The sequence below is a fragment of the Podospora pseudocomata genome, chromosome 5 (genome assembly GCF_035222375.1).
Source record: "Podospora pseudocomata strain CBS 415.72m chromosome 5, whole genome shotgun sequence".
NCBI lineage: Eukaryota > Fungi > Ascomycota > Sordariomycetes > Sordariales > Podosporaceae > Podospora > Podospora pseudocomata.
The window spans coordinates 3,328,066-3,440,425 of NC_085889.1; the positions used below are offsets into that span (position 1 = coordinate 3,328,066).

Sequence of the window (112,360 nt, forward strand, 5' to 3'; positions counted from 1 at the left end):
TTCAGATAACCATTTTGGGAAGCGTACATGATCATAGATGCCTGGTGTTCAGACCCCTGCTTCATCCTCCGCCAGCTCACAAGTTCGCCGGGATATGATCCGGGAAACCTCCCAACCGGAAGGAGGCTGAAGCCAACCTTTTTATACTCACGCTCGGTCTGGATCTCCTGCAGAGCACCGCCATCATCGCTCCAGAGTTTGTGTGACTTGGTAAAGCGGCCTTTCAGTCCTGGTTCAAGCTGCGAAGCCACTGCCAGCTTCTTTGTTAGGCGCGCGGATGCATGCGCCGCGATAACGGGGACTTGATCCTTCGCGCCTTGGCCCCTTATACCCTTGCCTTACGCTGCGCCGTAGTCGCCCGCTGCTGCTTATTTCGGATTCCACACCACGAACCACCAATGTTACTCCAAGCTGACCAGAAAACAGGGCCCAGGAGGGCGATCCCAGCCGCGACACTGAATGCGAGCTAACTGTGAGATTGCCTGTCCCAGCTCCCACACCCCATTGGTTCTTATATCCTGTTGCAACATGCTGCAGGGGCACTTCATGTCAAACCCGCCGCATACTGGGATACACAGTGTCTCTTTTAACCCCACGACCAGCGCTTGCCGTGGCTCGTCGCTCTCCGGTTTCTCTTTTCCCTCTTGATGCAGTCTTGACAGGTGCACCACCAACGGAACAATGCGGGTAGAGGCTCTCTTGGTATGTGCCGCCCTCTTTGGCGGTACCACTGTGCTGGGCCAAGTAACACCACAAGCGAACATCAAGTTCATTACTCCACCGAATATCCAAGAAGGCGAACATGATATGAGGGATAATCCGGTTCATGAAGAAGGCAGTCTGCTCCCAATCACCTGGTCACCAGCACCCGAGGGAACGAGAATCAGTCTGACCCTCTTTCAACACAACACCACCGACGGCGGGTCTATTGGCGACTTTGAATACATCACTCGTATGTCTCATTCCCTTTCTTTCATGGCCCATCAACTGACCATGTCTTGACAGAGGGCACTGTCGGGATTACACGGCACCCATGGATCGTGGCCACAACCAAAGACCTGAAGGACTCGGACGTCTTCAGAATCATCTTGTTCATCGAGGGAGAAACAGGAGGCCACACCGGCACCGAGTTCTTCAACATCACCCGAAAGAAAACCACAACAACAACAACAACAACCACATCCACCACCACCCTGCCCACGTCCATCGACAAAGACGACGAATCCAACAGCTCCTCCACATCCGCCAAATCAACCCCAACCGACACAGAAAACAGCAACAACTCCGCCCAAACAACCAACCGCTCAGAAGACATCACATCCTCCTCCTCCGGGCTCTCCACCGGCGCCGCAGCAGGAATCGGCATCGGCGCAACCGGTGCCGTGATCCTTCTCGCAGGAGCAGCATTCTACTTCTTCTTCTTCAAACCCCGCCAAGAAAAGAAACAAGCCGCTCTTCTCGCCGCGAGCGGTGTTGGTGGTGCAGGGTTCCCATCACCAGGAGTGACACCGCATCAGCATTACTCCCAGGTGCCGAGCCAGCATGGGCCGCCGTCGATGTACTCGGGTTATGCGGGGATTCCACCGTCTGTGTCGCCTGGTCCGTCGGGGATGACGGAGTACAAGCCGCCGAATTATTACGGGGGGCAAATACCGCCGCAGCCGCCAAGTGAGAGGAGTGGTGATTGGAGGGGGCAGCCGCATGAGATGGCGGCGGGGCAGATGGCGAGTTATGAGTTGCCGGGGCATCAGCAGAGGTAATGGTAGGGGGGTGGGTAGACGATGGGTAATGGGCATGGAAGAGGAGTTTAGATGGTTGATATTGAGCCGGAAGGGAAAATGGATAGGGCAGTTGATACCTGGGGGTTTTGGTAACTGTATTCATGGAGGAAAATAAGGGCTGTATTATACCACGTTGAGGGACATGCTTTCTTCGTTTTGTTCATGTTCGGGCTTTCGTCTTACTCTGGTGTGCAGCCGAGCGTTTGAACGTCCGACATTCTTGTCTATACAAACCTTCTGTGGTGTCTTTCTGGTTGTAAATGTTATGGGATGATATCCGGGTTAGGGTTATTTGGCGATTGACGTGGGAGGCTTGCGAAGGCTTGCGATTGACGTGGGAGGCGGGTGGTTAAAAGAGATACGAGGCAGAGATACCAAGAACTTTGGACAATTCTGGTGGATATTTTGTATGCTTTATAGGGGAAGTCCACGGGGTTTGGGAGGTATAAGAGGACCTCGTGGGCAGTGTATTTCATCTTCCTTTTTGTTTCTTCTTTATCCAACAATTCGATCTTTTACTTATAGGCCCTTAACAGTGAAGGGAGTACATATCTGTGTAGTTTTGGGCATCCTTGTTGCTGGGCTTACCTGTCCGCACATGTGGCGGCTATGTGGCGTCTATCAGATGGTTGGGTGAAGTGACCATGTCCGAGATGTTATTGTTGTTGGTCAAAAACGGCTGAAGGCTTGTTGATTAGTTAGAAAGAGCTGGTCAGCTGATCAAGAGATTCGAGCGGGGAAGGCAAGTTGGTTCTTGGATGCCTGATCAGTGATCCAAACACCCCTCGACCGAATTTCACTTACCAGCTTTACCACGTTGCAGTTTCATCCCCACACGACGACGTATTTGCGCCAAAATACGACTGCTACGAACCGACAAAATTGAGCTTGTGGGAATCTACGACAGCGATGTTGAACCATACGGCATCCTCTCCCACACCTGAGACAAGGAGGAGGTGTTGTTCCAGGATATACAACATCCTGAACTCGCAACCTGGAACTGGAGTCCATGTCCTGACACTTGCGAAAATCTCACCCCCGCTGCTCACTCGTGTTTCGGGAAGAAAGGCTTTTACAAGGTCCGAGAAGCAACCCTCCTCGCTAGAAAGCACGGATTCAACTTCATCTGGATCGACACATGTTGCATAGACAAGAATAGCAGCACGGAGCTTTCTAAAGCCATCAGCTCCATATATCAATGGTACAAAGATGCGCAAGTCTGTTATGCGTTTCTCGCTAATGTCAGGTCAGAGGCTGAGGACCCATCTGAAGAGACGTCGACTTTTCAGAGAAGCCGGTGATTCACGCGGGGCTGGAAATTGCAAGAGCTAATTGCCCCCCGTCAAATTGAGTTCTACGGATATGACTGGAGTCATCTAGGAGATAAATCACCTGGTTCGGGATTTACGGATCTTGTTGCCATGTTACACACGTTCAAGTCAGTGTATTGGTAGGGAAACGGCCCCAAACAGCATATGTATCGGTAAATAAGATCCCCATGTTAATTCTGGTTAGACAGGTGAAGGCTGACAGCTCACCCGTCCAACAGCTTCACGCATGCGTTGGGCCGCAGGTCGACAGACTACGCGAGTTGAGGATATCGCCTACTGCCTGCTCGGGCTTTTCGACGTGGACATGACACCCCAGTATGGAGAGGGAAAGAAAGTTTTTATTCGTCTCCAGAAAGACATTCTCAGTCAAGATGACGACCAATCACTATTCGCCTGGCACGTCAACAAGAACGACGTTGCTCGCCTGAGACTCTTTTCGGCCTTCTGGCCGATTGTCCGGATAGATTCCTTGAAATTGGAGGCACGGAACTTGTCACGCCAAAATCTATAGGAGGTCAACCAGTCACCATCACACCCAGAGCTATCAACATTGGGTTGTTTCTCATTCCGTGCCACGACAAGGGGCGTGCAGATTTCCTCGCCATTCTCGATTGTGAAATTACCAAGACTGAATCACGTCAAGCACCTGCGATATATTTGAAGCGACATTGGGGCACCGGAGATCAATATTCCAAGGTTCTTCCCTCAGAGCATGTTTTTGTCGGAAGACAAAGTTCGCTTGAGGGAGGGGCCTCATGGCAGCGGATTTTCGTAACGGCGGAACCAAGACCAAAAGCCGCTCTTCTGAGAATAGTACCCTCCAAGGACAACTCGGGACTCAGAAGCCATGATGAGGGGACCGCCTGCGAATGGGAGGTGATAGAAGCAAAACCTGCAATCTGCTGGGGTGAGCAAACTGGGACATTTGAAGTGGAGTCCTGCAAAGTTCGTTTCGGGGAACCAATTGGTTTTTTCAAAATCAAGATCACTTTGAAAGAAGGCCTTGTTTTGGTGGAGGTGGCAGTTAGCTTGAAACTCAATAGTGAACACTCATGTCGAAGCTGGTGCCAAGTAACCTCTGTGTCCCAGCATTTTCTGGACCTGCAAGACGGCAAGCATAACGGCTTTATACAGCTTTCAGCGAATATGAGAGACTACCACAGCAGCGAGTTTAACAATGCGTTGTCGCATGATCGTGTGGGAGACAAAATACCAGTGTTCATACAACTGACGGAGCATCACCATGGTCAAAGTGTGACTGTTTCACTTCATGTACTCTGTCGATAAAATTATCGCTTCGGAAAAGCAGCATCCAACATGAAGCTGGCCAAGTGGCTTTGAAGAATCTGCTGGGAAGTGGTGCTGTCATATTACAGACAATGGCGACAATTGAGTCAAAACCATCATCACATCTGTTAAAAGTGGAGCACAAGTCACTCGTTCAAAGTTGCGAAAAGCGGTTTCGAGACCTCTACGAAAGCCTTTTGTTAAACATATGTCCAGTGCATACAGTCATGCTTATGATGGGAAATCTTTCTGGGCCGAAATATGTGTGCACCATAAGCCCAGATTGGCCTTCGCAATTTCCGTTGAGCTTGCTACAAACCCTGCCTACCTTTGAAAGAAGCTTTTTGGGGCTTAATGGCACCTTACGAACAGTCAAACAAATCGTGGATGCAACTATGGCTGTCTCAATGATAGGGGACGTCTTAGGAACGGGAGACCTCCAAGGAGCGGGAGAACACCCAGAAAGTCAAATCAAACCTGGACAAAATCCATATCTTCTGGTGAGTGTGTATTAGAAGTCTTCATATCTTCGCATGCTGAGCAAGGTACCTAACCATACCTAGCCATGGGGGTATCATGCTCTCGATTTGTGTATTTTCTGACGCCTATAATGTAACAATGGCTAACAATATCTCTAATATACTAGATGTACACGCTCAAAACTGCCAGCGTGATAATTCCTCTCAATGACGACGGAAGTTGGAAAAGTCCGGTCCTCAGCCAAACCTGTTCTATGGTTCTTAAACGCATGGAAGAGCTTATTTCCAATATCGATTTCATCATCGCAAATACACTCCTAATGAAGGGGAAATAGGATCCACACCCTAATGAATTGGGTAGATTTGCGATGAAAATAAACCTACATACACAGACATGACATTGGCAACTGGTAGCCTTCCCGCTCGGCTGGCAACGACGATGACACCTTTGTAAGCCACCACGCTCGTGCGACTCCTGTCAGCTCTACTTTGAGCAGGTTGAAGGGAAAAGCCGGATGCTAAAGTTGGACGATGTCATCAGTGAGGAATTTTTCAGTCATGTGGCAGTCGTCTGCTGTCAAGGTCCACATGTCACAGCAGGGTGCAACAAAGTCGCGACACACATCAAAAGCATGCTAGAGGATAGGGTGTCTCAGAAGCTTCGCTCAGGTCCCTATTTCCTCCACGGTTCAGGGCACATTTCTAAGGTCTACCGACTGTAACAGGATACTCATCAGGCGTTTATGTTTGGTGTCACGCGAGACACAAAGTCGAAGTCACCGAGGTAAGAACCGCTGTTATCGACTCTCTCCACGTAGTGTTCCCGATCTTTTACTGACGAGGTACCACGGACAGATTCCAAGAGTACCATGGAAGCCTTATCCCAGTTCCCTCCCGACTCTACTTCGACTCCCCTACTGAGCAGTTTCTCCTACGAGGAACGCGAGTCATTGTCAAGGATGTCTATCACCTCGCCGGTACCCCAACGAGTGCCTCCTGCCGCGACTATCGAGCTTTCATGGGCATCAAGGATGAAACATCAGAAATGGTTATTCGGCTGATCAACGCAGGAGCGGTCATTGTGGGCAAGACCAAGACAGCGCAGTTTGCATCTGGGGAGCGTGCTGGAGATTGGGTCGACTATCCTTGCCCTTTCAACTCTCGCGGCGATGGGTACCTGGATCCAGACGGGAGCAGCACGGGGAGCGCAGCGGCGTTTCGAATGAATTCTGAGGCCTTGACATTCATTCGAAGTCACTTTCCTTTCTTTATAGAACGTGTGTGCTTGGTGCCTGCAGCTACTAATAATGCTTCTGCTATTTATGAGCTCTTAGCAGCAGTGGTTAGTAAGCACGTTATAATGCCTGTGATTTAAAGGTGCCGAAAGCATGGTGAAATAGCTGTACAGAAGAATGAGAATGACAGGGTGAACAACTGAATAGGTGTGGTGTGTTAGGTATATCGCGAAACTGTGGTCTTATGGATTCTACGTAACCATATCTCTTCCCATACCATCTCCCCAGGTGTCTGAGTCTCTGGTAGGGGGCCTTTACCAACATACGCCGCACTAACAACGCTGTATGACATTGTCTTGTTGTCGTTCCCAGATCTCAGAATCAAGTAACCACAACCCACGGTGCAGCCTCGTAGCTGCACCAAGTAATCACCATGATCCAGTGCTAGCATACGGCTGTTGCTCCCAGTGTATCCCGTATCCGTAACAAAAAAGCGAATCCCCCGGCTGTCATATATTCCGGATGATCCAGACTCTCGAAACCACCCCAAGATTCGGACTAAACTAGCAGGCACGCAGACGGGACTTCTGTCTTGCGAGAAGCTAATGGCAAGGGCAGTGACTGCTGCCAACACGGGCAATTTCAGGAACCACAGGAACTTCCAAAGGTGAACAGCAAATGCCACCAGAAATCCGGAGTTGGCGATGACACCGAACGGCCAGGCGAAGAGGTACAGGCTGGTGTCCCCGAGAAACATGCTCGATTTCTGTATGACCTCTGAAACCAAGCGGCCCATGAGCGGGGAGACAAGTAGCGTATCAATGCTTGATAGCTAGTTCTTAACGAGGTCTCGATTCTCGAGACGCGAAACTCCTAGTAAGCCGCCGGTGATGAAAACGACATCGCCGGCAGACTGGCGCCACATGTTTTGGTTTATGTACGACCTGCCCTTGAAAAAGACCCCGAAGGCCTGGGAGATTGCGTTTGTTTCTAACATCGGCTGGATCTTGAAGCCAGAAACAAGTCTCATGCGCGCGCCATCACAAGGGCAGGAAGCCACTGTGGTAATCCAGGAACGGAGAAACTGAAAGGCCCTTGGAGTGAGGTAGGTGTGTGATGTATAGGCTGAGATTGCGTAGGCTATAACGTCAAATTCTCCCAGAGTGCGGGAGGCCATTCGAAGTGAGACAAGAATCTGGCGAATATGTGACCTCCAAGTCAGATTTATCAACGTTTCGGCCAGAGCGCTCAAGACAGGGTCTGGAGCAGATTTTTGCAGAAGTGGCTTTCTTGGTTGATCATGGAGATGGATAAAATCTGCCATACCAGCTGGACCGAATTTACGGTTCCAACCTCTTCCACACTGCCGAAGACTTTAGCTTCCACTAGTAAAGACTGTTTGTTGAGCTCGTATCGAACGGCTTCGTTTGTGGGCTGAGATATCGAGACAGAGACAAACGTGTCCAAGTGTCGAGTAGAGGCGATGCGCGCCGGTATAGGTTGTGTTCAGTCGGGTGTCCAAGAGGGCAAAGTGATGAGACCCTCTGTTTCCGTGGTATAAGATTTGTCTCGTCCAGCTCGAAGGTTGTTTGTAGCCATTAACAACCGGCGCGTTATAGAACATAGAGAACTGGATACAAGGTTATACAGATTGTGACTGGCGTGAGAAAGAACGTTGTTGAAGAGCCGCATGTAAGAATTTGACTGCTGTGCAAGCCGGATGGATGGCATCCACGTTTCCATCAAATCTGAAGCAAGCCAGCGTAACAGCTTCGAAGACTTCAGCATCAGTGACGGCCCACGTCGTGATGGGAATCCCGTGGTCAATCTCAAGCTACTTGAAAACACCATAGAGAGAAAACAACTTGTCTTTGCCTCTTGGCAGGACTTGAAGCGCATGGCATTCATGCCGGCTGTGAAGGAAAACTGAGACAGACCCATCAGGAGCGACTGGTAAGCTCTTTTTTGGCGCATGGTCCGTCCGGTGCGAGGATGCCCAGGTTCATGAATTGCAACACCCCTTTTCAAAGCAATGGCATCTGCCAGATAAAACTGCAGAGACACAGCTTGATCAACACTGGCAGAGGCAGGGAGCACCTTGAGCTTCTTTAGGACATCCCAACCCATACGGAGGCTGTAAAGGCTGAGGCATCTATTACCGCAGATCACCCTGACGAGATCCGGGTCTGGGAGCGCAACTTCTTGAACTGGCCATGCCCTGGTGAACCAAGACCTGGAAAATAAACCCACCATACTCCTCGTTAGCCGTGGCAATTTTCGGGCCAAGTCTAGTGCGACATCTTCTGGACTCTGTTCATCCTTCCAATGGCCACCAAACCCAGCGACCTTCTCAAAGTACTCACAAACTAGAGCATTAGACTCGTCCTGTTCACCAAGCCACACTCGGACGCGAGTCACCTTCTTGTAGATGTCGCCAATGATGGCAATCTGATGGCCCTTCCCTCCTTTGCCGTTGCTGCCTGGTTGATGCCGATTGCATCGACCCACATCCGCTTGTTTGAGCTTTTGTCCTTGCAGAAATTTTTGAGCGCAGCGACACAGTTCTTTGTCACATAAATGAGACCTCCATCGCAGATGGTCGGGTCGGTTCCATGTTCAGAGTCCCACGCGTAGGATAGTGCGGTGAAAGAGGGAGCTGAGGCCAGTGGTATTTCTTCCATGGAGCACGCCATGAGCTCGTAATCGTGGCTCCCATCCGGTGCTTGAATCGGGATAAGGCGGATTGCTGAGTCGGTACTAGAGAGCGTATGGTAACTGTACTTGGGCGGTGGTGCAGCATGACTAGCTGGCTCGATTTCGAGTTGGAATGAGGAATCCCCCCATATATCCGCTAGTCCGGACACATCAGACCTGCCATATCAAGCCTAATGGTATGCCAATCACGACGGCTCATGTAAATGTCACGATGATAATCTCGGTGAATATAATGAGATCGAGCTTAGAAGGCATCCTGAGTTATTGGGAACTCGACTTTTTGACGCTTCTGTGTGTTGAGATCAGAGTTTCATGAGGTGAAGGGAAGAAGGGCTCAGCTGAACGCGTCAGATGCATTTCTATTCACCAGAAGGCTGCAGTTGCCAGGAATCCATAGGGAAGCTTATACAACCTTAAACGAGCTAGGTCATAATGTATATTCAGTAAAAACTACTACCTGACCTGGGTACTCCTAGCCATCGTGACCAATCAAACCTCGTAATCACGTCTTTCAGCATCTTAGATATTCCCGGAAAAAGACCAAAAGAGGTGTACAAACAGCTTTAAATACCACACCTTATCAGACCGGAACATTTTACCACTCCAGAAAGGTCCAAATGGGACGCTCATCGAGTAAGGTATCAAGGTGAGGTATTTTTCGCAGACAATAGGTTTTATATCACGTTCAAGAACAAAAGCAAACACCATCTGTGAGTTTTCCACCGCAATATCAAAGACCCGAGCCAGATACCTGGTCTGGATTTATCTACCGTAATGAACCTGCGTCATACTCCTAGTCTACATTCCCTAGACACGGCCCTTGCCGCTCCTTCTCAAGCCTCCGCATCCATCCTTCCCTTCCATCAGTTAAAGCTCCAATGGCACCCCAGGCTTAGGCCACCGCACCGAATCCAACACCCCCTCCTCCCGAAGCTCCTTTGCCAACTCGGGCTCATTCTGCGTGAAATGATCCCACGACTCATGATGCATAGGAACCAGCACATCAGCCTTGATATCCCGAAACAGCTGTGCTCCTTGCTTCCCACACATGGTAATCTGCAACCCATCAAACGTCGCCTTCCCTAGATTCATCAAAGCAATAACAATGTGATACTTCTCCGCCATGCGCGCCAGCTCGGGGATGTAGACGGTATCCCCAGTGAAGTAAATGGCATTCGGCTTCCCATCGGCCGCAACGCCAAAGTCTTCTGTGTGGACGATGAAACCGACGCATTCATGCCCCGGCCAGTGTTTGCAAGGCGTGGCTGTGATGGTGAATATCTTTCCAGCAACGCGAACCTTGCGCTCCTCCCAGTCCTTAAAGCCGATTACGCTGGGTCGAGGGGCAAGGTTGTTTGCGCCGTCGACGGTGGTAAACACCCGCCTGCCGTCGAGAAGCTGACGGCCGGGAGGGTCGAGGTTGTCGGCGTGGTTCTCGTGGCTGAGGAGGACCGCGTCGATGTGGGGGAGCTGGTCGAGTTGGAGGGCTGGGTCGTCGTGGACTTTGCAGATGCGGCCCGCGAACTCGAATCCGGTGCCGGCAGGGGAGAAGAAGGGGTCGGTTAGGAAGGTGATGCCGTCAATGTCGAGGATGGCGGTAGCGGTGCCGATGTGGGTGATGGTGACTTTGTTCTTGAAGGTTGACATGGCTGGTGAATGCTTTTGAAACTGTAAAACAAGGTGTTGAAGTGCTTTGTTGGGCGGCTGAGGTTTCTCTGATGAATTGTGAACTTTGGATGATAAGTTAGGTTCCGACTTGAAGCCGTTAGAGTTCTTATACAGTTCCCTTCTCCCCGTTCGTACCCTCTTGAATTGGCTGATAAACTGCAAATTTTCATTGCCCTTCCATACAAAGACAATTAGTAATTATAATCGCCAGATTAACTCATCAGCTTCAGCAAAATCGATTCTTGATTTCAAAGCGTTGCAGAAGACTGCTAGTCATGCGTCGGAACAATGACATCTGATCCTGGCTTCTCGGTCTTTCCTCCGTGATACCCACCTCTTTGCCCAGTCCAGATGGCAACAGGGTTTCTGCTGTCAGATTACAAGGATGGTCAGTGAACAGTGATACACCTCACCTAGACCAAAATGAAGACACCTACTCTTCCTACGAGTCTCTCCCACAAGTCACAGGCTCAACACAGAGTCTTCTCATCCTCGTCTTCTCCTCTAACGAGTGATGCTTTCGAGGCCACTGAGGTAAAAACTGAAGTTTGCACAAACAAATCACATGTCTCCCAAAATACCAGAGAAAAGTCCCAGGATCTATGCCAGTCTGGACCTCAACATGTCGTCACGAACTTTTCGAAAGGTCCACTCCGTCTAAGTGCGGCGTTGGGAGCTTGTTTGTAAGCTGGTCTTGGCGGAATATGCATCCTGAATAGGCTTAGTGCTCGACGGTGACCCCTGACAGGGATCATGGTTTCTCAAGAACAGGCACACAACTGTTCTTCAGCCAGTACGCCGTTGAAAGAAATTTGGAAGATGAGCAGAAATGAGGATGCAGTCTCAAAGACATGGCGTTTGTCTGGGAATGAGCTTTCTTGTGTTCTGGTGTAAAGGGAGGTGCTTGCATACCTGGCTGCCTCCCGGAGTAGACGTATTGAATTCTTTATCATCTTGGCTCAGTTCATCAGCTAGGTAGGCTAAGCCAATGGCAATGATGGGTCAAGAACGGAGACCTTCCAGGCTTTCCCCTTTCAAGGATCTGCGGAGGCCCTGCAGGGTTCCAACCCGGCCGGGCTGATGAATGCTTTCCCTCCGACGTGCCGAGAGACTAAGGAGGCGTTTTAAGTCCTGGTGGCATTTATAAACTTAGACTCCTTTGTTACATCATTCAAAATGTAGCAAAAGTTTGGGGCCAGTCTCCAAAGCAAAAAGATCAGCACGAATTCAGTTACCTGTTGTGAACAACCTGGCTGTGCTGCCGGCATGATGGCAGCCACCAGTGATACACCCCCAGATGGAGGCTTGAAGGCCTGGCTATCTGGTAAGCTCTCCGAGAAGAATGATTGGCCTCGATGCTGATCCCGTCAATTTAGTACTGGCCGGCTTCTTCGTCATCATGAACAGCTGGTATGTATACCCAAGTGTATCATTCCTCATTCAATCCGCTGACAAGCATACCAGGGGAATCATCATATCCTTCGGCATCTTCCAAACATACTACGTCTCAACCCTTCATCTTCCCCCCTCTGACATCTCGTGGATCGGATCTCTCGCCGTTTTCTTGCTCTTCTTCGGCGGCATCATCAGTGGCCGCCTCACGGATGCTGGCTATTTCCGCACCACCACAACGCTCGGCGCATTTCTCATTGTCTTTGGGTGTTTCATGACGTCTTTATGCACAACATACTGGCAGCTGGTGCTGGCCCAAGGAGTTTGCATTGGCATTGGCAACGGATGCTTGCTCACACCCATGATGACCGTCGTCTCGACATACTTTGGACGCAGGTTACCGCTTGCCATGGGGATTGCCGCGTGTGGAAGTGTTGTGGGGGGTCTCGTATACACTGGTATGGCGAGGACATTGCTACCTACTATTGGTTTTGGGTGGACTTTGAGGGCCATTGGGTTCATTCAACTGGGCACGTTGACGCTGGCGATGGTGGTGGTGCGACCGAGACAGTTACCGCCGAAGGGCGAGAAGACACTGCCAGTGGTGGATTTCACTGCTTTCAGAGAGCCCGCGTTCAGTCTGTTTGTTCTTGGCTCATTCTTGGTATGTTTATTCTCTTCTCACAGATACATACCATGGAACCTTGCTGACAAGCCTGAGCCCAGTCATTCATGGGCGTTTTCTTCGGGTTCTTTTACCTCGCTTCATACGCCCGGGACATAAACGGGATGAGTTACACAGAGTCCCTAAACCTGTTGCTCGCCCTCAACGGAATTGGTTTCGCAGGACGTCTCCTGCCGACCCCCCTCGCCAAACTCTTCGGTACTCTCAACACCTTCATCGCACTCATTCTCGCCTCGGCGTTGGCCATGTATACGTGGATCGCTGTGAATTCGACCGCCGGACTGTACGGTTGGACTGCCTTGTACAGCATTGCTGTGGGCGGCGTTCAGTCCTTGATGCCGGCGGCGGTAGCCGTGTTGAACTCGGATCTGTGCAACGTGGGATCACGTCTGGGAATTGTTTTTGGTGCTATTGGCATTGGGTCTCTGATCGGTTCGCCGATAGCTGGTGGGCTCATTACTGCTGGAGGTGGATCCTATGTCGGGGCACAAGCCTTCTCAGGGAGTGCCCTCGCTACAGGTGCGTTACTCATCCTCTTGGCGAGGGAAATCATGAGAAAAAAGACACGTGCAAGTTTTTGGTCCAAATTGTAGGAAGCTTTCAATAATGCCTAATTAGACATTCTGGTATCCGAGCAAGTATGCCCCGCTCTATCAACTGCGTCCTTAGGCGACCAAGAACAAGAAGCGGTTCCTTTATTTGTGGCTTTTCTTTGCCTGGAGCCCCCCATGGAGACCGATACCAGTAATCCGTCAGCATCAGGCAACGCGTTGAAACGAGATATCTTTGCCGCTCTCAATTCCGTGAGATGCTCTGGGAGCTTTGCCTGCCCAATCGCTTTTACCATCGGCTCGAGAACGGCAAGACCTTCCCGTTATCGTTTAGAATGCCCAGGGTGATCGATGAGATAAGACGGTTTTGACTCATCTTGTAAGATGGGCCTGTGAGACGAGCCAAATTGGCCTTATTTCTGCTCAAGCCAAATCAAATCCACCTGCCGTCTTATCTTACATCTTGCAAGACGAAGGGTATATATTTTGAGGCTTTTTTCAAGCACTGAAATAGCGGTAATACCTGGGCTTTTTGGTGGTGAGGATGCGGCCTGAGTGAGAGTTGTAGCCTGGATAAGGGTTATGGCCTGGGTAAGGGTAAGGTTTGTCGTTTAGTAGCCAATAACTTTATTAGATATCGGGCCAGAAAAATAACCGGAAGTCTTGCAAGCTAGTGAGTTGAACGAAATCTTAATAGCTTTAAGCTAAATCGAGGCCTTGGGCCGGTGAGCTAAGTCAAATTGATGGCCGTCTCATCTCATCTCATCTCATCGACCACCCTGGAATACCCTTAAGGACTTTTGTTTACTTACCCCTAATCTGCCCCTTTAGTGGAGTTTTGGGTATGGCCTATGTCCGTGCTTCATCTGAGGAAATCCAATTCTTTCCCAGTTTCATTTCACTCTTTCATCTTCCTGTTGCTGTCGCACTGAATCAACAGCACAAGCTTCTCTTTCAGTCGGCACCTGGAACCCGGTGACCACGCCACTCAAATGAGCCCCCAAGGTCTTTGTCCACCAACAACACTAGATCTCTCGTTCAGCTCCAATTGCATCATCTTTACCAAGCTTGTCTCCCAGTCCAGTCCCATTTAAGACTTCCTTTCTCACTAGAAGTTTTCGGCAAACAAGTTCAGTCTAACGTAAACAGCAAAACACCATCAAAATCACCTGACATAAATTCTACTACAGCCATAAACGTCATAAAAGCAAACACAAACACGCAAAGAGATGAATTTCCCCAACTTGAACAGCAGCCCACACCATAGGTCCAGATCCTACCCTTATTTAGGAACAAACTGATCCCTCAAAATCCACTCATTCTCCATTTCCCAGTCAATAGGCAGACGACTACCCTCCACATTCTCCCTCGACAAGACTCCCTTTTTGACAAGCCACGCCGTAAACTTAACAATCTCCAATTCAGGTTTTGCCCAAATAACAGGCCACATGGCCCCTTTACCCAGAATTTCCTTTCAATAGACCCGAAGCATCAAACCCTGAAAGTAATTTTTGTCGCCCAGTTTCACAGCCAGTTCCCAGATGGGATCCCCGAAAGTCAGGACAAGCAACAGACCCTTATACACTTGGTTATCAAGCTAATAAGCATCCGCAGAGACAAACTTAGAGTTTCCTTTTGACCTGGTGGATAGCCTTTCAGTTGACTTTGTGAGAGACAACAACCTCTTTTCGACAGCCTTGCCAATATCTTGCTGATATAATGCTTCAAGGCCGGGCAAATCGTCAAGCGGGACTTTGCGACCTTGCGGTATTTGCAGTTCGCGGGCTAGGCCTTGATGGCCGTTTCCACTGATGTGCTTCCAGTGGACGGGTATGCCGCCGTCAGGAGAGATGTAGAGTCCCTCGGCGTATTTAAGGTCGGTGACGAATAGGCGGAGGTCTCTCAGGCGTTGGCGGAGCGAAGGCTGTGTTTTGCAGGCAGGAGGTTGCGAGTATCGGGCAACCTGAAGAGGCGGGTTGGTTATCCTGCAATCCGGCGCGTCGGAGAGTGTAAGCTGTAGAACTTGGCAGGCTCTCTATGTTTGCGCATGGGATAAAGTTTTTTCACTGCATGTCGGGTATCTTGAATAGGGCAAGCCATTTGACGCGGCTGATTGGTCTGGTAGATTGGAGGGTGCTCTTGATGCACGTCTTTTCAAAGACCAGATCTTTGTTCAGGACCCATTTCTCCACCTTGACCGGAAACTTGTAACTCGACGTGTATTCATGAAGGTGGAAGACAAAAGTACGGTGGCGTAGCAACTCGCGAGGGGACACGGCGGCGATCCAAACGATGTCGCGCGGTTGTCTTCCAGGCCATTTCTCAACTTTGTCCCCCGTCTTTATCCACATATGTCTCGTCCGACAGGCGTTTGAATAGAACAGGGCGTGAATAGTCTCTGCTTGGAATCGTTCACGGCAGCGTCCCAGCTGCCCCAAAGTGAAATGAAAGGGCTTGGATGCCGATTTCTCCAATTGAGATGTTGGTGTAGTGCGTCGCCTGTGATTACTTCAGAGAACAGTACATCTTGCTGACGAGGTTTGAAGAGTTTTGCACGAAACCCGCGCCCGATTTTGTAGGGAGCCTGGGAACCGTTATCAAACACGCGGTAGAGCGTGATATCTTCTCCATCAAGATGCGGCCCGAACTCGAAGGGACGAAAGACGCTCTCCTTTTCAGCCAGGCACGGTTTGGATGTCATAGTAAATGGGGCTGAGGCACGAATTATGATAAAAAGTCTGTCTTGTTGTGAGGCTGTCTGAGGTGAAATCAGCATGAGCTAGATGAGCGGGTTTAGAATGCTTCTGCTATCTGCTCGCTTCAGATGAACCCACAACAACTCCACCCCTGATGCAAGGAGAGACCTTGTCTCCTTTTGGGGGAAAAAGACGAGAAAGAAAGCTAAATTGTGCGGGTCGGGTATCATAGCTATCGATGAAAGTCATATTACATGAAGATGGGCTTGTCAATGGGCTCAACCACCAGCCTTTCCCCGCGAATGACCCAGTCAATATTACCTTCCAAGCCATCCAGCTCCCAAAGGCTTCCATATCGCGACAACCATGAGCGAAAGTTTTTGACCAAGACCATTTCATCGTCTGAATCATTCCCATCTGGCCCGATCTGCAGTCTCGGGAAATACTTTGCTGTAGATATAGATTACCAAATCCTGGAACCTCTTCAATCCCCTCTTAGGGGCGACAGTCTTCCAAAGCGGATCAGACATGGAGCCCATTACCAGCAAGCCTTGATACAACTTGTCCCCGAGGTTGGACTGGTTTCCACAAAAGGCCGTCCGTATCTCCCGTCGCAATCTTGTCAATGTGCCGCCCAGTTGCTTCTTTCGCTGAGTCTTGCTGGTGGGAAACTTGGCGGAACGAACCATCGGGGTGCAAGAATTTCTTCACCACATGAGGGGCAACATGGCGCCATCTCAACTCTGTCCACGCATCGACGTGATCGGTGCTGCCTCCACTGCACTCAGAGCAATCCTGTACGCTCAGAGCCTTCAAGCTTTGCCGAAATGTAAGCCCGGTACGCCGTTCCACAGGTCGAGTCGCATCCCGGAACGTCAGGATTTTAACCACCGCATCATCTGAAACCGAATACATGGCTAGCCACTCCTTGGGGCTGATTGGGGTTTTCTTGGCCCAGAGTGTCGCCAATAAGTCTTTATGCTCTGGTTTGTTCAAGAGCTTTGCAAGGTTGAAAGCAAGGCTGTTGGTCTCCAGAAGCTGGTTCCGCGAGACAACAGCGGCCTGAACCTCGTTATGGGATATCGATTGTCTCGTGCTTTGGAAGTACACCTCGGGTTTCTTGAATCGTCATTCGACCTCTTTCTCTCCCTTTTCCCAGTCATCCTAGAGTGAAACGAATGGTGTTGCGTTTTGGTGATTCCAGTTCGAGTGGTTGCTAAGTGATTCTGCTGAAAGCCCGCCATATTCTCCAAGGGTCGGGACCGACATTCCCGGGCGGATTTCGACTCTGTCAATGTACGGGGTTTTGGGAGAGGCTGTCGTAGACATGGTAAAGCTTGATATCGTCAAGGTCTGAGTGATTTTTGCCTCCATCAAAATAGGACCAACAGACCAGACAACATGACCACCAGAAGAGATGGCGAGACCGCTCATTAACGATGGCAGGTCGTCGGCGTCCATGATTGATGAATGGAGATGGTTATTCAGAGAGCGGCTGGAGGAGAAGCTGGAGGTCTGACGTAAAATGGCCCAGCTAGTCAAGTGAGGGCATGTTCCATAGGTGTCCGTATATCCCTATACTCCACCATGCCAAGGGCCAGCCCGTCGGTCGTATGCCACCCTAAGACACTATATCGTGATGGTATTGTCTCTTGGTTGATATTTGGGATAGGTTGCAAAAAAACAAAGTTGAGTGTTATATTCCCTGGCCGTTCACATCGCCGGTCTATATTTTACTCTGTTAAGAAGGACACAGCTTGTGGAGCCGGAATAGTGGAAACGGGAGTGGATGATTATTGCTGGGCTTCGCTGGACTCGGGAATTTACACAGAATAATATAATATATTAGGCTTTTCCTCCTTATTAACTTTTTTTCGCCTAGTGAACTAAGCCGTAATAACCAGAGATAATATCAAGGATCTGATTAGGCATTCGATTAGGTAGTTTGCAAGTTCAGATGGGAAGGTTAGTTCGAGGGGACGGATGAGGTGTGGGGAGCCTAATACGCCTTCTGATGTATTGATTCTTTGGGGGTTGTTTTAGGGGGTTTTTTCGTTGATGGAAAATTGTGGAGATGGTGATAGTTGTCGGGGTGATGGACCGGGTTGAGAGGACTTGAGGATTTCGCAAGGCCAGGGGGGTTTGACTGTCTGTATTAACGCGGTGGTGATCGGAAAAGGCCTTTTCTTTGGGAACAATGTGCTTTTAGATTGTTTAGTTGTCTACTTGGAATTCTGCGTACGGCCAGAATGAAACATTGGTGTTGAGATGAACAGAAGCTTGTACATATGATTGAAGTCCCTGAATCAATGTATCAACTAGGCAGGTATCCAAGTACGTAAGTTGGATGACGGAAACTGTAGTATCAGGTTGTCGTCTCATCAAAGCCTGAATATTTCTAATTGTCTTCACAATTCATTGACGGCTTTGAGCCTCGTTCATTTGATGTTACTCTCTCGTAAGACCACTAACACAGACAGTTGCAATGGACCTTATATCCGCTGATAGGTCGGTATACATTTTATTGGAGAAGATTATTAGGGCTAGCTACCAGGGATAAAAAAACAATTGATCATCACCGTCCCATTAACGTGTAGCATTACCATGTTAGCATCAGATTAATGGATCTATTCCGAGTCACCATGGGAAAATACAGCCACGGTTTCTTGTTTCCCCCCCCAGTTATCACCGATGCAGTGCATCTTGCCTCGTATTGTCTTTTGTTCCACGGTAACAAAACCAGCTGCAGCCCTGTTGCCAGTGTGTAAGCTGGCCAAGTAATCCATCAACGGCGGCTTTCTTGTCAATCTCAATGCTGAAAGAAAGAAACCTAATTAAAAGGTACCAACAATGACATCAAATTGCCAGGCAGGCGATGGCTCTTTCCCTGAAGATGATAGAAAGTACCTATGGATCACACGACGGCAGTAGTTGCCTGGATAGTCGTTCCTTCCACCTGCAGAAATTTCTTCGAGCATGAGCTGATTTGGTGTCATTCCTGATCCGACAGCGGCCTCAACTTTTCACCATCATCCTAGTTTCCACCAATCAGTCGTCTTTTCACGCTTGATGTCGAGGCTATCTCCAACTCCCCCGGCCGGCAATACCTTTGTCGACATTCGTTTACTCTGTTGGTCCTGGCCGCATTGCCACCACATCGGTCCGATGCGTTTTTTTTGCTCCTGCCTTCTCCCGACAGTGGCGACGTGTTATTCTCTATCTCTTGCGTTCAAGCTGGCAAGACAATAGTCTCAATGCTAGGCAATCATCCGGAATTTGGCAGTCATTTTTGTTCCCGGTTGTCAGTTGCTTTGCCTGCCGCCGGCACCCTCGGAAGGAGATATCGCTTGTCGGATGGGTAAAGCAGAGCACCATAGCTGGGCAACCAAGACGTCTTATCTCGGCCTCGAAAGGGTTTGTCCCGCTAACACCGGACTAGAATCGATGCTTGGCGTCCCAGCGGATTGCCACATTCCCGGCAGTCTTGATGGCAGGCTTGGCCGCTCCGCACAAAACTTCCGAATCCGTGACGGCCTGCTTGGCGTACCGATAACCTGGCAGGAAAATCAATTGGTCATGGCTTTTGCTGGGGCTCCGACCTCTCTTACCGCTCAAAACCTCCAATCGCTCCAATGGGAGCCTTATCAATCGTCCCCCAGGTGCGGGATGCGCGAACCCCAAAACTGACAGCGCGCATCTTCCATCCCTGGCCCAACTCCGCATTCCAGGTCTGGTTCGCTGAAGATTTCAGGACGTTCCGATATCTTGAACACCTCCGCAGCCAAGCGGGCCGGACGACGACAAGCCTCTCACTACCGTCCACATGGTTACGGCTCGTCGCGTCAGTCAAGCTCCTCCGGAACGAGATACCGAAGATGGTCGTTACTGTCTCAACTGCGAGTTCTACCCTGTGTTGGTTCTGTTGGGCTGCATACCGCGGATACCAGGAGCTGGAACACATCATCACCTGTGCCCAACATGACTGAACAATGGAGATTGATTGGTAAAAGGGCGATATGCTGCCAAAAGAAGCTGTCACCTTGAATTCAATATTCCTACCTGCGTTTCTCCGCATGGCGGGGTAGCATTGCAGCTCCCCGCTGGCATGCAGCCATTGTCGTCGACATGCACATATCAAGCACACCATGTGCCAAGCCCTGTAGTCTCAAGACGGAGAACTTCAACTTCAGTCTTATCTCAGACTACCAATGTGTGATCCCGAGATCTCGGGATCACGGAACGGCGAGTTGTCTATCTGGAATGATAGCAAACATGCAGTCTCACCTGCAGTTCGCGCAGGTATAAGACATGAGTGTCTCGCCCTCGACAAGACACCACCTTTTCTCATCACCTCACTCACCCCCTCATCCATCTGCATCTTCCTTTGAGTTCGAGTCTTCTCACGAACCCAAATACCTTCGAGATGCTCGCCGAGTCTCTGGTGGCGGCCCTCTTGGCCATCGCCCCCGTCTCTGCTCGTCCGGAACCCGACCTCTGGCGCCGCGCTGTGAGCGCTGCTGACGTTCGCACCTGCGCCCTCACCGACGAAGCTCCTCACGTCAAGGCTCCCAAGGCTAACGCCTGGGCTCCCATCTCTCCTCAGGATGTCAAGGATGTCTGGAAGTTTGTCCACGATCCTGAGCGCGCCCTCAACCTCACGGACCCTGCCAACGCCACCCTGACCGACAACTACGTCTTCCTCGTCGATACCTTGTACCTCAACAAGACCCAGGTCCTCAGCTACATCGACGGCGATGCAGCTCAGCCTCCCAAGTATGCTCGTGTCGTCATCTTCGAGGGCGGCAAGGAGGAGCCTGTCTCTCAGGAGTACATGGTTGGCCCCCTTCCTGTTGGTGCTGAGACCACCATCGCCCCTTACGACTACCCCTTCAACGGCGGCCTTGGTGGCAAGATCCCCTACGATGGTCGCTACATGGATGGCAAGCGCACCGCTGGCTATCAACCTCTCCTCAAGCAGGCCATGACTGATGTCGCCGACATCACCAAGGCTCTCTTCAATGGTACCTACTACGGTGCCAGCGACCCCCGCACCGACATTGTTGCTGCCAACACTGGTCCCCACTCTCTCGATGGCTCCCAGTCCTGGATCACCATCATGTTCAGATACCCTGGCGCCGCCAGCTACGTCACTCCCATTGACTTCTACATCATTCTCGACATCACCGGCACCGACATCTCCAAGTACACCCTCCGCGGCTATGTCACCAACACCAAGTTCTTCAAGACTGCCGATGAGCTCCGCAAGGCCTTCGAGGCTGGCGAGATCATCAGCGAGTTCCCTCAGACCCGTGACCAGGAGTGGGCCCTTCTCAAGGCTGTCCCTGAGATGGGTGTTCGTGACCTTGACGACCGCATTGCTCCCCAGAGCATTGAGATTGGTGGCAAGCGCTACAAGCTCGACCGCGAGAACCAGTATGTTGAGTTCATGGGCTGGTCTTTCTACATGTCCTTCACTCGCATCCTCGGTCTCATGTTCTACGACATCAAGTTCAAGGGTGAGCGCATCATCTACGAGCTCTCTCTCCAGGAGGCTGCTGCTCAGTATGCTGGCAACCAGCCCAAGGCTGCCAACACTGTCTACCACGACACTTACTTCTCCATCGGTTCCACCTCTGCCACTCTCATCGAGGGGTTCGACTGCCCCTTCGGCGCCACCATGCTGAACGTCACCTATCCCGCCAACGATGTCACCGATATCCACCCCCAGGGTATCTGCCTGTTCGAGTCTGACTCCGGATACCCCGTTGCCCGTCACAGATATGGCAGCGGTGGCAACCCCAACGGTTTCTCCAACATTGCCGCCGTCAAGAGCTCTGCTCTCCATGCCCGCACCATTGCCACCATTGGTAACTACGACTACCTCTTCGACTATGCTTTCCACGTTGACGGCTCCATCGAGATTGAGGTCCGCGCTTCCGGCTATCTCCAGTCTTCCCCCTACTACAAGGACCAGACCAACTTTGGCGCTCGTGTCGGCCTTGGCACCCAGGGTTCTTTCCACGACCACATTCTCTCCTGGAAGGCCGATTTCGATATCATCTCCACCAAGAACTCCCTCCAGCGCACCGATCTCATCGTCGTCAACCAGACCCAGCCCTGGTTCCCCGAGCTCGGCGAGTTCGAACAGATGGAGCTCAAGGCCTACAACATGGAGAAGGAGCAGCAGTTCAACTGGGCCCAGAACGGCCAGAGCATGTTCTGCGTCGTCAACGACGAGGAGAAGAACTCCTGGGGTGTCTCCCGCGGTTACCGCCTCGTGCCCGGCCGCAGCAACGTCCACCTCACCACCCACAACTCCCCCTTCTCCAAGCACTCCTCCCACATCCTCAAGTCTCACCTCGCCGTCACCCAGCACCACGACAACGAGCCCTATGGCAACTCGTGGCAGAACGTTAACCTGCCCCTCAAGCCCCAGCAGGACTTCTCCAAGCTCTTCAACGACGAGAGCGTCGATGGTGAGGACATTGTTGTCTGGTTCAACCTCGGCATGCACCACTACACCCGCTCTGAGGATATCCCCGTCACCCTCTACTCCGAGGCCGTCTCCAGCATCGTGTTCGCTCCCCAGAACTTCCACGACCGCGCCCAGGAGGGTGATCTCCAGAACAGACGCTGGATCACCTCCAACGCCACCACTGGTGAGATCACCTATGAGGACCAGGGTCTTCAGCTCCCCACTTGCAAGGTTGCCCTCGAGGAGCCCGCTACCAAGATTCTTCCTTGGCTCAAGATCTAGGGGTGGTTTACGATCTGAATGAAGAACACAGGAGTTGAGGGGAAGAAAGAGGAAGATTTCTTTGGTTATGATTTTTGATGAAACGACACGATCTTTACTTAATATTTTGCATGCCTTATGACGGATACACACACATTGGGAATACCGGAACTAGTTGGGAACGCATACAACAGTTGATGACGCTGGGGCTCATATCACTCGCTTTATGATAGATATTTACGACGATGTACATAGATGCATAGACTATAGACTTTGGGGAGACAAGTTGATGGGGAGAGGGAGGAGGGGAGAAGGAAGAAAAGGTTGTTAATATTGGGCTTTTGTGCAGAACTTCTGGGGAGAGGGAGACTGTGGATATGAGAATAAGAAGTACATATTTGCCATTCATCATTTGCCACGCATAAACTGTTGTACCGGAGTTTACGGAGGTCCACGAGAATTTGTGGATGCTTCCAATTTCCTGATCGCGAGACAAGCAAAATCCGAGCCCACCTTTTCGATTTCCTCTTTCGGATGCCAAGAGGCCGCACTTAAGTCTAGCGTTATGGAGTATGCCAAGCACAACAGCTACGGTCAACCGCAGTTAACAGCGACGATCAACAGCCACAGTTGCGCGAGCCGTTCAGAGGATCCAGGCACGCCAGGGCAGGTGAGTTGATAGCTGTCGCAAACCATGGTGTGAGAGCTGTTGAGAGGGCCTAGGGCAGGTAGGCTGATAGGTGTAGGTGCCGTCGTAGGTGCCAGTGAGAGTGCCAGTAAAGCCCTGGGCACCTTGATAGGCAAGGTGCGTAGTGCGTTAGTTTGGCAAGCAGATAGGTTGATTGCCCTGTTGAACTGGGCCACTGGGCAGGTTGGATGTACGCTTTGCCCCACAGGCCCTCACCCCATCGCCCGGCCTACAGCCTCCTCCCTTCTGCAAACCCCGTGGCGTCATAGTACAAGCAGCTTAGTAAACTCGTCTAAATACTGCAAAGATGTAGACAGAGTCCTCAGTGATAAATTAGGCGTCATCTACGTCGGGCTCCCTCAATTCCACGAAACGTATTTCGGACGGGTGCCAGATCTTAAGGCAGCATCCGAGGCCATCTTCAAGAAGTGTAAGGAGGGTGTCGTACGGCTGCGAGGATTTGTAATAGTTGATGATATTGTTAAGTGCTCAAACAAACAGCTCCGGAGAGCAAAAAAACCTATCCTTATCCTTTCCCAAATATGTGGGCCCAGGGCCGAGGCCTTGGAGCAACTTGACTGCCCAATCCCACAGGAGTATTACCTCCCACAGCGGGCGACGAACCACTTTCTAGTAATGGGTGGAGCGGATGGTCGAGAGATATAAACCAGGACGACGTTTTAAGCTGGTTTGCAGAGCTAAGCGAGAAGCTGGCGACGCTCGCAGGAGATTACACGTCTATCCCGACACATCGACGAAGGCCACTAGCACAACCCGACAAGCCAATCCCGGGCTCCACTGCGATACGCAAGTTAGACGTCGGCTTCGTGGATGACCCAAAGGCCGGGAAGGACTCACAATGCCACTGGTTACAAATCCTGGTACCAGGCGAGCTGAAAAGCAACTCAGACGCCGATATAGCGGCGCAGGCGTGGCATGGTCTATAGACCTTGCCACGTATACGAGGGAAGTCTTCGCTGCTCAAGACACCGGTCGTTTCATTTTAGGCTTTCCTATTTGCGGATCTTTTATGAGGATATGGGAGTTTGATCGGCTTGGCGCTAGTGTATCGGAGAGGTTTAATATTAACCAAGATGGGTGGCGCTTTGTATTTACGGTCCTCGGGTTTCTCTAGATGAACAAAGAGGAGCTTGGCTTCGATCTAACATTTATAACGGCTAACGGCCAGCGATTTATCGAGATCGAGCGGAACGGCTCAAAGGAACAGCTCATCATTGATAAGTTGATGCAACGAGCACGTTAGGTTGCCGGTCAGGTTACAACATGCTGGAAAGCTCATGCCCAAGGGCAGCCATATATACCGCTCGTCATTAAAGATTCATGGCAGTATCCAGAACGCGGTGAGGAAGGTGAATTATGACCCGAGGCGACCAGGCAAAACGTCATCAACGTTGCCAGGTATTATTACCACGAAACGGTTCAGATATGTGGACCGGATGACGACGCCCGAAATAACGTCCGAGGAGGACTAGACTTCACCAGCGCCAAGACTTGCCAGCCGAAACAGTCAGCCCCCGGGGCCTCAGTTTTGCGAAAACTCCGCAGCAGCAGCGTGGCTGCTGGTAAGAAACGATCGTCCAGTGAAGCCGGCGCCCCTCTGCCACACAGCAAGCGGTCTTGCTCGGCATCTCAAGCTAGCGGTAATCTGTCAAATCGAGTGCATCGTCGTGTCATTATTCGCGAATATGGAACTCCTATCTACAGGACTAACTCCCGAAGGTCTCTGCTTGCCGTGCTTGAAGGCTGCGTTGAAGGGCACGAATCCCTACGTAAAGGCCGGCATCCTACACAGAGACATCTCTATCAATAACCTCCTGATCAACGAGGACATCAATAATCCCTCCTGGCCTTTCCTTTTGATTAACCTGGATCTTGCAATTAAAGGGGAACGAGAGGGTGCGTCCGGTGCCAATACGAAGACCAAGCACGAAGGCATTCATGGCAATCGGGGCACTTCTAGGCGAGCAGCATTCTTTCATGCACGATCTCGAGTCATTCTTTTGGGTGTTGTGGTGGATATGCATTCACCATGAAGGGCCGCACGAGCATAGAGTTATCGCCTGGTTCGACTCATGGAATTACATGGACATAGAGGGGTTAGCGACTCAGAAGACAGGGCTAGTAAGCCACGAGGGGGACTTCCTCAGGATCGCTAACGAGTATTTTACTCCTTATTATCAGCCACTGATACGTTGGGTCGACCGATTACGGAAAGTTGTCTTTCCAAATCGTGGAAGGTGGGAGAGAGAGGACACAGGGCCATATTTTCAGATGCGGCAGATCCTTCAAGAAGCCCAAATGGATCCGGCTATCTAAGCAAGAGCCAAGCAACCTGGTATTTGTATAACTACATTGTCTGCTCGTTTCAGTCGATCCCCTATAAGATAGAGCTATGATGTATCCAAATAAAGGCGAGCCGCACCATCTCGTAGACGAGGCCTGCATCTGCAATTACTATTTGTATATTCGGTGCACCTTTGAGTATCATATATATCATTGAGTGAGGTAATCGAGTGAGTTTCATGTGCTGCAGTTAGTGTCCCTTATTTCCTCTTTGAACGAGTAACGGCGCTTCATGTCACTGTCAACGTCGCTGCATTTTCAGCCTGGATGTTCCCGTCATTGGGTATGACATCGTCTGGGAAATTTGGCAATGACAAAAAGGCGATGAGTAAGGCAAAAAAGACCCTGGATCCCTACTCTTACTGCCTTGCCTACCTAAACATGTTGATTGAAGAATCAGATAACCGCTCAATTATATGGCAGGCTTTCTCGCTATGAACCTCAACAGCCGCAAGCTCTAACGTTTCCGCTTATGCCCCATATAAGATTGTGCCCATATCTTTCTTTTGAGGCTCAAGTGCTGAGCCGTAATATCCCAGTCGAGTTAAAAACACATGCTCTGGTGACACTTTTGCTTGCTCAGAATAGACCCCTGGCTACATATTACCATGATAGAGAATATTGCCACTTTTACACTTTTGCACTATTCTAGCAGCTAGTCTAAACCGGAACTTGCAGAAATTTACCTTGCAAGATCTCGCTGCCATTAAAAATGAAGCTATTCCCACCATGAAGACCAACCCCCAAATACGAAGTTTACCCGGGTGATGCTCCAGCCCTGTAGATACCATTAATCAGCTCTGCCTTTCTTCAATCTCTTAGGCAAAACATTGTCTTCGAGGAAAATAAGCCTCAAGAATATGAGAATATACACATCAGAGCTGGGTTAGACAAAGACAGATGTAAATGAGGGATGTGCCCAAGTAGTGCTCTAATAACGTGGGCGGAATGATCTTGTCTCCAACGTGCCTGTTACATCCAATCAGCCGCTGTCATTATCCAAGCAGAAAAGTGAGGCAAACAATCTCGTCCCTCGCATCTTTGCATGTCATCCCTGTCTGCACGACCTGCAGGTTATTACACATTGCGGGAGCGTAAACCAATCAACTATAGTATACTAGAGCCGTGGCCAGCCTTTTGTTCTGTGAAAACGAAAGAGACAAAAGAGCCGCATTGCGCCCCCGATAGTAGTGCTGAGCCGTAATGCGTTATGCCCTTGTTCGAGTGGGATAAATTTGAGAACGAAAAATGGCCAGTTCAGAAGGTCATTGGGTACAGCCGATCATTACACAAGCCAGGCCAGTCAGGATGATTTCTAATATTGGACCATCGGTCGCTTCCGATTGGCCAACAAATCCCCTGCTGATTCAAGAACCTAGTGAAGAACCAAGAGAGAGCAGCTTCACATTCCTGCTTCTCTTACTGGCTTAGCATGCATCTAGCAGTCACCCTGTCCACAAAATAAATAACACCCGAATAGGTTTACCCATATAATATTATTATAAACCTTAAATTAAAAGATAATCAGTATCCTTTTAAAGATAGTAAATAGGTCTCTGATGATAACTAAAAGGCGTCCAAAGATATTGAAAAGGCCTATTAATCTTGCTCTTCAGGTATAGTTTACAACCTATATGGGCTAACTTACTCTGAGTGTCTCAATTATTTTATAAAGAGAGTGACAGTGCATCACGCCGTGACACGTAACCAGAAACTGACCTATCAGCCATGTTTTTTTATTAGAGCAAATCCCAAGTCGACGTCACCATGCAGGAACATGAGGAATTGTCTCTCACACCGAGCATTGTGGCCAATAAAAATTGACATGCTAGAGCCTTGGCCTGTTTTTCCATTTCAAATTTAGCAAGTATCAATTCAGTCGCCTTTTTCCGCTGAGCCGTGATATCCATATGCGAGTGTGCTTGATTCGCAAAAGCAGCGACAATTCTTATGACCCCGCCACTTTTCGTTTCAGTGTTCATGCAAGTGCAGCTTGCTGAGCCGTATTCCCCCCCCCAAAATCATGGAGTTCTACGCAGAAAGAACCCTAAGCTCAAGGTAGGTAGATGACTGCCACCACTCTTTAAACCAAGTTCGATAAAGCCTTCCATGTCATTGGCTTCCCTCTGAAGCTTCCATCCATCATTTCCAAAATGGTCTCGATTATTAGAACACGGCCAGCTTGAATGATGCAAGCAGTACTTCAAAATATTGCAACCACAAAATGTACCTTCTCCTTGAGCAACGATTTGAAGACGTCCCGCGTGGTAATTCTAACAGGTGCCGGCTACCAACGTGACTCAACATGCGGCGGGCAAAATTTACGGCTCAGCCGTACAGGTATTGGCCCAAAGGCCGCATTAAGATGAAAAGAAAAGTATGCCTTCCTCTGATCTTTTTGGACTTTCATTGGTTAAGTGGTACAGGACGCAGTTTCACACGAAACACACCGCCATCACTGCAGGTTTGACTACTCAATGAAAAGCAAGGGATTTCACTGTTTCCGACTTCGAGAGCTCCAAACTTTGAGGGGTCGCTGAGCTGTAGTCTTCTGGTAATGCGGTACTCTAAACCCGTGGAATAGGCGATGTTAACATATGTCCAAGTGCCATCATTTACCCTGATTTGAAAGGTGATAGCGAATTGATCAGAACCATGCTTCACTGAACTGCTAGAAGTTGGGGGGACAGAACTGACAGGCTCCGGACTTGGAAGATAGCCGAGGCAGATTCTTTACCCACTGTTCTGTGTTTTTTTGCCAGCCGTGGACTTGAGAGATGAATTCTGCCTCGAAAATCACGGCTCACATAGCTCCGCCACTCTGATAGCTCCGCCACCAAGTCGAGGATGAAAAATGGCCAGTCCTCATCTACCTCTCCATTCCATTGGTCACTCGCATGCGCATGACGCGTCCTGGGGTGAAAAACTTGTCGACACCACCCTGCTGCATATCTTGGCAACGCCTTGAAGAAAGCCTTGCGTGCTGGAGACGGAAATTCCTGCTGCTCCCTGAACAAGTGCACAAGAATGGCTAACGCTCTTCGGAAGACAAGACATGCATACACCTTTCGGTCATTGGAAGGTCTTTGATGGTTGATGAAACAGTCCATACTAAGGCACAAAGGTTCAGCATGTATTGGCTGTCTAACAGTCTGTATGTTTGATGAGGATAACAAGCGACCACCCACCGCTTTAGTTTTGCATGAAAACGTATGCAGAAGGGCTTATAGCCCAATGATTGCTCTCCTGGCGAGAGTCATAATACTTTCTTGCTTTTCACGAAACAATCAAGTGTTGACATCTGCTCCTTTCTTTTCAATTCTTTTTTTACCTAACCTCGGTGAGTTTGAGGTAAAATCAGCAGAGCCGTCATCCAGCGCGCGCATGGCTTGATTTCGGGTTTGCTCATCGTAGACTCGGGATACATATTTATGGGATCCAATTTACCAAGTCAGACCAATGTGATAGCTAATGAGGGTGTAGCGACAGCTTGAAACAATGCTCAGGTACTCTATTTGCACTAGTCATAAGAGAAAGCTAAAGTCGTATTGTGGAAGAGGAGCAAACAAAGAAAGAGAAGGGCCGTTCAAGGCGACTACGTGATACCCCTTCAGATGGCGCCTTAAGACCCGCTTTTATCCACGCTTTTCGACCCCAAATAACCCCTATTTCCTGTTAGCATTTCTTCATAACATCCACCCATAGATCCAGGTGAAGAAGGAGAGATATACCAGAAGCGAGTCGAGCTGTTCCGCTCTAATCCCACGCCTGCGCTTTCCAAAGCCTCCACTGGCTAGTTGAAGTTTTGCCTCTTGTCTAGAGAGAACATTGCTCTGAGAACACATACCATGTCAGTGATCTTTCCTTCTGCGATCCATGCCCCAGGAAGATGTTGGGGTGTACTTACATCTTCAATGGTGTGCTTCACGATATATCGTACTATTGCCACCTGTTCTGTTTGCCCCAGACGTAAAGCTCTGCCAATGGCTTGGAGTTCAACGGAGGGGTTCCACTGTGGCTCCATGAGATAGATACGACTTGCGACGGCGAGATTGAGTCTGCGAGAAAGAGGTATTAGTTCTGAAGCGCTTGGGAATGTAGGACTGCTCTGCCCACCCGACTGCCCCTGTTCCCAGTGTCATCAGGAGGATGTTTGCGCCAGATGAAGATCGAAAATCTTTCAGAATGCGGATCCGCTCACCGAGCGACAGTGAGCCATGGATACAGTAGAATGGAATGCGATAGCTTGTCAGAAGCTCTGATATTAGGTTAAGAGTTTTTTTCCAAGATGAGAAAATAATGCTGGGTTAGTAGAGGGTCAGCACTTGGATGTTTTGTCTGCATGGAACAGCTTAGGTCATCCGTACCTCTTCTGCGATAAGTGCATGGAGATATCCTTCAAGAGAGCCAGGAGCTTCGAGGGGTATTGAGTAGGCATTTTTGGAGTTGTATGACTAGGATTGCCAAGAGGAAGAGAATGCTGGACTTGTCCGACAGGGTGAAGGGGACATTGGCTGCCTGCGGCGTGGTATTGCGGCATACAGGCGCGGCAGACAAGGTGCAGACAATCCGGGAGAAGTAGGCCTCCGTCGGTATCAGGCCTGTCGTTGATGGAATATACTTGCCTAAAACAAAAAGAGCAATCTGCCTCGTTGTTCTGCTGTAGGTAACTAAGCACTTCGTCCATATCCATTTGTGGCATTGGCGAGGCCGTCCCCGACTCTCGCTTGGGGATTCCGTTGTTGCAAAAAAGTCGAAGTTTGAGCAGTGATTCCAGAACTGTTGAGTTCAGCTTTCCTCGCCCATGTCCACTCACTGCCCTATCAATCTCACGTCGGCATTGTTGTTCTATATTTTTGTACTCCTGGCGTTCTGCTGGAGTGAGCTCAACATCTCTCAGTTTCGGCTCTGGATCTGGCAACCCGAGAATATCTCTGGTTCGCCTCAGACAAATGCTTCCCAAAAGCACACGGAGATTCTTGAACCGCTCCCGTGACTTGGCTGTGGATAAGTTAGCAATATACTTTCGAAACGTTGCTGGGTTTTCGACGCTGGGCACCCTGAGAAAGGATACCAGAGCCCCGAGATCATCGACTGAGTTCTGGATAGGTGTCCCTGTTAAACACCATCGATGTTGAGCACGTAGCTCAGCTGTGGCTTGGTGTTGCTTTGTTGACGGATTTCGAATCTCATGGGCTGTGGACAACCCAGGTCAGCAAACACAAGGTCAAGCGTGGAGATGGTTGACACACCTTCATCTAGCACGATCCTAAACCAGTCAATGAAACGCAAAACAGCCTGCCCTTTACGTAGCTCAGCAGCAACAGTTGCATATGTGGTCAATACAACATCGCTTTCCAGCAGTTGTTTTCGGCTTCTGTCGTCCTGTCTTCCCTGACCGTGGTGCTTGTGCCACGTAATATAGCCGGGGTAAGTGTGTCTAGGACATGTCAGTTCCAGACAGACATTCTTGTTGTGACAATCTCATCACTCACTTCCGAATTTCATCAATCCAACTGTCTATAAGCACTAGAAGCATGTTAGGTTCATATCGCAGGCGGGGCGCGGTATTCTGTGCTTACGTGAAGACGGGCAAACAACTAGGGTTGATCTTGATGCCACCACGGCTGCAGACCTCTGTCCAGGATTTTTGCCTTGAGAAAGGAATGCGCTCGCGCGGCCCATAGATCCTGCAATCGTCGACAGGACCACTAGAGTTTTCCCAAGACCCATGTCATCTGCAATAATTCCCCCTTGTACATCCCTGGCCTCTTTGGACCTCCCACCCGTAATTATGTGCTGATATCTGGGACAACGTCAGTATCCTGATGCCGGTAATAGTGTGAAGGAACCGCATACAAGCACACCTCCAAGTCCGAATCATCATCCTGACACTTCTCCCAGAGACTCATCTCGGCGGGAAGGTCTCCAGTCTCGCGTCTAAGAATAAAATCAAGAGCTTCGGCCTGGTGGCTGTATTATATGCATTAGGAATTGACCTTTCAAGCATTCAAAGAAGACAACACACTCGAGCAGGGTCGTTCTGATGATGCTTCTGTCTGCCACAGACTTAGCAAGGATGCTATGATATGACAAAGAGTTGAGAATGCTATTGATCTCCGCAGTATCGTTGGTGGGCTCGACCTCGTTTTGCATCACTCTTTTAATCCTGTCGTTTGCTGGGGAGTGCGAATTGTGAGACTGGCTGTTGTGAAGGGCGATGGGGGTCTCAGAAACCTCTTTCCCGAGAACCTCTTCTGGGTGAAGATAATGAGGATTGTAGTAAGTAAAGCCGTCAAGCCCGAACTGTGGTTGTTGCAGGAAAAGTTGCGCCTTGGACAGAACTCTACCAACATCAGCTGCATGTCGTCGGCGACCGTATATGTTGAGATCAAAGTTGACGACGGCCGACATCCTTTCTCGCTCCCAGCGACGCATCATCCTCACCCACTCCTCATGTGAGATGAAGGCCTGCAGACGTAATTCTACGTCGCGGGAAAAGGCTTGAAAGTGTTGACACACTTTCTTGTTTAAAACGGCAAACTTCAACCCCTGAAAGTCGAGCGCATAAAAGGCGCCTTGCTCAAGAATATCATAACACTGGAATGGTGAGAAGGTGGCATCATAACGGATAGGAGGTTGTGTCCGCAGTTGAGCTTTCAAGTCTGGTATCTGGAAAATGTGAGCATTCCTGGTTTGCACTCATACAATAGTGGCTTTATACACTTCCAAAGCAAATATCTGCTTCATCGACAGTATGCGTTGTGGTGCTGATCGCGACATCAGGCTCGAGATTGGGGTGTGCAGCGGTGGTATCCCACAGTTCAGGTGACTTCCCGGCCAGCTGATAGCTCGTGTCTGGATATGCGTCGCCATCATATGGTCCGTACTGTGGTTCAATGTGTTGGCGTATCGCATGAGACTGATCACATTGCCAAACTGCGTCAGGCTCCGTGTCTTGATGGTCATTTGCGAACGGATACGGCCTCTTGGTAGGAAACATTTTGACAACAACAAAGATTGTTGGCAGGAGCGACGAGATGGTATAACGATGTGTAGTGCTGAATCTTGGTTGGATGGTGAGTTGTGAAGTGTGGCTGGGGCAATCAACTGAACACTGCCTCAAGAGGCAGCTTGGCAGTCGCGCTTGCTGGCAAGCCGCAAGGCAACCGATATGAAGCGCGGACCACTGCAATGTTGTCTGAAAAGAAGCAAGTACCTTCCGGTAGCTTTCTTTCACTTTAAACTCTTGCAGACAATTGCCGTCAGAATCAAGATCAAGCCACAGCACCCTCAGCAATCAGGATGGCGGCGTCATTGGCTAAGGCCACGGCTGTCACGATGGCCGTGGCAGGGCTTGGAGCGAATGATGTTCATCCGGGAGCTCCGTTTGAACAGGCGCTTGAGCAGTTCAAGAAGGGGCTACGACCAAAGCATCGATCAACATTCCAAACAACCACGCTTCCCGATCTTCTTGCAGCAATTGACAAAATTCAGAAGGAGCAGCACTCCAATCGACGACTTCAAGCCGTTGGACGATTGAAGCCCACCCTCGAAGCGCTTAATCAATTGGGCAAGGTCGTTGAGACGTTTACAAACACATCCGAATTTGTCGCTTTTGTCTGGGTGAGATTGCATGAGATCTGCGACCGACTCAATTGGCCTGCTAATATCTCAGGTACCCAGGGACCATTGAAGTTCTTGATTCAGGTTCTAGCAATCTATCCTTGGTCTTTGTTCGTCTTGCTGACGGGGAAATAGATTGGTAGCTCCTTTGTGGAAGCATTCACTGAGCTCCTTAGTATCTATGAGAGTCTTGGAGAGGAGCTGCCGCTTGTCCAACAGTACGAAGCCATTTTCTCGAAGGATTCAGACATGAAGAGGGTCCTGGCCTATCTCTACAAGGACGTCCTGGAGTTTCATCACCGGGCGTTGAAGTACTTCCAGCAGCCGAGTATGCGTTCATTTCTTACTCCGCCCACAAAGCGTCTATCTTCTACCTGGGGTTCTATGGCTGTGCACTAACAATGCCAAACCCATTCAGTGTTGAAGCAGCTATTTCAGGCAACCTGGAAAACTTACAAGTCTCGGTTCGACGATCTGATCAACGGCATCAAGAGGCACAGGGAACTAATTGTTTATCACGCCAATTTGTTACGTATCAAGGCATCCTTAGACGACAGACGCAACATAGATCAGCAATTCAGCCAGATTGCCGGCGCTGTTAACCAGGCCAGCCTGTCTATCAAGGCATGTTTGGATGAGCGAAAAGTCAGAGACCAACAGCTCAAGGAGATGGCTGACGCCGAGAGCAACAGAAAGCTTCGCGAATTGCAGGGGTGGCTGAGGGCCAGCAATGTTGCCAATGACCAACATGAGTTCTGCAAGCTTCGAGGCGAATACCCAGGTACAGGATCATGGTTACTGGATAATCCAAAGTTCAAAGAGTGGTTTGAAACACCCTGTCAGCTGATGCCTCCAGTGTTGTGGCTCAATGGTATTCCAGGTGCAGGTCAGTGTCAGAAAAGGAGCCATCATTTGCCTTATGCTGCTGACTTCTTCAAAGGCAAGACAATTCTCGCTTCTTTAGTTGTCAAAAAGGCCCAGCAGCTCAACCCCCCTCCGGCCGTCTTGTACTTCTTTTGCAAACATGGCGACAACGAACGAGACAATTTTGTCTCCATCGCACGTAGCTTCCTCTCTCAAATTCTTCCGTATAATCGAGATATACTGCTTCCATACTATCACGATAAATATCAGAGTAGCACGGAGGCAGTCCTGGACACCCGAAGCATCATCGAAGATTTACTCAAGGTGTCCATTCGAAATTTCCCGCACGTGTACATCATCCTGGACGGGATTGATGAGTGCCCGAGGAAAGAACGCGACATCATCGCCTCCTGGTTTCGCGAACTTGTTGAGGACCTTCCACAGAGTAATCCCACACAAATTCGATGTCTGTTTGTGAGCCAAGAAGATGGGGTAGCACGAAAGGACTTTGCGGGTGTTTCTGTGATCAAAATTCGAAGCCAGGACAACCTGCGCGACATTGAACAATACAGCGCCAAGTGGGCAATCGACATCCAAAAGAAATTTGAGCTTCCCGACACCAAGCGAGAATCGATCGCAAAGCTCATTGTTGACGCTGCCGGAGGTGAGTACAGTATTCAACGCCAAAGTCCAATCGCTAACTCACCATCTAAGGCATGTTTCTACTTGCCAAGTTAATTTCCACCAACCTTCTTCATCAACTTGATGTCGAGGAGTTGGAATATGAGCTTGAACCAGGACGATTCCCGCGCGAGATCAATGCTGCGTAAGACTCCTAACCTTCAAGTTGAAAGCGCGGGACAAGTAATTGCTGACGTCTGATTTCTGTTTACAGTTACTCTCGAATTATCGTGAGAATATTCGACCATGTGTCCGAGTCGGAACAGCACGGGAGTAGGATGCTACTGAGCTGGCTGGTTTGCGCCAAACGGTCCATGAAGTGGCATGAGATCCAGGGCGTGAAGTCCATTGACTTGGAAACAAAGTCGGTAGATTTCCGACGCTTGCGGTTTCGCGTTGACTCAAAAGATCTTTGCGGATCGCTCGTTGAAATCCGGTCCGACGGGACGGTAGAACTTGTTCATCTGACCGCTAAACTGTAAGATCCCTATGTCCCCATTCCGTCTTACCACTCATGCTTCTAACCTCGTTCAAGCTTTCTTATCAGTGAAAAACATGTCAACCCAGCGCGAGGAGAATTGCAACTAGCTTCTCTGTGCGTCAATTATCTCAACCTTCCTATCTTCAACGATGAGCTTGAACCCAAAGAGAAGCATTGTCTCATCCTTAATGGGTCCTACGCGTTCATGGACTATGCCATTATTTACTGGGTGCGGCATCTTGAGGCTAGTTTGGCATCTCTGGAAAAAGACGGTACCGATGCGCGCGATATTTCCGAGACCCTAGAAGATTTTATTGAGCTTCACTACATCAATCCAGCCACTCACTTTCCCGTCTCACAAGGAAACGCTGCAAGACTTCGCTGCTTTGAGGATCTGGATTGTCATGACCGACTGCAGCAGGCAGTCATATCGACACGAAAGCAGCTTACATTCTACGGTGAGATGAACAAAGCCGAGATTGCCCTCGACCTTGTGGACATTGTGGAGAGTATTCGAGCTGCACTTGAAAGGCTGCTGCTAGGGATCCAGAACGGGGATGGGGTGGCAGCCAAGCTTGAAAAGCACTATGGTTCTAACCTCTTCAAATGTCCCAGGCTCAGCTGCAAATTCTTCACGAACGGGTTTGCAACCGCTGAGCAACGGAACCAACACCTTGGAAAGCACCAGAGGCCTTTTCGATGTGCCATTGAGGGTTGTTTGAGTGGAACCACCGGTATGGCGTCGGAGAAAGAGCTACAAAAGCACATGAAGGAATCTCATGGCGGGTATCAGTCTCACGACGAGTTTCCAGACAACGATGAAGTATATCGGAGTCTCCAGCCACAGTTATCCATAACCAACTCCGGCAATCAGACAGTTTTGGTAATTCAAGAGCCTACCGTGGCGGAAACGACAACAACTGAAGCACCTGAAGCCCAAGACCCAGCATCTGATAATGTCGCCCGCGAAGTGATAGGACATCAACGGCAGCAGAGTAATAAAAGACAAAAGATTGAGTACATATGCTGGTTTTGCTACAAAGTCTATAACCGCAAATTCAACCTCGACTCACATCTTTTAACTCATAGCGAGGACCGGCCTTGGAAGTGCGACCTCTGCACCAAAGCCTTTGCGCGGGAAAGCGACTTGAAGAGACATCGGCAAGGCCATGATGAAGGGAGCCATTTTCCGTGTCAAGGGTGTGGCAAGAAGTTTGCACGCCGGGATACATTGGCGAATCACCACAAGTCAAAGTTGGGGAAAAGGTGCTTGTCAGCCTTGAATTTGCAAAACCATGCTGAAGAGTCAACTCCATCGCCGTAGAACTCCCAGCACACAAACTGTACAAAATGTACCGCGGCTACCTCAATCAGAGGCCTGGCCGCGGGATCGTACTCCTAGTTCGCCATGTCAATATTAAGCTGATCCCTTACCAAATAACATCGGCATAACCCGAATTCATGATAAGCAGAATGGGTGTGTTCAGGTATCACTCGTAGCCCTCACAAACACCACGCACCAAAGGTCCGTTACTGCAATCCCAGCCCATCCTCTGCAACATCCAGACGACGTCGCATCATATCACATGTTTCAAGCGCGTATCATGGAAGGAATTTTGCCTTCACCAACAGTCCCTCGGTCAAAAAGGGGGAAGTCACGAAATGCCAAGCCGGCCACTCGATACATGCCGCTTATTAAGCCAACAGCTTGGCGAACCAATCACGCAACAAACGACGAACGGTTGTATAGTGTAGCGGTTATCACTCCGGATTCTGATTCCGGCAACCCCGGTTCGAGTCCGGGTACGACCTCATCTTTTCGCCTATTCTTTTGGGCCCAGATCGCCGGCGATTTTAACTTTTTTGATGTTGGCACCTTTGCCACAAAATATTTGAGACACCAAAGTAGGTTAACATACCTTAAAGGATAGTCATAGGTCTTAAAAGATAGTTTGAAAGGCTTCAAAGATAGTTAACAGACCTTAAAGGATCGTTAAAGGACCTATTAATGTACTTTTGAGGCAAAAGGTAGTTCACAGTATAGTATGGGTTAACTTACTTTTGCTGTGTGAATTACTTTGTGGGCAGGGTGGTTGGGTAATACAATGGCTAGCATTTTCATCTTCAAGATGACTGCTATATACATGCAGCATGAAAAGTCTAACATTATCAGCATCACCAGCATGAGACAATGTCGTGGTGCCAGTGGAATTCCGTGTTTTCCTCCCACCCCCATTTTCATCTATTTTTTAAAATAAAAAAGTCTAATAATCAAAAAGAAATCGCTTCAAACAAAAGAACGTAAACATGATTTTCGCCAGAAAACCAACAGCCCTCCCAGTGGTATCATATTTTCCTCATCCCAACATCCAACTCCCCTTTTATTCACCATCCCACAACCCCTTCTACCTGGCATGTGCATTCTGGTAAGTGATAGTAGCAGTCTTGGTCTGCACAATACCACCAGGGTTAATCGCCTTCTCGGACCCGCTCTCGCTCTTCCTGGTCGGCTCCGAGGAAGCATAGTCATCGCCCGTCTCGACGGCGACGACGGTCTCGAGGGGGTACATGATGTCGTCGTCGAAGCGCTGGTACTTGTCGCGCTTTTGAGATTGGGACTGGTTGCCGCCGCCGCCGCCGCCAAAGGTGGGGGGGCCCCCGGACTTGGAGAGGCCGCTGTTGACGGGGTAGGCGGAGCGGGCGTTGGAAGAGCCGAGGAGGCGGGGGATGAAGTGGTTGAGGAAGGGCTTGATGGTGGGGAGGGTGCCGCAGATGACGGAGAGGTTGGCTTCGGCGAAACTGGGAAAGGGGGGTTAATTAGGGGAGGGGGATAGGGGGGAAGAGGGGAGGCTTACATCCAGAGGAGAACGGGGCCACCGCCCCAAGATTGGTCAATGTCTCCCATGGAGACGATCAAAGCGTGGAGACGCATGATGGAGGTGAAAGACGTGCTGGATAATGGGTTAGGATGGCTCTTTTAGCTGAAGTAAAATGGCAAATAAGATGGCTTACATTCCACCGACGCTAAAGGCAGCAATCAGAGCGATCTTGTGCTTGAGAGGGACATGAAGCTTGACAACGATTGGAATTGGCACCGCCAGCACCATCAGATCGGTGATGGCACCGAGGATAGCCGTGGCCTGGTACAGAGCGGGCCGGTTGATGCACTCGCCGGGGATGCTGATGTCCCAAGCTGACTGGACGGGGTTGCAAGGGAAGATGGCGGCGAACATGATGGCGAACGATGAACCGACGACGATGAACATGACGACGTAAACGGTAATCTGGTACCACAATTGTGGCGCTAGCCTTCGATAGAGCAGCAAAAGTGCCAGCTTGGCGCCACATTGAACCGGGTTGTACAGAATCGGCAGGAGGTAGAGCGCTCTGAGGAACAGGAGGAACTTGGTGACGGGCATTTCCCACGAGTGTGTTCCCATGATTCCTCTCATAAAGTCCCCTTGATGGCTTGTGTTAGTGTGTGTGGAGATGAGTTTCTGGGTGTTGGGCAACATACGAACGATCATGGACTGCAGCGCGATGGAGCATCCCCAGGCAATGATCAGAGAGGCATCTTCGATCTGAAACCTCCTTCTGATGAATGCCTTAGTGTAGAGATGCTGCATCATGAACAACAGAGCCAAGAAGTTACCAACTCCAAAGAGCCAGTAGGCCTCTGTCACGCTGTTGCGCGCTGGGTTCTCAAAGTCCACCACATAGCCCTCCGGTGGGGGCATGATCACCGGCACGCCATTGACAGTCGGGAGTTGCATAGCCATCTTGTCGTATTCGGCGCCGTCGACTGTCCAGAATCCGTAAGTGTGCCGTCGAGGCTGAAGAAGGGGACGGGTTGAGTTCGATGTTTTGTCTGTTGTTCACGCCCGCGCGCTTATCTATCCGATTCAACTGTCGAGCAACAGGAAGTGTCGAGAACAAAAGAAACAAAAAGGAGTGAAGCGAAGGAGACTCTGTGAAGGAACATTGGCATGTCACTCATGTCAATCCACCGTGTCTATCTATGCATGACTGTGTCTGCTACCCTGTTCTTCTTCTGCGTGGCGGTTTGGGTGTCAGTTTGCGTGGGAACCGGGCATTGCCGATCAGCTTCATCACATAAACAGCCAATTTTGCCCGTCTTCGTTTCTCCCTCACCGACCTTGATGGCCAGAGAAACGGCAAAAATTTGTGCCGGCAGTTCATCAGCGCAGCATTTTGGAAAGCATTCGGTCTGGGGTGGGAGAGTGGGAAGCAGTCAGTACAACGTCGCCAGGGTGGTCGTTGGGACTAAGAGGAGTCGAAACAAAAGACAAGGGGAGGAACATGGGATGTGTCAGGGAATTTGATAGGTGCTGAATCTATAGATGAGGCTAGTCAGGCCAAGTCAAGTTAAGCGTGGCAGAAATATCCACAATAACGGCTGCCAGAATCCACTCTGCTCCCCCACCCTGCAACCTCTTGCAGCATTTCCTCAGGAAATCACCCACAAGTTCTTCATGCTTTGCTTCTTTGCTTCTTCATTGCCCCCCCCGTGTCCCCTCCGTGCTCCCCCACACGGTCCAGCCACTGCCTTCGTCTCGCGCCGCCCCGTGTCTGTGTGTCTGTCCGTTTCCCTTTCGTTGTATCAACGGCCACCCGTACCCCCACACGCTGTCACGTCCTTTCTACGCGATGTCTCCCGTCTCTCTTGACATCCGCCCAAAAGGACGTTGCCGAACAAACTTTTTTTGGCTTACCGCCACTTGACGCAATGGAACGGAGGCGTGTCATTGCAGGAAGTTGTCACCTTCTGCCACGACGTCCAAGACCGAGGCCGGTAGAAAGCTGCCGACACGAAACCACAGACGGCGATCATTAACCTGCTCGCCTTCAATTACCGGTGGAGGGTTGCATATTCTCCGTTTCCCCCCGCAAATAATGCCCTCTTCCTCCAATCACTACGTGGCGTTCTTGCAGGCACCGGACGATGTCGACACTTTCAACTCTTCCTGCAGCTCTCGCTTGGCCACCCGCAAGAATGGGACGACGTGTTTGGGATGGCCCAGCACGCCCAGGTCTTGGGAGATATGCTTTCTGTTGCTGTCCCCAGTCTCCGGGGAGCTTTGCCGTCGACGTACCTTGCATCAATAGCCAAACCTCGGGCTTGAACCGAAACCCGGTAGCGAAACAAACCCCCTACATAAATGACTTGGCCCACTGTTGAGGGAGGGATGAGCATCCTGCACTACCAACACACTCGTTTTTATTGCCCCGTGGGCCATTACACTCCTTCAAGATGCACTTCACTCACCTTCTACTTTCATTCTGCTCCGTAGCATCAACCATGGCCGCCATCACCCCAAGACAGATCCCCTCCAAGGCCAAGTGCCTCCTCGACGCTGGACTTGGCGAGGCAGTTCTGGTTCGTGGAGATCCCCAATATGCTGAACGCGAGGCTTCATATTGGTCCAACAGCGCAAGGCTGAGTCCAGCTGCGATCCTCCGACCTCGCAATACCAAGGAGGTGGCCCTTGCCGTCAAGGCTCTTGCTGCCGCCAAACAGCCATTTGCCGTCCGTTCCGGTGGTCACACCAACTGGGCTGGCTCCAACAACATTGCCGGCGGCATCACCATCGATCTCGGCTTCTTCAACACCACCACCTACAATGCTGCTACCGAGACTGCCGATATCGGCCCTGGCTCCCGCTGGCGGGATGTCTACTCGGAGCTGATCAAGCACAAGCGTGCCGTTGCCGGTGGCCGTGAGGGTAATGTTGGTGTCGCCGGTCTTTTGCTCGGCGGCGGTAACACCTTCTTCACTGCCCGCCGTGGCTTCGCCTGCGATAACGTCGTCGCCTATGAGGTCGTCCTTGCCGACGGCCGCATTGTCACCGCCAGCAAGACCAGCTACCCCGACCTCTTTGTTGCCCTCAAGGGCGGCTCCAACAACTTTGGCATCGTCACCAAGTTCACCATGACCGCCATCCCATCCGACAAGGTGTGGGGCGGCATGGCCTTCCTTCCCAAGGACATTGCTCCCCAGGCCGTTGACGCCGTTGTTTCCTTCACCAACAACGTTGCCAATGACCCCGATAGCAACCTCGTCGCCATGTTCACCCACATGCCCGACTTCAAGGACATTGTTGTTGCTACTCTCTACGCCAACATGGCCGGTGTCGAAAAGCCTGCTGCTTACAAGGAGTGGCTTGCTCTTCCCGAGATCATGAACACGGTCAAGAACACCACCATCGCTGAGATGGCATTCGAGTACAACATCCCCGCCAACCTCCACGACATCTGGTTCACCCTCTCCCTCAAGAACGATGCTCGCATCCTCAACAAGGCTGCCGAGCTCCACGTCAAGCTCGTTGAGGACCTCAAGGCTTTTATCCCTGAGCAGACCTTCACCACCCAGTGTCTCTTCCAGCCCCTCCCCACTGTCTTTGGCAAGAACTCAGTTGCTGCCGGTGGCAACATCATGGGTGTTGAGCGCCAAAAGTCTAACGGCGTTCTGTTCCTTGCTACCGCCATGGTCCAGACCCCTGAGCAGGAGAAGAAGGCTTACCCTCTTGTCAAGACGTGGGTTGAGGAGGTCAGGAAGTTTGCCGCTACCATTGATGGTGGTCTTCAGGAGTGGACCTATCTCAACTATGCAGATAAGAGCCAGAACCCTCTCAAGAGCTACGGCCCTGAGAACATCCGCAAGCTGAAGGCTACTGCTGCCAAGTATGATCCTCAGGGTGTTTTCCAGAAGTTGGTGCCCGGTGGGTTCAAGGTTTCTAACCTTTAACACATGGACACCGTTGTGTGGGAGAGCGTGACAACACTGATGGACGATGGATGGGTGAATGGTCGCTGGGATATACGAGCATACGGGTATTGACTGGATAGGGATGATAATTGGGGGAAGGGGGCTTAGCATGGGGACTTTCAGGAGCGTGTTGTATTTTTGTTTTGTTTGCTTTGCATTTGCTTTGTCATAGCTGTTTTGGTTTGCATTCTGAGCATTAGTTTACATTTACTATTGTAAAATCGAGACGGGCCCACTGAGTTCTTGATACCCCTCACACCTATCCAATGTCACTTGCATTCCTCCGTATCACATGATGTCTTCCTCTGCGGTTCAAGCTCGGTTGTCGACGACAAAACCTCTTGTTACGGCCCCACCCGGCTACTTCCCCGAATGAGGATCAACATTTTGAATCCTGCATAATGTTAAAAATCGCTATTGTCTACATGCCTATCTAGTGATCTGCACACTACCTAGGGCTCAGGTCTGTGCGCCTGAAGGTCCTTGATACCAAGGCTTGAGAAGGCATCTAGCGCGTCCAAGACAGATGGATATCTGAGCCGAGGTCGTTAGGAGGAAGAGGTGTTGTTAGTTGGACACCAACGACTTTGATGGCTGTAGCACTTTATGAGACCAAGCAGTAGTTTGCTTGCCGGGCATTCAACATGTCACCTGAGAGCCTCTCACATTCGTCGCCATCATCGAGGCAGTTTGAAGTAGTCAAGGCCAAACAAAGCAACCACTATCTGGTACAAATACGCTTCTGTCCGCCTGTCACCTTTATCAAAAGCCAGTTTGGAATGCCCTCTGCCGTCACCATGGCAATGCACGGTCCTGTCAACACAGAAAAAGGGGCAACGAAGGGGGCTACAGTGTCAAAAGAAGGGTTAGGGTTTTCTTCATGAAGCTTCTGAACCTCGAGCACCAAAACTCGGCTTTGCTTCGGGTATCACATCAAATGAGCAGGAACGTGGCACATTCGCAGCTGATTGGCTGCACTGGAGGATGTGACAGAGGGGCAAATGCAATGGAGTTTCGCGATAAGACGTGGGCCAGATCCTTATCGACCGTTTTACCCCTCCCCCTCATCAAACAGCCCACCTTGTGTCGCGACCAGCCCAACCCAGTTGCGCGCGTCAAACTCATCAGGGCCCGATCAAAAGGTTGGGACTTTTTTCTCTATTACCTAGAACCTTGGACCTTCCGCATTCAGATTGTTATTGTTATTACTTATCGCTACCTATCTTCTGCGTTTAGTTTGTTATCAGATCGTTCAGTGCACACCCTTCTCAGTCGTCATGGTATGCCTTCACCCCACTTTGCAACTGCCTCATGTATGTCTTGATGAGAAAGAGACCTGACTGACGATGTCGCCGCCCACTTGCACAGGCACCTCACGGGAATAACCTCTCCAAGGATGAGATTGCTCAGTTCAAGGAGGTGTTTGAGATTTTTGTAAGATTTCCCCTCTCTTTCGCACCTCACACCTCTTCTGCATCACCAAGTCACACCCGCCAAGAGGGCCTCCCTCATCCATCCCTCTCAACCAACCACCATTTACCCTCTCCCTGACTCTTCCCAGGACAAAGACGGCACAGGCGACATTACCGCTGCCGAGCTGGGCGCCGTCATGCGTGAACTCGGCCTCAACCCCTCCCCGGAGGAGCTCCAAGACATTGTCAACGAGGCGGACCTCAACAAGGACGGCGTGATCTCGTTTGAGGAGTTCCTGTCACTCATGTCGATGGGCGTCAAGGAGACGGACACGGAGCAGGAGCTGGTCAACGCCTTCAAGGTGTTTGACAAGGACGGGAGCGGGACCATCAGCAGCGACGAGTTGAGGAATGTGCTCAAGTCCCTGGGCGAGAACCTCACGGACGCGGAGCTGGACGAGATGATCAAGCTGGCGGATAAGGATGGGGATGGGCATATTGATTATCAGGAGTTTGCGCATATTATGAAATAGGGGGGCTAAAATGGGAGGGAGGAAAGGGGGGGGGTGGGTGGGAGATAGGATACCTGGTATTGTTAGATGGGAATTGATTGAAATTTTTGCTTCCTATGGTTTTGTGCAAGATTTTGAGGGGCTTTGTTTGGACCCCTGGACCTTGTTCTTCTACACAACATCAACTCTAGTTCATTTATGTCTTGACAAATACCAACTTGCAAAGGGACGGAGCGTGTAGGTGCGGCATGTGTTGTGGTGCTGATAGCTGTTCGTGTCCTTCCCGGGGTGCCCAAGAGAGTTATTTCTATGGCTCAAACCAAAACATGAGAATAACCTCCACAGGCTACGCTTAGGCACCACCTGGGGGCAGTGGCTTGAGCATATCTAAGTTCAACGCCCACCGTCCACTAGCGCATTCCACCTCGACATAGACTTTTCCACAATCTCTCATTTCACGTCAAACCGTCTCCCATGTTTCGCACAAACCTTTTCCATTTTTTGACACATCTTTTTGGACATCCAGTCAGTCACCAACACAACCAAAACCACCATCTCGATTCGAACTGACTACCTCCATCAAGATGAGCATGCGTAAGTACACATTACCTTGCTAAACATCTTCCAACAACTAGTACTCACCTCTCTTTTTGATGATCACAGCAAAACTTCACTGGCCTACCATCACCGACCGCCTCGCTAAACTCCCCTCAACAATCCCGCCTCACGAGCGATACGCCCATGTAGCCAACAATATCGCAAGCGTGGTCCGATGGAATAAGGATCTTCTTGAAGGGATGCTCCTCGAGGCACAGGCCCATTGTTGCGCTGCTGAGTTTGCGGCAAAAGATTGGTCCGAGAGTACCGATGCCAATGATAGCAAATCTGCTGAGAGGACAAGCTCTAAGGAAAGGGAAGAGAACGAGGAAAAGTGCAGGTTTTATGAGATTTTGATCGAGGTTTTGGAGGGCAACGTCAATCTTTTCTGCGTCTCAGGAAGTTTTCTAATGATTTGCATAGGAAAAATCAAGAAGTTGAAGACTCCGGTTGATGAGGAGAGTTTGGAGGATGATTACGGTAGGAATCTGGTGTTTTTCTTCTTGGGCTATCAAGTCGGAAGGAGGTTCGTTGACTGTAGTGCTGTCTACAGAGATGGTTGACGAAATAAGAGACTCGGATGACCAGTGGGTGCATGTAACGGCATACGGCTACAGGGTTAGGGTTAGGACAGGAATACAGGGTCAGGGCTGAGGATGAGGGCTGCGGCCAATGGGAGCAAAGGGAAGCACAGGCCACGTGGGGCAGGCAAGGCAGGGTAAGGATATCTTGCAGAGCAAGCAGGGCCACACACACTTACTTTTCCTTTTCCTCATCTTTCGATTACTTTAGCTACGGAATAATATTGGCCTTGACCTATTTCAGCCTCAGCTTCGTGACAGTGCATATTACCTTAGGCAGCCGTGCAAGCGGTCTGTCCAGCGCTCAAAATACACTGTAGCATTCTCGTTATCGAGTGGAATTATGTGTGCGCAGAAGAACATTTAAGTCAAGCTTCTTTTTCAGACAGGCTCGCCGCACTATGCACTTTGTCAATCCGCACTAGTGTGGGGCTACTTGAAATGTCGAGGAAGACATACATCTACAACCACTATCTTGATAGCCATACTACCCATAATATTTAATTATTAAAAAATAAATACCTATATAAAATTACCCATAAAAACCTATTTTTTGAAAAAAATAAATTTGTTTTCACCATTACACGATGTGGTTGAAGATGGTTCAACGTGAGGCCTGTTGATAGATGCATCGCTAGAATAGGAGTTTAGATGGGAGGGTTAGGAGTATATGTGGGGAAAAGCGACCCACATAGTATGGATTGACAAAGTGCATAGTACGGCGAATTTGTCTCTTCTTTTTCCTTGAATAGCTCAATGAACCTGTTTTTACAAAGCCCCAATAGTTGAGTGAGTCTTCAACCTTACTCGTTGTTTAGGCAGAGAGGGGAAAAAAGATAGAAAAAGTAAATTGACAACTGTGAGATTCGAACTCACGCCTCTTTCGAGAGTAGAATACCATCCATTGCTGAGTGGAAGATGTGATCTTGAGTCTACCGCCTTAGACCGCTCGGCCAAGTTGCCTGGTAATTCATGTTTTGCTGCATCGGAAATAGACATCACAGCACAGACCTCCCAGACCATCAAAGGTTGATCACGACAACACCAAAGGGGGAGCGCCACGCTTGTGTTGTCAGGCAGTACAAAACTTTGAAGTCATCTGTGTGGATCTTGGCGCCGCCATAGATGCAAGTTGCTCCAGGTGGCGCCACCATGTCCATGGTGTACGAGAGCAAGATCTTACTCTTCAAGTGAATAATACCTGTTTCCCATTTTGGACTTCCACCTTCTTATTTTCAAACACCAACACAGCCCGCCCTGTTTTAGAGAACCTCACAACAATACCATCACATACCAACCTCACCAGGCACCGGCACAATGTCTACCAGCAAAATCTTCCCCTGGTCCTCCATCAAGCCGAAACTCCTCACCTCCGAGGGTCGTTTCATCTACGACGACAGCATCTACGCCGACGTCGCCTGTGACATCCTCACCGAAGCCGCCAAACGCAACCCCCTCCAAGAAATGCTCGATGACGCCTTGCGGGCTCTCAAAGACGCCAGAAAGCTCAGGGAGAGTGGTGGGGGTGGTAACAATGCTGAGTTGCAGTTTGCCTTCTTTTTCATCTTGACTGGTATGGTGACTGTCCAGCTTAGAGCGCAGGAAAGAGAGGTCATTTCTGAGAAGATGAAGCGGAGCAAGAGCCCTGGGTGTGAGAGCACGGATAGTGGGTTGAGTGATGGTAGTGGGCAGAGTGGTAATTTTGGTACGTGGGATGTGGTCTGAAATTGGAGAGTGGAAAGACTGACGATGGTGGCCTACTTAGTCAAGATTGACCTGGATGAGATCCGGGATGGTATGGTGCGAGAGGGGGTCAAGAGAAAGGGCGTTTTGAACAAGGTTTCCGAGTGGGTTTTTGGGAAGGGGAAGAAATGAGGGTGCTGGGGATTGGGGTGCGATGATCACCTAATTGCCTGAACCAGGCCTTGGCCGGGTACTAAGACAGTTTATCACGACTTTAAGCGTAAATCAGATGGGCCATGCTGCGATATACACGGCCAGGGCAGCATCAAACAGATCATTGTGATGTGAACTTTCGTGTTCAGGTTGCGTGGCGTTCTTTGTCAAAACTCTGGGGTTTAAGGTTCTTTCCCTCCTGAAGTTTCTAGTGCCTTATTCTTTGTGACAAAAGCTAGCAAGTCCAGTTGTAGGACATGCAAGTACCTTCCATCTGATGCTTTGCTTCTTATCATTTTGGACGATGTCTCAGTTGTTGTTTGGCTTTTTGACGCTATGAAACCGTGGAGTGACGTGCTCAATTGTCCCAAAGCTTCGGTTATACTCACTTTCCATGGCCCTCCACCACCAAACTGAAAAACGATCCAAGCAAAAGCTCCCACTGAGGCTGAAACTATACATACCTGAATTGAACTTGATCATTGGAAAAGAACCTTGATCTTCAACAAAAATGATTGACATTACATTTGCTCCTCAAGCTCGACTCCAGCCAACCACCAATCCACCACACGCGCTTGTACACGATGGCATCCTTTCAGTCCCGCAGAGAAGACTGGGTAATGTACCCTCACGACTCCGACTTTTTCCCATGACCGCAGAAGAGAAAGTACTTCTTGAACAGCGAGGGAGAGCTCCGCAAGCTAGACAAGGACGAAGTCCAGGACGTGGCAACCGACAGGTACTGTCACCTACGAAAAAACTACAATGAGTACACCGTCGAAATGATCCTCCAGGATATCGTGGACCTCAAGAACGCCATACACAAGAGGATCAATCAAAGTATCGAGAGAGCTCGCCTATTTGCCCCAGAACCAGGAAAATCGTGACTTTCACACAAGCGTTTGACCGTCAGAGAAATGGCGGAGAGGGAAAAGGAAGATGTTGAGCTTTTGGGGGAGTATACATTCTACTCCGTCATGACGCGCATAATCAAAGGCAAGTGTACAGCGCAGACAACATATCAAAACGGGTCTTGATATTGACAGCTTCATCAGCGGACAGGGATAAAGACAAGGAGTGGGTTAACATCACTCAGGACGCGAAGGAAGCAAGGGCCGAAGTTCATGTCGAGAGGTAAGTTGGATTTCGTACGCCAACCTCACCTTAGGTACCTACAGTTTGCCACAGGAGACATACTAACATATACTGGCTACCTACTTGCAGTCATGGTCGATGAGCTAGACTTTGAGGATAGAGAAGAGCACTCAAGTCCCCAAGGCCTTCCAGAAACAGAGAAGAAACAACAATCGTCACTATGTGAGTGGGTGGGCAAAACTTGGGGTAGCTGAACAGTTTGGGGGGCTGCAGAAACTCCAAAAGGAATTTCCCTATCTTTGAAAAAGTTGAAAACGTTACTGACACGACCTTTTCGCTGTTTCTTTTATTCTTTTATTTGCACTTCACATGGACGGAAAGGAAAAGTCAAAAACGCCACAAAAAGGAAAAACGTGCCAGCTTAATCCCCAGACCCACCATCCCCCAGCGCGGCCTATAGAGGAAGCAAACATACGAGTCAAGCAACCAGGGCATCGAAAATTACTATAGAGTAGCACCCACCACAGGAGTTGAACCCACGGTTCAATGAAATTGTATGTGGGGCACTCAGAGTGAATGCCAGACCACATGGCCAAACACAGTGTGTGTTCTGATTTGGTGGAAGGAGATGCGAGGTTTGCTGTTATTAAAGCTGGCAGACACGTGGTGTAGGTTCTTTTGGGGAGCTGATGCGTGTTCAAGTGACTGGTAGCTTTGTCAGCGGTTCTCCTTTGATGTTGGTCGTTGCTTTTTGCTACCTTATGCTCTCCCTTTGCTGGTCGTTCTACTTTAAAAGACCCTCCTCGTGTGCTCTACCTGTGGGTTCTACTCTGTTCTCCTGAATCCCAGTTCTTCCCGGTCAAGGGAAATGTATTGCCGCTTTTGGACTTGGGTGGGGTGTGTAGTTAGGAGCAACACTGCCTCTTCCACCCTACCCCCCTGTCAATTTCAGCTTGGAAAAAATGTGTTTGATTTCGAAATGTCCAAATTAACCAGCTTAAGTTCGAATACCGAATTTGCAAGTCAAGGTAAAGGCCTAGTTGAATCGTCATATAAACCCACATACTGCTTGACTTAACAACAGTTCCATTTCATATTTACATACCTACCTAAGCTTCTTTATCACTTCCTATCAACAAATTAGCACTTATGGCGTCATACCTTCCTAGTTCCTTGGCATCAGCTGCCGCTTTAGCAGGCTTAGTTACTGCAGTCAAATCATCATGGGAGCTGTCTCGTATGATAAAGAAAAAATACGAGCAGCGTGTGCTGAATGATTAAGCCAATGAAATTAATACCAGGCTGCGCAGAGCTTTGCGAGATGGCAGAATTTCTCGCCAAAGCTACAACTTCTGGAAGAAAAAAGTCTTAGTTGCCGTCTGGGAACAGGACCGTATGTTAACACCCAGGAGATGGAGTCCAAATCCCATCTGCTTACCACAGTATCTAGGTGCCGCCCTCCTTGACATAAAGTCTTACTTGTGCTGGGATTAATTGGATGACCTGAAGCTTTGTTTTGGGTAAATGCAGAATAGTCTTAATTATCTAACGTACATTATAAGCGAGCGACCAATATAAGCGAGCGACCACTTTTTCACAACCTTTATACCATTATCCTCAATTACTACACAACAATACTAGGAAGCAACCATAATTACATCCGAAATAGCTGAATCAGACAATTCTGCAGCCTCCTGGCAAGTACGTGCATTATGGCCAGGTGTCACAGTTAAACCCAACGGCAGGTCGCGCAGTATGTGGGGCGCAGGACGTCCCCAGCCAATCATTAGGAAAGTCAGGAGACAGCCAATAGGGGCCGGCCAGAAGTGCTATGGCGCCAAGACCCACGAGCACTCTGCAGGATGCAAGATGCTCGGGGTGATCGAAGGCATAGCACGACGAGCACTTTGCAGGATGCAATGTGCTAGGAGTGATCGGGGCCATAGCACGGTTAGCACTTCACGGTCCCAAGGTCTATATATACGGAGGAACTGGCTGGTGTAGATAGACAGTTCCGCAGTATGCAATTCAGATTGTATTCACGGTATCTTGTGTTTACATTGAGACATCTTGTTGTGCACTGTTTAGCTGCACCGAACCAATTGTGAGAAGTTACCTTCAACCAGTATCCCTTTCAGAGGTTCTGTACAGGGGTTCGTCACAGCTCACTTTGCACAGCTACACCCCAGCTTCAAAATTGGGCAACTGGGACGGTCGATGACAAAAGCACTGCCTCTTTCGGTATTTACCAGTTGCGTAAATGACAAAGAATGTAGCCATTGAAATGTGCATATAATAACGACTCGGTAGCTGCATAATTGTACACTCGTATGACAAAAGCAAAAGTCAAAGTACATTATCCAGATACAGTAGACCATAAAAACGAAACTAAGAAACATGTTCTAGCTACCCCACTTGATGACGGTGGCCAAAGACGACAGGGTGTCTGGATGTTCTGCACCAAGTCGTCGCTGCCGAGCCTGGGCACAGTCCTTCATTAGTGCTAAGGCGGTCGAGTGTCGACCTTGGCTTTTCCAAGTAAAAGCGAGGTTGGCCATGCTCGACAGCGTAGAAGGGTGATCGGCCCCAAGCTTGGTCTTGCGAGTCTCCATCACCTGCACCTCCAGCTTCTCGGCCTCCTCCCACCGGCCCTGGTTCCAAAATATCGACGCTAAGTTGGCCATGCTCGTCAGCGTAGAAGGGTGATCGGCCCCAAGCTTGGTCTTCTGAGTCTCCATCACCTGCACGTTCAGCTTCTCGGCCTCCTCCCACCGGCCCTGGTTCCAAAATGTCGACGCTAAGTTGGCCATGCTCGATAGCGTATCTGGGTGATCGGCCCCAAGCTTGGTCTTGCGAGTCTCCATTACTTGCACCTCTAGCTTCTCGGCCTCCTCCCACCGGCCCTGGTCCCTGTATGTCGACGCTAGGTTGGCCATGCTCGACAGCGTAGAAGGGTGATCGGCCCCAAGCTTGGTCTTGCTCGTCTCCATCACCTGCACCTCTAGCTTCTCGGCCTCCTGCCACCGGCCCTGGTTCCTGTATGTCGACGCTAGGTTGGCCATGCTCGTCAGCGTAGAAGGGTGATCGGCCCCAAACTTGGTCTTGCTCGTCTCCATCACCTGCACGTCCAGCTTCTCGGCCTCCTCCCACCGGCCCTGGTCCCTGTATGTCGACGCTAGGTTGGCCATGCTCGACAGCGTAGAAGGGTGATCGGCCCCAAACTTGGTCTTGCTCGTCTCCATCACCTGCACAAACAGCTTCTCGGCCTCCTGCCATCGGCCCTGGTTCCAAAATGTCGACGCTAGGTTGGCCATGCTCGACAGCGTAGAAGGGTGATCGGCCCCAAGCTTGGTCTTGCTCGTCTCCATCACCTGCACCTCTAGCTTCTCGGCCTCCTCCCACCGGCCCTGGTTCCTGTATGTCGACGCTAGGTTGGCGATACTCGACAGCGTAGAAGGGTGATCGGCCCCAAGCTTGGTCTTGCTCGTCTCCATCACCTGCACAAGCAGCTTCTCGGCCTCCTGCCACCGGCCCTGGTTCCTGTATGTCGACGCTAGGTTGGCCATGCTCGTCAGCGTAGAAGGGTGATCGGCCCCAAGCTTGGTCTTGCGCGTCTCCATCACCTGCACAAACAGCTTCTCGGCCTCCTCCCACTGGCCTCGGTGCAAAAGGATCAGAGCAAACAGTGACATACTATCTAGACTCGCCGTATCCTCTTTTCCCAGTCTATTCTCGCGGGCTCGTCTCGCTTTGCCCACCATCCGCTGTGCCACCTCGTATCTCCCTTGCGACCATGCAAACCAACCCCCATTATACAAAAGTGTCGCCCATATGTCGTTCCTATCGTCGCTGGGTTGGTAAGCGACGGCCACTTGAACGTGTGCGAAGAGATTTCGACAAGTCGCCCAGTTCTTGTACTTTCCAGTTGGGAATGACGCTGCCATTCGCTCAATAAACTTCTGTTTGAACGTCTCCTGCTGCCCCCATTGTTCCAGCCACTTCCTTGTTGAGAACTGCACAAGCCCGTGCATCTCAAACTCGTCCATCTCAGTCGTCGCTATAAGGCAGTAGTCTCTCAGTATCGCCACATCATCTTCGAATCCATCATCAGTAGTATCTGCACTATCATCCGTGAGGTCACTATCTGTGTCACCATCCATGTCATCATCTACGGCACCATCTGTAGCACTTCTGCCGTTATCAAAGTCTGTATCTCCGTCCTCGTCTATACGCCGTCCTGGAATATCCTCCTTAGTAACTCTACGAGGTTTTAAAACCCAACCAGGGATACCTTGCCGGTCGAAAAAGCTCATAAGTGACAAGAGATCCGCCGCAGACGGCCGCTTAGACCGGATGTAGTCAAAAGATATTTGCCATGTGGTAAGAACCGCGTTCGATGCGCCTCCATCCCGTCGTAGGTCCCCAGCATCGTACTGTAAAAGACTGCTCTTTCTATGCTCACTCTTCCGGAACTCAGCTAGGTACCTCTCGGGCGAGCTCCGCGGCGCCCTTGCCTGTATGTAGGCGGCAGCCTGGCTAATGGCCAACGGAACGAGGTCGAGCGCCTGTACGAGATCGGCCGCCACATCTAGATCCACGGGCGATCCTAGCTTCTTCTCCAGGAGTGCGAGGGCATCTGTCTGCGCCATCGGTCCGACTTCGATCATATTTTGACGGCGCCCGGTCAGTCTGAATGCTAACTCCCTGTTACGTGTTGTGACAATAATCGATCCATTTTGGCTCTGCGGTAGGTATGTCGCAAACGGCCGCCTCTCGCGCTCATTGCCGCTGGTCGTGCCGTGGGCAATATTCGCGTTGTCGAACACATCGCGGTCGTCAGCGCTGTCAAGGATCATGATCCATCTGCCGTTCCGTTCGTTGGATAGCCAGCTGTACACAAGCTGTGGGATGTTGGCCTTGGGCTCGTTCCGGCCGGCCAGCTTGACAGTGTTGGCAATCGTCCTGAAGCCATCCTCGACGCGCTCATATATTCCAGCGTGGACCCAGAATACCCATATGTCCGGCTGCTTTTCAGTGATCCGGTGAGCGAACTCGATGGCCAGCTGCGACTTGCCGATACCGCCCAAGCCTACGAGGGCCACACGAGCGGCGGGCTCGGAACATCGCCGGTCGATTTGCTCGAGAATGTCTCCGCGGTTGACAAAATCGGGATCGCAGGAGAAGGGGATGGTCGCGAATGGCCGCGGCGGGGTTTCTGATCGTTCTGGGGAAGTTAGCGGTGCACCCCTCGACTCTCACAGCGCTCTGGTAATCTTACCTGGCGCCTGCGGGAAAGTATTGTAGATCGTCCGCCTGTTAGTCCCCACCTGGGAACCATTGTTATAGTCGCCGAAACGATAACTGTCTGACATTGCACTTTCTATCCTGAGCTCGTCAGCGTGGCGGAAGCGTAGAGAAAACTTGGGTTTTACGATGAGGTAAGTAGCGTCAAGATCGAGCCATTCGTGTGTTTTGTAACCTCGTGGATGGAGGCGAAGATCGGAAGTGGGCATTTTTTATATTTGCAGAGTTGCTTGGCAATTCTTCTTCTCATGGCATTCGATGCCGGTCATTGGCGGGCGTATCGCCGCATTACTCAGCCTCAACTGTAAAAGGGAATCCGTCTGAAGAAAAGAGGCAGACATCTCTGCAGTCGGTTTGGTTGGTCCGACCTGCTCTCTGTAGAGATTGATCCCCCTGCCGGTCGCAAGTCCAGACAAAACTTGACACTGCACTGCCTCCACAAAAACCGTTCCGCAAATCAGAGTCAAGCCAGAAGCTGCATCTCGACCGCCTTCATGCAAGTCTAAAGCTGCTCAGCCCAGCTCGTAATGCCCAACGCGCCCAATTTTTCCCAGTCTTTCACTTTTTTACTTGCTATATATTAAGCGACTCAAGCCTAATCTTCAGTGGTTCCAGCTTTCTTCCACTCTGTAAGCATCAACGAGGCAGCTTGGTTGACGTGTTAATCCTCAGAACTCCAATATGGATCCTCTCAGTATCACAGCCGGCGTCGTGGGTATTGTCGCACCAACGCTGCACTGCGTGCGACTCTTGGTAGAGGACTTGCAGAACATTGCCGACGCACCTAATACCGTGAAGGCGCTCACCAACAATCTCCAATCAGTGGAACTTGCTCTTGACTCGTTGGGGGCTGTGACGGACTCGCAGTGGGAATCCCTGGGCGATGCTGTTTGAGGAACTGCTCTCCGTGATCCAGACAGCAGCCGCAAATGCCCGAGCAGACCAGGGAACCACAATCACCTTTGGAAACAATAATAGTGGCCAGCAAGTGGGAGACAACAGCGGTACTATCACTGCTACATTTGGCCGAAGGGGGTAGACTTTGTATATTTGTTCCTCTTGCTTGCTCTGCTGTGTATTGAACAAGCTTGAATCTATTTACATAACTATTTATTCTCTCGTAATGCGAACCTGACCGCCGGTTCGGAACTCTGTAGCTTCGCCCTAAGCTAGGTTTCAAACCGTGGTCATCCGCTCAAAAACTGTGATTTGGATAGCGACACCAATGACGACTTCTTGGTGTTTGTATTGTATCGTTGATGGTTCTAGAGGGTTTTAGAGCCCACCCAGGGATACCTTGTCGGTCGAAAAAGCTCATGAGAGATAGGAGATCTGCTGCAGACGCCCGCTTAGAGCGGATGTAGTCAAAGGATATTTCCCATGTCGTAAAAACCGCGTTTGACGCGCCTACATACCGCCGCAAATCACCGCCTGTGACGATCCCCTGTCCAGAACCTCTGAAAGGGATACGGGTTGAAGGTAACTTCTGACAATTGGTTCGGTGCAGCTAAACAGTGCACAACAAGATGTCTCAATGTAAACACAAGATACCGTGAATACAAGTGTGAATTGCATACTGCGGAACTATCTACAAGCTATTTAGTTCCTCCGTATATATAGACCTAATGCCAAGCCTGGATCATTCTGTTTATCCCCGGATCATGACCGACTCTTAAGGATCATGAGTGATTCCTGAGAATCGCTCATGATTCCTTCATGTCCCGGATGATCCACCTCTTATTGGTCTATCCTCCTTTCTCTTGATTGGCTGCCGTGCCACCTCTTTCCTATTGGTTGTTCTTTTTGGGTGTCCACATCATATTCGTGACACTTTCCCAATGCCAGGCGTTGTTCAACGAGGTCAAGGAGCCCTGTGTTTGGGGCATAGATCGTTCCAAGGCTGATGTGCCGGCGACATTCGCCGCCACGCAGATGTTCTTGTACCTGCAGGGCGATCTCCACTGCAAGCATACCGATATCTTGTGGTGGGGATTGAGAAGATACAACTAATACATCTTATAGGCCATTTCCGTGGACAGCTTGAGAAGAGAGGTTGCATTTCCAACCGTGCTTACATGAAGCGCGGAGACAATACCTATGGTACGTTGTCAGGATGTTGGAATATGTTGATAGAAAACTCATCGAAATTGCATAGGTATCGCTACGTTTGCCAATCGCGAGGAAATCCAGAAAGCCAAGGAGAAGTGGATGGAGGAGGAGAGGACCAGGAGGGAGCCTAACCGCCTTGAGATGGAGAAGAGAGTCAAGGAGATCTTGCCTCACTGTCGGGAGTGTCCGATGATGTAGATGCTGTTTCGATGGAGCGTTATTCCAGAAATACTGGTATCTCCAAGGATACAAATTCACGGCAACTTGCTAGGTATCTTTCATTTTCTTTCTGTTACAATCCCTTTCTACTTCCAAGTCAATCAATCACGTAGAATATGCTATAGGGCTATGAACACACAGCATACTTCTGGGCAACTGGACATGGCTGTGGCGAAATATATTGCGACCTCACTACCACCCGTACAACAGTCTAGCGTTTATAGCAGATAAACCAGGTAATATGCCCAGATGTGGAAAGATCCAAGCAGCTTCCACAAGGAAATTCCCCATGGTTTCCCATCGTCTTGAATGGCTCCGGTACTTGGTCACGGGGACCGGGCGGTTGGCTGGGGGCTGACAGTGTGGACTGACATGGAGGGAGAGATTTCGAGAGCTTCGCCAACGGCGAGATCTATCTGCTACTAGAATTAAAATTAGCTTGTGAAGTAGACAATATTCATCAAGGACAGGGACTCTACCACTTGCCTGGGGTCGACAGTTTGTAACAGAATATATGGAAATGGATGATGAGCTGTTGAAAAGGATTGGATGGCAAAGCGCCATATTTTTCTTAATTGGGCGACTTACTCTGTGGAAAGTTCCGGGTGCATACCGGCAGTGTAGTTGTTTTGGTCCAGCGTAGCGGGGTGAAATGGGGCCGGAAGAAGACGGAAGTGGGGCCGGAAGAGGTTGAGCTGCGGAAGCCCCGGGTTGCCAGATCGCAACGCCAGATTATGGCGACAAACAGACCCGCAGAGGGGTGAGTACAGAGAGGCAGGCGTGAAGATGCTGACGCAGAGGGATAGGTCAGAAAGCTCTGACGCTCTTGAACAGGCTGCCATTCACTCAGCACAGAGCTCCCCCTCCACAGATATTGGATAAGTTTCAGGAGAAAGCAGCAAGGACGTTCACATGGAAGTCCACCCCCAAGAGCGATACTCCGCCTACTTTTTTCTATTCACTCCTCGTGTCTGCTCACAAAGTGAATAGACCGCAGACTAGATCCGCTACAATAACCCTTTAAGACCCCGGTTGTGTACAGCTTCCTGTCTTGCTCTCTCCTCAGTACATCGTCTCATTCTCTTTCCCACCAAACGCAAGGCAAAAAGCACAATATTTGACAACAAGTTCAAAGGTCTCCAAGAATCTGATCCATCCGCTACGCGGGGCAGCTTTCTTTGAGCTACTATTAGTCCTACTTGCTCGGACGCCCGCTTAGGCGTTCGTTCACCCGAAGATCAAGCCACGGCCTCAAACAACATCTTTGACTAGGAGGCTATCTGTAAGTTCTCTTTCTCGCCCGCCAACCAATTTTCATGACTGACACTCGCCCAGGGGCGCGCCTGACCCGCAAGCCAGGAACAGCTCACGAGTTCTTTTACTGCTCCATCAAAGAAGTTTGCCAGTGATCTGACCAAGGAGTTGCATGGGGGCAGAGGCATCTCCCTTCACTCCCTGATTCGTGACTGCCGAGCTATGCTTGAGGAAACCAAGAACATGGCTTACACGAGCCCACCAACTCTGGTTGAAAGTCGCAATACATTCTTCTCGGCCATACTGGAGGTGATCAGGCAGGGCATGCAGGATGATGGTTTGCTGGAGCATGGGGAGGGATTTCGTATGTTTTATCGGTCAGGGTATTGAGAGTCCAGAAACTGACAAACACACTGCAGAGGTTATCCCTTCCTCTAAAGACGCCATCCAACACTTGGATGATGATTGGAACGTTGTTAAAGTTGAGGAGGCAGCTGGATACAAGAAGGGCAAGAAGAAACGGGCTGCTAAATAGGGGTGGGCTCAAATAGATACAGGTCAATTCATAAACTGAGGCGCACCGGCCGTGCAGCATGAACCGTCTTTTCTACTCTATACTATATACCGTGATGATACTGTTCGTTTTTCAGGGACACATGTCTTAGCCATGTGTGACAGCTGCTTCAATTGAATTTGCGCGTTGTATTGCACTCGAATATCCGCCCCAGAGTCCTATGCAGGGGGACAAGTCTGTGAGAATGCAGCAGTCCAAAATCAAAGGACTAGCTCACATAAAACAATATAGTAGGTGACTCTCCCTTTGGTCATGGATATGCCCTCCGAACACATTGAGGCCCCTTGTGCAAATGATAAATCGCAACATCATGTTCATATTTCAGCCTTGATACAGGGTACTCATGTCGACATTCCCTATTCACTTAAAAACGCTCTCACTCAAAGACCCTGACAAAGTGAATATAACACGGCGGGTCAAGCGAAGTGAATTAGAGATCTGAATTGCTGGGTGTTTACTTATAAGATATATTCTCCCCCTGTTCTTTGAGATCTCCACCTTTTTTCTCATTTCAACCAAGATCTAACAAAGTTGCCAAATCATCTTGATTACCAGCAAAGCTTTCTGATCCCATCACCAACACCGGTCTTTTTGCTTTTGCTTGTTCCATTTACTAGCATCAAAGTACTCGAAAAATGACGACCTCGGACAATGGTAAGATGAAACTCCCTAGAAAAGCTTTGACACAAGGGCAAACAAGAGGCTTTAGATGTCATCCCGTGCGCGGATGATATCCGGAAACTTGAGGAGAATTGGGTTGTTATCGATGCAAACGAAGTGAAAGATGCAGTCATCGTGGAGAAGCCCTAGATAGCTACCAATCCATCTGTTCTTCCTAGTCGAGCGAAATACACCCAATTCTGCTCGTGTGAAGCCATGTTTTAATTTGCCGTCGAATCCAATAAGCGAGTCTGAGCCAGATACTCGGGTCGTCGCAGTTGGTAAACAGGCCTATTGCAAGGGCCGTCCCTTTTCCGTATAACTTCCCAAAAGTGATTTGAACTGTTCGCCGTAACTGGCGCTGTTTCTTGGCCTGTGTGGGATTTGTTGGCGATGTGACATGAAAGTTTCCCATCGAGCGGTAAGGTAAGCAAGTTAAATTCTGGGCTCCCAATACCGGATTTCGTTCCCAATTATTTAGTTTTGGCGTCGCTTATTTCGGCCGTATTAAATAAATAATTAAATAGTTCGGCGCTCGTATCTCGCCATCGCGGCCTATCGGGAACCTTTTCTAGCATTATCTCGTCGTTTAACTCAAAATTATTTTCGTCCCACCGCTCGTCCGAGACCCCGCCCTAAGTTCCTCCGATAGGGCTACCTTAACGGTTAGGTAATCTGACTTAGCGGATGGTTGAGAGGAGACAATTTCGAGTTGACGGGCAAATAGAGTGTAAGGCTTTGCACCGGAGGCAGTACGATACAGAACCCGAGTCTTGTAATCGACGACAGGGACACTGTCGAATGAGTTGCAGGGCCTGGTAGAAGAGCTCGTCATCGTACACATTGTTTTTGTAGCCAAAAGTGTCCCAGTATAATTGGTCCATGTTGTATTGATGCAAAGGGTTTACAACTATGTAAGCGGTGGTAAATCAGAGTTGGTGGACCTTAGGGGTTTAGGTAGAAGGAGAAGTTGGAATTGGCGGAATTAGCGGAATTGGTAGAATAAATATTTCGGGGCATCAGACATAGCGTTTTAGTTATCTTAGTTTCAGATCACGCACCTGGCAAATGTGGCTGGTGGGCCTGCTTACCTGGTCTGAACCTGAGATAACATTTGAGAGGCTTGTCAAAGTTTGCTGCAAATGCCTCTGCCGATGAAAATTTAAGCGGGTGTGGCTCATCCTCTCACAATGACGTACAGTGGGTGCAGTCCACGCAGAAAAGTTCTGATTTTTTGGACCCTGAGTAACTTTATTTAATTGCATGACTCTATGGTTGTAGATAGGTATGTATAGGCAAATAATTTGTTGATATGTTCTTCTAAAGTCCCTCACTGTATGTAACCACATGACCCAAGATGTGCGGAGCTGTGACTGGCATGATTCCCGCTGCCTCTCAACATGCAGGGTCAATCTCACCCTATAGCATTGATCGAACCTCCTACCGTTGCCAAGATCTTTGAAACCTTTTTCGCGGCCGCTATGGCCAGAATCGAGGAGCTACACATTAGAGCAGGTCCTGGAAGGTTTTGGTAAGTCCGCCACAAACGTTCAAGGTGGGCAAGAACGTTGATAAAGCTGACATGAAATATAACCCTCAGAGGTCGTCCAGCCAAAGGAAAAAATTGAGATTGAGATGCAGCGGGAAATGGTCGCTACGGATAACATCGAGGATTTCCCGGCCGTCGAGGCCAAGTAGAAATCTACAAGACATATTCATTTTTATGGCCCCATCATGACCTTCGAGCTGTCGTGTCTCTTTTGAAGAGACCAAATCGCTATACTCTCCCACCACCAATTGCGAACTTGAACAAAGTTCATGCGTAACGCGCTTATATTTTGCAGGCCATGAGCCTGTATTATATAGGTGTTTTTACCCTTGTCTCTTTGAACAAGCATCTTTTCATGGAATTCTCTCCTCAAATATGTTCTTAGAGCGTCGCCTCGTAATGATCCTCGATTGTGACACAGATCCAGTTTTATCAGTCAAGACCCTCGCCGAGGGCATGATGATGGGTTTCCACTTGCAGAGGAAGCTGTTGTTCGAGGATCTTACGAAAATTTGTCAGGAGTTGATGCATAAGATCATGGCAATGCCTCAGGAGTTGGCTAACATCTGGGAGAAATAATTTGAGGCGGCGATGGAGGCTACTGAGAAGATGAGAGATGGCGAGAAATAGAATCAAGATGATGAGAAAGAGCTTCAGTGCATTTTGGAGGACTTTGGTATGTTTCCCTCAGCTGGTACATACATGGATAGGTATACTAACAAAAGACGTTATAGTACCTAATTCTTGATCTCAAGGAACAAGTTGACGGTGTAGAAGAGGATTGGGAGGTAATTAATGCAAGTGAGGTTAATAATAGATCTGGGATTATTGAGAAGCCATTTGCTGTTTAGCAGAGGGCATACCACAGGGAGTTTCAGTTAGTTATCTGAGTGAATCCAAGACATTAATTTCCTAAAGAGCTTCACCGTGCAATTGCTGTGGCTTTGTAATCATCTTCCATGTTTGTCGCCTTTGTGCTATGTAACTGCAAGATTGGAAAGAAGGTACAAGGATAGGTATGATATTGATCCGGCACCCTTACCACACAAAATAATTGACACATAAAAGCTGTAGTATATTGTGAACCATACCTTGAGAAGTACTTATTAGGCCTTAAAAGATGGTCGATAGGTGAGTGTTAAAGATATCTGGTAGTTAACAGGCCTCTAGAGATATTTAAAAGGCCCATTAATCCCCTTTCGCGGTCTGCCATGAGTGATCGAATATTGATGGTCGACGACGACATCAACCTCACTTCACTGTGTAACTGTGCGATTGTATGATTGGAAATTCCCAATTGGATGATGCCGAATTTTCTACCCCCCTCTTGAAGATAGGTGCACCAGGAATGATCCTGATCCCCTGTTAACGCCGATATTTCTCACTGACAGAGCCACCGATGAGAGCTCTGCACACAAGAGCAAACAAGACCAATAATTAACTAGCTGAGCTGTGAGGGCTCGGGACAGGAGCCCTAAGAGCAACCTGCCTGACCCACACCAGGTAGGGAGCAACTTATTCCAACAGCTCCACGCCGAGCATCAGCTCTACCCTGAAGTGAATGTTGGGGGCCTTGCTCTACGGCGGTATGCCGGCACGGGCCTTAAGTGGGCTCCGAGTGTTCATATGGGTCTGGCGAGCAAGTGAATGCTGAGACAATGAAAGCCCAGACTGCGAGTTGCTCCTTTCCTGTAATAAGTACGTGACGGCAATTTTTTCGAAATACCCTTCTCATTCCAACTCTCTCTTCTTTTCATCATCCCAAAACGTTGGATGACCGCCACCCGCCATCACAAAAAAACCTCCAGACGACCAAAGACCTCTGCTCTTGTCACCTCATCCATCATGGCCGACAACGTCTACATTTGGAAGGATATCAGTTCGTCACCCTCGGACACCCTACCTCTCTGCCACCTGTAAACTAACATAGCCTGCCCTGTACAGAGAAGCTGATCGACCAGAAGAACAAATACCCCGAGGGTCACGCCGCCGACAAATATGTCCTTAACTGTACTGCTCGTATCTTGACCGGAATACTTCATACCAGCCACTGTGTCGCCTGGTCTATCCTCCTCCGCGACGCTCGGGCGAAGCTTGCCGAGGCCAACGACATTTACTGGCGCGCCAGTGCGCGGGAAATGAAGGACAGAAAGCCGACTGGCAAAATCCATGTGGCCTACGGGCTGGCTTTGCAAAGGGACTTCTTCATCGAGCTGGTGGAGTGGCTCCAGTTCTCCACGAGCAGCATGGATTATGGTACGTGTCCGGTTAAACCCCGGAGATATTTTTATGAGTATCATGACTGACGACCCTGGTAGACGAGGAACTCCAGAGGAAGCTGCAGGATACCGAGCAGATGCTGAAGAAGACCCAGAAGAAGCTGTGGGAAACCGAGAAGATGTGGAAGGAAAACGAGAAGTGGCTGGACAACACTGAGAAGGTGGCGGAGAAAATTGAGAAGAGGCTGGGGGAAACTAAGAAGAAGCTGGGGGAAACTGAGAAGACACTGGAGGTAACTAAGGAGAGGTTGAAGAAGTTGGAAAAGCTGGAGGGGCTGGAGAAAGCAAAGACGATCGAGGAATCCGCGAAGAAGTTGAAGAAGGCAAAGAAGTTGGATGAACTCCCGGAGACGCTGGAGGAACCCCCAAAGAAGCTGGATAAGGCAAAGAAGCTGGATGGATTCCCGAAGATTCCGGAGGAACTCGCAGACAAGCTGGAGAATCTCTGCATTAAGCAGGACTTGAATGTTTTCGATGACGATGAGGATTGGGTCATTGTCGAGGCTGGCTCTGCTTAGAGAATACCTAGGTTTCTACATCCTTGACTTGAGATACACCAGCAAATCAGACTGTTTTTGACCTGAATGCAAGAAGTAACTTGACGACTTCTCTTTAGGTTCCTTTTACAACAGAGCTCTTTGAGCAACCACCTGTCATGCATAGGTATCTGGGAGTAAACGACACATTTGATATCGTCAAAAACTGCCTCTGTGACTTCCGCGTTCAGTACGCAGATAAGGTATGCTTGTTTTCTCGGGAGCCACCGGTTCTTTGGAGCAGTGCCTCATTGTCGATGAAACTTTGGGCACACACTTTACTCTTCCATCAGTGGGCGGTGATGCTGAGCAAGTGAATTGGTGACGGTAGCGCCAACCGACAGCCTACCAGCAAGTAAATTGACCATGTTGTCCCCAATCCCCACAAGTGAATAAGGTAACCACTATTGTACCTCATAGACCCACCGATACTCAAGTCATCACGATGATAACCACATGTATATATTTGCCATCTCCATTGCTTCCTCCTCATGCCCGCACTTCCCAAACTCCATTGACAACACATCTCTACCTCCTTCTCAAGTCTCAAGGATACAAAACAAACACCATCATCATCATGCCTTCCAGCGCTTTCAACTGGGGTGCCATCGGTGCGTCTCCTTCAACAAACAACCTTTACAAATCCAGCTAACACACCCTGTGTAGAGGAGGCTATCGATATGAATGAGGTTGTCCCCGGCAAAGGTAGCAAGATAGTGTTCATGCCCGTCGCTCGCGACGTCATCCAGGACATGCAGAGCAACAAAAGAATCACCATGGCCGCTTTGCGTCAAGACTGCCAGGAAGTCCTCAAACAAGTCAACAGGCAGTACCAGTCAGCAGCCCGCTCCGTCGCCGACAGTGTCACCCTCAGTGTGAAGGAGACTTCAACAAGCTGATCATCAAGAGACATTTCTTTGCCTTTATGCTGGGTTGGATCGAGATGTCGAGGGTGAAGCAAGGCATATCTGAGATTTCTGGTGTGTAGAAAGCCTCTGATTGTGGAATAAAAGGAACTTGGCAGCTAACCACATGTATACAGAGTCACTGTCGTCCAACTGGATTCTTTTGCCCATTAAATCAGATTGGGACGTGGATGCTTATGATGCAGACTGGGTCATGGTTGGGAAGGCCGATTTGGTTTAGGAGGAAAGGGATGAAGATGAGGGCAGACACATAAGAGAGAGGAATGAGACATGAAGAACCAAGCACCATTGCCCTATCGATAGATCCATACCACATCAAAGGATAAAAAGACGATGAAAAGAGGAAATCTTCCTCCCAGGTGACAAAGCCAAACCACGAACAATCCCGTCGGTGTCGACGACCCCAATGTCGGCATTGCAGAGCTTAAAGCGGGTTGTTGGGCCCGCTTCCTGATTCCGCTCACTGACTCTGTGGCGCGAGAGAAATCTCGATGCTCCGATGTGTGCTTTGCCGTCGGTCTTGTGGGCCTGTGATGGTTCTCGACGCTCATGAGCACATGTATAAATTCCGTCCCAACTTCGCCCTCACCCATTTGTTTTTCGTTTTCCCACACATTTCACAACAGGCTTCAGTCACTCTACACCATTAGGCACCTACCTAACATATCACCTGCCCCACCCCCCGTTCCCACAGTCAGTCATTGCCATGAATCCCCCAAGCATTTTCAACTGGGACCGAATCGGTAAGCACCCTCCAAACCTACCTACCTAGGTACCTCTTCCGACATATTAACCATACCCAGGGCGGGCTCTCAAGAAAGGTCGTGGGCCGGAGAAGATGCCGCTGCAGTCCACCTTTGACGAGATTGCCACCGCCTATTTCAAGGAGGTAATCTGGAAGGACAAGAAGGTCTCCCTTCATGATCAGCTCCGTGACTGCCGCGAGATGTTGGAGCACAGTGAGTATGCCTGGGCGGATGTCCCCACTGAGGATGACCATACCCCCGAGACCGCTAAGACCAAGAACATCATGCTGGTTGAGGTGGCTGTCCGCCGCACATTCTTCAGACTTTGCCAGAGCTGGATTAAGGAGAGGATGGAGATGGCTGGGGTTTCGGAGGGGACTGAGAATCCTGGCGTGTTGGAGGGGACTGAGAGCCATCCAGGTAAGCGATGCTGAGCGGTCATCAGAGCTTTCCAGTGGGAGTGTTCTGATGCTGACAAAGATGTCAAATAGGTACAGAGGTTATTCCCACCAACGACAATGCCTGCACGTCCGCGGAGGATCATGGCTTTGACACGGGCTGTGATGATTGGGTTCTTGTTGAGGGAGTCTCGTGCTAGGATTGGATTGGCAGCACAGTGTCCGATGTGGCGCGAAGGCTTCAGGATGGATTGTTCATCAAGGGTAGACATGTTGGTTACATTGATGGGGACCAAAGAAGAGCAGGACTCCGGAATAAAAGATCAACTATGCTTTAAAATACTCACTTTACCTGGACCTGGAGAGCTCTGCGACAGGTTTTGAGGAGTAGAATACCAAGTTACGCTCAGTGACATCAGGGTCCACAATCGTCACATGAGAGGCGCTCATAGCGCTCGTGGCGCTCCCAAGTTCACTACCAGACCACATTATATTCACTGCCTTTGACACAAAACTCAAACGCAGGTGAATATCCCATCAGATACCTGTTGCTCCCATAAAGTCCCACCCCATCCTGCCTCATGTATCAAATACATTCCTTATCGCGCCGCAAAAGCTTTCTCTCATGCGCACCCTAATCCATCACCTCACCACCACAAACCTTTTTAACCAACCATCTATTCAAGTCAACGTAGCCTCTCCAGTGCTTCACAATGCCCAAGAACGTCTTTGACTGGGAGCCAATCTGTAAGCCCGCCTTGAATCTCCTCACAAAGACCTGCTAACAAATATAAACAGGCGCCACCCTCATGGAGGGGCGCGGTCCCGCAGACCTCCCCCCTCCGGCACTCTTCATGTCAACCGCCAGGGCACTCATTGTCAATCTTCATCAGGAAAAGAAGATTCCGATTCGCAGACTCATTCGTGACTGCAAGGAGATGAGAGACAATAGCGGGTATGCACTGGGCGATGTTTCTTCTAGCAAGAAAGCTGACAATGCACCTACTTTTTTAGGGACGTCTTCAAAATACAATTCGGGAACTTGCCGGTGAAGGTCATCATCCGTCGTCAGTTCTTTCAGCTTACTTTGACCTGGCTGGAGGGCATGCTGCAGAAGGCTTGTGAGACTGCTGTTGCTGGGGTGGATGATTATGGTAAGTTGATAACGCTGAACTGAGGGCTTGACCTTATCTTATCTTATGACCGCTATCAAATCGAAGTTTTATCAGCTAACAGATTCTATTCAATGGCAGATGGTGTCCCAAGCGACCAGGATATTCTCAACTCGGAGCCTGACTGGGAGGAAGTCACTGGGTTGGAGGATTGGGTCTGGGTTGAAAAAACAGATGTCGAGGCTTGATTGAGCTTGGAAGACAGCATCGCTCTTCTGTTTCTCAAGAACACTCCTTTTTGTGGGTGGCATGCGATGCAACTCAAAAATCCATCAAGAAAGCCAGACGAGCTTTTCCAGGTGTTAACCTTTCAATACCTTATCTGTGATTTTTTGTGCCACGTAATAAAGAGCCACAATTGTCTCATGTCAGCACACAAAGGTAATGCAGGGCCTTCTTGCAACATCCATAAAAACTGCGGCTGGCCGTGATTTAGAACCTTTTTCCATCCTCCTCTTACTGTCAAGCCACGATCCGCAATACCAAGCCACCAGCCGTCAACAAGAAAAGCCAGGCAGCCAACAAAATACTGTCTTTGGTTCCAAGTTAATTTCCCAACTTAACCCACAATCTTACCCAGATCATTCCCACAAGCTCCAGACAACAAACTAATCTCCCTACCCAAGATATCACACAAAAAACCAAAATCATGGACCTCGACAACACAGACACCGTAGACGTCTCCTCATCCGACGTCCAAAACACACCCCCACCATCAATAGACCCAACCTTCAACTGGGACGAGATCCGTAACGTCCCCTCTCTCTCCCATTCTAAACCCCTCCTAACCACACATCCCAGGCCCCCTCCTCCTCAACCCCCCAACCGACCCCTCCTCCCCCGGCGATCCCACCACTATCCCCCAAGAAAACTTCCAACCTACCTTCTCCCGCCTCCTTGACACCTACATGTCCCTCGACCCATCCGAAACCTTTGACGACATCGTCTACCTCCACAAACTCCGCACCCTCTCCCAAGGATGCACCAACCACCTCGCCATCTGCACTTACCTCGAGCAACAGTCGTCCATCCACGACAAAGACGACGACGTCCGGCTCCGCAGAGAGTTCTTCGAGATGCTGGCGCAGAATCTCGAGGTGTTTGTCAGGGGCCAGGAAAAAGTCGTCGAGAAGCTCTGGACGCAATCGGACTGGAAAAGGGAGCATGATGTCCTCGGTGGATTAATGGGGTTGAGCATGGGTGGTACGTCGAGGGAAGCGAAGGAGGAGGAGGAGATGGAGGGGTTGGAGGGTAGTTGGGCAAAGAGGTAATGAATTTGTTAATATTGATGAGAATAACAGCTCAAATAAACCCCAGCGCTTGGTTAGCTAATCTAACGGCTTCCTTTCCACTGGGGGTATCCCCCTCCAAGGCAACCAGCTTGTCTAATCCCAGTGATTGAACCCCCACTGGATCACAAAACCTCATGACATAATCTTCAGTCGGCCGGCCGATGTGACGGGACTCGCCTTCACCGCCGGGAAAGTCAGGGGCCGGAGTACCCTCGAGAAAGGCGGCTCTTTGGCGGGCGACGTATTGTGCGCTTGCTTCGGTGGTGGGGCAGATGGGGATGTACATGACGCTTGAGTCGCCATGGCCGTTGTGAGTTTTGTCAACGGCGTGGATTGCTGTTGTAGCATATTGTTGTTAGTTCGGGGACCATGGTGCTCTTATTAGAGGAAAGAAGAGGTGCTACTCACTGTCACAATGCCAAACAACATAATCCCCCGGCCTTACCTCAAGAACATGCACCATCGTCCTCTCCAGCTCCAAATGCGGGTGTAACCCCTCCGGGAACTCCTGGCCATGTCCCGGAGACGCACCTTGCAAATCACTGGTCATCTTTTCTCCGCCAGTAAACTCCCAGTTGTCTACCTCCAGATGCCTCCTCTTGTCACCGCCAAGCTGGTGTAGCGTCTTGATATCCCTGAAGAATGGCCTTAGCAAAGTGTACACAGCTGTTTCCCTCACTAGAGGGTTGACAAGCAGTGTCCCTTCTCCAGGCCCTGACTTGCTCATGGAGAGCCACCCCTGAAATGTCCGGAACATACTGCACGCTCCGAGGCCATCGTGCAAGTTTGTCACGGCGTTCAATCTGCCGCTGGCATCAAAGGGGTCGTAGCTCTCCCAGTCACCGCGGAAGATGGGGTTGTAGATACCGCCGAGGCCGTAGCCATTTTCCTCCCAACGTTCGACGCTGCCGCCGTCTTGGTGGGGACCCAGGGCGAATTGGGCGTCGCCTGGTTGGCGTATGCGGAGGCGGTCGGCGTAGCAGAGAGGGGTGGATAGGGAGATGGGTGTGCTCGGATTAGAGGCGTGCCAGAGGGAGGACATGAGGGTGGTTTGCGCCTTGAGGAGGGAGGGGTGGAATCTGGCGCGGGCTTGGGTGCTGGACCAGTACAGCTCGAGGACTTGGGGATGGTCTGAGGGGAAGCCTGCTTGGTGTTAGGACCGGTTTTGAAGACCGTGACAACCAGAGAACGTACCTTTGGTATGTGGATTTTGGCGGACATATTCCTCAATTTCGTACTTGTACGCCCTGGCTTCATCCTCGGGTATCACACCCTTTATGACAGCTACACCTCGTTTCTTGAGCTCTGGTTTCGAGGCGGCGAGGTCTTCTTCGAGATGGCTGAAGCGTATCTCGGGCACGATAGACGGACCACGTTGTGCGATGACCTCGTTCTCACGCTGCAGAACGCTGAGGAGCCGCTTCCAGCTGGCGATGACAGCCTCCTCATGGCCTTGGACCAGTCTGAGTTTGAGTTGGCGATAACGATCTGGAAGAGGCTCTGGGGCCTTGCCAGACATGGAGGCAAAAGCATCTGAGATGTCTCCTTCCCGTTTCTTGGGGCTCATGGACGCCATGCAGACGACCCCCCGCGTCTGGTACCGTGGTGGTTGCCTACATGAGCGGAGGAGCGGGGTAGAAAGTCGTACACGGCATGTTGCCGGCGGGAGTCTCGCAGGGAGAACAGCCTTCATTTTGAATGGCGATATGCGAGCAGTTATCGGAATGTTGATGAGGCTGAAGAAGATGTTGAAAACTTCGGGGTTCAAGAACCAGGGGGGTCGGTGTGGTTGAGGGACTGTAGAACTCGAAATTTCATGATATCAAGGCATCCCGTCTTCCCGATAATCACGGCGTGATAATATACCCGAGCCTCGAGGTTGGGTCGCACAAACATCCCATTCGGAGTTGCTGTTTTTGGTGTCATTGAGCTCACGCGACTAACGTCATGGCGAGGTGACAAAGATATGGCAAAGGAGGGCCATGATGCGGCGGGCTTGTCATTTCGCGGATAGATGAAGCTGCTATCATCCACAGTGCTATGGGGTTTTAAAAACCGGGCCGAATGTTGAGGGCATGCCTTCCATGATATGCACGGCTTCCAGCGTGAACCAAACAGTTGGGATGGTGGTGGGTTGGGACACTTAGTGGGGATCAGAAACCAAGGGTTCCGGCGCGAGGATCCATTTCTCGCCGCCAAGCCCGCCAAGGCGGGGAAACGGTCTAACCGGATAAGGAAGCCCCGACGTCCCCACAGCCGAAAATCGAGCGGCTGTCTTCAATTGCTCTCCGCCTCTGTCTGTCGGCTACCACGCAGTGCGGACTCAACGGTGGACGGCTTCAATTGCAAGACGCCGGATTGATCACTCTCCGACACTGCTTTGCTTCGCTGCTCGCGGAAATCCTCTCCAGACTGTCTCCACACTTGGCGGGACGGCAACTCGTGGGTCTGCATTTTCACCATGCCTGCCAAACCTGTTGTCTTCGTAGCAACCGATTCCTCCGGCCTGCCCGTCAAGAGGAAACAGGCGCATCAGGCTTGCGACACCTGCAGGAAAAGAAAGGTATGTCCTGCCAATAATCTCTCCTTACTTCTTTTTCCGGTAATCCGAAGGCTCCGCCACCGTTCCCTACAGCACATTCGACCATTCTTTGACAGGTTCAACGCAACATGGTAGACCATGGTAGACAGCTTGATGCAAAAATGAAGAGAACATTGCACCAGGGGTTATCGGCCTTCAGGAATGCGTTGAATTGGCCTTTACGTTTGCTTGGTAAAGACAAGAGCTTTCTCTGGATATTTCATGGCATACTCTTGGTTATCTACGGTGGCTAACTTTTCCAGAAACGTTGCGGGCATCTTCCAGGGAATCAATCAGTCGAAGACTCCAGTATCATAGATGTTGAAAGTCCCAGGCCTTCGCCAAGTTTACGGCCTCAGAATCCAATTCCGCCTCACGCCAGCCAACGCTCAAGCTCAAAACCCCAAGACCCTCCTGACGCGGATGTGTCTGACGCAGCCGCCGAGCTTCTTCTTCGCTTCTTTTCACACGCCCGCGAGAAACCAGGACGCAACGACTCCAGTCATGACGCGTCACAGAGAAAACAGCCGCCTATCGATTCAGCCCCAAGATTCCTCGGGGACCTGAACCCGGAAGGAATTCTAGCCGAAGCCACAATGACCACCTGGCCGGGGCCTTCCAACTCATCTGGTACAGCCTCCAAGATCACAGATGTTGAGAGGGATAATCGCCCTGGTGTCTCTATCCCGCCGTGGGCTGTGTCATCACCAACAGGTGAAGCGACAACAACCTCAAAATCACCGGAAGCCACGCGGGACCCCGGTGATGAAGACCAGCCGACAGGGTTCTTCTCATTCCGTGTAGACGGGTCGTGGCTCAAGGTGCCAGTACGAGATGCAACGACTATCAAACTCATCAAAGAGCTCCTTGGAAGCACCACGGAAATTGCCCCAGCAGTCTTGCCCACAGAACCTGAATGGCTTTTCATGAGGGACATGTACCTTCGAAAGATCCAACCAATATTTCCAATCCTTGACAGAGAGACCCTTGTTGATCTTCCCCAAGACAAAAACGTACGCGAAGCCATCCAAGCCGCAGTTTGCCTAGCCATCTCGACCGATCCGGAGGTCAGCGGACGCTTGACATTGGGATGTAGGAGTCAAGATGGCAAAGGTTGGGTGCGAGAATCCGTGGACTATGAAGACTACTCACAAGCTTTGGCGAGCTTCATAAACACCCGCATCAGGAGCCGGGAGCTTCCACTGCTTTACAACCTTCAGGTCATGGGGATTACTTGTCTGTACTGGCAACCAGAGGAAGTCAACGAGCGGTCTGCTCCGCTGAATCTTTTTGGGAATCTGGTGAGCATTGCTGCCTCGCACGGTGTTCATCTGGAGCTTCAAGGAAAAGGCCATCTAGCCGATCAGAGATATCCTCCGGGGACTGGGAAGCGGCTGTTTAAGTGCATTTATGCTTTGGACCGATTACTTGCTGCCTTTTCGGGACGGCCAGTGATGTTTCACAATGAGGACCTCATGGACCGACCAAAGGCTGATCCTGATGACCCACCCAGCTTCCGGCTGTTCATGTCACTCATTCACGTTTTGGATCAAGTGATAGAGATGTATCGACCGCGGCCGACGGTGACGTACATTGATATTCCCGTGTACGAGCAGATGGCGCTGGATGTTGGGGCGCAGTGTGAGCCAGAGATAATATTGAGCAAGTGCCCACCGTCTTCCCTCCGAAGTTCTCTATTGTTACTGACAGCATGACACAGCCACACTTGAAGTCCTGTACCACGCTATCGGTGTCCTCTCGGTACGAATGACCCGCGAACGCTTCGCTACCCCTCCAGAAACCGACAACGGCAACAAGACGCCCGTCAGCTATCAGCACTTGCCGCCAAGCAGTGTGAACGCACGCAGATCACACTCCTCAGACCGTATCCTCGATGTGATATCAGCGTACAAACTCAGCCCATTCCCGTTTGTGCCATATGCCCTGTCGCTTTCCTTGTCAGTCGCATACAGGAAATGGAAATTCAGCAAATTACCGATGTTCCGCACTCGTGGTAAAGCCGACTTCTTGAAAGTCGCTGCGGCCATTCGACAGCTCTCTCCTATCTGGGCCAACGCTCGTTTGAGCAGTGAGTTGGGAAACGCCGTGGTGCGCAATCTTGAGAGGAGTGAGGCGTTGCTTCGTGAGCGTGCCAAAGCAAAAGGGGGCGTCTGCGCGCCTTCCAAGCCCAAGGCTATCAACGACAGCGGTTCTGCGTTTAACATTGAGCTTCATTCACGTGCGAGATGGCTTATTGAGAAGCCTGATGAGGGCGCGAGGCAAGACTCGACAAATCCCCCTAGTTCAGGCGCCAGGCTTCAACCTGGTCTCGTTGCGGGGGCCTGTGAGCCCCTTTCTCCGTCGTCGACGCTTGCGAATACATCACAGGGCCATCCTGATACTGCAATGGCTGTAGGTAGCTATCAGATACCGGACACGTCAGGTGTTGGGCATACAAATGTCAACTTGTTTGGGTCAATGGGCGGTGACCAAATGGAATCGGGCTCTGGGGAATTTATGGCTATGAATGATAGCTTGATATTCGACTCTTGGGACCCGACGTTTGCGCAGATGATTGACTATTCGTTTGCGAGTAACTTGGATCCGGGAAATCCGTTTGGGTCGTGTGAGTATATGGGGTTTACATGAGGTTATACATTCGATGCTTCCTTTTCGGCGTTGTTGGGACCAACAAGCTTTGGGGTTATCCTTTTGGATTGGAACAGGGGCACATGCATCAACGAAAGGTCAAAGAGCAGTTGTTTGTTACAGAAAATCGAATAAAGGCAGTCAAAGTGCCCGAGCCAGGTTTTCTCATCCCAAACCTTGGTTTCTAGCGCCTTGCTGTCCTACCAGACAGATATGTAACGTCAGTTCCAAACAAAAAAGAACCAAAATATCAGCCTGCATCGTCAAAGTCGCGGTAGTTTGCTATCAGATCCTCTGTCTTGCTCCCGATCCTCCATAGATGGTTGAAGGTTGCTATTGTGATTCTAGCATATTGCAGACAGATACGCACTACCGCACAACATTGCTTTTGGGGGGCCCCGATGGGGGCCGGTCGGCGCTTGATGTGATGGTCCTGCGGCGGCAAGGCAGGCTTATAGCCACCCGCCTTTGATTCTATAACACTGGGGATGGCGTCTTTTTTCTTTTTCACCGTCACCAATTCTTCCTGAAGTACAAGTTCAGTCAATGTCTCCAGCAACGCCAGAGTCAAACAAAGATGCCGGGAAGAGAGCTCTGAGCTACAGCCCCCAAAGCTGGGGCAACAAGTTCGCCCGGACCACTATCTCAACACTAAACCTTGAATCACTCTCAAACAACACCGCACGCCATGAAGAATCTTACGGACTTGAGAGCGTCACCCGAATGGCGAGAGATGTCGGTCTGAAGCAGTATCGTTATGAGGAGCGGGTTCGGGAAGAAAGGCTCGGAGAGGGGGTGTCATATTTGGTTGAAAGGTGCACGATAGAGCAAAATGTCTTTGCTGTCAAACATGTCAAGTTTGACCAACATGTTAACCGAAGCTCTCTTCGCAAGAACCTCAAGTTAGTTGTCTTGGAAATGCGGATAATGGCACATCCAGACTGTCATTTCCAGGGAAATCTGATGTAGATTTCGGAAGACATACTGCTAAAACTGAGGAACATTTCTCTCCCTATCTTCTATATTCACACCCCTCAGTCTCCCAATGAACCTGAAGCATATAAGCGCCGACAGAAAACAAAAATCGAAAATAAAACGGGCGGTAAAAAACATAGGTACTTTGGTACATCGAGCTCGTATTTTCAGGCTCTCAGGAGAAAGGATCATGAAGCATAACTTTTTACATATCTAGATATTTACCACTCCAATCTCTGAAGCCGAAATCTTAATTATCTGTGTACCATCATAAAGAATGTAATTTACTAAGGATTCAGCTGAACGACTGCATTACGCTTAAATATCCATACGCGTTTGTGCTGGACTTGGCTTATCACTGCGGCACAGCCCAGGCCCTCACCTCAGGTATATAGTCGTTTGCTCCCTCTGGCCTAGCCACAAATCTCGGGTCTTTGGGATCTTTGATATCGGGGCGATATGCTATAATTCTGTAAGATCTGGACGATGTACGGGAAACCGGCGGTAGGGGGCTGAGAAGCTGAGGTGTTGTCATGGCACTGGCACTGGCACCCTGACCTTATCTTATCATTCACCTGCCCTGCCCCACCGAGCCTTGCAGCCTTGCACCTTAAATTCCTTGCAGGCCAGGCCAGGCAAAGCCTTCCTTTCCTTTTTCTCTTCTTTAGCTTAGTATTTCGTCAATTGAGTGTAGCTTTGCAGCATTGTCTCTCGTTTGGCCACTTCGTGACATTGTCAAACTTTTTCTTTCTCTTTTCCTTTTCTTCAAGTTCAGTGTACTCGTAGAATGGCCTAGCTAGTTGCAATATACTGCCTTGAGACCGTCATACAAGGCACCTGGGATATAGTATACAGTGGAGACTGAGACACTAACAAGGAGCCAAAAACGGTGACATTTGGAAAGGTTTTACATATGAGATTGTGGACACTGAACCTTCCCGTAACTATATTTGTGATTTCTCTTAGAAAGCTCACACATATTGATCAGTGGCAACTCTGGTGGTATGGTGGCAAAATTCTTATGTCGAAGCTGTCTGCCCATGCCAAGCCATCTGCACACAGCTAGCCTGAAAGATTAGCTGATAAATAGAAGCGATTAGAAAATCAAGGAATAACTCGCAAGTGCTAGATGCCAAATAGTCCTATAAAATAAACCGTCCTCCCCCACTTTCTGTGGCACGCTATGGAAAATAAAATAAAGAGAAATGTCATGTTCTTGAATACGGACTCCCAACAGGATCGGCCAATCAGAAAGGAGAAGGGGACGACCAATCAGGAGAACAGGACGCGTACCTATCAGGAGAGGATCATTGGATCATTGTGACAATCCAACGATCCGGCTCTAGGGATCATTGAGGGAAGACAATGATCCAGGGAAAATGATGGTCTATATATACGGAGGAACTAGATAGCTCGTAGATAGTTACGCAGTGTGCAATACAAGTCCCATTCGTTGGTATCAGACTATTGTGACTGAGACAAGCCATTGTTGTGCACTGTTTAGCTGCACCGAACCAATTGTCTAGAAGCACCTTCAACTGAGTATCCCTTTCAGAGGTTCTGGATAGGGGTTCGTCACAAGAAAGAGTGAAAGGTTGAAATGAATAGCTAGAGGATTCCGGCGGACAAAAAAGGTAAATCCTGCAACGAAATGGAATTATATCCTGACAACATTAGAAGTATCACCTGGCCTGAAGTGCAGCCCATCGCCATGGTCGTTTCGGATATCGCATACGACAACGGTTGATACTCCACAGGCAGCCATAGAATATCTCGGCCATTAAATGTAATCCGCGTACGGTTGTTGTTCAGGCCATATCCTGTTGCCGCATCCCAGAGCCGTATCGTCTGATCCCGTGAAGCCGACGCAAGCGTCCGGTCGTCCGGCGAGAAGGCGAAGCTATTGACCGACGAGCTATAGCCTTTGAGCGTCTGTGTCGCGCGGCCTGTTACCGCATCCCAGAGCCGTATCGTCTCATCCTGTGAAGCCGATGCAAGCGTCCGGCCGTCCGGCGAGAAGGCGAAGCTATTGACCGACGAGCTATAGCCTTTGAGCGTCTGTGTCGCGCGGCCTGTTACCGCATCCCAGAGCCGTATCGTCTCATCCTGTGAAGCCGATGCAAGCGTCCGGCCGTCCGGCGAGAAGGCGACGTTATTGACCGGCCTGCTATGACCTTTAAGCGTCTGTGTCGCGCAGCCTGTTGCCGCATCCCAGAGCCGTATCGTCTGATCCCATGAAGCCGACGCAAGCGTCTGGCCGTCCGGCGAGAAGGCGACGCTATTGACCCACGAGCTATGGCCTTTGAGCGTCTGTGTCGCGCGGCCTGTTGCCGCATCCCAGAGCCGTATCGTCTCATCGTCTGAAGCTGACGCAAGCGTCCGGCCGTCCGGCGAGAAGGCAACGCTCTTGACCGACCCGCTATGGCCTTTGAGCGTCTGAAGACATACGTCCCAGTTGTTGTTAATGCCTGAAACGTTCTTGACGAGTGGCAATCTTTCTCCCCAATACTGTCTCTTTACCTTGCTGTTTGTTGGACAGAACAGCAGCGCGGCAGCATATGTCTGCAATGGTGCCTCTTCTATAATCGAACCGTAGCTAAATGCGAAATTTACAGCATCTCTTAAGAAGTCGATAAGTTGAAACCCCGTATTAACGGTGGATACGTTTGGTGCAGGCGAATTAGGTGTTAACTTCTAATTAGTTAGTAGAGAAGATGCGGATACAGCATTGTACGACATACCCTGAGGGAACGAAACCACTTTCTGGTAAATGTCTTTTCAGATCTACCGCCTACACTAGATGCTGGCTGCATTTATTTAGCAGGTGGAGTATAATTGACCTCTTGTACGACGTACTTGAATTGCATGCAGAAGCCTTCGACATGAAACTATACCGTCTGGAAGCTTGCGCAAAAGACTCAGGCTCTCAAGCCAATGGGTAAAATGCGTCTTCAGAAACGTATGGATCTCCTCATCGTCAGGGAGTTCTTTCCCTTGATTAGAGCCCTGTCCGTGGGCCTCAAGCAGATGATCGACCCAGTAAACGCAGGAGTACCTCACCGCGCTCAATGGGTCCGGATTAGGCGGCTGCACTTCGTGAACTAGGAGTCCGGAATTACGAAGCCCGTATATATCCTTTTTCAGGGTCCCGGACAAAGCCCGTAGCGAACGTATGAACAGATCGCGATGAACCGGCTTGGTGCCGGAAGGAAAGACCCTAGGTAACGCATTGCCGGTAAGGTAGTCTTTGGCGGATTGATGGATGAGATAGATCTGAGCGTCTCGGATTGTGATGAATGAGCCACACATATCAATGATCTTTTCCAGCTCACCTGTGCCAGAGGCATCCGCTAAGGCCCGTAGTTCGGAGATATAAAGTGGACGATGCGCAAGAGTAACCATTGCAAGAACATGCCGGCAGGATCTTTCGTATTGCTCGACTTGATTCATCATTCGATTATAGAGTAGTTCCAAACCGGGGGGGATTTCTTCCAGCAGCGGAAGCACGTCCCTGCTCAACACAGGCTTCTGAAGCTCCTGGAAGACTAGTGCTACCCAGAGAAAGGTTCCATCAGCCTTTTGTGGCATCTGAGATCTGACCTGATCTTGCATGGCTTCGTCATGCTCAATCGATTTAAGCCGGGTGACCTTATAGTCGATGTACAAGTCAATAGCGCGAGACACTTGCTCTGCATTGAGCTCAAGACTAAGCCTCATACGCGAATCATCGAGGGTAAACTGCTGCTCAATATCGGGCCTATTCCGACTCGACACAATCCATTTGATCGGCACATGTGTTGCCGATGCCGTGTCTCTGATAATCTCCAAAGTTGTTGCAGGTTTTTGTCGCACTCGTCGAGGGCGTCAACAACCAGATAAGCCGCTGCAAGCCTAGAGTCTCGCAAGATGGCGTGAAAGATGTCGCACAGGGCGTAGAAAGCATTTTCGTCTTCGAATAACCGTTTCCTGCACGGTCATACTTCGTCTGCAGGTACGAAGTAAGGCATGGCTGCTGGTCGACAAATGGCCGCTTCAGCTTACTGGTATACCATTGTGTATGGCCATTCAGGTATATAGCTTGCCTGCAGTTAAGACCTTGTTGGCTCTCGGAGCGGATGCACTCGCGCCTGTGTATTCCGAAAAGCAGTATGATCAAACCGACCTTCGATCCTCTTGGACTTCGTTGCACATAGCCGTGCAATATCACTGCCCTGATATCCTCGAAGTCCTTTTGAAGAGCGCTCCGCGTAAGAGGGCCATGGCCTGCATCAACACAAACCCTTTGTGGATAGCTCTTTGCTTTTCGTCAACCCTAGAGCGGCGAGCGATGCATGGTGCCGAAAGCAACCAGAACCTAAAACGCACCATCGAAATCATCCAAAGCCTTCAGCCCTTATCCATAATTGCAAGCAACGGGATCACGACAGGACTAATGCAGGCTATTGACTTGTACTACTGTGACGCTGCCTCTGCCCTTGTATAGGCCGAGCCAAAGTTATGTATCATGCAGTGTACTTCTCCGAGTGATCAAGGGCGCCTCCATCCCCCTATTAACTTTGCCGCTCTGCTGTCAGCGAGAAGAAACACAAAAGACAACCTACGAATCCTCGATCTAATTCACAAAACACAACAGCAAGTCCCCCACCCTGATCATCCATGTCTCGACAGCCGCAGACGAACCCGCTTACACATGGCCATCAGCGGACCGTCAAGCCTAGCCGCAGAATGGATTCTCCAGCAAGACAACCGTCTGCTCGAAGCCAAAGACGACGAAGGAAGAACCCCCATTATATTACTGCACCTCAGCAGCCAATAGCAACCTCCTCACCAACAACGGAGCCGATATTACTTCCACCGACAAGTCCGGACTCTCACCCTTGCACTACGCATGCTACAGCAATAGAACCGATCTCGTCCAAGCCATGTGCAAGTCAAAATCCAAACCTCACGTCAACTTACAAACGGACAACAAATACGGCACTCCCCTCCACTGCACCGTGATGGGAGGTTTCAGTGAAGTTGTCTTGGAACTTCTTTATACTGGTGCTCCCAATCAGACCTGCCCGATAAACTGGGCAATACCACTGCCATGACAGCAGTCAAACTCAACCGCCTTAGCACTTTGCGGCTTGTCCTGTGGTATGGCGCTGATACTGGGGCGCGGAATGCCAATGGGACAAGTGTGCGGGATATCGCTGTTTCTGCTGAGCCATCACATTGGGCAGTGGTGGATTTTTTGGGGTCCATGAAGCCTGCCTCGGGGCCCCTTGCCCAGCCTGGGGGGTCGATAGAATCTTTGCCTGGTGGCCTACGTTCAGTCATATCACCTGACTTTGGCTGGGAAACCACATGATGGTTTGAACTTTTCAGAGTTCAAGGAGGTCCAAGTGTGAAGGGTCAGATTCCAACAGGAAACTCAAGTGTATCAACTCCGAGCAACCATACCTATATAACTTTCCAATCTTTCTTATGTACATACACGTGTCATAGTCTTCGTTAACAAAAAAAAAAAAAGAAAGAAAAGAAAAGGCACTTCAAACCACCAGTACAAAAGAACCAAAAATCTACTCCTGACATCTCTGTATATATACCAACCAAGCAACCACCCTACACCAAACAAACCACCCCTTCCCTCCCCTCACCGCCACTCCTAGCCCTCGAACTCTCAAAATACATCAGCCCCTGCACATACCCCTCCCCAATCAACTCATACCTATCATCCTCCCCCTCTAAACTCACCGTCTTCACCTCAGGAGCAACCTCCCCCTCCCCAACCTCCTCCTCCATAACCCCCAACCCACCCCCACCAGCACCAGCACTCACACTCCCCGCCCCCCCATGCCCCCCCAACTTCCCCTCCCAATCCCAACTCTCCTGCCTCCTAAAACTAAACGAACTCCTACTCCTCTCCCTCTCCTTCCCAACCTCATGATGCTCCCCGTGACCACCCCCATTCACAGACCCCCCCGCCACCACATCCTCCATACTTCCCACCCCACTATCCAACCCCCCCGTAGGAGAAAACTCCGTCATAGTCCCCTGATCCAAATCCCCCCCCTTACTCTTCTTCCTCCCCAACCCCCCACCAAGCGCTTTACTCTTCCACTTCAACCCAAAACTAGTCCTCATGCTCGCCCTCCGCACAATCTTTGCGAAAGCCGGCGGCTTCGCGCTCGGACTTTCCCTCGGCACCTGTGGTACGCTACTACCCTGCGACACGGAGCTCACCTGTCTCGGCCGACCGCTGCTCTTTCTCCTCACCACAAACGGGACTTTAGAGCCGTGGGGAACAAAGACTCGATCGCCCGGCTTGGCTGCGCCTGGGACGATACCCGCGAAGAAGGTGTTATTCTCCGGCGAGACAGTGATGCACACGGCCGGATCGGGGAACCGACTCAGGAACGCGAGAGCAGTGGCCTTGACCTTGTCGAGATTGGCTTGCACTTCTGGCTCGAGGATCCTCCTGTCGTCGTCGGGGTGGAGGGCGAGGATTTGCTGGGCAAAGGGGGTAAACCATCGGTGGGATGGGTCGGACGGTGTCTGAGGTGGGGTGGGGTTGTTGGCTTGTTGGTGGGTGTCGATGAAGCGGCTGAGGGGGGTTGGGTTTCGGGTGGCTGCTGGGAGTTCAGAGTCGCCTGTCAAGAGCTCGAGGAGATACAAGTCCCGTCGCCATTGGTCCTTGGAGTCTTCTTTATCGGGGTTGGGGTCTGGGTGTAGGGGGGCGAGGAACTTCCTCAGGCGGTGGAGGATGCTTGCGAGGTCTAGAGTTCTGCTGTCCGGGCGTAGATCAAGGTCGAAACAAGCGTGGACGGTGTCGATATAGACGCCTTTTAGGGTGAGAACAGGGGGTGTTGTGGTGCTTGCTGGGCCCTTGAAAGTGGCGGATAAACCCAGGGGTGAGCCAGCGTGAAAGCCTTGATTGACAGCGCTCCAGGTGGTGATCGAGTTTCTCTTTGTAGCCTGAGGGTCTCGATCGTGAATCTCACTGGGCATCCAGGTGCAGAATGGGGAGCTTTTGCGATACCCTGCACGGTAAAGGAGGTCGAGTGCAAACTGGGTGAAGACTTCAGGGCTGTCGAGGTGAGAGTGACCATAGCACATGGCAATGAAATCCTCGTGCTCGCTGCGCTTCGATGTTGTTGCAGGCCTGGCCGTCTCATGCTCCTGGACCTGAAGAAACTTCCAGGGCTCTTTCGCCCTTTTCGCTTCCTCAAAGCCCGTGTCCACTGACCGAGAATGTCTGAGGACAATTGAGACTCGCTGTGGGTGAAGTGAGGATTGATCCGCCTCGCTCTCCGGCTCGGGCTCGGGCTCGGGCTCGGGCTCAGACTCAGATTGCGGCTCTGGTTGTACTTCTGGCTGCACTTCTGGCTGCGGCTCAGGCTGCGGCTCAGGCTCTGGTACCGCTTCCACCTCAGATTCCGATTCGGAAGACTCTTCTTCTTCAAGTTCTGTTAACATGATGTTAGCACTCACATGACCATCAGTGTCTCCCAGAGAGCCAAACCTACCTTCTGCCGGGCGCCTAACTACCGCCATCCGCTCCCGTCGGTACTCCAACTCATCCCGGATGATCTCATCGTCATTTGAGTTCAAGATCTGCATCAAAAGCTGAATGTCTTGGTTATTCTTGATGCCGCAAAACTCAACGAGCAATTCAGACAGCCAATGAACTGGAATCGACTTGCGGGTGTCGATGATGTAGAACCGGAGACTGTCGTCAACAACCTCTTTGGCCACACGGCTCTTGATCGGTACACCTTTGACCTCTTTCCCGTTGACCTTGACCTTGAGCTTGATGTTGATCCTTGTGCAAGAGTACACTTGGACATTGACGAGCTGGGTCTTCTTCCGGCGAAAGGATAGCCCTGAGATGGTGTTCGGGATAAGCTCCGCAAGATAGAGCGCCTTGCCCCTCAGCACCTCCTCAAAGGCCACATGCTGAACCGCATCGCCCTTATCCGTCTCCTGCCCAGCCAGCCTCCTAGACACAAGACGTTCCTTGAGACCAAGCTCCCTGACAAGAGCTTCCATCCCGTCCATCTCAAAGAACCCAGCATCTAAAATTGACAGGGGTGCAACTCCAGATAAAGCCTCGATGTGAAGCCTTTCCTCTGGAATGCACCACTCCTCCTCTGCAGAGCGCAGCACCACCGTCATCGATTTCTTACCCGTCAACCTGACCGGGAACATGGCACAGCTCGAGAAATCAGGCCTGTCCAAATCATGGGCCGAAACCTGCAGTTGCTGCGATATCTGAACCAGCAATGCCTTGATGTGCTCTGTATCAGACACATCAAGGTGACTGACTTCCAGAAACAAGCTGTTCAAGTTGGCGTTGCTGATCTCGAGTAAATTTCGGAACAGGTTGTCGCGGTGAGGATAGAACGTCTTGATGCGCTGGATATATCTCAGACACGGCGGCCCATCCCAGACACACAACGAAGTGGGTGCCCACCACCCCACAGTCTGACCGCCCCTTCTGGGGATGTAGATGTAATTCTTGCCGTTTAGTGCGGATCTAGTCTTGTCAGTAATCAAGTCGAGCTCACAGTTGCACCTGTCACTGTAACTTGCCTGATATCCTTCATATCCCTCTCCTTGTGCCCATACTTCAGAATCGAACTCTCCAACTGCTCGTAAAGCTGCTCCATATCCCTTTGTGTCGTTGCCCTGCCAGACAGCTGGACCAGATAATCAAGAAACACCTTTGGCTCTGGCTCAACATGAACCCCGAAATGTCTTAAAAAATCCCACGACTTATCCTCCGGCTCGTTGACCCTCAGCAGCCGGTCAGAACGAACTGGGCGAGGTCCGGGGCGAGCAAGCATCGACTTAATGATATCGCAAATCCAACAGAACAAGCTATGGTCCTCGCTGCAGTGGTATGATAGTCTCTGATCAGCCAGTACCAGTAAGCTCTGCCGTGGAAGGGCCGTGTCCATCAACCTCGCCATGCTCCCACCGTGACACGGAAACTCGAGCATCGACAGATCATTCGTCAGCTCCGACTGAGTGGAAGAAAACGTATGGATGGACTTGATATCCTCCTCAGAAAAGGTCCACTCGTAGCCATTCTGCGTTGTTGGAACGAACCAAGACCGGTAAAACTCCCAGTGGTGCTGCAGAAGTTCCAATCCTTTGATTGGATCGCGTTGCAAAAGTGCTTTGAAATCGCTGTGAAGCCGGTGCGTATTGACACCCCAATCCAGGGGCCCAGGTTGCACCACACGCAGAAACCTTCTCGCTTTGAGGGTGTCAGAGAGCCACAAAAGCCCACCCGGTAGCTGAGAAAACGTCTTCAAATAGAGGTCATGGAGGAAAAGCAATGTCAACCTTGTCTCTTTGGCAAGAGAACTCGCAGAGTAAGGGTCTTTGTCCGGCAGGTAAACCCACGACAACCTCCAAATCTTGGACGGATCAACATTCGCTGCGCACCAAAGCTCCGGGATATCGTTGTTCTTTGGCTTCCAATTCGCGCGGTACAGAAACACGAAATCCTCGATCCTGTCCTGGAGAGTCAACGCAAGGAACCTCTGATTCGGAACATCAGGTTGATGTTCCTGAAGCAAAAGATCACAAAAGCTCATCTTGTCCACAATCTGAGCACCTAGTGCCTGGAAGAACTTGGCCCGGTCGGCGTTTTGTCGGATGTCGAGATCGATCCCTAGTGGGCTGATGCTCACGGGCAGCTTTAGGTCGACATCTGATGGGAGATACAAACGGCGTCCTTTGAAGGAAACCCACGTCTTGTCGTGAACAGGGATAATCTCGAGGGTCTCAATAACCTCGCGGTGGGTGTCCAACAGGGAGTGGAGAGCCTTGCAGAGAGCGTTATGCCACGACACTGGCATCCCCCGGAACTCTGTGGGGAAATTCGAGATGAAGCCTCCCAAGTCGGCGAGGAAGTCCTCCGGAGACAACAGCGGTACACCGAGTGCTTGAAGTTTGGCGTGAATTCTGGCGGGGTATTTGTCGGAAATGAGGTGTTGCGTCGAATATGCAGCCGGCAGTATGTTCCTTCCGTCCTGATCTTTGAGCCTCGTCGGAACGATCTTCAGCTGACTCCCGCAGACAAGGCGCCCTTTGGAGTCTTCAAGGACGGGATTCAGTGAGCAAAGGTCACGCAGACGATTTTGTACTGGTTCAAAGATGTCACTGCGTGTTGGTCCGGGGGGCAATAGTAATGGCCACCGGTAGAAGAGCTCGTGATAGCCAAATCGGTGAAAGCCAGGGATGGCATTGACCAAAGCCCGGCAGACCCCCTCCACCAAGGCCCTGTTCCACACATTGTCGATGATGCTTTCTCTGCTTGGGACAAGAAGGAAGTCGCCATGGATGGACAACTATTGGCGCAGCTTCGTTAGTAAACCTGTTTCCAATACTCAACTTCCCAGAAATCCAACGCACCTTGAAGCCATAATCTCTGATTGGCAAAAACGCATAAACCATCTGAGATTCCGGTGGCTCATCAAGTGGAATCTTGAGGGGAAACACCAAAGTCACCTCCGATTCCAGACACCCTGGGCGCTCTGGTGTGTCGGGCAAGTCCGTGACAAGATGCCGAAAGGCGACCTGTTGGTTGATCACATCATTGTGATACAATGACACCGGCAACAGTGTGTTGCGGTGTGGTGGAATATGATCGGCTTTGAAGACTGCTGTCGGCTTAGCTGTAGCCGTCGAACCCCGGATGAAACTCCTCAACGCTCCAGAACCAACAACCTTGCCGACTTTGACTTCTTTGGCCTTGGAAAGAAAGAGGAGATGACCGGGCTTGAGGTTCTCCAGGCCTTGTAAGACAAGGTCCATTGGATCCGAGGTGCCCGTCTGACGATCGTGAGTTGGACTGGCGATTTTGAGCAGGATGGCGGTTGTGAGCCCGGCAGCGTATTCCTCGGCGGGGAAGTCGTCGTCCCAGATTGGCCGTATCCTCCCAAGCTCTCCATCACGGTCGAATCGAAACGAGTAGTGCCCAGACCTGATCCAGACGCTTGATGCCACTTTGAAGACTGATTTGAAACCGAGACCCTTCTCTCCGATTAATCTCCGCTCGATGCCACATCCTCGTTGCGTGTTCTTGGAACTCTCGGCCGCACTGCAGATGGCCCTGACGTTCTTCTTCTTGAAGCCAATCTCATTGGACTCGACGAGAAGGTGGCGTTTCTCGGCGTCATAGGTGAAGTGAACCTGCGGAGACGCGCCCCCATAGTCAAGGTCGTCTGCATTTTGGAGCAGCTCATAGATGAAGCGGGAAGTGGTGGTGGTCAGATTCTCACTCAGTCTGGAATTGTGTCAGTATCGATCGATGTCACCCAGGTGGATCAGCAGAGTTCAAACACACGTCTTCAGCATCCCCTGGAACGCCCGGCTGGTCAGAAAGCCCGAGTCCTCCTGCCATCTCCGGATCTGAAGGATATGATCTATCGCCTCTTGCCTGGTTGCTGGAAGCCTGTCGTCGTCATCGTAAAAGTCCGGTGTTGGGAGACGGCCCGAGGGAGACATGATGTAATGGTGATGGTCAATTGTCGGTGAAGCGAGAGCAAGGGCCCATAAAGACGACTAGGGGATACACTCTATTGTGGATACATTCTTCGATTGAAGTTTGGGAAAGGTACGGATACCCCGGTCGTTCAATTTGAAGCTGGGTCAGGTCGAGATAATGAAGCGAAAAATGAATTGTATGTATGTATGTACACAATGGGAACGAACGAGTCTTGGAATTCGGTTCCGTGAGGTGCTCGATCGAACTCCACATGTGAAAATGGAGATGGCATGAGCCCAGCCCAACGCGACTTGCTGCATGTTGACGTGCTGCTAGCCAATCCTGTGGCTTGGCGGGTGGTTGGGCGTCGTTGTAAGTGGAGCCAGTTGCGCTGGCAACTGCATCAGTGCAAGCGGAGATGGAAATGGTGATCCGAATGGAAGATGGACAGCAAAAGTGAAGCTGGTGATGCATGGAAGAAAGATGCTGATGTTGGTCGAGGGAGGACATGATTGGGTCTTGTTGGGCCTTTGGCAGTCCCAAGAAGTGACGAAGACGCAGCCCCTTGTTCCTCTGGCACAGTTAGCTCCGATTACCCCACATTCTCTGGAACAATGCCGCGGTTAGTGACTTGGGCAGTGTTTTTCTTATGCCCCTCGGCCCCTGAGCCCCTGAGTTGGGGTAGGCAAAAAGTAAAGAATGCCCATTTGAGCAGCCACAACATAACACCCGGTTCCAACCCAGACAATCACATACGGCCATAGGCAGTTGAATACACGGGATCCCGTCCGCTCTCCCCTAGTTAAGCAATTGACCGCCAGACCAGTACTCAGGTGGGTGACCACTGGGGAATCCCTGGTGTTGTATGTTTTGACTTTTGTGTCATTCTTACTTTTTGCCTTTTGTGTCATTCTTACTTTTTGCCTTTGCTTGCCTTACTAGGTTGTGTTAAACTCTTGTTCGGCTTATTGAGTTGATTGAACCAAAGAAAATGATTGAGAAACTACACAGAAAACTGCTGAACAAAGAGTTTACCAGTCGAATGTTGTGTTTTGATGCATCTTATTCGGCTTGCTCAAAACTCGAAAAACAACAAACCTCAAGTGACTTGTCTTTGATACTGGTAACTGGCTCCTTACCTTAACATATCGTAGGTCCAAGACACTGAAAGCCCCTAGTAAGTAAGAGGCACCGTTTGTCCAAATAGATATTACATTATCAGGTTTTCTCTCTACTCTAACTCCAAAGGCAAATCCGTAAACCAAACCTTTTGTGAAGGTGTCGACGGCAGAAACTAGCTCAATATAACCATAGTTAGTCACAACTGCCTTTCTTAACAATGGGATCAACAACTGACAATACGTTATCGCACCCATTTACTGACTAACAATGATAACAATCGTCGGATCGCTCTCCTCCTCAGCCCCGGCATCACTATTCCGACCGGTGCCAGCAGAATCCGTTCCGTTCCGCGCAGGGGAAGAGACGGCCGCAGCCTCGGACGTGGCAGTGGCGGCCGCAGAGGTCACAGACGAGGCAGGATCCGACTTTCCCGCAGCAGGGGGTGCGGCAGCTTCACCGTCTTTAGCCTCATCAGCTGGAGCGTCTGCAGGCGCACCAGCCACCGGTGGTGCAGTCGGAGATGCCTCGGTCTCACCAGCCGCGGAGGTAGCAGCTTCGGTCCCATTGGCGGGCTTCATTATCACTCCAACACCTGCTCCGGCACCGCCAGTAGCCTTTGCTGTCTCCGTTACAGTTGCGGTTATGGTCGTCTCCCCTGCGGCATCTGCACTGTCGGCCGCTGCTGCAGCTGCAGAAAGAGGTCCGAGGATGCCTTTCACTTGGGACACGAGAGCGTTGACAGCGTCGATGATGTTGCCGGGTTGGCCAGCTTCTGCTCCCGCCCCCGCTTCGGCTGGGTTGGTGATCTGAGCCGGTGGAGCGGTAGCGTTGCCTGCTGAAGTGGCGGGAGGTGTTAGAGTTGAGTTGGCAGCCGGGGCTGAGGCAGTTGTCGGTGTGGGGATTGGTCGGACCACGAGAGGCGAGGCGGACACGGTTGCTGCTACTGTGAGAGCTATTGTCAAGGCCACCTGTAGTTGCGGATATTGATGAGAATCCTTTTAAGTGTAAAGGGGAAAGAATCATACCTTCTTGTTGACCATCTTGGATATGTCGTCAAAATCTATATGATTTGAAAAGAAGTGAACAGCGCCGAACCGAGAAGTATCTCCACGACCAAGAAAATTGAAAGCTGACGGAACAAGTGAAAGAGATCTATCCAGCAGATCAAGAAGGAGTGTAAACTTATCGTCAACAAAGAAAGAAAGGTGAGCGTCTAGCGCCCGAAGAAAAGAGCAGAAGTGAGCAGGAAAGCAGTAGCGAGCGTTTGGCAGAACAGACAGAATCCGGAGACACAATTGGGACCTCGGGTTCCTTATTATACCGTGTCTTCTTCCTCAACTGTCATCCTTCCTGTCGACCTCCGCATAATGCAACAGGAAAATCATCGACATCGTTTTGCAAATCAAACCTTTGGTAAGCATCCCATATTCCTGATCTGAATACATCTCAGCAAGGCGTGGCAAAATTGAAGTGCTTTGGGGTGAGAAATGTGAGATAAACTCCGACTCGAGAAGTCGTGTGATATACGCTTCAGTGTTGAACATCTGGCCAAACAAGAGACCAGCAGGGGTTTAGAAGGTAGAGGTTTCCGTGGCTGATCGCCTAATGTGGCCCATTTTGATAACCTCGGTGGTGAGCCACATGAACTTGGCAGAGATAATCTTAGCTCAGCACGCGGCGCAGTCGATCACGAATGTCTGTGGGAAAATAAGAGCGGCCGCAGCTGCAGAGTGCCAGAGTCCAGTCTGTGCTTGGCCCCCCATCTTCTGGGATTTTGATCCCCAACAAGAGACATGGTTCGCGGTGAGGCTTGCACGAATCACGCTGCAGGGTCTGTCACGACCACGTTCACCAGCAGGTGAACCCTGGTCAGAACAGGTCCATGGTTGACGGCTTGCATACCGAGGGATTGGATAAGGCGAAGAACTGGGGAAAAAGAGGCGAGGAGCCCCTGTGGCGCACATGGCATCGGTGGTCTCTGGGACAGAACAGACAGTCAGAAAACCGTCCCAGGGAGAAAATGCTGCTGGCTCCTCCGGCATCCGTGATAAGCCGGGTACACCGGCCGTCGGTTTGGCATAGTTGGCGGCTGAGACGGCCGCCGGACCGATTGGACTAGGTGAACAAAAACGAGGCTACCGGTGTTGCTTCTTGTACACCTGAACTAACCAAACAAACGGGAGCTATCCAGCCTAAGAACAGGCTGTTGCTGATGAAGCTTTGGCGATGTGCCACGGTCGCCGTTGAAGATTGTCGGAAGGGTGGGGTATCAGCTCTGAGGTCCGACAGGGGATAAGGCGCCCAGACCAGGTGGGGGGTGGTGGGTGGGTAGGGCTTGGACGTGATGGGCTCCACCACAAACCGATCCTTCACGGGTTCATCATGAACCTCTTTCCCCATCGAGATGCCTTCATTTTCTGTGCAGCGAAGCACCTCGCATTATTCTCATGCCGGTGACATTGCGATGGCAGCACCTCTGTGCTGCCCGACTGTCCCGACGTGACCTCACTGCAGACCGACCGTCGCAACATCAGACAGCCTGCGCCAACAGTGTTTCATGCCACTCAGCAGCGCGTCAACGACGCCCTTGAACGCGACCTTTGTCAGCAGGAACAACACTTGGAACACTTATCACAAGCATCACAGGCGAACACTCGAGCCATTTGCAACCGCAACCTCCTATCAAAAAGACGCATTTCATCGCCATTACACATCCCGCGGCTCAACGTCTCCTTATCAACTGCCCAGACCTCTCCCCAGTCGTCAATCATACCTTATCCGCTAGTGCCATGCAATCAATGCCTAGTGGACTGCCAGGGGGATCACAGGCCCAGACGCTCCCTCCACACACAACCTCTGCCTTGGAGCCCTCGACAACCTCATCGGTCATCTCGTCCTGCATCAGAAGGTCGCACCGTTGTAGGGTAGCCCCCTCTTCCATATTGGGACAGGGTACACGATGGTGCATCACTATCGTGCCGCCCGGGAAACTGGATGGTTCAGGAAGCCCTGATCCCCAGACCCCAGCTCCACGGTACCATCATGGACGACATAAATCTCCTAGGGCATCATATCACGTACCAACTTCGCATGGCTCTTGTTCTGGCCCACGATGGATAGCTTTCCTCGTGAACTGCTGTAGATCAAGCTGATCCGCCTTTGCTTTTCTTCATCTTTCCTTCCCTTTTGTGTTTCTGATCAGCTCCCAAGTATTGCATCTGCTTACTGCCGGCCCTTCTTGTTGTCTTGGCACCTTATTATTGCCCGGCCGATAAGCAGCCCGCAACGTTGATACCTCGCCCGGCCTGCAGGTGTGCGCCGAGATTCCAGACGAGGATTGCGACTGCATACAGCCTTGACCCGAGCAATCGGCTTGGTCCCCGTCTCTGACGCAGCATTCTCGAATAGGAGAGGCCTGAGAACCAACGATACATGTAAGGGAAGACGGACTCCCACTCGCCGCCACATTGGGAAAAAGCAAGCAGCATCCCGTTCCTTTTCGTCGAACGAGAATTTCCACCCATCTTTTTCTTCCCCTCCTTTGCTCTCGACCTCGACGGTTCCTGTTTCTTTCTTGCGCGACATACGCTCCTTTCCGACCCTCTACCCGCGTCAATATAACTGCTGACGAGTCTCAACTTTTGCCGTCCATCTGCAGTACAACGCCCTCCACCGGAGCCGAAGCGGCAGTCAAAATATTTTTGCAAGCGCCTCTTGAGTGCAGAAACGGCCCGCAACGATCACCCGTGATCACAGACGCCGTTCCCATCAAAACTCTGCCGTGCCCCGCCCATGTTCAAGCTACACCCTGCGTTCGACCTAGTTTCACGCACGATTTCTCCAACCTTATTTTCAGCTATACGGCTCTCTTGAGCCTCTTGGACCAGCATCATGTCTGGACGCAGCGCCTACGTGCGCAAAAAGATTACCGAGACGAAGACGGGGGAGCAACAAGGTCATGGTAGAGCCCGGGCAAAGTCAACCACCAGCTCCGACAATGTCACCATTAGCGATTACCCGATAGGGTCCATGCCAGCGCTCCGCCAGGAGAGGGATCTTGTGACAGGGGTCGGAACAACAAACGCGCGATTCTTGAAGTTCTCTGAGCATGCTCGCGAAGATGAGATGATGGCATATCGAGGAGACGTTCCCTCCTATGTCCCTCAGAGCAGTGGAAGTCAGAGTGGATCCAGTGTGGATGGACGACGAGACGGCGCAAGCACTTCCCAGCGGAATAGGCCGCTCAACGATTTTGCCTATGCTCGTGCGCGGCGGCCGGTCATCAAGACGGAAGATGTGTCAGGGATAGAAAAGTCCGGGCTGCGAAGCATGCTGGACAAGAGGAGTGATGATTTTCGGAAGGGGTTGGCCAAGACTTTTGCTTTCAAGAAGAAGGACAAGAAGGGGAGCAACGCTGAGAAGGCTGGCGACTTTAGACCAGAGTCTTCGGCCACTGTGCGACCCTCTCCCATTTCAGCTGACTTCAACGACGGCTATGATGCCGACGTTTCACCCATCCAGTATCAACCATCGCCATCTGGACCACATCCCGGGGTTCCTTGGGACGACACAGGAATGCTGTCACCTCCACCCTCCGGGAAGCTACCACCCACACCGGGCTCCTCAGGAGCGCCTCCTATCAAGCGGTGGATAGGAGCTGGAAGACCAGTTCAGCGCTGGAATAAGCTGCGGAAGGATCCAGAGCTGTGGGACCCCAACGGAGATGTGCTGGTGTTCTTTGGGACCAAGGGTCAATCTCCGCGGCCAAACCCGTCTTTTCGCTTGTCTTCGCACATCATTGAGGCGACCGAGTCTCGGTTCCTCATTACACTTTTACGAGAGGGCTCGACAGAAGAGGATATCCACTTGCCACCATCGCCTGCCGGCGCACCACCGATGCTGCAACGGCATAACACACACGGGCAACATCTTGCTGCAGGGGGCATCGGTCGTGGCGGGCACCCGACACCACCAGTTTCGGAAGACAACAGCTGGGAGGCTGACGGGCAGATCTCGTACGAAATGTACTTCCCAACCCCCGTCAGCATGAGCAAACTTGACCAGTTTCGACATCACATTACTACCCGCAACGTGTTTGCAATGCTCTACCACTCCTCCCTTGTTGGCTTGTCGTTATACCAAGCTCTGACGGATCTTCACTCAAGACTGGAGTCATACATGCCACCCGAAACTGACAATGTTGGCACCATTCTCAACTATCTGTCTGCCCGCGGTACTGATGATGTGCGCAATGACCCAGAGACTGCCGTCAGCCTGCTGGCCTGGAGCGAGCAGAGCGACGTCCGGTGGGAGGAGGGCTGGCGCGAGAGCTTCTTGCATTGCGCGGGGATGTACTCACGGCTTGAGACTTGCTCTGATTTCCGATATCTCACTCCTATCACCAGAGCTCTTCTCGAACGCGCGTGTCTCGAGACACAGCTTCGTGTTCAAGCAGCGGAGGAGCGTCTCGCTGCCTTCCAGTACAGCGACATGTGGCCGGCAGCTGTGGCCACAACAGCCAGCACCAGTGGTCCTGTTGGTGCTGCGCCAGCCAAAGCAGCTGCCGACAGACTGCAGAACTTTTTCGTTCAGTACTACACTCGGGAATATGGCTCCTGGCCGCCGCCACTATCACCCTCGGGAGGAGCAGATCCTTATGCCACGGCAATGGTCCAAGGAGTACTGGAAGAAGAGGAAGACATCTGGCTCACCCGGACGGTCGCTCAAGCCTTGCAAAAGGACTTTGCCGCGCTATACGACTACCTCGTCAACCGGGACATTGTCTGGGACGTGTCGGAAGCACGCTCCAGCAGGAAATGGATGATGGTCAGCGAAAGCGGCAACCGAGCCTTTGAGGCCGACACCGAAGACCTCCCGATGACGGACATGCTCATCGAGTTTGACAACAAACACCGCTTCCCTCACATCCCGCACCCTTATCCCCTCGTCCCGGAATCCATCCCCCCCTCTCTCAACCCAAACAAGGACACGTCATCCACCAGCGGAGGCGGCATGTTTGGTAATAAATCCTCCAAAAAGCCCACCGCCACAACCACCCGTGCTGGTGCGCTCGACCGCCGCATCCAACTCGCCTACACTGAAGCAACCAACATCTGCATCCTCGGCTCAGACTTCACCCACTCCGACCTCCTCGATGCCTTTTCCAAGTTTGAGAAATCCGACAAAATCTCCGAAGTTGACCCCGCCACTGCCCGACGGGGCCGATGGGTTCTTGTCTATGGTATCCTCCAAACCCTCGCATCCGTCTCGGTTGACGCCCCCAACGTCCGCTACCGCGACAATGTTACCTACCACCTCTCTCCCCGGCTCAAAGGCAACACCAAGCTCCCCCCGTGGAAAGGCTCTTCCAACCCCTCGGCCAACCCAGAGGCATCCCACGAGTTGTCCCACTGCTGGGTCATCCCCCATACTTGGCGAGCCACTTCCCAGCACGGGGGGAGCAGCGTATCCAACAGCGGAGCGGAAGAAAACTCGACCGACGAGCAAGACGATTTTTACCCGGCTTATGGCTACGGTGGGAGGTCGTATAACTTCCCCTTGCCGTCCTCCCGGGCGCCCAGTTCGGCGGGTGGGTACAGGAATAACAACAAATCACTCCGCTCCGGCAGCAGCCGCGCACCGTCTACTGCGTATAGTAATAATTTGTCTTCTGCTGCGTCTGTCATGTCTCACTCCGAGACTGGCTCCGAGGCGGGGGGGTCGAGTATCTGGTCGCCTCCCCCTTCCTCGGCCGGGGGTGGATCACGAAGGGTAACCTCCTCCTCGCGACGCCGGGACAATGCCAAGATTTCGGTGGCTCCTGGTGGAGGGGGAGGGAGGTATATTGATCCTGTTGAAGAAGGGGGGTGGGCTGCCCCGGGGCAGACCTATGCCTCCCGCCCTGGGACTGGGACGGGGACGGGGACCGGAGGGTATAACAACAAGGAGGAGGGGGATGATGGGAGGAGTTTTACTACTGCTTATACCAGTCGCGGGGGGGAGAGGGATGGGAGCCGCGTGAGGGGGGGGAGTGGGAAGAGGGAGAGGAGCAGTCCGCCGGTGATACGGGATTTCGACTTTGATGGGTTGGATGTTATTGATGATCATGCTCCTTGAGGGCGGTTTTCGTTAGGGTGGCAGGTGTAGGTGTTACGATATGGAATGGGTGGTGGTGTATCAATATTTTGAGGGGATGTTTTGGGAAAAGGCATGAGGGAGCAAGTAATGGTATTACACTGACACATCCGTTTCATTCACATCCAACGCCGCGAAGAAGGTTTAGCAGTCCTTTCCACAACTTAATCCTGATTTGAAGGGGTGTTATTCCTGGCACAAACCTCCCCCCCCCCCGGTTGGGCATATTCCAACAGTAAATACCCCCACCCATCTTCGCACCGAAAAGTGCCAAGATACCTGGGAAACAATGTCCTCAGCTTGAGGTACGCCTCAACCCTCATGTTCAAATCTACCTTCCTCGTCTTCTTTTATCCACATCTTTTTGACCGCGGCGATCTCAAGGGTTGGGTATTCTCTAACCATATGTGGGCCGTGTGATATCCAGTCTTCGTTTATCGCATACGTCTGCACTCTTCCTTTGCTGTCTTTCCCGTAGTAGAGAGTGTTGCCAGGGGAGGATGCATCGTTCTGTTAGTGTGTGGCTGTTTGATGATTTCTCTTCTAATGAAACCGGGTTGAACAAGTTTTAGTAGTCCTTAAACGCCATCCAAGCAGCTGCGTCGGTTCCGAAAACGGCGTCACAGGAATGGCGAGGGAGGTGGGTGTCGTCTGTGTTGTTGGCGAGGAAGTGGGTGATGTATTGAGGTGATGAGCAGGAGACAAGGGTGGAGAATATGCGGAGGAAGCGGTTTTGTAACGTGGTGATTTGAGCTGGGGAGGTGCTGGGGGGTAGTATCGAGTGAAGTTGGGAGGTAGTCCAGTAGGCTTGGAGGGCGGGGTAGGGGATGTAGTAGGCTGAGTGGTTGTTTGGGGTGGCGCCTTCAAAGGAGTGATCTTCTAGGTAGGCTTTCAAGGTGGTGAAGTGGTCTACTACCGTGCTGACGAGGGGGAGGGTGGGGGGGGGGGACACTCAGATGGTGGTGGCGGGAGCAGTGGTTGCGAAGACGTTTAAAAGGGGAGGATGGCATATTTATTTGTAGAGCCCTAGAATAAACAATAAACACAGAGATTTCTTGGGAGCAATCGCTTCGTTCACTCATGACAGTTGGAGGCCTTGATGTTGAATGGCCGTGTGGGGTTGTGTTGGTGCCCATCAAACCGCCGGTCTTGACATTTTGCACCAACCACCCCTGATGGGCACCACAAGCTGTTCATCACAAAATATCACAGGGCGGCTACCTATCTTTCGTGTCAAAGCTCCTGCTCTTGACTGGCACACAAGTTCCGATGACTTTTCAGACGACTGAGATAAAAAGGATTGGGGATACAAACAACCAAAATCGGGACATTTCTAGCGCAACTCCCAGCCTGTTCATCAACAACCACACCGTCGAGGCAAATCTATACAATCCCTAAAAAGCCAAGCACAACATCAGAAAATCCCCCAAATATACAAACGCTCAAAACTCAATGGTCGTCACGTCGTAGCCTCGCGCCTTAATATAAACACATTAATCCATCACTCGTAAGATCTCCTGCCCTTGAACATCACACCATTTCCAAGAAAAAAACCTCATGTAACCCCCCACCCCAGCCCTAACTCTCCCACACTCAAACATAAGCCCGATGATGGCTATGCCCCCTGCTCCCAGAATAACTCCTCGACCTCCTCGAGCTCCTCGACCCCCCCCTCGACCTACTCACCCTCCTCGTCTCCACATACCTAACCTTCTCATCCCTCGCCGTATGCCTCCCATGCACCCACGCCATCACCGCCGTGATAAAAAAGAAGACAACATTCATGATTCCCATCGCAAAGCAAGCCTTGAGCATCCCGCAGGTCTTGTCAAAGTTAACGCTGACAACCAGCCACCCGTTTTGTCGCAGAATCGCCCCAGAGGAGCAATCCGCGTTGGCGATCCCCCGGAGGTAGTACACGCCCGCGATGAGCGCGCCAAAGAGACAGAGGTCGATGAACCCGACGAATTGGGCGTTGTTGGAGGAGCGGTGGTAGGAGAAAAGAGTGAAAACTGCCCAGGCGAGGGCGAGGACGGAGACGATGAAGAGGACGAGGATGGAGGTTGGGGTCATGAGGTTGGCGGAGAGGTTGATGTTGACGAAGTAGGAGAGCATGCCGACGATGGGGACCTGGAGGGGATTGTCAGTACAGAAAGGGGATGTATGTATGGAAGAAGGACGGGAGGGAGGGGGGCGTACGAGGGTCAATATCTCCATGAAGCGCCAAAAGGCGAACATGATTGCGAAGAGCATTTTGGCGATTTGTGCTTAAGGTCAGGCAGCTGTCTTTCGTTATCGTGCACGTATGACGTCCTCAGGGACAAGCGACCGCTGTATGTCTCTCCTCTCGAAAGGAATTCAGGGTCGAGCCTGTGTGTGTGTGTGTGTGTCGCAAACCAGACCCGACAAACCGGGAGGGCAGTGGGGCCGAATCTGTGTTTTTATTTACCAGCCGTTCGTTCGAGCGTTGCGCAGGAACCCGTTGGACCATCAAACAACCTTATTCTGACGTCTGTGTTGCTGCGTGGATGGAAACAGAAAGATGGGAGGAAGAGTAAAAAAATGGAAGGATTGCTCGCGATTTGTCAAGAAACGCCGCGCCCACCCGACGCGGCGCAGCTGACACGACACCGCATCCTGATTTTTCCCTCCAGCAGCATCCGACATCTTCAACACCTGCAGGAGGAGGCTGGGGGGGGGGAATGGCCCGTCGTCAGTGAGTTGGATGGTGAGCGGGGGGCCAATCAGAGGGGAGATGTTGTGTGACGTTGTGAGGAGGAAGTGGGGCAGTCACCACGTTGTCGCAAAGTGGTCTGTGCGGAAGTGTTTGCAGGGAAATCCGAGAGGTTGGTGCCTGGTGGAGGTTTTTATTTTTAATTTTTGGATGAACCTTGATGGACAAGCACAACTACTTCTTCTTCTCCTTGGAGCAAGGAGCACTGCTATGCTCTATCCCCGCACCGCCCTCGCTATCCAACTCATCAAGAGCCTTCTGTATCGCCTCCCCGACCTCCTTGTCAACCCGATTAAACATCTCGATCGTCGCCTTCTGTACTTGAGGAAGAGCCTTGCCAACATGGGCCGCAACATTCTTGGCAAAGACCTTGTCTTCACCGTTGCTCTTAAAGATCTTCCAGAGATCACGAGGCTGCTCAAAGTCTTCGTCTGTGACTTCCGACGAGAACTGAGTGACTTTGCCCACCCACTCATCGTGGGCAATATCTGCTGGGCCGAGACGAAGAGAGCGGAAGGAGGATCGGACTGGGACAGTCAGCATCGAGGCTCTGTGTCGAGGGGTCATGTAAAGGACTTACCATAGTCCGGATCACCGTCATAGTTGCCGTCCACACGCATCGGCCCGTCTCTTTGGTACGGCGAATAGACGTACTGGGCGCGGTTGCATGGTAGCTGTTGGTAGTTGGGACCCACGCGGTATCTGGCTGCATCGGGATAGCTGAACATTCTCGCTTGCAGCATGGGATCGGCACTGGGGCCGATGCCAGGAACCATCGTGCTGGGACTGAAGGCTGCCTGCTCAATGTCCTGGAAGTGGTTGTCGGGGTTGCGGTTGAGAGTCAGCCTCCCAATGGGTCTCAGCGGGTAGTCCTTCTGTGGCCAGATGCGGGTGATGTCAAAGACATTCCAGCGGTAAGTTTCCGCCTCCTTTGGATCCATGATCTGGAAGTACATCGTCCAGGAGGGGTAGTCCCCCTTCTCAATGGCATTGTACAGGTCCTTGATATGGTAGTCAGGCTCTTCTCCCGCCAACTTGACAGCTTCATCGGACTCAAGGTTCTGGATCCCAGCGTCAGGCTTGAAATGGATCTTGACATATTTGAAGGTGCTGTCTTCTGGCTTGCCGAACTTGAAGGTGTGGTTCCCGAAACCGTTGATGTTACGCAGAGACTTGGGGATACCGCGCCCTCCGAAGAGCTGCATGAGGCAGTGGACACCTTCCTGGTTGTTGTTGTGAAAGTCCCAGAACATGGTCGAGTCAGGGACGTTGGTTTGGGGATGACGTTTGTGGGAGCGGTTTAGACTCGGGAATTTGACGGGATCTCGGATGAAAAAGACGGGAAGATCGTTGCCGACGAAATCCCAATTGCCTTCTTCGGTAAACATCTTGAGGGCGAACCCGCGGATGTCTCGGGTGGTGTCTGAAGACCCCTTCTCTCCGGCCACTGTCGACAGGCGGGCGAGGACCTTGGTTTTCTTGCCCACCTTTCTCAGGAAAGCAGCGGATGTAAAGTCTGATACATCGTGAGTGCACTCGAATTCACCCCATGCTCCTGCGGCTTTGGCGTGTACGACTCTGTGCAAAGGTCAGTTAGTGCCTGCCTATGGGTGAGCGCGAGGTCGCCCTACCTCTCAGGAATCCTCTCCCGAGGAAAGTGGGCGAGGGTCTCTATGAGCTGGGTGTCTGATAAAAGTGATAGCTGCCCTCCCTTGGGCTTTTCACCACGTAGAACAGTTGCCGCGGTTGGGTCATGGACAGGCCGGCCTGGGCAGTGCTCAGTCAGTTGTGTGTTACAACATAGAGTGCTTACTCAGAAGAGGTGATAGAAAATGCATAGGTACCCTCGGCCAATGTAACGATGGGGGCGTCGTCCTTGCGCTGCCATCAGCATAGACCTGGCCTGCCTCCATGGTGTCTGACTTACTGGAGCCATCTTGAAGATCTCAACCTCTTTCCCGCCGTTCCAATAATAGTGGTACAAAAGGATTGTTTGGAGTAACAGCTACTGCAGCCACAACTTAATGATTAGCACTCGATTGATATACCATCTCGCACACATCTACGCATCATCAATATATCATCAACATCGGTGGATAAGTTGGTGTCATTGACGTCACCGCTCTGAAATACTCGCAGATTGCACCACCCATTACTACTTTACGATAATCGAAATTAACCCGATAAGAAGTTATTTGTTCTAGTGAATCTGGTTCTCGAAAGGTTGTTCGTGGAAATAATGGTAATAATGGCGTGTAAACGCATGACGTGCCAATGACAACATTACCAAAATGTGCTGCTGTAACCGTCCTGCACCACAATCACTCAGCCACCTGCAGGACCGTGTAAAACACAGCAATCGTGATAATTGGAGAAATAGGCCGCTCAACACTACAAAACCGGCAGCCACCCCTTCTTTTCCTAAATACCTTGGCAAAAGTTTGTTTCAACCCACACGTCCGGCCACGCAGACATCCCCATGGCCCCCGCAGAACCCAACGCACTGCCTTTCAGGCCAAAGGGGGAGACACCTCACTTTGCTGAGGAGAAGGAGGGTTGGAAGGGATATGTCGAATGGGAGGAATTCCCCGAGAAGAAGAAGCAAGCTCAGGAAGTCCTAAAGAGATATGATTTTCCCGAAGTGAGTTCTCGCAGCTGACCGCGGTCACCTCAACACACACTCACCATTCACATTAGCCCCCCGAGTTCCAACTCAACCCCCTCCCAACCACCAACCCCGTCCTCACGGGCGAACGCTGGAAGCAATACCACTCCGCCTTGGGCCTATCCCACATCTTCCACCACAGCTGGGAAACCGTCCTCCAAGAAAAGTCTCCAGACATGACCCACATCCTGCAGTTCCCCTACAACGGCGAAGCTCCCGGCGACCGCCTCATCAAAACAGAACTCACAAACAACAAAGACCACTTTGTCCGCAACCACGGCGGCATCCCTGACATCGATCCCGCTAAATGGACTCTTGACATTGGCGGTTTGGTTAAGAACCCAAGGAAACTCACTTTGGCGCAGCTTCAGGATGAGAGGACTTTTCCTAGGCAATCTAATATTGTCACGCTTCAATGCAGCGGTACTCGTCGGATAGAGCAGATACATGAGTACCCTGGCGATGGCGACGAACTGATCAACGCGCCGTGGGGGGAGGGCGCTATCTCTACTGCGAGATGGACGGGGGTTTCGCTTAAGAGGGTTATCAAGTATTGTGGTGGTCTTGTTGATGATAAGGGGGCGGATAATATCGAGTTTTATGGTGCGGACACGTACTTTAAGAAGGGGGGTGTGCACAATTATGTTGTTAGTGTGCCGTGGAGGAAGGTCAAGGCGCATGAGGTGCTGCTGGCGTGGGATATGAACGGGGAGCAGCTGCCGAGGATTCATGGGTTCCCGGTGAGGGTGGTGGTGTTTGGGTATATTGGGGCGAGGAGCGTCAAGTGGCTGTATAAAATCAGGGCTATTCACCGGCCGAGCATGGCGCCGGTGCAGCGTAAGGAGTATTTGTACTATGCGCCGCAGATTGGGAAGCAGAATGCGAGGTACAGTAATGGGTTTTCCATTCAGGATATGCCGGTTAGCTCGGCGATTATTACGCCGAAAAAAATGGATCAGATTGTGCATGAGGGGAGGGTTAGGCTGGCGGGGTGGGCTTACTCTGGGGGAGGGCACTGGCCGGTGAGGGTGGAAGTTAGTGGAGATGGGGGGAGTATTTGGTATGAGGTCCCGGCGGAGAATATGTCTACCAAGTACTTTTATGCCTGGAGGACATGGTGGGTTGATTTGCCGGTTGATGCGGAGGGGTGGTTGGAGATGTGCGTGAGGTGCTGGGATAATGCGATGAATACGCAGCCTACTTTTGTTAGGAGTGCTTGGTAAGTAAAACCCGATTATGGTGGAGGGGTTGGTACTGACTGATAGATCAGGAACTGGGACTTGCACGTCACTTCCTCTGCTCACCGCATCAAAATCTACAGTATCAACAAGTCGAGGCCGAACACTGCTGCGAGGCTCAAGCAGTTGGAGGAGAACAATACCCCCATCGTGCCGATCACGAGACCGATTCACTTTGATTTGGAGACTGATGACGAGTATGCGAAGGCCATGGAGTCAAGGGCTTGGAGGGATCCGTTGGAGTAGATGCCTGTGGATTTTGCCCATCAGGTTGTTCTAGGTGGGTCAGGGGGTTCAGGGGTACTCAGTGGTAATGTGTCAAGACTTTCTAACTTCTGTGCTGCACAAAGGTTGAGTCTTGTCCAGATTACCAGCGCTTCATCTTTGCGATTTCATATACCCCTATTTCGTTCTTTCTTGTGGCAATTGATGTTCTTCGATAATGTATATGCCTGTCTAGTAAACGAGAGACGTTGTCCAGCTCGTGTAGCTCTGAAGAACACGCAAATGACATCAATGACATTTGCCGAGTGTAGCTCACAGCAGGTCACAACAATCCACGATGCGCACAAACAGCAACGCGTTTGATGATCCTATCTTTACTCATCTAACGCACCTCCGCTGCTGCAATAACCTCCAATTTCTCAACCGCATCCTGAAAACTCTCTACCGACTCCTCGTCACTCTCCGGGTCCTCCTCCTTCCTCCAAAAACCATCCTCCCACGTATTCGACCTCGAACCCAAGCAAGAAAAGAATCCAGCCTCCATCAAATCCTCCTCACCCCTCCTCATATCCGGCGCCGCATTGATGACACTCAAAAGTTCATCAAATGCCCACACCAGCTCCTCCGTAACATCCTCTCTTTGACGTAGAATAGCCTTGAAGTTGCCGAGTGTATACTCCTTGTCATGGTTTGACCGAAAGTGACACGCGTTCGCCAGAATATCCATCCTTCCCACGTCACCGTACAACGCCGCAATTTTGATGAGATTCGGCCCTTTGAGACGAGGGCAGACGCTGTATTCTGACCATCGATCGAGAAAGAGGCGTAGGACGTTGTGGCTGTTGTATGTAATTGCCGTCGTGAGAGGTGTCTCCCTTGTGACGGCCGTGGCGTTCAAGTCAGCACCGTACTCCAAAAGGAGCATGGCAAAACTGGCGTTGTCATTCCTTGTCGCATGGAATAGTGGCGTCTTTCCTTCCACCGTACGGGTGTTGACATCAGCACCGAAATCCAGCAATCTCTTAAGCAGAGTAGCGTCCTTGCTGTTCCGCGAGGCGACGCTAAGCGGGCTGCCTTTCTGGACACCTTTCGGGGGAAGAGGGTCCGGATCTGCCCCTGCCTCAAGGAGAAGTTCGACGCATGCAGTATGACCCTGAGCTGCTGCATTGGACAATGGTCCAGAGATCTGGACATCCATGATGTTGGGGTCGGCACCAAAGCTGAGCAGCGTGGCCACTGTCTGGACATCACCCTTGGCCGCAGCCCACGCCAGCGGAGTGCGTCCCATGGAGTCCTGAACATTCATATTCCCAGGGTTCCGAATAAGCTCCTCTTCCAGGATCTGAAGCGAGAGTCCCAAGACAATCTTGTGAATTTGCGTAAACTTGGACGCCTCGATGAAGTCGTCGAGAAAATAACTTCCCCATGTGATTGTCCTGAGAGCTTCTGTTGCCGCCTCAGATAGCCCACCTTCCAGCAGGAAATGACACGCCTTGAGTCTTGGACTATTGTCGAATTCGGATATCGGTCGGTAATCAGCGTCCGCGCCAGCGTGAACAAGAAACTTGACGGTTTCGTACTGCTTCGCATACAAGGCCCATCTCAGCAGAGTGTAGCCGCGGCTTGTGCTGACATCTCGTGGGGAAGCAAGTCCATTATTGAAGAGATACTGCAACCCCCGTGTGTTACCCTTTTGAGCAAAATCAACGGCCTGAGAAGAATCGGGTATTCTTCTGAGAGAATCGAGATGCAGTGATGGTCCTCCGTTGAGGCTTGTCACGACTTGGAGTCTGATGATGGTGGACCACAGTGACATGGGAAACCAGTATTCCATGCTGACTTGCCTGGCGCGAGCACCGCGGCATTCTTCGCTGTCGCACTTTGAACTGAGAAGTGGTAGTCCAGAATACCCAAGAAACAATCTTCCCAACAAATTGTTTAGAATTGCTGGCGTTGCAGAACGCTGCTGAGCGTGGCAACAGCATCGGCAGCCGGTGTGGCATGTTGCAATGAAAGGTCGAACACGAACACTGATGGTGTCTTCGGAGCATACTGTCGCTGTTTTCTTTTCCAATTTCGAGATTGTCTGTCGTTTTGTAGTTCTCGCAAGGCCCTGGTATGTTGAACCAATCTGCGAAAACTGTCGCTCATGAAGCAGTTCTGTCTGCGCCCTGATAAGCACCTCAACACGGGCAACACGCTCGTCAATGCCTGCCATTGAGCTCATAAACGCCTTGCTCATAGCAAGATGCTCTTGTGTGGATTGAATGGAGGATCTGGCGGTGAGTGATGATATTTCTTGTATATCAAGTCGAATCTTAACCATGTCTTGTCTGTGTCAGGAGATGCAAATCAGTGTTGCCCTAGAATAGATGGAACCAATAATCATACGAGTTGGAGGCTCCAAGAAGAATGTTCAAACTAGACTTGACTGTTCGAATGTCTTCTTGCAGGGTTTGAAGACGGCCCTGCTCTTTGAGCCATATGCCGGCTTTGAGAACGGGGATCTTGTATTCCGACGATGCCGCGGTGAGCCGCTCAACGATGGATGCGAGTTGGTTTAGTTTGAGTCATGCCTGAATCAATAAATGAGGAATGGAGCTTATGGTCTGCTGTGAGCCCAGAAGATTGGACCGCTCCTTCAGGAGTGTGGCGACCTGTGAAAGAACGACCTCGAGGTCGGCCACCTCGTTCTCTATGGCATGGATGCGCCCCGGGAGGCATTTGCAAAGTGAGCGCAATTCAGAGATGGCTGAGCAGGTAGAGGCTGCAAGGCTAGCCACCGTGATGATATGGCAGCGAGGGATAAGGGGTCCATGACTATTGGTTGTGTGGTGTCGAAGGATCCGTGGTGATGGAATGTTCTTGGCACCGATGTCAAGTGGCATGGAATCGAACAGGAGACTGTGTCAAATGTCCTGTCGGGTGCTCATGGAGTGAAAATGGCAAGTGATGACAGCCGGCTTGTGAGTTTTGCTACATGTCGACGATGAATTCAAATGCAATGAGCAGGTGTCAAATGTTGCGGGGTTGCCAACGTGGGAAGGAGACGGGCTACCCGAATGCCACATTTCTGTCGGGATAGCAAATATCCATGGGGCCAGGCTGTTGCTGCTGCTGCGAAGGCCATGCAAGAGGGTCACCATTCAGCTGAAAAGACAGTGAAACCAACTCAAAGATGGAGACACACCACACGTGACCTGTTTCGGGTGTTCCAATCAGAGATTTCGGGTTGCCCGTTGACATGAGCAACGGTCCGGCCCGATCACAAAGCACCACTTCCATTCCCATTACCACCGTCAAGATGAGGTTTGGGCAGAATTATCACCGGAATTTTGTTCCGGAATGGAGTGAGCACTATGTCGACTACAACTTGCTCAAGAAACATGCCAAACTGGGCAACATCGCAGGTAAGTACCACAGCATGCCCCTTTACAGCGTAGTATTAACAGTCCGCAGACATCTATGAGTACCTGGACAATGCCGTTCCTGCTCTAAAAGCCTTCTACCAACACGAAATCAATACCGACAGCTTCCAGCAAGAAGATTTGAATAAACTGCAGTGGTTTGAAAGAGTCAACGTGGACGCTATCGAAAGAATCATCACAAAGCTCAAGCGAAATGGTCACGCTGGCAGCCCAGATCCCAGCAGATTTGCCTTCTGGAAAAACTCACGGCAAATGAAACTTTACAATCAGCAAAATGGGAATGGGCTCCAGGATGGAATTCTCCCCAACAAGCCGAGAACAGCGAACCCTCTCCAGGTGGCGATCAGGAATCAAGATGACGAACGGGTTCTTGCTCTGGTGCAAGACTCAAAAAACCTGCGCTATCTATCTGCCCGTGGGGAAAACGCGCTCCATGTTGCCGCTCAACTTGGTCGGCTCGATTACACAAATCTTCTTCTCAAAGCTTTGGCCAAAGGTGGTCTCAACCATGACATTCCCGACATATCGAGAGGTTGGACACCGCTCTTCTTTGCCGCCGTGGACGGCCACTTTGATATCGTACAACTACTGCTCGAGGCGGGGTCGAATCAGCACAAAAAGGATCATTTCGGGTGGACTGCCAAAGAGTACGCTGTTTTCAAAGGGCACCTCGCCGTGGCTGGTCTCTTTGAAACCACCGATATTAATGGGCTGACTGGTGGACCTGAACAGAGTCCAATTGGACCCTCCGTTTACGCTCCTGAGCACTGCAGAGAGGGTGAGCAGATCATTATTGCCACGCTGGGGAGTTCGAGGAAAGACAGGGTAGTGACGGAAGTCGATTTGAGCTACTGCTCCTCGGTATACGCCCCCGGAACAAACCAAGACGTTGCTTCTTTCTACCTAACCATATCAGCCGTGGGAAACAAGTCCCAACTCCGACGGAAAGTGCAGCTTCCCATGCTGGACGAGCAATCAACGACCCCTTTATCTTTACAATTTCTTCAGATGTCGCAGCACAGTTGATATTCCACGTTTACCGCGCCACCCCTGAGGGAAATGTCTTGCTTGGAAGCGGGACCGCTCTTCTAGAGGGGAATTCCCATCAATTTGGAACAGGACGACAGAGTCTCATCCGCGAGCAGACTGTTCCCATCTTGGACAAAGAGACGATGAGTGTGGCCGGAACAGTCACATTCACCTTCCTCATTGCCAAACCATATGTCCATGATCTTCAGGGGCCACAAGGATTTTCTACACCAGAAGAATGGAAAACAGCGCTCACGCCAGTGTCTTCGCCACCTTTGCTCGTTGGACATCGAGGCACCGGCCAAAACCTCATCGCCAACAAACACCTCCAAATAGGAGAAAACACCGTCGGCTCCTTCCTCTCAGCAGCCACTCTCGGCGCCTCCTTTGTCGAATTCGACGTCCAAGTCACCCGGGATCTGCAGGCAGTCTGCTTCCACGACTTTTCCCTCAGCGAGTCCGGCACCGATGTCCCCGTTCACGATCTCACGCTGGATCAGTTTTTACATGCGAGCAAAATCCAATCTCCGCACGGAAATCCCCTTTCCATGCTTGGGAAGCCTTGTTCCCAAGATGAAGGCAACAATGCCAGACCACGATCTCGCTCACTGGGGGAACAGTTCGAGGCAGGGGCGATCCAGATCCGGGACAGGATGAAGCACACGGTTGATTTCAAGCTCAAAGGTTTCAAGCCAAACACCAGGGGGGAATTCATCCAGGATTCATTTGCTACTCTCAAGGACATCCTGACGCAACTGCCGGAGGAAATAGGGTTGGATATCGAGATCAAATACCCTCGTTTACACGAAGCGGTCGATGCTGGTGTGACTCCGGTGGCTATCGAGTTGAACACCTTTGTTGATGTTGCTCTTGATACGATACGGCAGCACAACAAGAAGGGTTCCAAGAGGAAGATCGTGCTTTCTTCGTTCACACCAGAGATATGCATTCTTCTGTCTCTGAAACAAAAGGCTTACCCGGTGTTTTTTATTACGAATGCTGGCAAGATTCCCATGACGGACATGGAGGTTAGAGCGGCTAGTGTTCAAGTGGCTGTGAGGTTTGCCAGACGGTGGAATTTGACTGGGATAGTCTTTGCGTGTGAGGCGTTGCTGTTGAGCCCAAGGTTGGTGGGGTATGTGAAGAAGAAGGGAGGGCTGGTGTGTGCTACCTATGGGGAGCTGAATAACCAAGCGGAGGTGGTGAGGGTGAGTAACTATCGAGTAATCATAGGGCTGAGCTAACAACCTTTGCAGAAACAGGTAGCGGCGGGGGTGGATATCATTGTTGCGGACCGGGTCCGCTTGGTAGCTGATACCTTGGCGGTGCTGAATTAGGGAGGTTGATGGGGGTTAGGTGCAGGATGTTATCTGTTGGTGCTGGCAGCCTTGGGCTGCGGTGGAAGTGAAACATGTCACAAGTGCCTTGGATCTGCAGGATGCAGCATAAGTGACATGCCCGGTTCCATCTCATTGGGTTTAGCTTAGGAAGCTGATGCCGAGTACCTCGCCAATGGTGGGAGATCGCCATATCAGATCTATCAGATAGGCAGTGCCAGCCCACGGATGGACGAGTGACCACCCTTATCTGCCGCGAGGTACTCTCTAATTATAGGCTGGATGATTGTGAGAAGCAGGTACAAAGCACGCGAAGTGACACTGCATTAGCGACAATGGCACGTGGCGGTTGTAAGGTGTGGTGGTGGTGGTTGAGAGTATAAAGATATCAAGCACCTCTCTTGGTTTGTTGTCGAACTACGGAAGGTTTTCACTGCCACACAAAACACGATCCCAATCCTTTGTCTTACCCTGATCCATATTATTCATCCTCAACATCAAACATCCCTAAATTGTCTACTTAGGCACTTGACTTACCTACCATATTCTTTCCTCTTCCCCCACCTGCTTAACGGCGTGCCTTGCCCCAGACTTCCACACTTCGTTTGCCGTCATCATGACAGCGGAATTTCGTTCCTCGTATTCAACACGTCAGACAATCATGATTGTTGTTCACCTCCTACTGGGCTGACATCAAGACACCAAAAGCATGGAAGGTCGTTTCCTTCATCGTCACCACCTCCAACCTCTCATCGATACCCACACCAATCCGACCAACCAGACAGCCCAAAACATGTCGATGATTGCTGTCAAACCATCCTCCTTCCTATCCCAGCCAAGACCGGAGCAAGTGCCGCGACTCCAGCCTTGATTATCTAGAGGATCATCATCACATGGCAGCCCCCCCGCCCCCCCCTCGTCCCTGTCCGAACCGTTGAAGCGGGCGTCGATCATACAGATGGGGATGGAGATAAGTTGGCATGACCAGTGCTTGTTATCCCAGGATTCCCACAACAGGCAAAGATGTCGCCATCAATGACTGGCAGTGGGCAGCAATAGGCTGAAGCCAGTATGGATTCTCTGACACATCGTAACCACCTTGCTCCCCACTTCTTTCCCAACTGAGTCTGACACCAGGCGCGCAGAAGCAAGTCATTGGATTTGGTGATTCGGTAACGGCTTTTTGTCCGTGCTGTTGTGTACTGGGTGATCCACCGCTATCCGATTCGTTTCTTTGTCCTTTTTAGGAGATGTTTTGGAGCCTTCAAACATATCGACATGTTTGGTGGTCAAAACCTTTCAAACAACAATTAAGGTGTTTTTGCCAAGAGGCTTGGTATTTTCTAAATCGGACGGAGACTTGCGAGCCAACGGCGGGCGCCGCCGCCCCCTTCTTAGCCGGCTCTTGCAGGTCAGCGCCGGCAGCTTTGTTTGCCTCAAACCCGTTCTTGGGGAAGAGACAGAGTCCCACGCTGTGATGGGGGGCGTTGAAGGCATGGCAGTGGGGTTGCCTCGGGTGTTTACCCCACTATCCGTTGCAGCTGAGGCTAGCGTTATCGGGGGGAGCTTGGACACCCTTTGAAAGAACGCCTCTGACGGTGTTATCAGACGCTAAAACTTAATCTCTGGCCAATCAACGGCCGGGAATTTACCTGTTTCATCGTGAACTTCACTCTCAACACCCACGCTCAACACTTCAACGGCATCCTCGTTCACCATGCCAATCTCAGTTGCTTCCATGCTCGCCGGCTCCAATGGTCCCTCTACCCCGGTAATTTCACTGTCCGTTTTCTAGTCTTGCGGCTGCTTTTCGTGGAGTTCCCGACTAGATACCGATCGATATCAAAGAGCACGTACTGAAGGACGCGTTTAGTGGCAGATGTACCACGATTAACAGACCCCCACGCTGGGGTCATCAGCGGCTTGCGGTCTTGGTCCATAGGACCCCTACTATCCGTCCAGCCGTCGACGACACCGAGGTCAATCAGATATCGCTTCACCAGCTCGTTGGCCCAAGCTCCCTCGTGGTGGTGCGCCTCAGATGTCAAACCACATCATCAACCTCGCCGTCTCACGTGGCGGTTGTCCCAGATTGGACATGACTTGCATGACATTTCTCTCGAGCACACACGAATACGCCTGAACTTATCTACCAACACCGAGGAGATATCCAGAAGCAGATCATCACAAGGCACTATTCCTTGTTGTCGCCGCCTGGCGTAACGGACATGAGCGAAAAAAATGTGTCTTTGTCGTTCCTAATATCGGAATCGATAGAATACTAGTGCTCGATGGAGTTCCCGTGGGTGGAGGGGACGCTGGACAGGAGGGTCCCGCCGACCAACGGCTCCGCACTAGCCCGGGGGTTATGCGGAGTTAACTCTTCTTGGAGATGGAGTCTTTGGTGTTGGACGAGCTGTGGTGGTTGCCGGCCCCGAGCGAGCGGTCCCTCGGTTCCCCCCGCCCGATTGAGAGCTGAAGGAGAGGGCAGAGAACCAGTAGCAGCATCAGAAGCAACACCAGCAGCAGCAACCAATGTGACACTCCCAGGAGATACAAGTCGCATGTGTAGACAGCGGGGATATGCACATCCTAGCCGCTTTGGACGCTGGAGGAGCTTGGAGACCTGCCGGGTCCCACACCTCCACTTCGCTGCCTCCAGGATCTTGTCCGCTTGTGGGACTCGTGCACCTCCACCGATAAGGCCTTGCAGCATTTGGCAGCCCACCCGGTTTACAGATCTGCCACCACAACACACCACGCCCTTGAGCCGTGTCATACATTTAAAGTTCTGGGACCCGGCACGTCTTTCTGACAGTCCGGACCATCATTCTCGACATCCCAACTCCATCTCTAGCTACTCTCTCCTACCCCAGCATCTGCCGGGTCCTCCTTTCTCCATCTCAGACGTCATCTGAACCTCAACTCCCCGGTGTCCACATCCGCCTTCAACGTCCACCATGGATGAGGATCAAGGTCCGTCCCAGATTGTCCCTGGGCAGACGCCCAAGAAGACCTTTGGCGATCGCCTCAATACCATCAGAAAGACCTTCACTACCAAGGATGGCCTCATCGGCGACTATGACTACGCATTCCTTTTCCGGCCGAACCTCCCTTTCATGGCCAAATCCGACAAGGCTCCACCATTCTTCGGCCTCAACGACCGCATGCCTGTCATCCTCGCCCTGATTCTCGGCTTCCAGCACGCCCTTGCCATGTTGGCTGGTATCATCACACCTCCAATCATCATGTCCGGCGCCGGCGGTGTCAACCTCACCACAGAGCAAACTCAGTACCTCGTCTCTACCGCCCTCATCGTCTCCGGTCTCCTCTCCGCTATCCAGATTACCCGTGTGCACATCAAGGGCACCCCCTACTACATTGGCACTGGTCTGATCTCTGTCGTCGGTATCTCGTTCGCCATTATTCCCGTTGCCACCGGTGCCTTCAACCAGATGTATGAGAATGGCTTTTGCCAAAAGGATGAGTTTGGTGCCAAGCTCCCTTGCCCCGATGCCTACGGCGCTGTTCTCGGCACAGCTGCCCTTTGCGCCCTCCTCGAAATCGCCCTGAGCTTCATGCCACCAAAGATCATGCTCCGTATCTTCCCCCCAATAGTCACCGGCCCTACCGTCATGCTCATCGGTATCCACCTCATCGAGTCCGGCTTCAAGAACTGGGCCGGTGGCTCTGGTCTCTGCGCTGAGAAGAACCCCGCCGAGTTCTTTGCCCGCTGCCCCGATATTTCTGCGCCGAACGCCCTGCCGTGGGGTTCGCCAGAGTACCTCGGTCTCGGCTTCAGTGTCTTCGTTACCATCATCCTCTGCGAGCGTTTCGGTTCTCCCATCATGAAGTCTACCTCTGTCATTATTGGTCTCTTGACTGGCTGCATCATTGCTGCTGCCACTGGCTACTTCAACCGTGCCGGTATCGACAATGCGCCTGTTGCCTCCTTCATCTGGGTCAAGACCTTCAAGCTTACGCTTTATGGACCGCTGGTGTTGCCGCTGATGGCAGTGTTCATCATCTGCGCTTGCGAGGCTATTGGTGATATCACCGCTACTTGCGATGTCTCCAGACTCGAGGTGGAGGGCAAGCTCTACGAGAGCAGAATCCAGGGTGGTGTCTTGGCTGATGGTATCAACGGTATGCTGGCTGCCCTCTGCACCATCACTCCTGTTACCACCTTTGCCCAGAACAATGGTGTTATTGCTTTGACTCGCTGCGCCAACAGAAGCGCCGGTTACTGCTGCTGGTAAGCTCCTTTCTTCCCTCGCTGATCTGACCCTCAACATGCTGACTCTCCTGCCATAGCTTCTTCCTTGTCATCATGGGTGTCTTCGCCAAGTTCGCCGCCTCCCTTGTTGCTATTCCATCTGCCGTCCTCGGTGGCATGACCACCTTCCTTTTCACCGCTGTCGCCGTTTCCGGTATGGCCATTATCACTAAGGGTGTGCCATTCAACCGCCGCAACAGATTCATCCTCACTGCTGGTCTTGCTCTCGGCTATGGTGCTACTCTTGTGCCGAACTACTTTGAGAATGTCTTCAGCTACAGCGGCGAGGACAAGGGCCTGCAGGGCTTCCTTGATGCCATCTCCCTCATCATGGAGACTGGCTTTGCTGTCACGGCCATGATCTGCATGATCTTGAACCTGACGCTCCCGATGGAGGTGGAGGATGTTACTGAGGCGGTTGCTGGGCAGAACCAGAGTGTGGTGACTGCGGCGAGGCCGACGAGTGCGGGGGATAGTGTTGAGGAGGAGAAGGGTGTCAAGAGCGCCTGAGGGATGGACATTTGGATTTTAAACAAGCGAGTTTTTGTTTTTCTTTTTATTGGGTTGGGATGATAATGGTTTTTGGATACATGTATATGGGCCGGGTGGGATGGGAGGGCACAAGTGTTCAAAAAGGAGGCATGATGTGATGATGACTTGGCGAGCATGGAAGCAAGCATGCGAGAAGCAAAGAAAGGATACCCTGTTGTTATGTATTAGTGGTGGATTCGAAGTGAATGGAATGAATGAAGATCAAGAGATTGTGCAGTGCTTTGAGTGACCGAACGTGTGGTGTGTTGAGGCTTTATGCCACGGTGGAAGTTATAGACAACAACTCCGGCATCACTGCGGGAAGACCACTCTATTTCCACCCGGTTCTTCCTGTCAACAACAACCAGTTGCAACATGTTTGGGTCAGCGCACTTATAAGCGTAGGGAAAAGTTGTTCTTTATTGGTGGCAACATCCTGTCTGCCCCAAGGAGATTTATGACGAGAGCCTGCTCAGCAGTGCAAATTTAACCATTATCCATCAGCCGAGTTCGTTGATGGCCAACCTGGAATGCACCGTCAGTAACCATACATCCACCAAGCTCTTCAAGCCTGTCCAGCTTAGCGAGCATCGGGCCTGAGACCACTAAGCTTTGCCTCAGAGCGAGGGAACCCTGGCAAAATAGCCGAGCGATCAGACTCGACCTTGCGGTGAATCTATTCTTCATATCCGCAAGTTCTACAAAGGCTCCGGATGTGAGGATCAATGGCCGGTAGCTGCCAAAGCCCGTCATCCTCCAAACTCTTCTTTCCCGACAGAGTCATGAAAGCAACAAGGCCTTGTCGGTCCCCAGAGAGCAAACCGTTCTCGTTCTAGACATCGCCTCATCCATCCTCGAGTTCCGATAAACTGCCTGGTTGAGTTCACCATGGAGCAGCAGGACGATCCAACTTGAACTAGCTAACAGTAACACCCCTTGGTTCCTTTATCGAGGCGTGTCTTCGCCCTGGAGACCCGAGGATTGAATTTGATCCACGTGACGCTCTCGTGGAATTTGCAATCGTGTTGTTGAGGATCTGGCATAATAAAACGATTGACGCATGGGCTTCAAATATGTGGACAGACATCAGCACTCCAGATTACAGACGCCTTGCTGCCAGCAAGTGGCTGAAGTCATCACCAGAGACGGAGAGCAGCATGCCTTTCCAGTGCCTGAAAGCTATCGAGCAGTGCTTGAGTCTCTGGATCGGAAGGTTTCAATTCTGGAATGATGATATGTTTTTGAGGTATTATTGTGAGAATATCATCCTGCCTCTGGTCGAAATTTCCAAGGCTCGGATACCTCCAGCCGCGCTTCTAGGAACACATGATATCTGGAGAATGAGCATTTACTTCATCACACTCGATATCCATTCCACTATTTCACGCCAGTCAGCTGTCCCCTTTCTGTACGGGAACCCGAGACAGTGTCCCAGATGCAGACGGCTTCTCACATACCACTTGAACTGCTCTCCTGAACACCCAAACCCGCTCCATTCCCGCTCTCACTTTCGTGCATATACTTAGGTGAAGTGTGACAAAAGAGCATCCACGCCGCTCGAGTCCAGGTTCGTCAAACGTTGGTTCCTCCAGTAGGTTTGCCTCCACGCATACCAGCCCGCTATACTGCAGCGACATTCCAGCGGACTTCCAGCGCGTTGGTGCCCCCGCACAACTCGAATGCCCGAACGGCCCTCCACAGCGGCTGGCTCCGCTTTTGACCTCACTGTTAGTGAGCATGGAATTCCATTGGCTGAATTCCAATCCCTTCTGGTCTGTGCTAAGCTCTCATGT

At 51.0% G+C, this 112,360-nt stretch overlaps 32 protein-coding genes and 2 non-coding genes across 34 annotated transcripts; 22 read left to right on the forward strand and 12 right to left on the reverse strand.

Moving 5' to 3' along the window:
- The first annotated feature begins 209 nt into the window (after positions 1-209).
- On the forward strand, positions 210-2,039 carry QC762_507940 (uncharacterized protein). Its single transcript, XM_062891206.1, has 2 exons — positions 210-952; positions 1,006-2,039. The coding sequence occupies exons 1-2, from the start codon at positions 682-684 to the stop codon at positions 1,758-1,760; spliced, it is 1,026 nt and encodes a 341-aa protein (XP_062742527.1). The 5' UTR covers positions 210-681; the 3' UTR covers positions 1,761-2,039.
- Positions 2,040-6,214: 4,175 nt separating this feature from the next.
- QC762_507958 (uncharacterized protein) lies at positions 6,215-9,122 on the reverse strand. Its single transcript, XM_062891207.1, has 2 exons — positions 8,618-9,122; positions 6,215-8,561 (listed from the first exon to the last, which is right to left on the reverse strand). Exons 1-2 carry the CDS (start codon positions 8,804-8,806, stop codon positions 7,620-7,622), a joined length of 1,131 nt encoding a protein of 376 aa, XP_062742528.1. The 5' UTR covers positions 8,807-9,122; the 3' UTR covers positions 6,215-7,619.
- Positions 9,123-9,695: 573 nt separating this feature from the next.
- Positions 9,696-10,475, reverse strand: QC762_507960 (uncharacterized protein; the record flags this gene model as incomplete). Its single annotated transcript, XM_062891208.1, has 1 exon — positions 9,696-10,475. One exon carries the CDS (start codon positions 10,473-10,475, stop codon positions 9,696-9,698), a length of 780 nt encoding a protein of 259 aa, XP_062742529.1.
- Positions 10,476-11,765: 1,290 nt separating this feature from the next.
- On the forward strand, positions 11,766-13,166 carry QC762_507970 (uncharacterized protein; the record flags this gene model as incomplete). The annotated part of the gene is made up of 3 exons (XM_062891209.1): positions 11,766-11,820; positions 11,873-12,534; positions 12,615-13,166. 3 exons carry the CDS (start codon positions 11,766-11,768, stop codon positions 13,164-13,166), a joined length of 1,269 nt encoding a protein of 422 aa, XP_062742530.1.
- A 7,077-nt stretch (positions 13,167-20,243) lies between these two features.
- On the forward strand, positions 20,244-22,577 carry QC762_507980 (uncharacterized protein; the record flags this gene model as incomplete). Its single annotated transcript, XM_062891210.1, has 1 exon — positions 20,244-22,577. One exon carries the CDS (start codon positions 20,244-20,246, stop codon positions 22,575-22,577), a length of 2,334 nt encoding a protein of 777 aa, XP_062742531.1.
- Positions 22,578-25,347: 2,770 nt separating this feature from the next.
- Positions 25,348-25,581, forward strand: QC762_0084850 (uncharacterized protein; the record flags this gene model as incomplete). Its single annotated transcript, XM_062883980.1, has 1 exon — positions 25,348-25,581. One exon carries the CDS (start codon positions 25,348-25,350, stop codon positions 25,579-25,581), a length of 234 nt encoding a protein of 77 aa, XP_062742532.1.
- Positions 25,582-29,096: 3,515 nt separating this feature from the next.
- Positions 29,097-32,940, reverse strand: QC762_507990 (uncharacterized protein). The gene is made up of 12 exons (XM_062891211.1): positions 32,430-32,940; positions 32,333-32,378; positions 31,634-32,280; positions 31,468-31,581; positions 31,191-31,414; positions 31,104-31,137; positions 30,861-31,048; positions 29,976-30,804; positions 29,725-29,910; positions 29,516-29,666; positions 29,340-29,441; positions 29,097-29,273 (listed from the first exon to the last, which is right to left on the reverse strand). Exons 1-12 carry the CDS (start codon positions 32,609-32,611, stop codon positions 29,244-29,246), a joined length of 2,733 nt encoding a protein of 910 aa, XP_062742533.1. The 5' UTR covers positions 32,612-32,940; the 3' UTR covers positions 29,097-29,243.
- On the forward strand, positions 32,688-36,732 carry QC762_508000 (uncharacterized protein). Its single transcript, XM_062891212.1, has 6 exons — positions 32,688-33,234; positions 33,370-33,562; positions 33,653-34,762; positions 34,813-34,924; positions 34,994-35,257; positions 35,327-36,732. The coding sequence occupies exons 1-6, from the start codon at positions 32,914-32,916 to the stop codon at positions 36,582-36,584; spliced, it is 3,258 nt and encodes a 1,085-aa protein (XP_062742534.1). The 5' UTR covers positions 32,688-32,913; the 3' UTR covers positions 36,585-36,732.
- A 268-nt stretch (positions 36,733-37,000) lies between these two features.
- Positions 37,001-37,072, forward strand: QC762_0084880. Its single transcript has one exon. It is a non-coding gene; the product is annotated as a tRNA-Gln (tRNA).
- A 358-nt stretch (positions 37,073-37,430) lies between these two features.
- On the reverse strand, positions 37,431-39,350 carry QC762_508010 (uncharacterized protein). The gene is made up of 4 exons (XM_062891213.1): positions 38,778-39,350; positions 38,273-38,720; positions 38,116-38,211; positions 37,431-38,059 (listed from the first exon to the last, which is right to left on the reverse strand). Exons 1-4 carry the CDS (start codon positions 39,037-39,039, stop codon positions 37,666-37,668), a joined length of 1,200 nt encoding a protein of 399 aa, XP_062742535.1. The 5' UTR covers positions 39,040-39,350; the 3' UTR covers positions 37,431-37,665.
- Positions 39,351-40,532: 1,182 nt separating this feature from the next.
- Positions 40,533-42,026, forward strand: QC762_508020 (uncharacterized protein; the record flags this gene model as incomplete). The annotated part of the gene is made up of 1 exon (XM_062891214.1): positions 40,533-42,026. The coding sequence occupies one exon, from the start codon at positions 40,533-40,535 to the stop codon at positions 42,024-42,026; it is 1,494 nt and encodes a 497-aa protein (XP_062742536.1).
- Positions 42,027-43,117: 1,091 nt separating this feature from the next.
- On the forward strand, positions 43,118-44,021 carry QC762_508030 (uncharacterized protein). The gene is made up of 3 exons (XM_062891215.1): positions 43,118-43,327; positions 43,416-43,481; positions 43,609-44,021. Exons 1-3 carry the CDS (start codon positions 43,325-43,327, stop codon positions 43,990-43,992), a joined length of 453 nt encoding a protein of 150 aa, XP_062742537.1. The 5' UTR covers positions 43,118-43,324; the 3' UTR covers positions 43,993-44,021.
- A 603-nt stretch (positions 44,022-44,624) lies between these two features.
- On the forward strand, positions 44,625-45,131 carry QC762_508032 (uncharacterized protein; the record flags this gene model as incomplete). Its single annotated transcript, XM_062891216.1, has 1 exon — positions 44,625-45,131. The coding sequence occupies one exon, from the start codon at positions 44,625-44,627 to the stop codon at positions 45,129-45,131; it is 507 nt and encodes a 168-aa protein (XP_062742538.1).
- An 869-nt stretch (positions 45,132-46,000) lies between these two features.
- On the forward strand, positions 46,001-46,112 carry QC762_0084930. The gene has a single exon. It is a non-coding gene; the product is annotated as a tRNA-Leu (tRNA).
- Positions 46,113-46,224: 112 nt separating this feature from the next.
- Positions 46,225-47,249, forward strand: QC762_508034 (uncharacterized protein). Its single transcript, XM_062891217.1, has 2 exons — positions 46,225-46,854; positions 46,915-47,249. Exons 1-2 carry the CDS (start codon positions 46,467-46,469, stop codon positions 47,022-47,024), a joined length of 498 nt encoding a protein of 165 aa, XP_062742539.1. The 5' UTR covers positions 46,225-46,466; the 3' UTR covers positions 47,025-47,249.
- Positions 47,250-50,450: 3,201 nt separating this feature from the next.
- On the reverse strand, positions 50,451-53,704 carry QC762_0084950 (uncharacterized protein). The gene is made up of 2 exons (XM_062883981.1): positions 53,419-53,704; positions 50,451-53,364 (listed from the first exon to the last, which is right to left on the reverse strand). The coding sequence occupies exons 1-2, from the start codon at positions 53,651-53,653 to the stop codon at positions 50,543-50,545; spliced, it is 3,057 nt and encodes a 1,018-aa protein (XP_062742540.1). The 5' UTR covers positions 53,654-53,704; the 3' UTR covers positions 50,451-50,542.
- Positions 53,705-56,316: 2,612 nt separating this feature from the next.
- Positions 56,317-57,620, forward strand: QC762_0084960 (uncharacterized protein). Its single transcript, XM_062883982.1, has 3 exons — positions 56,317-57,054; positions 57,108-57,390; positions 57,446-57,620. The coding sequence occupies exons 2-3, from the start codon at positions 57,249-57,251 to the stop codon at positions 57,559-57,561; spliced, it is 258 nt and encodes an 85-aa protein (XP_062742541.1). The 5' UTR covers positions 56,317-57,054; positions 57,108-57,248; the 3' UTR covers positions 57,562-57,620.
- A 4,034-nt stretch (positions 57,621-61,654) lies between these two features.
- Positions 61,655-62,606, forward strand: QC762_508075 (uncharacterized protein; the record flags this gene model as incomplete). The annotated part of the gene is made up of 3 exons (XM_062891218.1): positions 61,655-61,688; positions 61,754-62,065; positions 62,128-62,606. The coding sequence occupies 3 exons, from the start codon at positions 61,655-61,657 to the stop codon at positions 62,604-62,606; spliced, it is 825 nt and encodes a 274-aa protein (XP_062742542.1).
- A 463-nt stretch (positions 62,607-63,069) lies between these two features.
- Positions 63,070-63,894, forward strand: QC762_508076 (uncharacterized protein; the record flags this gene model as incomplete). The annotated part of the gene is made up of 3 exons (XM_062891219.1): positions 63,070-63,235; positions 63,291-63,604; positions 63,667-63,894. The coding sequence occupies 2 exons, from the start codon at positions 63,070-63,072 to the stop codon at positions 63,521-63,523; spliced, it is 399 nt and encodes a 132-aa protein (XP_062742543.1). The 3' UTR covers positions 63,524-63,604; positions 63,667-63,894.
- A 362-nt stretch (positions 63,895-64,256) lies between these two features.
- QC762_508077 (uncharacterized protein) lies at positions 64,257-64,730 on the forward strand (the record flags this gene model as incomplete). Its single annotated transcript, XM_062891220.1, has 2 exons — positions 64,257-64,293; positions 64,354-64,730. 2 exons carry the CDS (start codon positions 64,257-64,259, stop codon positions 64,728-64,730), a joined length of 414 nt encoding a protein of 137 aa, XP_062742544.1.
- Positions 64,731-65,185: 455 nt separating this feature from the next.
- QC762_508078 (uncharacterized protein) lies at positions 65,186-66,254 on the forward strand. The gene is made up of 4 exons (XM_062891221.1): positions 65,186-65,441; positions 65,493-65,649; positions 65,709-65,848; positions 65,948-66,254. The coding sequence occupies exons 1-4, from the start codon at positions 65,408-65,410 to the stop codon at positions 66,052-66,054; spliced, it is 438 nt and encodes a 145-aa protein (XP_062742545.1). The 5' UTR covers positions 65,186-65,407; the 3' UTR covers positions 66,055-66,254.
- A 261-nt stretch (positions 66,255-66,515) lies between these two features.
- QC762_508079 (uncharacterized protein) lies at positions 66,516-67,137 on the forward strand (the record flags this gene model as incomplete). Its single annotated transcript, XM_062891222.1, has 2 exons — positions 66,516-66,615; positions 66,668-67,137. 2 exons carry the CDS (start codon positions 66,516-66,518, stop codon positions 67,135-67,137), a joined length of 570 nt encoding a protein of 189 aa, XP_062742546.1.
- Positions 67,125-69,356, reverse strand: QC762_508080 (uncharacterized protein). The gene is made up of 3 exons (XM_062891223.1): positions 68,353-69,356; positions 67,567-68,301; positions 67,125-67,494 (listed from the first exon to the last, which is right to left on the reverse strand). Exons 1-3 carry the CDS (start codon positions 68,849-68,851, stop codon positions 67,169-67,171), a joined length of 1,560 nt encoding a protein of 519 aa, XP_062742547.1. The 5' UTR covers positions 68,852-69,356; the 3' UTR covers positions 67,125-67,168.
- Positions 69,357-69,437: 81 nt separating this feature from the next.
- QC762_508090 (uncharacterized protein) lies at positions 69,438-72,388 on the forward strand (the record flags this gene model as incomplete). The annotated part of the gene is made up of 3 exons (XM_062891224.1): positions 69,438-69,721; positions 70,003-71,401; positions 71,460-72,388. Exons 1-3 carry the CDS (start codon positions 69,620-69,622, stop codon positions 72,386-72,388), a joined length of 2,430 nt encoding a protein of 809 aa, XP_062742548.1. The 5' UTR covers positions 69,438-69,619.
- Positions 72,389-74,425: 2,037 nt separating this feature from the next.
- On the reverse strand, positions 74,426-77,415 carry QC762_0085040 (uncharacterized protein; the record flags this gene model as incomplete). Its single annotated transcript, XM_062883983.1, has 5 exons — positions 74,426-74,430; positions 75,163-75,942; positions 76,258-77,177; positions 77,216-77,329; positions 77,405-77,415. The coding sequence occupies 5 exons, from the start codon at positions 77,413-77,415 to the stop codon at positions 74,426-74,428; spliced, it is 1,830 nt and encodes a 609-aa protein (XP_062742549.1).
- Positions 77,416-78,970: 1,555 nt separating this feature from the next.
- Positions 78,971-85,286, reverse strand: QC762_508110 (uncharacterized protein; the record flags this gene model as incomplete). Its single annotated transcript, XM_062891225.1, has 5 exons — positions 84,708-85,286; positions 83,774-84,647; positions 81,916-83,709; positions 80,875-81,889; positions 78,971-80,814 (listed from the first exon to the last, which is right to left on the reverse strand). The coding sequence occupies exons 1-5, from the start codon at positions 84,866-84,868 to the stop codon at positions 78,971-78,973; spliced, it is 5,688 nt and encodes a 1,895-aa protein (XP_062742550.1). The 5' UTR covers positions 84,869-85,286.
- Positions 85,287-86,044: 758 nt separating this feature from the next.
- On the reverse strand, positions 86,045-88,248 carry QC762_508115 (uncharacterized protein). The gene is made up of 2 exons (XM_062891226.1): positions 86,996-88,248; positions 86,045-86,938 (listed from the first exon to the last, which is right to left on the reverse strand). Exons 1-2 carry the CDS (start codon positions 87,008-87,010, stop codon positions 86,225-86,227), a joined length of 729 nt encoding a protein of 242 aa, XP_062742551.1. The 5' UTR covers positions 87,011-88,248; the 3' UTR covers positions 86,045-86,224.
- Positions 88,249-89,861: 1,613 nt separating this feature from the next.
- Positions 89,862-93,086, forward strand: QC762_508120 (uncharacterized protein; the record flags this gene model as incomplete). Its single annotated transcript, XM_062891227.1, has 1 exon — positions 89,862-93,086. One exon carries the CDS (start codon positions 89,862-89,864, stop codon positions 93,084-93,086), a length of 3,225 nt encoding a protein of 1,074 aa, XP_062742552.1.
- Positions 93,087-93,118: 32 nt separating this feature from the next.
- Positions 93,119-95,357, reverse strand: QC762_508130 (uncharacterized protein; the record flags this gene model as incomplete). The annotated part of the gene is made up of 3 exons (XM_062891228.1): positions 93,119-93,296; positions 94,057-95,234; positions 95,304-95,357. The coding sequence occupies 2 exons, from the start codon at positions 95,355-95,357 to the stop codon at positions 94,698-94,700; spliced, it is 591 nt and encodes a 196-aa protein (XP_062742553.1). The 3' UTR covers positions 93,119-93,296; positions 94,057-94,697.
- A 655-nt stretch (positions 95,358-96,012) lies between these two features.
- Positions 96,013-97,941, reverse strand: CAT1 (catalase A; the record flags this gene model as incomplete). The annotated part of the gene is made up of 5 exons (XM_062891229.1): positions 97,766-97,941; positions 97,683-97,713; positions 97,470-97,605; positions 96,419-97,416; positions 96,013-96,365 (listed from the first exon to the last, which is right to left on the reverse strand). Exons 1-5 carry the CDS (start codon positions 97,772-97,774, stop codon positions 96,013-96,015), a joined length of 1,527 nt encoding a protein of 508 aa, XP_062742554.1. The 5' UTR covers positions 97,775-97,941.
- Positions 97,942-98,317: 376 nt separating this feature from the next.
- QC762_508150 (uncharacterized protein) lies at positions 98,318-100,144 on the forward strand (the record flags this gene model as incomplete). Its single annotated transcript, XM_062891230.1, has 3 exons — positions 98,318-98,479; positions 98,536-99,722; positions 99,774-100,144. The coding sequence occupies 3 exons, from the start codon at positions 98,318-98,320 to the stop codon at positions 99,985-99,987; spliced, it is 1,563 nt and encodes a 520-aa protein (XP_062742555.1). The 3' UTR covers positions 99,988-100,144.
- A 167-nt stretch (positions 100,145-100,311) lies between these two features.
- Positions 100,312-102,854, reverse strand: QC762_508160 (uncharacterized protein; the record flags this gene model as incomplete). Its single annotated transcript, XM_062891231.1, has 3 exons — positions 100,312-102,299; positions 102,358-102,503; positions 102,636-102,854. 3 exons carry the CDS (start codon positions 102,852-102,854, stop codon positions 100,349-100,351), a joined length of 2,316 nt encoding a protein of 771 aa, XP_062742556.1. The 3' UTR covers positions 100,312-100,348.
- Positions 102,855-103,224: 370 nt separating this feature from the next.
- GDE1_2 (Glycerophosphocholine phosphodiesterase) lies at positions 103,225-105,760 on the forward strand (the record flags this gene model as incomplete). Its single annotated transcript, XM_062891232.1, has 4 exons — positions 103,225-103,376; positions 103,426-104,255; positions 104,522-105,631; positions 105,680-105,760. Exons 1-4 carry the CDS (start codon positions 103,271-103,273, stop codon positions 105,758-105,760), a joined length of 2,127 nt encoding a protein of 708 aa, XP_062742557.1. The 5' UTR covers positions 103,225-103,270.
- A 2,960-nt stretch (positions 105,761-108,720) lies between these two features.
- Positions 108,721-110,807, forward strand: QC762_508180 (uncharacterized protein; the record flags this gene model as incomplete). Its single annotated transcript, XM_062891233.1, has 2 exons — positions 108,721-110,015; positions 110,075-110,807. 2 exons carry the CDS (start codon positions 108,721-108,723, stop codon positions 110,544-110,546), a joined length of 1,767 nt encoding a protein of 588 aa, XP_062742558.1. The 3' UTR covers positions 110,547-110,807.
- Between the last annotated feature and the right edge of the window lie 1,553 nt (positions 110,808-112,360).

Excerpts from the sequence above, each read along its gene's own strand:
- QC762_507940 (XM_062891206.1), top strand. The coding sequence starts at position 682 with ATGCGGGTAGAGGCTCTCTTGGTATGTGCCGCCCTCTTTGGCGGTACC. Across the intron at positions 953-1,005 it reads CGACTTTGAATACATCACTC|AGGGCACTGTCGGGATTACA; the intron begins GTATGTCTCATT and ends ATGTCTTGACAG.
- QC762_507958 (XM_062891207.1), bottom strand. The coding sequence starts at position 8,806 with ATGGCGTGCTCCATGGAAGAAATACCACTGGCCTCAGCTCCCTCTTTC. Across the intron at positions 8,562-8,617 it reads GCTCAAACAAGCGGATGTGG|ATTGCCATCATTGGCGACAT; the intron begins GTCGATGCAATC and ends AAGGGCCATCAG.
- QC762_507990 (XM_062891211.1), bottom strand. The coding sequence starts at position 32,611 with ATGTTTCCTACCAAGAGGCCGTATCCGTTCGCAAATGACCATCAAGAC. Across the intron at positions 32,379-32,429 it reads GCCGGGAAGTCACCTGAACT|CACCACAACGCATACTGTCG; the intron begins GTGGGATACCAC and ends TGTCGCGATCAG. Across the intron at positions 32,281-32,332 it reads CAGATATTTGCTTTGGAAGT|ATACCAGACTTGAAAGCTCA; the intron begins GTATAAAGCCAC and ends CACATTTTCCAG.
- QC762_508000 (XM_062891212.1), top strand. The coding sequence starts at position 32,914 with ATGGCGGCGTCATTGGCTAAGGCCACGGCTGTCACGATGGCCGTGGCA. Across the intron at positions 34,925-34,993 it reads CCGCGCGAGATCAATGCTGC|TTACTCTCGAATTATCGTGA; the intron begins GTAAGACTCCTA and ends TTCTGTTTACAG. Across the intron at positions 35,258-35,326 it reads GTTCATCTGACCGCTAAACT|TGAAAAACATGTCAACCCAG; the intron begins GTAAGATCCCTA and ends CTTTCTTATCAG.
- QC762_508010 (XM_062891213.1), bottom strand. The coding sequence starts at position 39,039 with ATGGCTATGCAACTCCCGACTGTCAATGGCGTGCCGGTGATCATGCCC. Across the intron at positions 38,721-38,777 it reads GCTGCAGTCCATGATCGTTC|GGGACTTTATGAGAGGAATC; the intron begins GTATGTTGCCCA and ends CAAGCCATCAAG. Across the intron at positions 38,060-38,115 it reads GGCCCCGTTCTCCTCTGGAT|TTTCGCCGAAGCCAACCTCT; the intron begins GTAAGCCTCCCC and ends CCCCTTTCCCAG.
- QC762_508030 (XM_062891215.1), top strand. Across the intron at positions 43,482-43,608 it reads AGGAGGTGTTTGAGATTTTT|GACAAAGACGGCACAGGCGA; the intron begins GTAAGATTTCCC and ends GACTCTTCCCAG.
- QC762_508034 (XM_062891217.1), top strand. The coding sequence starts at position 46,467 with ATGTCTACCAGCAAAATCTTCCCCTGGTCCTCCATCAAGCCGAAACTC. Across the intron at positions 46,855-46,914 it reads TGGGCAGAGTGGTAATTTTG|TCAAGATTGACCTGGATGAG; the intron begins GTACGTGGGATG and ends TGGCCTACTTAG.
- QC762_0084950 (XM_062883981.1), bottom strand. The coding sequence starts at position 53,653 with ATGCCCACTTCCGATCTTCGCCTCCATCCACGAGGTTACAAAACACAC. Across the intron at positions 53,365-53,418 it reads TACTTTCCCGCAGGCGCCAG|AACGATCAGAAACCCCGCCG; the intron begins GTAAGATTACCA and ends TAACTTCCCCAG.
- QC762_0084960 (XM_062883982.1), top strand. The coding sequence starts at position 57,249 with ATGCTTGAGGAAACCAAGAACATGGCTTACACGAGCCCACCAACTCTG. Across the intron at positions 57,391-57,445 it reads GGAGCATGGGGAGGGATTTC|AGGTTATCCCTTCCTCTAAA; the intron begins GTATGTTTTATC and ends AACACACTGCAG.
- QC762_508078 (XM_062891221.1), top strand. The coding sequence starts at position 65,408 with ATGCCCAAGAACGTCTTTGACTGGGAGCCAATCT. Across the intron at positions 65,442-65,492 it reads CTTTGACTGGGAGCCAATCT|GCGCCACCCTCATGGAGGGG; the intron begins GTAAGCCCGCCT and ends AAATATAAACAG. Across the intron at positions 65,849-65,947 it reads TGCTGGGGTGGATGATTATG|ATGGTGTCCCAAGCGACCAG; the intron begins GTAAGTTGATAA and ends ATTCAATGGCAG.
- QC762_508080 (XM_062891223.1), bottom strand. The coding sequence starts at position 68,851 with ATGAAGGCTGTTCTCCCTGCGAGACTCCCGCCGGCAACATGCCGTGTA. Across the intron at positions 68,302-68,352 it reads CCAAAATCCACATACCAAAG|GCTTCCCCTCAGACCATCCC; the intron begins GTACGTTCTCTG and ends AACACCAAGCAG. Across the intron at positions 67,495-67,566 it reads TGTTGTTTGGCATTGTGACA|CAATCCACGCCGTTGACAAA; the intron begins GTGAGTAGCACC and ends ATGCTACAACAG.